Raw genomic sequence first — 102,886 nt, forward strand, 5'->3', positions numbered from 1 at the left:
ATGAATGCCCACTGAATGGAAAGTCATTTAACCACAATACCTTTTTAAACTAAAATGTATTCATTAAAACTAAAATGGATTTTAGCAAAATGTATGTTGACACATGTTCATTTTATACAACCTAAAAAGTAGCCAAAAAATAAAGCAGGGAAAAAAAATCACCCATAACAACAACAACAACAAAAGGCTGCTGGAATTTTAATAGGAATTCAGTGAATGTGTAGACCATTTTGGCAAATAGTGCCATTATAATTAAATCTTCTGATCAATTGACATGGAACGTCGTCCCATTTATTTAGGTCTTTACTTTAGCAAAGTTTTGTAGGTTTAGTGCATAAATCTTTCACCTCCTTGGCTAAATTTGTTCCTAACATTTTATTGTTTTGGATGCTATTGTGAATTGAATCATTTAATTTCCTTTCAGATTGTTCCTTGCTGTTGCATAGAAACACAACTGAGTTTTGAGGGCTGATCTTGTATGCTGCAACTTTGTTGAATTTGTTGATTAGGCTCTAGAAGTTTTTTGGAGGGTTCAATGGTATTTTTTTAGTATAGAACCATTTTACCTGAAAATAGAGAAAGTTTTCTTTCTTCCTTTCCAATTTGTATGCCTTTTACTTCTTTTTCTTGCCTAATGGCTCTGCCTAGCACTTCCAGTACAATGTTAAATAGCAGTGGCCAAAGTGGGCATGCTTGTCTTGTTCCTGTATTAGGAGGAAGGCTTTCAGTCTTTCACCCTTGAGTATGTTAGCTGTGTGTTTTTCACAAGTGCCCTTTAACATGTTAAAGGAATTCCTTTCTATTCCTAGTTTGCTGGGGTTTTTATCATGACAGGGCATTGAAATTTTTTTTTTCAAATGTTCTATTTTTCTTCTATCTGTCAAATCTATTTGTTTCTCAATTCTAATATTGCCTTCTTTTGTGTTTGTTTTTTTCTAATGTACCATTTTGATTTCTTCCACATTTCCTTTTCTGTATACATTTTAGTTGTTTTCTTAGTGGTTGCCATGGGGATTACAGTAAACATCCTAAATTTATAACAACCTAGTTTAAATTGATAACAGCTTAGCTTCAATAGCATGCATTAACTCTGCTCCTATCCAACTCCATCCCCTGCTTCACGTTGCTATTTTCACAAATTTCATCTTTGTACACTGTGTGCCTTTTAACATAGATTTCTAATTATTGTGTTATGCATTAATCTTTTCAATCACATAGGAAGCAAAAAGAAGAGTTACAGACCCAAAATACAAAACCCTAGATCTTATATTATCTATGTAGTTAACTTTCCCAGTGGTTGTTATTTCTTTGCATGGCTTAAAGTTACTGTGTAGTGTCCTTGTATCTCATGCAGAATGCGTGTTAACATTTCTTGTAGGGCACGTCTACCAGTGATGAACTCTCTTCACTTTTATTTATCTGATTATGTTGCACTTTCCACTTTATATTTGAAGGACAGTTTTGCTGGATATAGAATTATTGGTTGACAGTTTTTGGTGTTTTTTTTTCCTTTTAGCACTTTATACCATACACTGCCTTCTGGTCTCCATGGTTTCTGACGAGAAACTGGCTGTCGATCTCATGGAGGATCACTTGGACATGATGAGTCACTTCTCGCTTGCTGCTTTCAAGATTCTCTCTTTGTCTTTGGATTTCAGCTGTTTGATTACAATGTGTTTGCTGTGGATCTCTTTGAGTTTATCATGCTTGGAGTTTGTTAAGATTTTAGGATGTGTAGATTCACAAAATTGGGCAGTTTTTGGCCACTAATTCTTCAAAAAAATTTTGCCCCTTTCTCCCTTTCTTCTCTTTCTGGAACCACCATAATGTGCATGTGGCTGTGCTTAATGGTGCCCCATGGGTCCCTCTGGCTCTGCTCATTTTTATTCATTCTTATTTCTTTCTGCTCTTCAGACTGGCAATTCTGATTGCCTTATCTTCAATTTCAATGATTCTTTCTTCTGTCTGTTCAGATCTCCTGTTGAACCCCTTGGGAGAATCTTTTATTTCAGCTATTGTTCCCTTCAGCTCCAGAATTTCTATTTGGTTCCTTTTTACACTATCTCTTTACTGATAGTCCTGACTGGTTCATACATTGTTGTCCTGAATTCCTATAGTTCTCTGTCCACAGTTTCCTTCATCTCATAAAGCATATTTAAGATAGCCAATTTGTTGTCTATCTTCTAAGTTTAACACCTGAGTTTCCTCAGGGATGGTTTCTGTCAATTTCTTTTTTTCCTGTGAATGGAACATACTTTTCTATTTCTTTGTATGCTTTGTAACTTTTTGTTGAGAACATTGTAATACGGTAACCTTGAAAATCGTATTCTCTTTCCTCTCCAGGGATTGCTGCTGTTATTTGAGGAAAACTATACTCATCCATTTGTTTCCTGACTTTTCCAAAATTTTTTCAATGACTTTACTCCTTATTTTGTGTGGTCACTGAAGTGTCTGTTCCGTTATCTCCCTGGTCAGCCAGTGACCTGATAGAAATTTCATTAACTGCCTGAATCCTATAAGAAAAGGAAAAGGAGAAGAAAAGAAAAAAGCTTGCTCTGAATCTTTAAATCCCCTTGACTGATGTCACTGGGGAAGCTGCTTCAGTTACAAAAAACATCAATCAAAACACACAGCCCTGATTTTTGGAGGACAAGGTCCCTATTGCCCACCCTGACACCAGCAAACTTCCCCAGATACATGGGCATCATCCCCACTCAACCTCCCAAATAAATATATATCCATTTCCTTATTATCCAGATACAAAACTACACAAAGACATTACAAGAAAAGAGCTCTATACACCAACACCCCTCAAGAATACAGGTGAAAACACAATTCTAGCCCAAGAAATTTGACAATGTACAGATGGATAACATATCTTAGCAAGTGGAGTTTATGCCAGGAATACTGTTAGTTTAACATTTGAAAATCAATTAAAAAATTACAAAAAAAAAAGTGATCACCTCAATAGCTGCAGAAAAAGCATTTGACAAAAATCCACATATCCCTGGATTTTAAAACTTTTAGTAGACTATGAATAGATAGGACCTTCTTCAATACGATAAAGAATGTCTATAAAAAACCTACACCTAATATCATGTTTAATGGAGAGAGACTGAATGCTCTCCCTCCAAGATCAGGAACAAAACAAGAATATACACTCTCACCATTTCTATTCAATACTGTACAGATTCTAGCAAGTGCAATAAGGCAAGAAAAAGAAATAAAAGGCATCCATACTGGAAAGGAAAAAGTAAAACTTTCTTTGCAGATGACATGATCATCATGTAGAAAAGCTGATAGAATTTTTTAATATCACTAGGACTAATAAATGAGTTCAGAAAGGTTGCAGGATACAAGATCAATGTACAAAATTTATATACTAGGAGCAACCAGAAATGGAAATCAATGAAGTAATATAACAGCATCAAAAATAAGAAATACTTATGGTTAAATCTGTCAAAAAATGAGCAAGGTCTATACACTGAAAACTACAAAACACTGCTGAGAGAAATTCAAGAATACCTGAATAAATTGAGAGACATATCTTATTCATGAATCAGAAGATCAATATTGTTATGATACCAATCTCCCTAAAATGGATAAATTCAGTACAATCCCAATCAAAATCCAAGGAAACTTTTTTTTGAGAAACTGAATCTAAAATTTATGTTGAAACACAAAAGAGCTAAAAGAGCCAAAATAACCTTAAAAAAAGAACAGAATTACAGCACTAACAGCATCTGATTCCAAGTCCAGTGGAATCCAAGTACAGATCAGGATATAGTAGGGTTTGTGTAAAGACAGACAAATAGATCAATGGGAAAGAATGGAAAGTCCATATAGACCCATATGCGGGACACTGATTACGTGCTTCAACTTGGCGGGCCTGGGCTGGGGGACCGGATCCACCCCTGGGGAGGGTAGTGGGTACGGGTGACAGCGCCCTCCACAGCCCCCCGGGCCTGGGAAAGTGAGGCCGGAGGCAGGCCCCATTTCCTCTCCCAAAATACCAATGTTAGGGGAGGCTTGCCGGAGGGAACCGCCTTTTCCCCACCCCCTTATCTTGCCCGGACACTCCCCGTTGCCAGTGCAACCCCCATCACCACCGGTGCGCATACATTGTTGCCAGACACCGTTACGGGAGCAACTCTCGCCCCTTTTCAATCAACCTCCGCGCTCTCTCAGAACCAATCCAAGCCTTTAACCCCTACAGCTACCCCGCCCTCTAAACCGCCCGATATAAGCTTGTACTCTCCCCTAATAAACTCTCTCTCTCTTGGTTTCTTCACCCTAAAAGAACCGTGTCCCGCCTGTTCCTTTCTCGCTGCCCTCCATACTTTGCACGCCTCCCGCCGGGGACCTGGCCAAGTCCCCCGCCTCGCCCTCGCCTCCGGGAAAGAGCCCCCGCCGCCGGTACCCTCGGAGCAATCCTGAGAGCCTAGGATTTAGCAACCGGCCGCCACCCTCCCCCAGACGAGTCAACTGCGACCGCACCCATATATATATACATATGGGAAACCAGTTTTCCACAAAGTTTCAAAGGTAGTTCTGTGGAGAAAGGACAGGTACTGGAACAACGGGATATCCATATGCAAAAATCAAACAAAATATTTTGCCATATACACAAATTAAAGTGGATCATAGATTTAAATGTAAAACCTAAAACTTTAAAAGTTTTGGAGTAAAATATAGGTGAAAAATCTTTGTGACGTTGATTTAGACAAAAATTTCTTAACTATGACACCCAAAAGCGTGATCCACTCACTTCATCAAAACTTAAAAGTTTCTGTTCTTCTTAAGACACTGTTAGGAGACTTAAAAGACAAGCCACAGACTGGGAGAAAGATCACTGCAAAACATGAATCTGAAAAAGGCTTTGTCTTCAGAATATTCAAAGAACTGTCAACTCAATAATAAGAAAACCCCAAGAGCCAAGGATTGGTACAGAGAATAAACCTACTGCAGAGAAGCACCTGAAAATACTCAGTTCGGCACCAATAGCCATTAGGGAATGCAAATTTAAACCACAATTTGCTACCAGTATACACCACTAGAATGACTGCAATTTAAAAAGTCTGAACATCCAAATGTTGGCAAGGATTTAGAAAAGAATGTAACTCTCATACACCAGAGACAGGAAGGTAAAATCAAACAACCATTTTGGAAAACAGTTTGCCAGTTTCTTTAAAAATTACCGCTTGCTTATGATCCAGCTATTCCATTCCTAGGTATTTACCCAAGAGAAAAGAAAACCTATATCCGTACAAAGATCAATGCGGGAATATTCCTAGCAGCTTCATTTCTAAAGAGGAAAAATTGGAAACCACACAGGTGTCTATCAACAGGTGACTAGATAAATACACTGTGGCATAGCCCGGCAACCTCTCAGCAGGGAAAGCGATGAACCACTGTTACATGAAAAAACGTGTGCTCAGGAAAGAAGCCAGACAAAACTCAGTGTGTATCATATGATTCCACTCACACAGAACTCTAGGAAACGCAAAGTAATCTGCAGTGACAGAAGCAGATCAGTGGTTGACTTCGGGATGGGCGGAGTGGGACGGAGCTGGGGAGGAATGGGGGGCGCTGGGGGGCGAGGGGGGCCGGGCAGGCGGTGAACCAGGCGCGGAGAGGGAAAGGGGGTGGCAGAGCGCGAGCGCGCGCACGTGGCCCGGGAAGGAGCGGGCGTGGGGAGGAGGAAGGGGGGCGAGGCGCGGGAGAGCGAGCAGGCGCGCAGGGGCGGGGAAGGGAGGAGGTGGGGATGGAGAGCTAGGGAGGGGCGCGGGGGCGGGGCTGGAAGACCGGGAGGAGGGCGCAGCGGGCGGCGACGGGAGGAGCGGAGCCCCGGCGGGCGGGTGCGCGGAGCGCGGGCGCGGGGGAGGCGCGCAGCCCTGGGTTCCGGGCGGCCCCGCGTCATGGCGCGCCTGCTCCGCGCACTGCCCGGCCTGCCCCGGCGAGCGGCGTCTCCGCGGTCCGCGCGCGGCTGGGCGGGCGGCGGCGGTCTCTGCGCTGGGGCCGGACGCGGGGACGCAGGTAGGACACCGGGACCCGCGTGGGAGGCGGCGCCGCCTCCGGCTTTCGCTTTCCGTGCCCCGCTGCGCCGCGGCCGGAGCGGCCTCCCAGGGGCGCGTCCTTGCTCCTGAGCGCCCTTGGCGCGCCCCTTCCGGCTCCTGTCCGGCCGCCTGGATCTTGACTTCTGAACCCTTGGGGGAGGGGCCATTGACCCTGTGAGAACCGGGTGGAAGTGTAGACCCTCTCCCCCGACGAGCCTACGTTTTCCGCACAGAGTGCGGGACGCGGGAGGCCTGAAGCTTCCCCAGGCCCGGGCGAAGAGCGCGGGGATTGGGGCCAACTGCCCGGCGTGCGCCCCTGCCCCTGTGGCCTCCCCGGAGCTCCGCGCGCTGCTCCTTGCACAGAGAACAAGCTGGGGATTCGGATGCTGGTTTCCTGGCCTGCGGTATTTCTGTGTGTATCCAGGACCCAGGGGCACGTGCCGGCCGATAACTTGTGCCCCCTTTAAAGTGAGCAGCCTTATTGGGTAAAGAGTGGGGTGGTGGCTGAGAGACAGAGACCGGGGAAGTGTGTGTCTTTGTGTGTCTGTGTGTGTCTGCTAAGTGCTTGGGCCCTGCGGTGGAGAAGGGCACATTTACATCTCACCCACCAGGGAGGGGTCAGTCACCTGGGGACCTGTGTCAGCTGTCCTTGTATTTCCAGACATTTTAGGGTGGTTTCGTGCCCCGTGGATTGGATTTCTGGGCCTCTGTGCAACGGGCCCACCTCTGAATCCCATTCTCCATGTGTGCTGAAGACGGCCCCCACTGAAAATGCACTGTCGCTTGGGACCTTTTTTCCCTCGAAGTTTTCCCTGAAGTAGTGCTCACAGCCAAATAGAAGGAAGCACTGCGATGTGGAGGTGTAGCTGAGTCACCTGCATCCCCAGGCTCCTCATCACCCTGGTACCCCTGGTCCGTGGGTCCACGGTACAGGTGAGAGGAGCAGGTGGCAGGCCGGGCTGGGGCCTTGGCCCCCTTTACAGGGTCGTGGTCTTCAGGGAATCTCCTTCGTGGCTGTGCTTGGGGCTTCCAGAGGCAGCCTGGTGCACAGCCCAGATCTCAAAGTCGGTGAGGTTAGGATTTGGCCAAACAGTGACTTCATCAGATGCTCCCCCCTTGGAGATGTATTAGAAGGAAACAATTCAACGAACAAATCTAGATGTACAAAGATGTGTTTAACAATCTTGCTTTTAAGAACTGGAAACTAGCTGTATTCCAAATGTCCGCCATTTAAGGAATGCTGGAGCAAACAGGATAGACCAACACAACAAACTAGACACCCATGGAAAATGACAAGCGGGTGAGGGTTGTGTCCTAAGGGCTGGGGGGTCCCCCAGACCTGGAGGAGTCTGGGCTCTGTGGCTTACTAGCTGTGCCTTTGAGCAAGTGTCTTAAACTTGATAAGCTCAAACCTCGGGTTTTTTTTCTTCTATAAATAAGGTGATAGGATCTATCTAGTAGGGTTGTAGATGGAATAAATAGGGGAAAAAAGGAATTTAAAGAAAATGCAAAATATGTGGCATTTAGGAAGCAACCCATAAATTTTAGTTATAATTACATAAATAAATGGAAAGAGCCAAAAGTTTAACTACATATAATCTACGTTGTGGGATGGGGGTGGGGGGTTGAGAGGGAGAGAAATTGGGGGGAAATGAGATGCTGGATGTGATAGTGAACTGTTTTCTAGCGCTGAGGTTTCTGATGTGCTCAGAGACAAGGGCACCTGTGATTTGTCATCTGGATGAACAGAGAGCAAATGGAAAGAGCAAAGAAAGAAGCATCCTGAAGAAAATAGTCCATTGTTTAGGAAAACCTGCTTTCTGGAGATACTCTGCCTGGAAGCCGTCCCGGGCCTGGGGTTGAAACTGTCCAGCCCTGTGGTGCAGGGCCGTCAGAGGGTGGGAATTCTGACCCCACTTCATGACAGCTCCCGGAGGTCCAGCAGATGTCTGTGGAAACGAGGCAGGTTCGTGGGGGACCACTTGGCAGAACAACGCAGCCAGAACAGTTAATAAAACCACATGACCGAGAGTAGGTTTCTCTATAAATGAGGAGACCAAGGCCCACGTCGTGGAAGATGAGCAATGAGAAAGCATAGCTTGTGCTTTCATACAGAGGGAAAGAAACTCAGGGATCTGAGTTATCGGAGTCTAATTCAGAGTCTGTGTACAGTAGCAGCCACAGCCACGCTTTTTTGTCATGAAGATGGCAAGAGAAGGTAGAGGGAAACTGAAGGACATGGAGTCTCCAAGGAGCAGCGGAAGGTGTGGATGACGGATGGAGGACAGGGGACCCTGCACACATGCAGAAGGACGAGAAGGCAGTGTCGAGACCTGACCTCGAGTCCCTGGCGACCACCAGGCCCCTCACCTCCCCACGGAGACCGCGTGTGCCGTGGGGACACCTGTCCGAGTGAGTGCAGAGCTGACCTGTGACGAGTTGACTCGTTCAAGCTTTAGTTGTTTCTAGAGTCCCAGGTTAAAGAAACCTGTGAAGAGATGCAGAGCCCGTATCGCCAACCCTGTGGGCACCCTGTGACCGTTTGCCATTTCACTGTCGAGGCAGCGGCCGTCTGCCCTCGACTCAGTCTTCCAGGCCGGCAGATCTGCAGCTCAGATTGCTTAATCGACACTTAAACTGGTCTGAACACTGTTGCCTGCCCACGAGATTGTTCACGCACAAAAATAATAACCGTTTTAAAGGATTCACAGAGCCATGAGAGATGCACTCTGATTGTATTTATATGGACAAGTCATTCTTTCCTTTAATGATTTAAGCATTTTAAATTTTAATTTAAGCAGTGTAAATTTTAAACTCAAACTGTAAGGAAAGTCTGGCTTTCCAGTGGAGGGGGAAGGTGGGTGTCTGAAGAGCAGGTAGTCATTCCCTAGTAGGTGTGATGAGATGCAGAGGTGAGGGGTTGGGAGCTGGGAACCTTACAGGACCCAGCCTCAGGTCCCAAGTCAGGGGAGGGCAGGTGGTAAAGCTCCGGGGTGAGAATACTACTGAATTTTAGCCCTTCTCCAATTCCCTCTCTCCGGTGCCAGCTACTAGACGGCACTGCAGGTTGGAAGGTGCTGAGGGCAAGGCTTCCAGGAGGCAGAAGGGTTTTCTCTTCGACCCCACTCTTCCTCCCGCAAAAGGAGATAGGAGGACAAAGGCCACTTCACACGCTACAGCTGCCCACCTTCATACCGGAAGTCGCCTGCCTCTTGGACGTCTGTAGGAGGGACTCGAGATCCTTGCCACAGCCAAGGAGACACCTGGACAGGTGTGGCCCGAGCCATCCTGGGAGGGGAAGAGGGCGTTTCACCGGTCACGCGTCACTCCTTCCCTGAGGAGGTTCGGTGGTAGCCAGGGCTGTGGGCTCACCGACTCCCCTCGAGACCAGAGTTTCCATCCCGAGGGGTCATGGAGGGCAGTTCGCTTTTCCTAGCAAAGCCTGCTCTTGCAGAGCTTGTGCTCCTGCTAATGCCTGCCCTTTTGCGCTGTTTGGGGTGGCCTTCACACGGCCAGCCCCAGCCTAGTGCTCTGTGATATGCTTGCTCGTTTGGCATCTTGCCCTTGGCAAGCAGAGACAGCCCTTCCCAGAGCTTGGCTGTGAAGGAGAAAAGAAGAGCAATAGTAACTGGGGGGAGAGAGGGCCTGGGGGAGAATGGAGTCTTGTGCTGCTTTTCTTTCCACTCAGCACGTCAGGTGGCCAGTGCTGCTTTTCTTTCCACTCAGCATGTCAGGTGGCCAGCAGGCGGCCGAGTAGGGGAAGCTGATGATTCAGTGGAAGGGGGAATATTCCATCGATCCCGACCCTTGGGGAGGCAAAAGGAAATAGGCTCTAGAACAGAGGTGGTGAAAAAGCACCTGGACAGAGGAAAGGAGTCTTGTTTCACTGAAACCAGACAAGAAGGAAAGGGTGTATGTAGATGCAGGCAAAGGTGAAGGTATGGAAGCAGGAAGGAGGGGGACTTCCTTGTGGTGGCTTTTGATTCCTCAGAGTGGAATCATCTTTTGAGGGTCCATAGTTTAAGTGGAGAATAGAAAAGGTTTAAAATACCCATGTGGAGAAATGGAGAGCGGTCGGCTAAGGAACTGTAGATAATGGTCATGGCTCATGGAGACCCCAGGGAGATTAATAAACTTGGATTTGTAGTAACAACTCTCTCCCCTACTAGTGCTGCACAGTGCAGGGGCAAATGTGGATAGGGTCAGCTTTTTTAAATAAACCTTTTATGGTGGAATAATTTTAGATTTGCAGCCAAGTTGCAAAGATAGTGTAGAGTTGCCATCACACAATTTTCTCCCTCCTGGTTAACTTCTCCCATCACCGTGGTACGTTTGTCAAAACAGAAACTGACACTGGGATGCTGCTATTCACGAAACTCCAGACTACTTGGATTTCACCAGTTTTTCCATGAAGGTCCCTGTTCAGTTCCAGGATCCATGTTACATTTACTCATGTCCTCTCGGTCTCCTCTGGTCTCTGATAACTGTTTCTCACCCGGTCTTCCCTTGCTTTTCACAACGTGGACGGTTTTGAGGAGGGTTGGTCAGAAACTTTGCAGAATATCCCTCAAGTTGCATTTGTCTGATGTTTTTCCTCATGATCAGTCTGGGATTTGGGGTTTGGTGGAAGGATAACTGAGAGGTGAAGTCTCCTCTTAGAGTCATGTACCCTCCCCCCACCTTTCCTCCCACCCCTGACTGACACACACACACTCACATGTATGTGTTTGTTTATTTTGCTGAACTAGTTAGTAGTTATTTGCAGGCATCAGAACCTTTGCCCCTATACATTTCAGTGTGTATCTCATAAGACCAAAGGTGTTCTACAAAATCACAAAACATTTATCACACTCAGGAAATTTAACATTGATATACTATTGTCTAATATATAGTCCACATTTAAATTTCCACAATATCCTAATAATACCAATCTTTAATGACCTTTTTTTTTTTTTTCTTTCTTGGATCCAGAATCCAACAAAGGGTCACATGTCACATTTGGTTGTGTGGCTCCCTAGTTTCTTTTAATCTGAAACTGTTGCCCAGGCTTTGTATTTCTTCATGACATTGACCTATTTTTAAGGATCCAGGGTGGTGGTTTTGCAGTTTCCCACCATTTGGCCTTGTCTGCTTGTTTCTCCATGTTAGACTCACAGCAAACCTTCTTGGCAGGGAAGTGATAAGGTGATGCTGCACCTGCTCATGCATCGCATCAGGTGGGACGGGATGCCAGCCTGTCCCACCTGGAGATGCAAATCCTGCTCGTGGGTTTGGGGTGACTTCCAGACTTCTCTGCTGTAAAGGTGCCCTTTCTTCTTTAATCACCTGTGCAGTGAGAGTTTGAAATGTGTGATCACCCTGTTGCCCAAGTCTTTCATCCAGGGGTTGTAGAATTCATGATGATTCTTGCTTGAATCACTCATTTTGTTGATTACAAAAATGGTGATTTTGAAAAGTCTATAATTCACTCCCCAGTTATTGGTGTTCTGTGTGACAACTCTGAAAGTTGCATTAATAAGCATTAATTGTCCTATAAATACACTGTGCCTCACTCCCAAGGGATGAGTCCCTGAAATCCCTATAGCCTAATAAGAAGCATATTCAAGAAGGGAAGGACTTTTAATATATTTAACAGATAACCTTCATATAAAATGCAAACAGTGGACTCGAGCTGAACCCCAGCCCGGGAGTGTGGAGGCTACTGGCACTGCTATTTAATATGTTACAACCTTTGGAGCAGCCACAGCAGCAGTTCTGGTCAAGGAATTAAGGAAATAAAGGAAATACGCCCCAAGGGAAGGATATTGACTTAGAAAACATTTAACCCTCTACAACCTACCCTCGTTGGCCAACAGCTAAGGGATGTCTCAACTGCCTAGTCCACTTGACACCATCTCAAACACAAGGGAGATGTTAAATATACTGGACTCTGGAAGGCACATTAATTTTGTGAACATTTAAAAATGTATACATTTAAATTAGGTTTATATTTAAAATCGTGTATACTTGATAAAAAAAATTTTTAATGCAAGTATGATCCTGTCTTCCATGTTTAGTTCACTGTTACTTCTGAGAGAAGAGTAGGGCTCCAATATAGCAGAATGAAATAAGTTTATGACTTTATTGTATCAACCTGAAATTCTCAAATGGTTTAAGACCTATTTATTCCCAATTGGTATTTCATCAGATGATGTAAATAAACGTTCTAAAGTACATATAGGGATCCTGTTGTTAGTAAACATCAAAGCTTAAACAAAAAGCTGCTTTTAAATCCATGTGTCTGGATGGATCTTATCCCAACCCCAGCAGTGAGAAGGATAGACTGGGCTCTTCTGAAAACCAGCTTCTTGCAAGTTCATTTCCTATTTTAATTTCCACGGATTTCCTTTCCTCCAGAGATTCTGCTCATAAGTATACATAAATATCTTCTCCTTGCTGTATTACTTTTATTCTGTTTTAAAGGGAAAACAATAACATGTTTAATTCAGAACACCCTTTTGAGGTACTCAGTTGGGAAAGGTTTTGTCAAGGAATATAAATCTGGGATCATAAATTTATAGTGTGTGCAGTCACCCTGAACATTGATTAGGGATTATATCTCTTCACCTGCTCACATAAAATGGTAAGCATTCTTGTTGAAATTTTGTAATCACTGCATGTTATTATTGTTTTCTTTTCTAAGGCTTAAGATTTGGATACAAATTGAGTCAAGTAATTCTATCTGCACAGTACTGTGTATTTCATCACTCAATACAAAGTGCAAATTTTAAGTACTACCTCCTTCTCCTAATGCCAGTATTTTAACTGAGTGCCACCAAAAAGCCATTGCTTTTTTGTATGTTTTGTGCTTGCCTGTCTATACATAAAACTTTATTCTTTACATATGTTCTGGCATCCTGCATGTTGCCAAGAAATTGTTGCTTGTATATTCCTGTGGTCAGCCTGAGGCCACTGGAGTGGTTGTAAGACTTTTCAGTGAGAATCTCCATACCATCTAAAAATTATTGCTAGCGTTCTCCTAAAATCTTTTGATCAGCCTTTCCATAAAATAATAAAATTATTTTACTGCAGAAAGGCTTCTCTTCACAGAGCAAAAGACTTCACTTACCCATCTAGGACAGAATGTTTTGATGGACTATTTATTCTTTTGCAAATATTTCTTTTCTTCTTTCAAGAAGTACAAAAGAGATCTTTGTGTGTATGTGTGTGTCCTTCCATCACTTTGGACATAAGAGGTAACCAATACGTATTTTAATAAATGAGTGAATAAAGAAGATATTTAAAAAAGAAAAAAATGCAAACAATAAGCAGTTAATGATAGACAACTCTGAAAATATACAATATAAGTTGATGATGAAGATAGGTCTTTTCTTACTGTAGGATTGTGTGGGGCTTTTAAACTTTTTATTAAAAATGAATTTCTAATAATTTTCTAACATATTTGATAGCTGTGTGGTGACCACAATGTTTATTTAATATTTAATCTTCAGTGCTATGGGCAAGTTCTTTGGGCCTCTATATTCTCATTTGTAAGACAAAGTGTTTTACAGGTTTTAAGATCCTTTCAAATTCTTGACATTGGATGACTAAAAACATTTAACCTGTAAGTCGGGTTGCCTACTGCCCTCCAGCTGATGAGATTATCACTGTCCTAGTTTGCTCATGCTGCAGAATGCAAAACACCAGAGATGGATAGGCTTTTATAAAATGGGGGTTTATTTCACTACACAAGTACAGTCTTAAGGCCACAAAGCGTCCAAGGTAACACATCAGCAGTCGGGTACCTTCACCGGAGGATGGCCAATGGCCTCTGGAAAACCTCTGTTAGCTAGGAAGGCAGCTGGCATCTGCTCCAAAGCTCCGGCCTCAAAACGGCTTTCTCCCAGGACGTTCCTCTCTAGCAAGCTTGCTCCTCTTCAAAACATCACTCCCAGCTGCACTCTCTTTTCTCTCTTTGAGTCAGCTCATTTATATAGCTCCACCGATCAAGGCCCACGCCAAATGGGCGGGGCCACTCCTCCATGGGAACATCTCATCAGAATCATCTCCCACAGCTGGGTGGGGCACACTCCAAGCAAATCCAACCAGCACCAAAACTTCTGCCCCACACAAGACCACAAAGATAATGGCATTTGGGGGACACAATACACTCAAACCGGCACAATCACGTTGGTCACTTTTGTGTGCACGCACCAGAGTTAAAGTAGTAAGATAGAAGCCAAGGGGAGTAGAAGAAAGGTAAACAATAGGCCAAAAAATCATGAAGCACAATAATGGGTTGCAGTAGGTCTGCTTCCCTTCCAGGGGTGTGAGCTATAGGATCCCTTCTTTCTTCCATATAAGAGGATTTTCAATAGAGACCTCCCATGGCAAAAAAAAAAACCAGAGCTGTCTTTGCAAAACAGCCAGGGAGAGGAATTTAATAGCCCTCCAGCTCAACTTTCTTGTGTCAGGTCAATCACCTGCACCCAGCTGTGTCCTGACAAGACCTGCTGCTTTGAAACTAGTAATGGAAGAGGGATCAATCTCTGAGTCTAGGTATCCGAGGAGAAAGCGTTCTGCATTATTTCACGTTTGAGCTGCCTCTTTAGCTTCTGGGACCCAAGGGAGAAAGAAAGCTGGCTCTCTACTCATTACTAATTTCTTATTAGGCTAATGAGTCTATTAAAGCACTTTGTACCTGGGCTCTGTGAAGAATGAAGCGGGGTGGGGGAGGCTGGCTGAGTCTGCGGGGGGGCGTGTGTGGTAGGAGAGCCAAGGAGGAAGGGCGCAGGGCACCTTTTGGTTGTAGTGAAACATTCCTGTGTAACGTTACAGGGTCTCCTGCAATGTGCGAGCCGCCTCTGGCCAAGAGCGACTGGCAAAAGAAACTGACTCCAGAGCAGTTCTGTGTCACCAGAGAAAAAGGAACGGAACCGGTGAGCTCAGCAGGTCCACCGTCTTCCGATGGGACGTCCCGGGGCTGGGGGGGACTGGAACCGAGCCGTCTGCAAAGCTCCCGTGTTCCTCGTCTGCAGCCCGGTCCTCGTCCGCCCTCCGCTCCTGGGGCATAGGTGTCTGCGCTGCCTCCTAATGCCGTACGCGCACCCCCAGCCTCCCCACCCTGCCCCTCCGCAGCACCCCAACACCCAGCCCATGGCTTTGGTGCCCCGCTGCAGCCAGATCCAAAACCCCGATGAGACCTCGTCATCCCCTCCCTGCCCCCCTGCTCCCCATCGGTGGCCTCCCACTGCCCTCGGGGTCAAGAGGAAAATACTAGAAGGGCTCCGAAGGCCCTACAGCGTCTGGCCCCGCCCCGTACCCCACACCCCATGCCGCACCCTCAAACCCACCCACACATCCTTCCCCTGGTTCCACCCTGCAGCACCCCGCCGTCCTCAGTCCCAGACTCCCTGGGCTGCTTCCCGCGGCCCTGAGCCTCCAGTTAACCCACAACCACCTTGCAGCTCTCAGCCCCAAGCTTGCTTCTGCAGGGTGGATTTGCTTCCCCAGTGCTTTCCTTGGTAGCCTTTGCCCTCCTTCTGTCCCCAGACACTCAGCTCTGAGCTGGCTCCACGGGGCACTGGGAAAGTAGGAAAGCACATTTTTTGTGAACTGACAGGCTAAGAAGTGGGAACCTTATTTAAACGGCAGTCAGGAGTCTCGGCTTTCGTTCATTCCCTGAGAGGATAGGCCCCCAAGGTACCGTTTTTTACAGAGCCCTGTTTCTTAACCAGTGGCCTGTCTTGGACCCAAATATGCCCACTGGGATTTAGCTGCAGTACCTTATTATAAGATTTTTTTCATTCGCCGGGAGATCCTACACAGTGGACCACAGCTGGCTGGCTTTGCAAAGTTGTAGTGTATTTATACTATGACTTTATCAGTACCTGCAAAGTTCACATACTTGTCCAGGTGCGTGTGGGCTTATAAGCCCCCTCTGACCTCATCTCCAGTGCTAAAGTGATCAGACGGGCCAGCCAATCAAACCAGATGCTCATGAAATGCCGGTGGGTGAGGTATTAATAAAGCCATCACTGGGAGACAGGTAACATCAGCCACAGTGTACAGAGCACAGGGAGCCCCCGGTGATAACAGTTCTGTCTGTGCAGTCATGCATATTTCCAGAATATTCTATGCTAACCTGGCTTACAGATGCAGGCAGGGCTTGGTGTACATGCAGGGGCTTGAGATGACTGCCAGATGTTTAGGAGAATAAATTTGCCGTATGCCACAGATGGTGTCATGTACTCAGTGCGTTTGGCCATTTTCCAGAATGAGCACCATCTGTTATTTTAACTAATGTTACAAATCCCTCACAGTTGGTTCCTTCCCCCATTTAACTTTTTAGAATATTGCAGAGCTGTGAGCCTCAATTCATGTCATTAGGCTAAGGAAAGAGAAGTGAAACGTCTAAGCTTTCTATTGACGGCTCAAAGTGAACATTCGGTTACATAAGTTTTTACCTCTGCTTGGTACAGGGAAACAATAAAGAAATAGTTTGCCAACTGGTTGAGCAGTAACTGCTCTCCCTGCCCTCCTGTCTGGTCACCTGCTTTGAGCTCTGGGAACAGTGGCCAGGCTCCCTTGCCCTCTGGCCAGTGGGAGATGCCAATGAGGTCAGAGTCTGCATCGGGGTACACTCTGTGGGATCACAGGCTGGCAGTGGCCGGTTCCTTAATGCAGGTTTCTCCTCCGGCCAGGCAGCCCTCATCTGCAGCCGCCCCACGCCAGGTTCTGGCACCTGCCCCCTTCCTTTCTCCCCGGGTGCTTCTCCAACCCTCCTTGGTTTCCACTGCCCTGCCCCCACCTATGTAAATAGCCCTTATTAAATTATCTGCAGTCACCCCTCTTGGACCTGTCATCTGTTTCCACCTGGTGTGTTGTATTAGAAAGATCAAAGAAGGCAGCTCTCCCTGGATTCAGGCAAACCTTCCTGAACATCGTTCTTTCTCCGACTCAGCCCTGTACAGACAGTCATTTCCATTCTCTCCTAATCAATTCTTAGTCTGCCCCCTTCTTTTTCTATCCACTGCTCCTGCCACAGCTAAATCCAGCCCTGCATCAGCCCTTCTCGAGGTCTTTGTCTCCAATGCCTCCTTGCCCTTCTTTCAATCCATTCCTCATGTGGACGTCAAGTGATCTCTCGGAAAACCCAATCTGACCGTGGGTGCACCCGGTTTAAAGTTTTCCAGTGGCTTTCACTTCATTAAGAGACTTTTTATACTCTTCAGCAGGGTCTATACCCAGCCCCTGTGTTATGGCCCCTTCCTGGCTTCCAGTCTCTTCTTTCTCCATGAGGGGCCTTGCCCAAGCCCCCTGCCAGTCTGAAGTACACTTCCATTTCTCCATCCTTCAAAACTCAGCTTGGTGTTCTGTTATTTTTCTACTATAAGCACCAATCACAATGCCATTAAAATAGTAATAATAAAAGGTTAAAAAACATCTAGGCTGTTATTGGGAGCAGAAACCATCAGGACCACACCCCTGATGGTGAGGGGCCCGGGGACCCCCCATAGCTCTTACCACACTGAATTATAACTGTCAGCTCACTCATCTGTTCCCAACTAGGTATCAGATCCTCTGAGCACAGGAGCTGTGGTTGGTTCTTTTTCCATTTCTGCAGCATCAGCACCCAGCTCAGCCCTGGGCACATACTAGGTTTCCAAGTACATGCCCAAAGGAACAAATCAAATAGAAGCTGACAACCCCAAATAAGTGATGAGATATAAAAAATTAGCGATGAGGGGAGGAATCAGGGAGTCAGGCAAGGAGGCAGAGCATAGATATCATCTCATAAAATATGTCAGCTCAGGATTCCTTTACGCTCGAATGTTTCATTTTACTCTCTAGGATACGAGCCCTGTCACTTCTTGTGGCCAGCTGTCCCCTGCGATGCAGAAACTGTGTCTCGAATGTTCTCAAGCTGGCTGGGTTGCACGGATAGGCCTTTCTTGGCAGCCTCAGGGCCAGTGCCCTCTGCATGGGGTGGGCTGTGCCTCTCGGCTGCAGATGCCAGTCGTACCAGGGGCGGCCCTAGGAAGACCAGCCCCTTCCGCTGTTCAGATTCCTGCAGCTGAGTTTAGGGTTTTTAAGGAAGAACGTGTCCCAGTGTGGCCGCACGGTGGGCTCACTGAGTTAACTTGAAATTGTCTGTTATGCGGTGCACTGAAAATGTGCTGTCAATACCACCACAGGGAATTTGCACATTTGACCTGAGGATTTTTGTAATTGGGAAATCTGGAGTGGGCAGAAGACTCTGGCTATTAACCCGAGTCGGCTGTGTGACGTGGGTAGCCGTTCTAGACTCTGGCTTCTCCTCCACCCCATAATGCTTGTCGCCAGGCCCTGCGGGTCCTTTCCTTTAACAGAGATGATGGAAGGAATTGAGCACGGTGGGCATTCTTTTTTCTGAACAGTGAGCTCCCATTTCCAAAATTACATTTAGAAAGATATCGATACTCAGCTCACGGTCTCCTGGAGGCTCCTCTCCAAACACCTTTGAAAACCCACAGACTTTAAGCCTCAATGAACGTAGCAGTTTCATTGAAGGAGTGACCCAGGCACTGCCTCATCTTGCTATTTAACATTAATATGTAGTGTCCCAAAGACTACATGAAACAGACAAAAGACACGGCTCCCAACCCCACTGCTTTTTATGTATTTACATTCTGTCTTTCATTGGAGATTTCAGTGTTTTAGAGAGTGGACTAGACTGTTGAATGTGCCCTTTTGGAATGGACGCTGAAACCTCACCCCCTCACGGAGGCCGAGGCAGTGTTCTCTTGCTTCTTTGCAGAGTTTGATGGTTGTGGGTGAAAGGTGCTATAAATATGAAGCTTCATTAATTTCATCATTTGAATAGTTGGCGCAATCAAGACAGGCTGTAAACAAGCCTGCACACCGCTTCACTGGGGCACTGCGATTCTCCCTTTGGTCGTCTTTACACTTGGTTAAGTTAGTGCAGAAATTCCTTGCTTTGGAGCTTTTCTTGGATTTGGATCTGCTGGCTCATCCCCTGCTCCTGTGTGACAAGCCTGACCACGGCGTATCTACTTTCCTTCCAGCCTTTCAGCGGGTCCTACCTACATAACAAGGAGACAGGAATGTATCACTGCGTGTGCTGCGACAGCCCACTTTTCAGGTGAGATGAAGAAAGAGATGATGGAGGGGAGCAGCCCCCAGCTCGTTCAGCTCCTTCTCACCGGGGGCCTTGGACGAATACTTGCCTAGGATGTTCTCAGTTGCCCTTCTTGTTTGGCCCCGTGGCTGTAAGGAGAGCTATTTATGTAAGACACTGGCCAGTTTAGTGATCTCTAACCCTTAGGGCCGTTAACAAGACTTTTTAGACTGTGTTCCTCCCTTCTGGGTCCCTGAGAAAGAGCAGACCCAAGTAACGCTTGGCGGGTGCCTTAAGACAGAGCTATTCAAATTTTCTAGAGGGAGGGTATTTGAAGAAAGCTAAACCATAATACTGTTTGCTTAAGTGATTGAAACCCTCTGTCTCACAGGGAAAATGGGTTTATAACTTAATTTAGGAAATGCAGCGTTTTATGAGCATAGATTTCCCACACTACTCGACAGTAGTGAGTGCCATGTCCTCTTCTGGACAGCCGAGAGGAAATTCAATTGTCCCTTGATGTCAGAGCCTCTTTTAAGTCAATCAGGGTCTGAAATCTCTCCACAAGGGCTTTTTTGTTTAGACATGCAGGAAACAGTCTAAAAACAGTAGATTCGATGAAGAAGAAAGAAAACCTCTTTGAAGTCCTGTTTTTCCGAACTTCAAAGATGTTTTCCTTTCTCGTGCATCTACCCTAAATTGGTTTAGAATAAAATATAAATCAAGCCAGCCCTCTGAGTCTTCCATTAGGCAGGTCTTCTGTATGTCCTTTGGGCTTTGGGCACTTGGGGCTTTCCTGGCTGTGGCTAATGTGGGCTGTGTTAGGAGAGCCAGACCCTCCTTTGGGGAAAGTGTGATTAGGATCGATTTTCCTTCATGCCCCCGAAAGCAGACCCCATCCATCCACTCTGCCGGTAGCTTGGAAGACACGTCAGGGTTGGCATCAGCAGGATGGCGGGGTGGGCTGAGAGAAGGCCGACTGACACAGTGAAGGGTGAGCCTCCTGGTTCCGGGGCATTCGTTACTCCCGGACCCTGGGTTCTGTGAAAGAGGAGGAGGAGGACCTTGAGGTGGCCAACTGGGTTTCTGTAGCCACCAAACAAACTTTTTGTCTTGGGGCTGTGAAGACAAAAGATGAGATGATGTCCTCAAAAGAGAGCACTCCTAAACTTTATTATTATAATTTTTACTACATTGGTGTATCAGCTTCTGCATGCATAGAGATAAAGACCTTCTTGCTGTCCAAAGCCCACCACCCTCTGCCACCCAGGTCCACCCAGGGAATCACAGAGTGCTGGGGCAGGGAGAACAGCGGGATCTGCCTCATGGGGCTTTGGGGGTCTGCACATGGAGCTTTGGGGATCTGCCCCATGGAGCTTTGGGGACCTGCCTGTGGAGCTTTCTGTGATGGTGGGAGGATTCTCACTCCAAGCTGCCCAGCCTGGTAGCTGTAAACACATTGGCACTTGAGCGCTTGAAATGTGGCTAGTGCAGCTGGGGAGCTGAATTTTGGATTTCATTTAAATTAATTTAACCTTGAAATGCCACATGCACCCAGTGGCTCCTGTGTCAGCACCGTGCTAGTCCAAGTTCAGGAGGCAGGAGACCAACACCAGGTCCCTGAGGAACTGAAATCACCAGAATCAAGAGGAAAAGCGACCGATCCCCCAGAAGCCCGTCTACCAGGCGGCCAGCTCCCTGGACCACCAACTCACCAACTCTCTTGGTTCCTTTAAAATTTTTAGTTTTAGTTGAAAAGTTTGCATTTTATTTTCTTGACGTTTGAGTAAGTTTCTGACTTAGCTGATGCAAAGGAGACTGAGAGAAATAAGAATATATTCATGCACATCATTTATGTTCCAGAATATTCTCTCCTTAAGGAAGTATTCATTTAGAGGAGAGTTGGTGTGGCAGAGGGGTTAAGGCTGCCAGGTGTGCATCTCTGTTGCTGTGTGATCTTGGGCAAGTGTCCTAACCTCTCTGTGCCTCGGTTTCCTCACCTGTAAAATGAGGATGTTAACAGTCCCTAATTTATCAGGTTATTGGGAGAATTGGCCAAGTTATGAGTTAATACCTGTAAAAGCTCCAGAACAATGCCTCGATACATTTTAGCAATTATCTGTTCTTAGAGATAGAGCTTTCTTAGGGTGTATTCATTACTATATGTTTGATCACGAGGAATTCTTGAAAATATATTCTAGTTAATGAGAATATATAAACGGAGAGTGTACCCATGAGCATTCTTCCCACTCAGAAGGGTGGTCTTAAGAATATATTTTTGTTTCACTGTTCACTATCCCCTTTTCTCTGCCCCTTGGGCTTCCCCCCACCTACCACCCACCCTAGTCTCCAGCCTCATCAATAGGGAGCAGGGGCAAAGGAAAAGAAATATTCCTTAAAATGCTGGTATGAAATCAAAATGAAATGAAAAGCTGGTCGATCAAAACTAAATAGTTAAAGAACCAGTGGGTGCAGGGACGGCTCCCTGCTTGCTCTCCACCTGGGCTGGGCTGGGCCTACCTGCCTGCGGACATCTTCACCGGGCTCTGTAATGGCGCACACACACACACACACACACACACGCATGCCCATTGTCTGATCCTTTGGGTTCCACTTATTCTTGGAGTCCCACCTTATCCTTGAAGCCTTCTCTGACAGCACACCCCATTTTTTTTTTTTTTTTGGCTCAAAATTTCTATCACTTTCTCGTCAGTATTGCACCTTTTAGGACTTAATTGTTCTGTTAGTTCATATACTTTTCTGAGGCCCAGGGCCCTCTTATGCTTCTAGCACATTCCGCATGGGGGGCTCACGGAGCACTTCGTGATGGATTGGCCAGTGGCATCTGCCCAGCACACCTGAACCTGGAATATCACCGAGACCAGGGTTATGAAATCACGGTGTCAACGTAAGGGATGTAAGGGACACAGCTCCGATGTCCTGAGCACACATTATGTGCCAGATGCTGTGCTCAGTGATTCACAGACAGTTCTCACACCCCAGGAGGATGCTGTGAATGCCCCCACAGGGGTGGAAACTGAGGCTGAGTGTCTTCCTGTAACCTGTGCAAGATCACATAGCTAGTGAGTTACAGTCTCAGGCTTTCTGGGTCCACCGTCACAAATACCGTAAACCTGGATCTTCAAACAACAGGCCTTTGTTCTCCCCCAGTTCTGCAGACCAGGAGTCCAAACCGAGGTGCCGTCCGGGCCCCCTCTGCTCCCTGCGGGGCGTCCCCCACTGCCTTCCCCAGCGTCCGGTGTTTGCGCCTGTGGCTGGAGGCTGCACCTCACTCTCCAGGCTCTGCCTCCCCCACCCGTGGCTGTGTCCCTCTTGTGTGTCTCTCCTCCTCTTACAAGAACACCAGTCCTATTGGATCAGGGACACACCCTGCTGCAGTGTGACTGCATCTTAATGTAGCGATTCCATCTGTGGTGACCCTATTTCCAAATAATTCACATTCTGTGGGGATGGGAGCTAGGACTTCAAAGATCATTTTGGGGGGCACCTTTCACCCCGTGGCATGTGTGATCTGCAGGTGCCGTGGCACTGGAAGGGCCTCGAGGCTTGGCAGGCCCAACACCCAGACGCGCCACAGTCACCCCGCTCGCTTCTGGGAACTACGTGATGCTTTTGTGTCATTCCCATGTCACGGGGGACACTGAGAAGATTAGGAACTTGCCTGGACTCTGCAGTAGTTGGTGGCCCCCCACCAAAGCCTTCCCTGGTCTCTGGGACCTGCAGCCCCTGCTCTCTGCTCCTCCCAGGCGCAGGCCCAGCAGCTTTCGGCTCTCAGGCACAAGTCCCGAGAGGACAGAGCCAGCTCTGGTGTGCCTGGCTGGCTGCCCACTGTGAGGGACAGCAGCCCCTGCCCCCCAGGCCGGCCTCGCCCCACTCCGCGGTCTCCGGAGTGGGCATGTGTGCATTCTCTGAGAGCTGCCAGCTCCAAATCAGAGCACTTTCGGGGAGCCCTCCCCAGGGCAGCTCTGCAGGCTGTGAACAACCCTCGCCCCCCCACCCAGAGCCCCAGAGTGTCCTGTCCTTAGCCCTGGGTGATGGGGCCTTGCCCCTCCCTGGCCTCTTCCAGCTCCCCCTCCCTTCTCTCTCTCAGGAGCCCCTTCTGGAAGGGTTTATTAACATCTATTTGGGGCTCACACATTTCCTGGTCACAGAGCTTCTTAAAATCCCAATGTCCTCCGTGTCACAAGTAACCAAATGATGCGGTCTAAAAAAGCTTTTTTGCACTCCACCCCAGCCCTCCACTGGAAATTCTCTGACTTTTCTGGGTTGTCAATGATCACCGGGTGCCTTTGCTGCTGATTTGGGGGCTAAGGAATTTCAGAAATGAAGGGAAAGCAAAGCAAACAAATACATAGCAAAACTAAACAAAGCAGAAGCCTCATAAGAGCATATGAGAAGAGATCCAGAGTGGTTTTAGTTCTTCACGGGCAGGGCTTACACTCCACTAATCATTTAATATATATATATATTAGAATTTCTTATTGCCTTTGAGATTTAAAGTCCCAGCCATAAACTGTATATATTGGTGTCTCATAATACTTGGTAAAATCCCCAGATTCTGTTAATTGCTTCCATAAAGGTTTATTGTTTCCCATAATATGTCTTAATGGCTTTTTATTAGTCATAGATTCATTCTTTTTGTGTGTAATTTACTATATTCATGATTCTCCATCAAAATTCCTTTTAATGATCTCTGTTTCGTATATAGCACTGAGGGTTTGAAGGCTGGGAGTAATAGCTACTTGTGGTGGTTTTCCCAGGGATGTTTTTGAATCCTTGGAAAAGGGCTGGAAAGAACCCAACTGCATTGGGTAGGCTCCTCTAATTGGACCCTGGCTGCTCCAATTTCATGGATATCTGTGATTAATGATATTAATGATATTTAAGAATAATAGTCACCAGCTATTATGCACCGTGTGTGTCAGGCATGATGCTAAACACATTATGTACAAAAGTATCTCAGGGAATCCTCTTGGCAAGCCTGCAAGCTAATCCTGCCATTTGTACTCCAAAGAGGAGGACATGGAGCCTTTAAAAGGTCAGATAGGGGAGACGGAAGAAGATGGTGACATAGAGAGGAGTGGAAGCTAGTTAGTCCCCCTGGAACAACTAATGAACAACCAGGAACAACTAGTAAATAATCTGGAATAACTGCAGGGGGACAAACGTGACTGTCCACTCATCATACACCAGCCTGGATTGGGAGGAATGCCTGAGATTGCAGCATAAAATCTGTAAGTAAAAACTGCGGATCCAAGCCAGGAGCCCCCTCCCCCCACAGCTGGAACTGAAAAGCCTCTTGGAGCTAGAGAGCAGCTCTCTCCAAGCAAGCAAATACAGCTTAGCTGAGCTCCAACTGGGGTTTTAATTAACAAGTGTGGACTGCTCGATACAAGATATGAGTTCTCAACAAGCAGACAGAGGCTTTTGGTGACGACTGATCTTGGAGAGCCAGAGGGTGGCCGTGGACTGGCCCTGAAGGGGGCTGTGTGTCCCTTTTTTTGGCTCAGTGGAGAAAGCCTCAGCCATTTTCATTTCCCAGCGCTCTGACCCAGACAAGGGTGGAGATAGCACAAGCAGAGAGACTAAAATGTAAATGACCTCTCCATAGGGGTTGTATCTTCCCTAAGAGGAAAAAGGTGGTGCCAAGCTCTACTACCCATCTTCCATTCAGAACCAGACCCCAGAGACTGGGGGAAAACAGCCACAGGCCACACTTCCTTACACCAGTCTGGAGCTACAGGTTGACAGGCGCCACCTGCTCAGTGGAAAAGCACAGAGACCTGAGGCCTCACAGGTGTGTCATTCTTCTAAGACACACCATCAGGGAGACCAGATACTATTGCCTCCTTCCAAGACGTGAGCCCACTCTGGTCTGGGAAAACCTGATTGGGGTAAGCAAGGAAACCAGATGCCTCAACAGCAGAAAACTACAAACTACACTAAGAAAAACGAAGTTATGGCCTAGCCAAAAGAACAAACTTACACTTCAACTGAAATACAGGAATTGAAACAACTAATTATCAGTCAATCCAAAAAGTTAAGGGAAGTTATGGCAAAAGAGATGAAGCATATGATGAAAAAGAAATCGAAAGTTTGAAAAAACAACTGGCAGAATCTACGGAAATGAAAGGCACAACGCAAGAGATGAAAGATACAATGGAGACACACAGCAGATCTCAAGAAGCAGAGGAAAACACTCAGGAACTTGAGAACAAGGCACCTGAAAGCATACACACAAAAGAACAGACAGAGAAAAGAATGGAAAAATATGAGCAACATCTCCAGGAACTTAAGGACAAAACGAAATGCATAAATGTACGTGTCATTGGTGTCCCCAAAGAAGAAGAGAAGGGAAAGGGGGCAGAAGCAATAATAGAGGAAATAATCAATGAAAATTTCCCATCTCTTATGAAACATATAAAATTACGGATCCAAGAAACACAGCATATCTCAAACAGAATAGATCTGAGTAGGCCTATGCCAAGACACTTAATAATCAGATTATGAAACGTCAAAGATAAGAGAATCCTGAAAGCAGCAAGAGAAAAGCGATCCATCACATACAAAGGAAGCTTAATAAGACTATGTGTGGATTTCTCAGTAGAAACCATGGAGGCAAGAAGGAAGTGGGGTGATATATTTAAGATACTGAAAGAGAAAAACCACCAACCAAAAATCCTATATCAGGCAAAAATGTCCTTCAGATATGAGGGAGAGCTTAAAATATTCTCAGACAGACAGACAATGACAGAGTTTGTGAACAAGATACCTGCTCTACAGGAAACACTAAAGGAAGCACTGCAGACAGAAAGGAAAAGACAAGAGAGGTTTGGAACACAGTTTTGGGAGATAGTAGCACAACAATGTAAGTATATTGAACAGAGATGACTGTGAGTATGGTTGAAAGAGGAAGGTTAGGACCATGTGGGACACCAGAATGAAAGATGAAAGATGAAGACTGGGACTGTGTAACTCAGGGAAACCTAGGGTGCTCAACGATTGTAATAAAAGGTACAAATATGTTTTTACATGAGGCAGAATAACTGAATGTCAACATTGCAAGGTGTTAAAAATAGGGTGGGATTGGGAGGGAAATACAACCAATGCAAACTAGAGACTATAATTAACACTGTATTATGCTTCCTTTAATATAACAAAGGCAATATGCCAAAGCTAAATGCATATGGGGGTGGGGGGTAGGGGAAGGGTATGGGACTCCAAGCATTGGTGATGTTGTCTGACTCTTTATTCTACTTTAGTTTAATGTTATCTTTCCTTTTGTTGCTTTCTAGCTGTCATGTTTTTTCTCTCTCTCTCTTTTTTCTTTTCCTTTTTTCTTTCTACCTTCTTTGACTCTTCCTCCTTTGTGGAAGAAATGGAGATGTCCTTATATAGATAGTGGCGATGGTGCTAAATACGTAAATACGTGACTATAAGGGGAACAAATGATTGTTTACTTAGGACAAAATATATGATGTGTGAACAAAACCATCTTAAAAAAATGGATTGATGAAGAAACCTTGAGGGTACTATATTGAGTGAAATAAGACAGACACATAAGGACAAATATTGCAGGATCTCACTGATATGAACTAATTATGTAACTCAGACATGAAATATAAGTTACCAGGATATAGAATGAGGATAAAGAATGGGGAGCAGTTGCTTACTACAAGCAGAATGTTCAACTAGGGTGAACTTACACGTTTGGAAATGGACAGAGGTGATGGTAGCATGTTGTAAGAATAACTAACAGTGCTGAAAGGTATGTGAAGGTGGTGGAAAGGGTAAGCTCAGAGTCACGTATGTCACCAGAAGGAAAGTTGGAGGTTAAAAGATGGGAATGTATAAAACAGTGAATCTTGTGGTGGACAATGTCTGTGATTAACTATACAAATATTAGAAATCTCTCTCATGAACTAGAACAAATGTATGACACTATAACTAGAAGTTAATAATAGAGGGGCATATAGGAAAAAATATATGTACCTATTGCAAACTATATACTACAGTTTGTAGTATTTTGACATTCTTTCATCAGCAGTAACAAATGTACTATACCAAAATTATGAATCAGTAATAGAGGCAGGGTGGTTAGGGGTATGGGAGGATTTGAGTTTCCTTTTTTCTTTTGTCTTTATTTCTTTTCTGGAATAATGAAAATGTTCTGAAAATTGAGAAAAAAATTAATTGTGATGGACGCACAGCTGTATGATGGTACTGCAATTGATTGTACACTTTGGATCTTTGGATAGTTGTATGGTATGTGGACAATCTCTATTTAAAAAAAAAAAGATCAGATGACCTGCCAGGTCCCGCAGGTGTAACGGACCAAGCCTGGCTCACACCCCAAACTTTCAGACATCAAAGCTCCTACTCCTGGGAGTTACGCATGTGGTTCTCACAGGGCGGTCCGAGAAATCCTGTGGGAACCTGGAACCTTCTCAAGGGGGTCTACAAGGTCCCCATTTTCCAACAACATTTCCCTGCGAGGCCAAATTTTACTCCTTTCCTTCAACCCAAGCAACCCTGCAACAGACTGAAAAGAGAAGCACATGTAAAGATTCAGCTGTCATTTAATCAGCCAGACCTTAAAGAGATTTGCAAAAATGTGAAACAGTGCAACTCTTCTCACTCAATGTTTTGGTTTGAAAAATACAGTTATTTGTCAAAAAAAATATGGTATTTATGTTAACATGCAGAGGCGGGGCAAGATGGCAGACTGGTGAGCTGTATGTTTTAGTTACTCCTCCAGGAAAGTAGGTAGAAAGCCAAGAACTGCGTGGACTGGACACCACAGAGCAATCTGACTTTGGGCATACTTCATACAACACTCATGAAAACGTGGAACTGCTGAGATCAGCGAAATCTGTAAGTTTTTGCGGCCAGGGGACTCGCGCCCCTCCCTGCCAGGCTCAGTCCGGGGGGAGGAGGGGCTGTCAGCTCCGGGAAGGAGAAGGGAGAACTGCAGTGGCAGCCCTTATCGGAAACTCATTCTACTGATTCAAACTCCAACCATAGATAGACTGAGACCAGACACCAGAGAATCTGAGAGCAGCCAGCCCAGCAGAGAGGAGACAAGCATAGAAAAAAAACAACACAAAAAACTCCAAAATAAAAGTGGAGGATTTTTGGAGTTCTGGTGAACATAGAAAGGGGAAGGGCCCTGAGGCGCATATGCAAATCCTGAAGAAAAGCTGATCTCTCTGCCCTGTGGACCTTTCCTTAATGGCCCTGGTTGCTTTGTCTCTTAGCATTTCAATAACCCATTAGATCTCTGAGGAGGGCCCGTTTTTTTTTTTTTGTTTTTTTTTTTTTAATCCTTTTTTCTTTTTCTAAAACAATTACTCTAAGAGCCCAATACAGAAAGCTTCAAAGACTTGCTATTTGGGCAGGTCAAGTCAAGAGCAGAACTAGGAGAGCTCTGAGACAAAACGCAATAATCCAGTGGCTGAGAAAATTCACTAAACACCACAACTTCCCAAGAAAAGGGGGGTGTCCACTCACAGCCATCATCCCGGTGGACAGGAAACACTCCTGCCCATCGCCAGCCCCATAGCCCAGAGCTGCCCCAGACAACCCAGTGTGACGGAAGTGCTTCAAATAACAGGCACACACCACAAAACTGGGCGTGGACATTAGCCTTCCCTGCAACCTCAGCTGATTGTCCCAGAGTTGGGAAGGTAGAGCAGTGTGAATTAACAAAGCCCCATTCAGACATCATTTCAGCAGACTGGGAGCCTCCCTACACAGCCCAGCAGCCCAGAACTGCCCTGGGGGGATGGCACTCACCTGTGACATAGCACAGTCATCCCTCAACAGAGGACCCGGGGTGCACGGCCTGGAAGAGGGGCCCACTTGCAAGTTTCAGGAGCCATACGCCAATACCAAGGACTTGTGGGTCAGTGGCAGAGACAAACTGTGGCAGGACCGAACGGAAGGATTAGACTATTGCAGCAGCTTTAAAACTCTAGGATCACCAGGGAGATTTGATTGTTAGAGCCACCCCCCCTCCCTGACTGCCCAGAAACACGCCCCATATACAGGGCAGGCAACACCAACTACACACGCAAGCTTGGTACACCAATTGGACCCCACAAGACTCACTCCCCCACTCACCAAAAAGGCTAAGCAGGGGAGAACTGGCTTGTGGAGAACAGGTGGCTCGTGGACGACACCTGCTGGTTAGTTAGAGAAAGTGTACTCCACAAAGCTGTAGATCTGATAAATTAGAGATAAGGACTTCAATTGGTCTACAAATCCTAAAAGAACCCTATCAAGTTCAGCAAATGCCACGAGGCCAAAAACAACAGAAAATTATAACGCATATGAAAAAACTAGACGATATGGATAACCCAAGCCCAAGCACCCAAATCAAAAGACCAGAAGAGACACAGCACCTACAACAGCTACTCAAAGAACTAAAGATGAACAATGAGACCATACCACGGGAGACAAAGGAAATCAAGAAGACCCTAGAAGAGCATAAAGAAGACATTGCAAGACTAAATAAAAAAATGGATGATCTTATGGAAATTAAAGAAACTGTTGACCAAATTAAAAAGATTCTGGACACTCATAATACAAGACTAGAGGAAGTTGAACAACAAATCAGTGACCTGGAAGATGACAGAATGGAAAATGAAAGCATAAAAGAAAGAATGGGGAAAAAAATTGAAAAAATCGAAATGGACCTCAGGGATATGATAGATAATATGAAACGTCCAAATATAAGACTCATTGGTGTCCCAGAAGGGGAAGAAAAGGGTAAAGGTCTAGGAAGAGTATTCAAAGAAATTGTTGGGGAAAACTTCCCAAATCTTTTAAACAACATAAATACACAAATCATAAATGCTCAGCGAACCCCAAATAGAATAAATCCAAATAAACCCACTCCGAGACATATACTGATCACACTGTCAAACACAGAAGAGAAGGAGCAAGTTCTGAAAGCAGCAAGAGAAAAGCAATTCACCACATACAAAGGAAACAGCATAAGACTAAGTAGTGACTACTCAGCAGCCACCATGGAGGCGAGAAGGCAGTGGCACGATATATTTAAAATTCTGAGTGAGAAAAATTTCCAGCCAAGAATACTTTATCCAGCAAAGCTCTCCTTCAAATTTGAGGGAGAGCTTAAATTTTTCACAGACAAACAAATGCTGAGAGAATTTGCTAACAAGAGACCTGCCCTACTGGAGATACTAAAGGGAGCCCTACAGACAGAGAAACAAAGACAGGACAGAGAGACTTGGAGAAAGGTTCAGTACTAAAGAGATTCGGTATGGGTACAATAAAGGATATTAATAGAGGGGAAAAATATGACAAACATAAACCAAAGGATAAGATGGCTGATTCAAGAAATGCCTTCACGGTTATAACGTTGAATGTAAATGGATTAAACTCCCCAATTAAAAGATATAGATTCGCAGAATGGATCAAAAAAAATGAACCATCAATATGTTGCATACAAGAGACTCATCTTAGACACAGGGACACAAAGAAACTGAAAGTGAAAGGATGGAAAAAAATATTTCATGCAAGCTACAGCCAAAAGAAAGCAGGTGTAGCAATATTAATCTCAGATAAAATAGACTTCAAATGCAGGGATGTTTTGAGAGACAAAGAAGGCCACTACATACTAATAAAAGGGGCAATTCAGCAAGAAGAAATAACAATCGTAAATGTCTATGCACCCAATCAAGGTGCCACAAAATACATGAGAGAAACACTGGCAAAACTAAAGGAAGCAATTGATGTTTCCACAATAATTGTGGGAGACTTCAACACATCACTCTCTCCTATAGACAGATCAACCAGACAGAAGACCAATAAGGAAATTGAAAACCTAAACAATCTGATAAATGAATTAGATTTAACAGACATATACAGGACATTACATCCCAAATCACCAGGATACACATACTTTTCTAGTGCTCATGGAACTTTCTCCAGAATAGATCATATGCTGGGACATAAAACAAGCCTCAATAAATTTAAAAAGATTGAAATTATTCAAAGCACATTCTCTGACCACAATGGAATACAATTAGAAGTCAATAACCATCAGAGACTTAGAAAATTCACAAATACCTGGAGATTAAACAACACACTCCTAAACAATCAGTGGGTTAAAGAAGAAATAGCAAGAGAAATTGCTAAATATATAGAGACGAATGAAAATGAGAACACAACATACCAAAACCTATGGGATGCAGCAAAAGCAGTGCTAAGGGGGAAATTTATAGCACTAAACGCATATATTAAAAAGGAAGAAAGAGCCAAAATCAAAGAACTAATGGATCAACTGAAGAAGCTAGAAAATGAACAGCAAACCAATCCTAAACCAAGTAGAAGAAAAGAAATAACAAGGATTAAAGCAGAAATAAATGACATAGAGAACAAAAAAACAATAGAGAGGATAAATATCACCAAAAGTTGGTTCTTTGAGAAGATCAACAAGATTGACAAGCCCCTAGCTAGACTGACAAAATCAAAAAGAGAGAAGACCCATATAAACAAAATAATGAATGAAAAAGGTGACATAACTGCAGATCCTGAAGAAATTAAAAAAAATTATAAGAGGATACTATGAACAACTGTATGGCAACAAACTGGATAATGTAGAGGAAATGGACAATTTCCTGGAAACATATGAACAACCTAGACTGACCAGAGAAGAAATAGAAGACCTCAACCAACCCATCACAAGCAAAGAGATCCAATCAGTCATCAAAAATCTTCCCACAAATAAATGCCCAGGGCCAGACGGCTTCACAGGGGAATTCTACCAAACTTTCCAGAAAGAACTGACACCAATCTTACTCAAACTCTTTCAGAACATTGAAGAAAATGGAACACTACCTAACTCATTTTATGAAGCTAACATCAATCTAATACCAAAACCAGGCAAAGATGCTACAAAAAAGGAAAACTACCGGCCAATCTCCCTAATGAATATAGATGCAAAAATCCTCAACAAAATACTTGCAAATCGAATCCAAAGACACATTAAAAAAATCATACACCATGACCAAGTGGGGTTCATTCCAGGCATGCAAGGATGGTTCAACATAAGAAAATCAATCAATGTATTACAACACATTAACAAGTCAAAAGGGAAAAATCAATTGATCATCTCAATAGATGCTGAAAAAGCATTTGACAAAATCCAAGATCCCTTTTTGATAAAAACACTTCAAAAGGTAGGAATTGAAGGAAACTTCCTCAACATGATAAAGAGCATATATGAAAAACCCACAGCCAGCATAGTACTCAATGGTGAGAGACTGAAAGCCTTCCCCCTAAGATCAGGAACAAGACAAGGATGCCCGCTGTCACCACTGTTATTCAACATTGTGCTGGAAGTGCTAGCCAGGGCAATCCAGCAAGACAAAGAAATAAAAGGCATACAAATTGGAAAAGAAGAAGTAAAACTGTCATTGTTTGCAGATGATATGATCTTATATCTAGAAAACCCTGAGAAATTGACGATACAGCTACTAGAGCTAATAAACAAATTTAGCAAAGTAGCGGGATACAAGGTTAATGCACATAAGTCAGTAATGTTTCTATATGCTAGAAATGAACAAACTGAAGAGACACTCAAGAAAAAGATACCATTTTCAATAGCAACTAAAAAAATCAAGTACCTAGGAATAAACTTAACCAAAGATGTAAAAGACGTATACAAAGAAAACTACATAACTCTACTAAAAGAAATAGAAGGGGACCTTAAAAGATGGAAAAATATTCCATGTTCATGGATAGGAAGACTAAATGTCATTAAGATGTCAATTCTACCCAAACTCATCTACAGATTCAATGCAATCCCAATCAAAATTCCAACAACCTACTTTGCAGACTTGGAAAAGCTTGTTATCAAATTTATTTGGAAAGGGAAGATGCCTCGAATTGCTAAAGACACTCTAAAAAAGAAAAACGAAGTGGGAGGACTTACACTCCCTGACTTTGAAGCTTATTATAAAGCCACAGTTGCCAAAACAGCATGGTACTGGCACAAAGATAGACATATAGATCAATGGAATCGAATTGAGAATTCGGAGACAGACCCTCAGATCTATGGCCGACTGATCTTTGATAAGGCCCCCAAAGTCACTGAACTGAGTCATAATGGTCTTTTCAACAAATGGGGCTGGGAGAGTTGGATATCCATATCCAAAAGAATGAAAGAGGACCCCTACCTCACCCCCTACACAAAAATTAACTCAAAATGGACCAAAGATCTCAATATCAAAGAAAGTAGCATAAAACTCCTAGAAGATAATGTAGGAAAACATCTTCAAGACCTTGTATTAGGCGGCCACTTCCTAGACTTTACACCCAAAGCACAAGCAACAAAAGAGAAAATAGATAAATGGGAACTCCTCAAGCTTAGAAGTTTCTGCACCTCAAAGGAATTTCTCAAAAAGGTAAAGAGGCAGCCAACTCAATGGGCAAAAATTTTTGGAAACCATGTATCTGACAAAAGACTGATATCTTGCATATATAAAGAAATCCTACAACTCAATGACAATAGTACAGTCGGCCCAATTATAAAATGGGCCAAAGATATGAAAAGACAGTTCTCTGAAGAGGAAATACAAATGGCCAAGAAACACATGAAAAAATGTTCAGCTTCACTAGCTGTTAGAGAGATGCAAATTAAGACCACAATGAGATACCATCTAACACCGGTTAGAATGGCTGCCATTAAACAAACAGGAAACTACAAATGCTGGAGGGGATGTGGAGAAATTGGAACTCTTATTCACTGTTGGTGGGACTGTATAATGGTTCAGCCACTCTGGAAGTCAGTCTGGCAGTTCCTTAGAAAACTAGATATAGAGTTACCATTCGATCCAGCGATTGCACTTCTCGGTATATACCCGGAAGATCGGAAAGCAGTGACACGAACAGATATCTGCACGCCAATGTTCATAGCAGCATTATTCACAATTGCCGAAAGATGGAAACAACCCAAATGTCCTTCAACAGATGAGTGGATAAATAAAATGTGGTATATACACACGATGGAATACTACGCGGCAGTAAGAAGGAACGATCTTGTGAAACATATGACGACATGGATGAACCTTGAGGACATAATGCTAAGCGAAATAAGCCAGGCACAAAAAGAGAAATATTATATGCTACCACTAATGTGAACTTTGAAAAATGTAAAACAAATGGCTTATAATGTAGAATGTAGGGGAACTAGCAATAGAGAGCAATTAAGGAAGGGGGAACAATAATCCAAGAAGAACAGATAAGCTATTTAAGATTCTGGGGATGCCCAGGAATGACTATGGTCTGTTAATTTCTGATGGATATAGTAGGAGTAAGTTCACAGAAATGTTGCTATATTAGGTAACTTTCTTGGGGTAAAGTAGGAACATGTTGGAAGTTAAGCAGTTATCTTAGGTTAGTTGTCTTTTTCTTACTCCCTTGTTATGGTCTCTTTGAAATGTTCTTTTATTGTATGTTTGTTTTCTTTTTAACTTTTTTTTCATACAGTTGATTTAAAAAAGAAGGGAAAGTTAAAAAAAAAAAAAAAAAACAAGGAAAAAAAAAAGATGTAGTGCCCCCTTGAGGAGCCTGTGGAGAATGCAGGGGTATTGGCCTACCCCACCTCCATGGTTGCTAACATGACCACAGACATAGGGGACTGGTGGTTTGATGGGTTGAGCCCTCTACCACAGGTTTTACCCTTGGGAAGACGGTTGCTGCAAAGGAGAGGCTAGGCCTCCCTATGGTTGTGCCTAAGAGCCTCCTCCCGAATGCCTCTTTGTTGCTTAGATGTGGCCCTGTCTCTCTAGCTAAGCCAACTTGAAAGGTGAAATCACTGCCCTCCCCCCTACGTGGGATCAGACACCCAGGGGAGTGAATCTCCCTGGCAACGTGGAATATGACTCCCGGGGAGGAATGTAGACCTGGCATGGTGGGACGGAGAACATCTTCTTGACCAAAAGGGGGATGTGAAAGGAAATGAAATAAGCTTCAGTGGCAGAGAGAATACAAAAGGAGCCGAGAGGTCACTCTGGTGGGCACTCTTACGCACACTTTAGACAACCCTTTTTAGGTTCTAAAGAATTGGGGTAGCTGGTGGTGGATACCTGAAACTATCAAACTACAACCCAGAACCCATGAATCTCAAAGACAGTTGTATAAAAATGTAGCTTATGAGGGGTGACAAGGGGATTGGGAAAGCCATAAGGACCACACTCCACTTCGTCTAGTTTATGGATGGATGAGTAGAAAAATAGGGGAAGGAAACAAACAGACAAAGGTACCCAGTGTTCTTTTTTACTTCAATTGCTCTTTTTCACTCTAATTATTATTCTTGTTATTCTTGTGTGTGTGCTAATGAAGGTGTCAGGGATTGATTTAGGTGATGAATGTACAACTATGTAATGGTACTGTGAACAATCGAATGTATGATTTGTTTTGTATGACTGCGTGGTATGTGAATATATCTCAATAAAATGAAGATTAAAAAAAAATGTTAAGAGTTGAGGATTCTGTTATGAGAGAAAGAAGCCTAATTTGCAGTGAAAGAGAAAATAAAATAAAAGCTGAAAATGGCCAGAAGCTTTCTAGATTGGGATATTAAAAGGACAATGATGCTGTCATCATGAAAATCATTACTGCTGTTTTTCTTATGACACAGTACACGAAGAAACCCACCTTGATTTCAAATAAAACCTTTCTTTGCAAAATTAAAAAAAAAAAAAAACATGCAATGAATTTCTTATTTTTTAAATAATTTAAAGCATAAATTTAAAAAAGAATTCTCATTGTAATTTCTGATTTGGAAATGTGTGTGAGCGTGTGTGTGTGCGTATGTGCACACGCATATCAAATCGAAACCAAAACTTCTTTTAATCTAAAGAGGTCCTGAGACCAAAAATGTTTGGGAACCACCGTATTATATGATACCATTTTCTGCTGGGCTTTGTGCTCTAAATTGAGCTTCCTTCTGTGCTCATAGTCTAAGGATTTGGTCATTTGCCACTTTTTTCTTCTTTGCTTAGATTTTTTGCAGAGTTTGAATGTTCAGTTCTTCTTTTTCTTCCCTAGATGGGTGTAGCCATCTCCCTGCCACTTAAAATTTAGAAACCCATTTTCTCGGCACCATCTAAGGGAGCTTCTCTTTCTGAGCACGTGGAGAGGGGCCTTTGGGGAGTGGATTGCCTGGCCGCCCTCATCCTCCTCTTGCCACTCCTCTGGCCGTCCCCACTTCCCCCAGAGGGCCGGCAGCGCGCGGTGGCCGACTCGGGGAGCCAGGCCTGTCTGTCAGTGATGGTCACTGCAGCTGAGGACTGTGAGCACTTGCGAGGCACCCAGCACTACACCCAACTCCCCGGGCTCCGGGCTGTCCCCATCGGTCCCCACAGCATCTCCTCAAGGCACCTGTGATTATCTTGCCCATTTTACAGATGGGAACAGCAAGGCTTAGAGCAGTCAAGCAGCCTGCCCGATTTCACACAAGCCAGGAGGTGGCAGAGACGGCTTTTGAACCCTGCCAGGAGGTCAGGTTTAGCATTTAGATAAAACCTGCAATTCCTGTTGCCAAAAATGCCTATTTCCTCAGAGCCTGTGCTTCTGTGATAGAGCTCGGTGACCTCCTCAGAGCGCGGCTATTCTGTTTTGATTTTTGATTTAGAGCAGGTGGACTCGAGCTGTTCCTAATGGGCGACACAGCCCACAAAGCTCCAAGTGGTTTAGGTCCTTGTCGGTCGTTGAGGAAGCCTGTGGCACCGAAGGAGCAAGGCATCTGTTCACCGTGATGAGACGATGGGGGAATTCTGTGGGACTGAATATTCCATTTTCTGGGCTTGTGATGTGGTGGAGGGGAGGGAGAATCAGAGATTTCCCAGTCAAAAAACATATCGGGCGTGATGTGCTCTTTATGTGTGGATGATGGGCTCCTCAGCAGCTGTGGTCACTGTGAATGTTTCTCGCAGTTCTGAGAAGAAGTTCTGCTCGGGCACTGGGTGGCCTTCGTTCTCCGAGGCCCACGGAACGGTGGGCTCTGACGAGAGCCACGCGGGGATCATCAGACGCCGGGACACATCGCTGGGGCCGGCTAGGACGGAGGTCGTCTGCAAGCAGGTGGGTCGTCTGCAAGCAGGTGGGCATTTGGTTTTGTTTTCCCTGAGGCTATGGTCTCCGTCTGCCAGGGCTGCTGCGACAGGCCCCACGCACCGGGTGCTGTAAGCGACAGGAATGTACTGTCTCGTGGTTTTGGGGCCCTGAGGTCCAGCAGCAAGCATCTGCCTGCCGGGCTTTCTCCTGGAGCCCGTGACGTTCCGGTGCTGGCTTACTGCAGTCCTCGCGTATGTGCTGCCACTGCTTGGCGATCTGTCCCCTGGATCTCCTGTGACCTTCTCCGACTGTGTGCACATTTCCTCTGCCTTGTAAGGCCTCCAGTCACATGGAGGAAAGCCCACCCTGATTCAGTCTGGCCTCATCCAGATAGGAGCTTCACAGATCCTGTTCTCAGATGAGTCTGCACCTTAACAGTAACGTCTTCAAAGGGCCTATTTACAAAAGTCCCCAACAACGACCTCATGTATCACAAAGAGCCCTCTTGTCCTCGGCTCATCTGGTGACATTCCCTGGAGAGACTTGTCAGTACAACACACTGCATTTCTGTCGTGCTGATAATGACCCCTCTAGCTCCTATAATTCTGGACCCTGCAGCCTTCTTTGGCTTCTTGCTCTCTGAAGTGGCCTTTCCTTGTTCTCGCCTGGCACGGGGGTGAGCACAGGGTTAGGATCGGAAGGAAGGAGCTGGCCCTTCATGCTCCTTAGAGCAGGGATGGGTAGCCGGCACCCCTCTGCCTTCCTCCCCACTCCGGTGCCCACTGCCAGAAAGAACAGTGCTCGGGGGCACCAGGAAATTGCCCCTCAGCGAGCTGCTATGAGAGACGGGCTTCGATCCGGACACAGGCTCATTCGGATTTCCTTGGGTGCTCATATTTTATGACTCATGTTTTGTAAAATAAAGGGAGCATGGTTTTTCTTCCAATAAGGAATAATAACAGCACACTAACTGCAAAACACTACTGAGTGCTTGCTGTATCCATCAGGAGCTGTAGTAGTGCTTTACTTGCATTATATCAATTATCATCAAACAGCTCTATGAAATAGGTATAGTTATCATTCCCAGTCTATAGATAAGCAAACCAAGACAGATTCTATCATTTGCTCACATTCTCACAGGTAAAGCAGAGCTATTCACCACTACTCTACACTGCATTCTTTCATTGCTTAAACAAATTCTGGTGCTGTAGCTTCTTCAGCTCACAAATGTCAGATCCTGGAGTGGCGTGGTCCTGTGCTGTGTGTCCTGTTTCTGAGGAGCTTTGCCTCCTGGGATTGACTGAGGCATCTCTCCTTTGCAGTGTGACGCTCACCTTGGCCATGTGTTTCCTGACGGACCTGGGCCCACTGGTCAGAGGTTTTGCATCAACAGTGTCGCACTGAAGTTTAAACCAAGCAGAGACTGACTTCCCAAGGGCCTCCTTTCCAAGGCCAAGCTTGCTGTTGGCACCAAGTGAGTTGCAGCTCCTTTAATTTCTTTACCTTGGATCAAGTTGACTGTGACCCTGCTTTGACTGGTTATTGCTCAGAATGAGGGACTGCAGCTGTTTCTATCAAATTGACTTCCATGGGCTTTGCCTGAGACTGCAGGGCATGACTCTTTGGGGGACATTAAGAGATTGATGGGTTAGTGTTCTGGTTTGCTAATGTTGCCGGAATACAAAATACCTGAAATGGATTGTCTTTCATAAAGGGGGGTTATTTGATTACACAGTTACAGTCTTAAGGCCATAAAAGTCCAAGGTCAGTCATCAGTAATAGGGTACCTTCACTGGAGGATGGCCATTGGTGTCCAGAAAGCCTCTTGTTAGCTGGGAAGGTATGTGGCTGGTGTCTGCTTGCTCCTAGGTTGTGTTTCAAAATGGTGCTCTCCAAACTGTTGGCTTTTGGGGCATTTTGTCCTCTCTTAGCTGCAGCTGCTCTTCAAAATGTCATTCTCAGTTGCTCTGCTCCTTCTGTCTGTGAACTCCTTTATACAACTCCAGTGATCCAATTAACACTCACCCTGAACGGGTGGGATAACACCTCCATGGAAATTACCCATACAAATGTTTCTCTCACAGTTGATTGAGTCACATCTACATGGAAACACTCAATCAAAGGATTCCAATCTAATCAACACTAATACATCTGCCTCCACAAGATTGCATCAAAGAACATGGCGTTTTGGGGGACATAATACATCCAAACTGGCACATTGAGGAAGCCAAAAAAATTCATACAAAACTTCCCTGAACTTTTCATTGCGTTTAAGCCCTTCATGGACATGTATGCCTGAGGGATCGAGTGAAAAGAGGTAGGAAAATCAATATGGGATCATGGTAACCGATCTTCCCAGCATTGAAGAGGCACCAAATTAGGGCTGTGGAGTAGTTGTGCTTTGGGAGGCACATGTGATCAGCGGGATGCATGATTTTCTCCAAAATTTTAGAATTTAGTTCCAACCTGTATATCCAGAAATAAGCTTCAAGGGAAGTTTGTTAGATCTCAGTGATAATGAATGAGTGTTCACTCTCATAAGTGTGCTGTAAAGTTAAACTTTAATATGGTCAAATAAAATTTCTTCTAGAATTTGCTTTTTGTTTAACTCTGAATTTTCTTGTTTATAAAAATGACTCAATCTAAGTGATAAAAACACATCACATGGTAAAAGTCTTGAATAATTTGTTACTGAGAGTGTTTGTCTTTCTCTTTGAGGCTTTATGGGTAAAAAGGAAACTCAATTATTCTATCTCTCAGTTAGACATACACTATTTTGCTATCCTTTGAGTGTACCCTGGAAAGCACTATTTGCATCCTTGTTACTGTTGTACACAAATTATTTTTTCTACTTTTCTAAGAATGCTAACCTCAGAACACTTCAACTCCATTAACTTCCATGTTTTGTGTTGCTATTGTCACGTTATTTAATTTTACACACATTTGAAACCTCACACATCATTATTATAAAGTTGTGTAATCAATATGCATTTATATTTACCTACATACTTAGCATTTCTGTCATTCTTTATGTGTTCCTGCAATTCCATGCTTCCCTATGGGATTATGTATTTTTTTCTGCCTGAAGAACTCCTTTTAGTTTTTCTTTTAGTCCATAATTTCTGGTGATTAATTTTCTCTCTTTTTATGTAAAAAACATATTTATTTCCCCTTCCTTATTAAAGAATATTTTCCCTGCATATAGAATTCTAATATGGATAAATTTTAACATTTAAAATTTTCATTCCATTGTCTTCTGGCTTCCATTATTTCTTCTGAGAAATCACCTATCAGTGTTATTGTTGTTCCTTTGAAGCTAATGTATTTTTTTAATTCTGGCAATTTTTATGATATTCTCTTCTTAAAATTTTCAGAGGTTTGACTATTGTTCCGGTTTGCTAATGCTTCCATTATGCAAAATACCAGAAATGAATTGGCTTTTGTAAAAAGAGTTTATTTGGTTACAAATTTACAATCTGAAGGCCATGAAAATGTCCAAATTGAGGCATCAACACCAGTATACCTTCACCAAAGAAAAGCCAAATGGTGTCTGGAAAACCTCTGTTAACTGGGAAGGCATGTGGTTGGCATCTGCTTATCCCAGGTTGTGTTGCAGCTCCTGTATAGCTGCTCTGTGTTCTTCAAAATGTTGCTCTTGGGGCATTTTGTCCTCTCTTATCTTCTCTGGAGCAAACACTGGGCTAGCATCTCCAAAGTGTCAGCAAAAGTCTGCTTTCAGCAGCCGTCTCCAAAATGTCTCTCTAAGCTGCTCTGAGGTTCTTCTGTTTGTGAGCTCTTTTATAGGACTTCAGTGATTAAATCAAGACCCACCTTGAATGGGTCTTGATTCCATACCTCCATGGAAATAATTTAATCAAATGTTTCACCCACAATTGCTTGAGTCACATCTCCATGGAAACACCCAATCAAAGGATTCCAACCTAATCAACACTAATTTGTCTGCCCCCCACAGGATTACATTAAAGAACATGGCTTTTTGGGGGACATAATACATCCAAACCAGCACAACTATGATGTACCCTTAAGTGGTGGACTTTGTATTCATTCTTCTTGGATTTGCAGAGCTCCTTGAATCTGTAGGTTGATATCTTTCATCAGTTTGAGGGAAATGTTCTCTCTTCACTATTGCGTCTTCTTTCTTATTTTCTCTCTCCTCTCCTTCTGGAACTTGAATAAAATAAATTTTAGATCTTTTATTTCGTCCCACATGTCTTTAAGGCTCTTTTCTGTACTTTCTCATTTCTTTTTCTCTCCTCTCTGTGCATCAGTTTGGATATTTTTCATTTGACCTGTTCTCCAACTTACCAGTCCTTCCTTTTGTCTGCTTTTAAATCTATTTTTTTAGTTCATAGTTTTAATGTTGTGCTTTTCAGTCCTAAAATAACCATTTAATTCTCTCTAATGAATTCCAAGTTTTCATTGAAGTTCTACGTCTTTTTATGTTTTTTTTTCATATTTTTATCTCTTTTCTTGAACATACCAAGCATACTTTTTAAAGCCCTTGTGGGAACTTTGGGGCGTATTTTTGTTTTCGTTGTGATTTTCAGTCATGTGAACCTGTCTTTTGGAATGCCTAGCAATTTTTAAATTGAATTGAAGATATTATGCATAAAAATGTAGCCCAACCTCCCCCGATAATATCTTCCTCTAGAGAAGGTACACTATTTCCTGTGCTGGACAGATAGAGGGATTCCCCTCATTTTAATCCAGTTAGACACTGCTGAATCAAGGCTGAGCTGTAGCCCTGATAAAACCTAGTCTACTTCTATTATACCCTCACCATCCAGGGTTTACAACTGAGAGCCTGAATATTCTATGAGACCCCTCCTCCTAAAAGAAGTCTAAACTCTAATCTCTGTTCACAAAACTGCCTTAAAAGACAGCTTTCTGCTTTTCAGAGACTTTTCACTTGGATCCAGTGTTCATCAAATGTTTAAGAGGAAAACTGACCATTTAGTTAAAGGCTGCGAATGCTCTACTTGGCTCTGTGTCTCAAGCAGATGCCCTTTATGGGCTCAAAGCCCAAATTCTCAGTATCCTGGCAGAGTCCAGAATTGGAAAATGATGCAAGGGTAAAAGTTGCTTTCTGGGGGTTCTTCTCTCTCTGGAGTTGTGATAAGCCTCCAGAAAGGAATGGAGCCCTACTGGTACATTGGTGTTAGCCCGGTGATACCCGTGTCACACTTCTAACCTACAGAACTGTAAGATAATCCATTTGTGTTGCTTCAAGCCACTAGGTTTGGGGTAATTGTTATGGCATCAGTGGAAAACTAATGCAGGGGTCTTAGCCCCTTTAGTTTTCATGAGCTCAGAATCTTTCTGCTGGCTACAAAGAGATGGTTTCTGTATTTTGCCTAGCTTTTCTAGTTGTTCTTCATGAGAGTGCTGGTCTGCTGCTAGCTGTTTCATTGATCCTGGATAATAGCCCATAATTTTTTTCCACAGTCTTCATTTTTTCCCAAACATTCCCCCTTCCTCCCTTTCCTCATTGCCTGGTGTCACAGCCCAAGAGGGCCATGCCAGTCTAAAGGCCAAAGAAGACAATGAGCATTTTCTGATACATGAACTTTATTCAGGCTTACTTACAGGGTGAGAAGTCGTGGAGAGATCATGACGGCTCTCTCAGGCCTGGCAGGCATTGTGTTCACAGGGAAGATGACCGAGCAATGCAAAAAGGATGGAAGGCCTTTTATAAGGGTTTAAGACAAAGACAAAGGCCCTCCTAAGGGGGGGGGGGGAGCATAGATGCAGGAACAGGTCACTCTGACCTGGGGAGTGGTGCAGGAAGGACTAGAGTAACATTTGAACAATTACATTTTGCTCTTTTTGTGAGACTAAGGGCCTCTCACTTTCTGCCTGCTTGCATAAAGTTACATTTTAAGGTCAATTTACCCTTTTTCTCTTTACTGGCTTAGAAAGACAATAGGTTAAACATTTAGCTGCCTAGGTCATGCAGACTGCTGTGCACCAAAGATCTGCAGGCCTGTTTTGCTCAGGCCACGGGTTGCCACAATCCACCCCTGCACAACAGTTTGCATTGACCATAGGACAGACTTTACATCTATAATTCACAACAATACAATAAACAACATAGTAATAATACACTGATACAGAGAGATAATAAACCTATTAGCAAGTGGAGCTATGGCCAGGTTAATGAGTTTTACCATTTAGCACAAGTACTGCCTGGGCTAAAATAGCTAAAGGATAACACTACCAGGCATTCTGCTTTATTCTACATCTAGTTTTTACCATTTTTTCAACCTTGATTACAGAAATAAATTTCCCTTTCCACCAACTTTCTGCAGTTTTCTATATTTATTCAGGTTTTGTTCCATATCCTCTATTTTTTTATTCTGCTACAACCAGTCATTTAGGAAAAAACGACTTCTTTTTCCTTCAGTAATAATAATAACAAAAAGACATCCCTCATACCCTGCATTCAAGTCATCAAAATAATTCTGGAAATTGTTCTTAAGCATTTCACAACATATTATTACCAATAACATTACACTTGTTAGAAGGCTAAATACTGAAAACATTTTAGTCAATGCATTATTGAAATAGTAACACATTTTTTAACAAGAATTAACAACACATGTAAGCATTAAATTGAACAGTTGAGTAGTTTAACAATATATATAAACTGAGTCTTTATAGTAGATAGAAGGGTTCCAGGTGAGGGGGTTTTAAATACCATGTTTCCTCCCCCTGCAGGGAGCCCTTCAGTGTCAGAACTACAGTTAGTTTCCTATGTAATTCTAATACCCACGGGCTTAGGATTCTCAACCAGCGTGGCTGCATGGGCCAGAACCAGAGCCAACTGGCCTTATTTTCCCCAATTTCTAGTGTTTGTGGCACAGGCAAGAGAAAGTTATTATCACTGCCCCATTGTGGCTTGAAGGCATCCGGCCTCTTTTTCTGGAGTTAATGCTGATACAGTCCTTGAGTCCTTTGTTTCTATCATCCTTTAAGTGTTTAGCCATATTCATGGTGGTGAAGGCATATTTTGTCCCTTTGGACAGAGGAAGGGGACCAATATAGTTTACTTGCTACCAGGTGACAGGAATCTGGTGTCTTTGGTACCCAGGTTTCCGGTGCAGCCATTCAGCCACTTCATGCATCGTTGGTGTTAGGCTGTGGAATTTCACTAGGGCGTCTGCTTCTATGTTACCTGGTAATGAATTGGTGTTGTGGGCAGAGACCTGATAAACGGTTACCTTACATTTGTGGCAGGCAGTCCAGATGTTTTCCAACCAGCTGGTGTCAGCACTGGGCTGGACAGTCACGGCTGTCCAGGTAGCAGGTTGCCCATGTGCCGATCCATGCAGAGTCAGGTGTATTTCCTTGTCTGTCAATGGTGGGCATGGGAGGAGCTACCTCAGGAGCATCCACAGGAAACAGGGCATGCTGCTCTTTCACACAGGAGGCCGGTCCTAAAATTGCATGCATCTTTGTTTTTAAAGAGCCGTTGTCAAAGATGCCATGTTGTAGGAGGTAGACTTTCCATTTTGTCAATGTGCTCACCTGAGCACTCCCCAAGTGGGGCTTATTTGTAGGGTCCCATATCTGCATACCTGTATGTGTGTGGTCTCCTATAAGGTCACTGGGCACCTGAGTTAGACCTTCAACACTCACAACAGAGGATTACAAACTGCACAATTGTTCTTTTAAAGGGCTATATCTGAGTCCTGTGCCCTTCCATAATTGGGACCAGAATCTTAACAGGTACACATTTAGCTTGTAGCCTTTGCCACAAACCCCACCCAAAGCCAATATTGGCACTGGCCACATCCAAATCACAGGGTATATCAGGGTTCACCCCTTTAAAGCCTGTGCTTGCATAATAGTTTGCTTAGTCTTTTTAAACACAGGCTGCTGTGGAAAAGCCCATCCCCACACTTTTCCTTTTCTAATTAGGGTATACAAAGGTTTTAAAATTCATACTACATAGAGTATAAACACTTCCCAATAAATTAACAGCCCAAGAAAAGCTATCAACTGTTCAGAAGTAAGCAATGTGGGATAACTTTGCATTTTAACAACAGCTGAAGGAATAGCCTTAGTTTTACCCAACCAGATAATACCCAAGAACTTGATAGAGTAGTCAGGCTCTTCTGGAGGTTTCCACATTTGAAGGTATCCTTGTGGAAGCACAGCAGATGTCCATTGTTGTTTTCCCCACATGAAGCCTAACACAGGTTGACTGGAAAAAATCTAAAAATATTCTAAATAACATATTAGCAAGATGTAGCACAAAGTTAAATGGGAGCAACCAGTTTGCTAATGGCTGTCTAGGTTTTTGTTGATATTGGTTACTAATATCTCTTAATTCCGCTGGGGAAAACTCCCAGGATGAAATGGGCACCCTCTGATCAGAAGCTGCTGCCATGCCCCACCTTTCTCCCTCCATGGGGGATCAGGGTGCTGAACTTCCTCTGCTTTAACCCTTTGTGGGAACAGAGTTCGAGTACGCCTACTTTCCTTGGTATTAATTTCCCAGTCAGACAGGGGCTCATCATCTTTTGAGGAGGAATCAACAGAGTCCCACACTTTACTGTCCCAGTCAGGGGAAACCAGGATATGCCTGACTTGCCCTTTGGGCAGCTTATGCCCACTTACTCTAGTGTGCTGGTGTGCCAATATTTCTAAACATTTATTCAGAGCATCTTCAGTTCTGCTTGTGGTAGCCTCATGTTTTTTTCTAGCTTTAATTTGCCTCCTAGTTGGCTTACAGCCACCTTGGCTGCTAAAACTTCCTCAGTAGTGGCGCTTACAGCCTCTAACAGTGGCCAGCCCACCACAGCCACAATCTGGTGGCCTTTTTTTTCTTTCTGAATCCCCAGTGGTCCTGTGGCCTGATACAGGACGGCTATTTGTCCAGCCAGAGAGTTATAAACATTTCCCTACTCCCTCGGCAGATTCCACTCATCTAGGAGGGTAGACACCCCTCCCCACATAGACATCCATTCCACGGGGAGGGTGGGCAGCCCTTCCCACATAGACATCGCAGGCCTCCCCGGTATCCTGCCTGGGGCCTTCTCCTTTCCCTTCCCCAAGTTTATGTCATCAGTGCCCGGGATCTCCCTAGTCTCTGGCTGGTGGCTATCTAATTCTCCTGGCTGGCTCACCAATTGTCGCAGCCCAAGAGGGCCATGCCAGTCCAAAGGCCAAAGAAGGCAACGAGCATTTTCTGATACATGAACTTTTATTCAGGGCTTACTTACAGGGTAAGAAGTCATGGAGAGATCACGACGGCGCTCTCAGGCCAGGCAGGCATCGCGTTCACAGGGAAGACGACCGAGCGATGCAAAGAAGACAGAAAGCCTTTTCTAAGGGTTTAAGACAAAGGCCCTCCTGAGGGTAGGGGGAGCATAGATGCAGGAACAGGTCACTCTGACCTGGGGGTTGGTGCAGGAAGGACTAGAATAACACTTGAACAATTACCTTTTGCTCTTTTTGTGAGACTAAGAGCCTGTCAATTCCTGCCTGCCTCCCATAAAGTTACATTTTAAGGTCAATTTACCCTTTTTCTCTTCACTGGCTTAGAAAGACAATAGTTTAAACATTTAGCTGCTTAGGTCATGCAGACTGCTGTGCACCAAAGATCTGCAGGCCTGTTTTGCTCAGGCCATGGGTTGCCACACCTGGTAATCTTTAATATACTTTCTACCGCTGTGAGCTTGCTATTTCTACTCACCTCTTATAAGAGATATTGTACAATAGTTGTCCTTGTGTGTCTTACTTATTTCACTGAGCATTTTTCAAGGATCTTTGTGTGTATTATTGGGTCTTATTTGTTAATATTTTGTTATGAAGGTTTCAGTCTATGTTCATGAATGTTACTGTTCTGTAATTCCTTTTTCTTGTGATATCTTTGTCTGATTTTGTAACTGAGGTACTCATATTGGTCTCACAAAGACTTTCTTCTGAAAAAGTTTGTGTAATATTGGCATATTTCTTCTTTAAGTGCTTGGTAGAATCCACCAGTGAAGCCATCTGGGTCTGGAGTTTTCTGGGTTAGAGTGTTTTTAATTAAGAATTCAATTTCTTTTATGTGTATAGGGCTGTCAGATTTTCTATTTCTTCTTGAGTCCATTTTGGTAAACTGTGTCTTGCAAGTTTCATCTAGACTATCAAACTTATTGGTGAAAAGTTGTTGATTGTATTGCCTTATTATCCTTCTAATATCTGAAGGGCCTGTGGTGAGACACCTTCTTTCATTCCGAATGGAAATTTGTGTCTTCTCTATTTTCTTGATTAGTCTGGCTAGAGATTTATCAGTTTTATTGGATTTTTTGAAAGAACAAGCTTTTAGTTTTATTGATTTTCTCTATTGTTTTTATGTTTTCTGTTGTATTGATTTCTACTCTATTCTTTCCTTCCTCTGCTTACCTTGGGTTTAATTTATTCTTCTTTTCATAGTTTCTTAAGGTGGTAGCTTAGATCATTGCATTTTAGTTTTCTTTTTTCCCCACATAGGCATTTAAATTTATAAATTTCCAAAGCCCTGTTTTACTTACATCCAACACATTTTGATATGTGTATATTATCAACATGTTAATAACATTGTCTGTGATTTTTCATTGACTCGGTGATTAGAAGTATGTTGTTTAGATTCCAAATATGTGGGGTTTTCCTGGTTATTTTATTATTATGTGTTTCTAACATAGTTTCATTTTTTTAATATTCATTTTATTGAGATATATTCACATACCACGCAGTCATACAAAACAAATCGTACTTTCGATTGTTCACAGTACCATTACATAGTTGTACATTCATCACCTAAATCAATCCCTGACACCTTCATTAGCACACACACACAAATAACAAGAATAATAATTAGAGTGAAAAAGAGCAATTGAAGTAAAAAAGAACACTGGGTACCTTTGTCTGTTTGTTTGTTTGTTTCCTTCCCCCACCTTTCCACTCATCCATCCACAAACTAGACAAATGGGAGTGTGATCCCTATACCCCCAATCCCACTGTCCCCCCTCGTAAGCCACACTTTTATACAATTGTCTTCGAGATTCATGGGTTCTGGGTTGTAGTTTGATAGTTTCAGGTATCCACCACCAGCTACCCCAATTCTTTGGAACCTAAAAAGGGTTGTCTAAAGTGTGCGTAAGAGTGCCCGCCAGAGTGACCTCTCGGCTCCTTTTGGAATCTCTCTGCCACTGAAGCTTATTTCATTTCCTTTCACATCCCCCTTTTGGTCAAGAAGATGTTCTCCGTCCCACGATGCCGGGTCTACATTCCTCCCTGGGAGTCATATTCCACTAACGTAGTTTCATTTTGGTCAGAGAATGTAGTCTACATGATTTGAAACCTTTCTCATTTATTGAGATGTGTTTTGTGGCCCCAAAAAAGGTCTATATGACAAACACCCCAGGTGCACTTGAAGAGAGTGGGTATTATGCCATTCTTGGTGTAATGTTCTATAAATAGCAAGTAAATCAAGGTGGTTGATAATGTTGTTCATAATTCTGCCTTGCTGATTTTTTGTCTAGTTGTTCTAGCAGTTGCTGAAAGAAGATGTTAAAATTTCCAATAATGTTTATAAAATTGTCTTTTCCTGCCTTTATTGCCATCAGTTTTTTGCATCATATACTTTTGCTTCATAAATTGGATGTGTTTATACTGCTGTTTGCAAGGTATGCCTTAATCCATCCATTTACTTTCAACTTATCTGTGTCTTTATATTTAATGTTTGTCTCTTGTAGACATTGTATAGTTGGGTCTTTTTTGTTTGTTTTTGTCTTTGTAATTCATTTTTTACAAGCTCTGCTTTTAATTGGCTTGTTTAGTCCATTAATATTTACTGCGATTATTGATAATATTGGGTTTGGGCTACTGTTTTATTTTTTGTTTTTGTCTTCTCTGTTTATTTGTTCCACTTTTCCTTTGTTCTTCCTTTCCATTTTGGCATTTTTGAATATGTTTCAGAGTTCCCTTTTAATCTTCCTAGCTAGTCTTGAATTATTTCTTTAGTGGTTGCTGCAGATATTACAATATATATCCTTAATATTTATTGTCTACTTACACTTATTAATATACTACTTAACATAAAATAAAGAAATCTTGCAACCCTATAGGTCCATAACCCTCATCTGTTTTATTGTTTTAATTTATAATCATCTACATATAGTACAAACTCCACAAAACTGGGATATAACTTTTTAAACACTTTAAAGACGTAAAGGGCAAAAAAAAAAAAACACCCTTGCATTTATCCACATCCTTGCTTTTCATTCTCTTCTGACGATCTGAGTTTCTATCTGGTAAATTTCTCTTCAAACTAAGGAATTATCTTTGCCATTTCTTGTAATGCAGGTCTGCTGGTGACTCTCTAAATTTTCTTTTATAGGAAAATGTCTTTATTTCACCTTCATTCTTGAATGATATTTTCACTGGGTATAGAATTCTGAGTAGGCAGATTTTTTCTTTCAGTACTTTGAGCATGTTCCGCTCTCTTCTGACTTCCATGATTTTTGAAGAGAAGCCAGCAGTTATTAGGATTGTTGTTCCTCTATATTTAATATGTCATTTTCCTTGTGCTGCTTTCAAGATTTGTTCCTTGGCTTTAAACAGCTGTTTAACAGTGTTTTTGTGTGGGCACCTGTGTTTTCTTCTGTTTAGAGCAATTTTATCCACAAATTTCTGTCTTTCATCCTATTTGAGTACTTTTAGGTATTTTTTCTTCAAGTAGTATTTTCTTCCCTTTCTTTCTTGTATTCTAATTATACGTGTGTTTAACAATTTGATGTCATCTAGCAGCACACTGAGACTCTGTTCATCTTATTTTCCATATTTTTTCTCTCTGTTGTTTACCTTTGGTGATTTTTATTGAAGTATCTTCAAGTTCACTCAATCTTTCTTCTGTATGGCCATTCATTTTTTAAGTCTCTCCAGAGAACTTTTTATTACAGAAATTGTATTTTTCAGTTCTAAATTTCTATTTGTTTTTTCTTCATTGTTTCTGTTTCTTTGCTGAGGCTACCTATTTCTCTGCTGATATTTTCATTCATCAAGAGCATGTTGTATTTTACTTCATTGAGGATAGTTGGAATAGCCCATTTAAAATCCTCATCTGTTGGTTCCATCATCTGGTTCATCTTGGGTTTGGACTTGATTTTCTTTTCTTTTGAGAGTGTTTTCCATTGTTTTGTTCTTAGCATCTCATACGGTTTTGAACCATATGTTAGACACTATGAATGTTGAGTTGTGGAGATTGTTTTTTATTTTCTCTGATGAGTATTGCTTCCTTTGATTTGGCAGGTAATTTTCTTTACTGGATTTGAACTGCAAACTCTTTTTCTTTATAGCAGCTTCAGGGTCAGTTCAGATTTTGTTATTGTCACTGTCTTTAGTGGAGCTGCTTTGAGTCTCTTTCATATGTAAATAGTTCAAATTCAGCAAGAGATGTGGGTAGAAAAATTGGGGGATTCCCTTCTCTGTTTTTTTCTCTTGTAATTTTCCCCCACTCTTTTCAGTGTTCACAGTTTTCTGGTTCTCCAGACCAAAAAGACTGCAGGCTTTCCATGCTCCTCTGCTGCCACTTCCCCCCACCATGAGTACCTTATGGACTCTACTTACCCTCTGGCTAAAATCCAGGCAGAGAAGAACTTCCTTGTGTAACTCCTCCGAGCAAACTTGCACAGCTCGCTGGAGACTGTCTGCTTCGCTCCCCAGCAACTTCCCTAGTTGTTTTTGTGTTATGGCCAGGTTTTATAGTTTATAAAGTTTATAAAATTTATAGTTTACAGTTGTTTTCTGCAGGAGCATATTTCTCTGAAAGGACCCTTTTCTTTGTTTCCAGAAGTGGAGGTGTAGGACTCCTCTTTGCCAGGACCCTTTTCTAATGCTATGGCTGCATTTTTAGCATAGTCTTCAGAATTTTAATTAGAATTTTATTCATTAATGTACATTTTGCAACTAATTTGCCCTATTGGTCTCACCAGGAAGTTACACAGATTAAAAATAGATGCTGCAGAGGTTCATCATTGAGAATTTTTTTCTGAAGCCAAAGGCTATTGGCCAACTCTTGCTTTAAATTTTTTCCAGGCTAAAATTTTTATACCTATGCTGTGTGGCTGCAGTTTTTAAACTGGGATCTTTTAATGGTCTTTGAGGGATTCATGAACTCCTAAAATTGAAAAGAAAATGTAATGTGTATGTGTTTTTCTGGTAAGAAGTTTTGCAACTTTTATCAGATTTTTAAAGGAATCCTTTTTCTAAAAATTTTTGGAAACCACAGTGCTTTGCAGTACAATCAGAGGCTCTTGAGAATTGTCAATGACGACAACTTTGTACATTAACCCTACATCCAGGAACTTCATTCCTACCCCTCACCATTAAATAGCACACATACACACACAGTAAAACAAAAAAGTCAGGAAAAGTTGAAATCAGTAACTTATTTGAATAACTACAGAGAGTCATGACTGATGAAATGACCATTGGGTGATGTGTTGAAGGGTTGATTACACCTATGTCCCTCCTTTTTAACAACAACAAAATCCCACAGGTGATTGGCTTGGCTTATATCAAAATGTTTAAAAGGAATATCAAATTACTACAGCTACAATATTGTTATATTCTTGTACCAAAAAAATAAAATATAAAGTGATATTATTTATAAAATAACAATATTGGATATAAAAAATTATAGGGTGTTGCTAATACTATATCCGTAACTTTAAATACTTTTATTATTTATAAATGAAAGTAAATGAAGTTAAAGATTAAGCTCAAGAAATTAGAAAAAAATAGTAAGGTATTGTTAAGGAGAACAGGAATAAAGAAATAAAAGGAGGCAATAATGAATGAATTAGGAGAGAGAAATATGGTAGAATAAAGCATCAAAGAAAGGGCTGTCTGAAAAACAACGTAAAACAGACAGACTCTAATAGTTTTAATTGAGAAAAAAGAATATTCATTTGAACTAAAATTAGAAATGAAATGTTAGGTATAAAAGCAGAAAGGGACAACTTTTAGATTGTAGGCACATACTCTGCAGAGCTCAGTTGAAAAATATAGGCGAAATGTATGACTTTTGCAGACAATATTAATTTACCAAAATTGCTGTAAGAAGATCTACAATGCATGAATAGACCAATTTATAAAGAGGAAGCTTTAGAAATTATTCATAGTTGCCTCCCCCAAAAGTCTCTGGGCCTAGAGAGTTTTATGAGTGAATTCTGTCAAACTTCCAATCCTGTGATATATAAATAGTTCCTGGAAGGGAATGGTGGGGAATTAGTTTTAATATTTGGAAAAATAGCATAGCAATTACATCAAATCCTTCAAAGGGAGAAGGTAACCCAAAAGAAAGGCATCCATAAACCAATTTCACCTAAGAAAATAGATACAAAACCGTGAAGCAAATTATTAACAAAATGAATTCATTGACTAGTTAGATTCTCTGAACTGCCCTCCAGTTCGAAACAAAGCAAAAATAGAACGTGCATGGGACACGTTGTTTTTTCTTAATTACCTTGTTGGGCTTATAGGAAACCAGAGGAACCTTCAAGGGTGGGCAGGGGGATGCCTCTGACCAGAACTGAGAGCACGAAGCATTCAGAGAAGGCTGGGTGGCCTGGCGGGGGTGGGGTAGGGGGGTCTCTTCTGTGACCATAGAAACCCACCCCTGCAGAGTAGATGAAAACAATATTCCATACAATTGCTCTCCTTCCTCCACAAGCCTGACTCAGGGATCCCAACGTCACTTCTCCATTCAGGCATCGATTTAACAAACACTTATGGAGGACATGCTGTAGGCTAGGTTCTCGTATTGGTATGGAAATACAGCAGTGAGCAACAGACAGAACCCTTGAGCTCTCCTGCCCCCCTTGGGGGCTTGCATACTAGTAGGGGAGATAGGCAGTAAAATAAATTACACATGCAGTAAGATGTTAGATGGTGCTGCAAATGATAGAGGGAGGGGGCTAGAGTGCTTTGGGGGTTACAGTTTTAGATGGGACAGTCAAGGAAAGCCCCACGAAGAAGGTACTGAGAAAAGACTCAAATGTGCGGGAGAAGACCTCACCGACAGACGAGGGTGGAGCAGCCAGGCAGGGGGGCTGCACGAGTCCACGCAGGGAGGACACCGTGTCGGAACAGCGGGGGACCGGCATGGCTGGGTGGGTGAGGGGAGAAGAATTTGAGGCCAGAACAAGTGTATACAATGATTGGGATACGTTGGGGACCATCACCCCACATCCGTTAGGTCTCTGGGGGTGCTATTAATTCTCCCAATCCTTCCTCTGGGGGACCAGGGGTCATTTTCTTGGTAACTGTATGCTGGGGAGAGGAGAAAACCTAGACCTTGTGAGGATGCTTGGATACGGGATCTGAGCTCACTGAGTACAGGGCACCCAGGAGGCTTTGCGGCCCCTCCGTCACGGTGGGGTAGACAGAGGTCGGGGAGAAATGGCCCAAGTTCATCTCGTAGGGGTCCATCGAGTCCGTGGACCCCGCCGTGGTCACTGTGCTGGTCCCTGAGTACGGAATCAGGATGGACACCCTTCCCAACTGGTGGAACCCTGACCAAGTGGAAGGTTCTGGTGGAAGCCCCTAAAACTGTGCCCCCATTAGCCAAGCAAGTACAATAAGCCAGAAGCAACATTATATCCCAGGTGGAACAGCAAAGGGAAGTTAAATTCGGAAGAAGTAAATGAAAATAAAAGACAAAATAGCAGTGAAGCCAAGGATGCTGGGCTGCTTTTTGTGGAGGGAGCGTCTTGCCTGACTCTAATTTCCATCTTGGTTTGTGGGTCCCCTCCACACCCTCATTTCCTTTGGGCTGATTTAAGTAATTTATATCAATGGGCTGTCATTGGACTTAGGTAAGAGTGGCACAGGGACGTAGCACGTGGCCATCAGAATATACACCTTCACCTGAGCCACAAAGCTAGGCTTGGCTTAAAAGCGTCATTTAAAAAGTAAACCAGTGGGCACTCGCACCTGACAAAGGTGAGGCCCTCAGCCCAGAGGCTGGTTGTCGGCTCTGAATGGTGTTCCCCTGAACCCCAGGCACGTTGGAACCCACCATTGATTTGAGGGATTTACTGGAAGCCCGTCTTTAAGAATAACCCAAGAGTGAGCCTCAGAGGTGAGCACGGCCCGATCCTGCCTTGGGTGACGATGGAAACTGCACCGTCCATCCCTCACAGCACGAGGGTGCCTTGCACTCTTGAATCACCCTCAAGATTCCCAGGTGTTCATTCCGGCATGGAAAGGTGTCCCACTCACGGCACTCAGGGGCCTCGGGGCTCCAGCAAGAGGCCATTTCTCAGGACATGAGCCCGGGAAGAATTCTTCAAGGAATGAGGAGCTGATGTCTAACTCTCTCTGCCCACACTCCCTGGGCTCGCTCCCGGGCTCAGACAAGATGCTCCCCAGCCCTGAGGAGCAGGATGGGGGCTGCCTCGGAGGAGGAAGACCCAGCTGCGGCTAGGGGTAGATTTGGGTCTGTGACATCCTCCAGGACACGGGTACCCTTACCTCTGACCCTTCATGCCCTTCCCGCAGAGTCAGGAACAAAAGAATAATTCACGTTGCATTTAGTGCTGATGGGGTGGAGGGAGATGGGGGAGGGAATATGTCTCAGGCTCAGAGGGTCTGGCTGATTGGGAGCTGTTTACAGATTTGTTTCTTTTTAGCTTGCACCCCTTGAAATCATTTTCTTTATAAACGTTAAAAGCCATATGGGAGAAAAAAAACCAACCATGATTACTTCTTGTACTTCAATCAGCAGCATGTCAGGCTCTGAATAAACTTTAATTCCTTCACTGTGCTTGTCGCAGGGAACACTTAGTCCACATTAAAAAAATATATCTTGGTAGGGGTCTCGAGAACAATTAGCAATTAAAATAATCTATTTTCCACATGTTTACTCTGTAAACACAACTGCTTGATTGACTCCACCATCTCTCCAGCACAGCTTTGCTGGCAGTCACCATCGTCGCTGAATCTGTGGCTCTTGGGCTCACCGGAAGCCTCCTAAGTGCCCAAGACAGCTCTCTCTGTGTTCATGGGTGGATTCAAGCATCACTGGCTCAAGAGTAAACCCGGTGCCTTTTCCAAAGAACTCATCTCCCAGGTTCACCAGGACTCCCCTCAAACCATGGCCTGGGGCTGGTCTCCTTTAGAAGACAGAGGTCAAAGTCTGGCCTTTGCTTTCACCCTGACCCCAACTCCAGCCCCTACAGATACCACCCGATTAAGGTGTTCACAGAGTAAGGGGCTCACGGAACCATAAGACGCTAAAGATATAAGGGAATCAACTGAACCAGATGTCTGTGCATTTTACAGATAAAGAAAGTGAATTCAGGAGAAATGTAACCTAGACTTAACCCTATGTTCTGGACTCTTCATGCCAGTCTCTCTCCTACATGGTCTTTAGAGGGGAACTTGAACTTAAAAGGTTTCTGTACTGGAAAAGCAAGAACTTTTGTACTTGCTGAACAGTTCTGGAATGATCCTGATTTTCAGCCGACGCATGGACTTTCCTTCTCAAGGATCATGAAATCTTCAGGGACTATGTTGCCGGACATGGTTGGGTGACCGCCCCTGTTACCCCATGTGATGGTTGGGTTCATGTGTCAACTTGGCTAGGTGGCCTAGCTGTCTGGTCAAGCGGGCACTGGCCTGATGATTCCTGTGAGGCTATTTGAGGCTGGTTGGTTTGTCGGATCATCAGTCAATTGACTGCAGCTGACTGATGATTCATCAAGGGGCGTGCTTCCACAGTGAGAGAATGCAATTGGCTGGATTTGGTCCGGGTGATCAGTTGGAGGCTTATAAGCCGGACAGTTAGAGAACCTTCACTTCTTCTTCAGCTGCTCAGTGAAGCTTTTCCTGGGGAGCTCGTCGAAGTTGCCAGTTTGTTTCCTGAGGAGTTCGTCAAAGTTGTCGGTTCGTTTCCTGAGTTCTTCAAAGTTGCCGGTTCGTTTCCTAAGGAGTTCGTCAAAGTTGTCGGTTCGTTTCCCGAGGAGTTCGTCAGACGTCTTCCTTGGAGTTGACAGCTTGTTGACGGCTCTGCAGAATTTGGACTCGTGCGCTCCCGCAGTTGCGTGAGTCACTTTTACAATTTGATAATAAGAGACATCTCTCATTGATTCTGTTTCCAAGGAGAACCCTAACTAATACACCCCACTACCCACCCACCTTCCTGGAGCCTAAACACTGAGGACTGGGGTGAGGCCTGCAGCAGGGCCGGGGCTGGGGTGAGGCCAGGTGAGGTCCCCAGGGCGCCTCACCTGTGAGGAGGCCCTCACGCAGCCCCTGCACCTGAGCGGCCCTGAGCGGGAGCGGCTCCTTGCCTATCTTAGTCTCTGCAGCCACATCCACTAGGCCAATCGCTTATTACACACAATAACCCACTGATGAAGATAGTAGAAAATAAAAACTCCAGCTCTCTTTTATGTACTATTAAGCTTTTTTTTTCACTTACCATGAATATGAATTGAGGAGGGGAAGAATGGGGTGGTTGGGGGAGAGTGGTAATATTTAAGGAATCCTAGGGCTATTTTCTAGATTTTATGTATATTATAGAATTGTTTTCCCAAACTCGGTCGCAATAGTTTTCCTGATTCATTTAAATAGTTGTATGCTTACTCTGCTTGCTTGACAATAGTGTCCATGCATTTTTTTAATTTTATTTTTGTTTCTAAGTGAACCTCTGAAAGAATATTGATCAACAATGAATCTTTCAAAACATCTGCATCTGTGTTAACATTTCTGTGCTCCAGGATGATTTTATATTTAAGCATAATTTCAAGCAACTTAGTCTCCTTTCTCAGTTATTTTGCTTGTTGCAATGACTTAAGTGTGTGTTTGGTCCCTAATCCCCACGTCCCTCCTTTGAACCATCAGTTGCCAGCTAACCTCCCATCCCTCCCCGCACAGGGGGCAGGTGGATGGTCATAGCCACGTGCCGGGACATTTGAGGCCAACCCAGATGCGCTCAGTGTGGCTGAGGCCCCCTCCCCACGGCCACCGCTCCCTGCACTCCTGGAGGACGGGAGCCCTGGCTGTATGGAATAGCGGAAGACTTTCCTTCTCCCTCTGGCCCCTTGGATGGGCTGGAACCATCCAAAGAATGAATTCTTTTCATGAAAATCTCTCTAGGATTCTAGATCAGGATCAGAAGCCAGAAGCTGGTTGAGCTCTTTGAGAGACACGTTATGAGACTGGACACAAAGTGGGGGAAGGGTCAGGCCCGGGCTGGGAGCCGCCTTTCTCCCAGCATCTTCACGTATCCTAGCCCTATTGACCTGTTCTGTTACGTCCAGGGATGGGGGCTGGGGGTGGTCAGGGCTGGCATTCCCACAGCAGGCTCCATTGATGCGGTGGCAGCGAGCCCCCCAGGCATCGTCACAGCCAGGGAGCACGGGTCAGCGGGCGCTGCACCGCAGGAGAGGAGGAGCCTGGTGTAGCATGGGGCCCACAGCCCACAGCCCACATGGTAGCTACTTCTGAGGCCCTCCTTCAGAGACTCCCCCAAATAACTGAGAGACAGAAGGACAGCTGTGTCCCTTTTTAGGTACCTTCAGGGAATATCAGAAATTGCTGTTTGGGCATTAAAAGCTAGTGGGACTTCATATTGTAGCCACAGGCTGGTGGAACCTGGATGCAGCCTGGCTGCCTGATTTAACGTAAAATTAAAGAGAAATGATCTAGACAAAACATTTCCTACCTCTTATTCTAATTTTGATGGTAAAAAGTTGCATTTAGAAAATTAAAACTTCACTAAGGTATTATTTCTTACCTATCAGATTGGCAGAAGTTCAAAAGTGTGATAACACTCTGCTGGTGAGACTATGGAGAAGCAGCGGCTCTCCATTGACTGCCGATCAGAATGTGAAATGGGACAGCCCCCATTCAGGGCAATGTGGACACACCCAAAAAAGTACACATTTCCCTCTGACCCAGCAATTTCATTTCAGAAAACCTATCCCAAAGACATACTGGCAAAAAGAAGAAAAAGAGAATGCACAAGGCAATCTTGTTGCAGCAGTTTGTAAAAGCTAAAACCTGGATACGATCCAGATGTGCAACAACAGGTTCATAATTGAATAAGCCATGGTTAAATAAAGCAAAGAAGGACTATCCAATTATAAAGAGAAATGGGGCTTCTGCTAAGAGAACCATCGACAAAAGGGTGGCATGAGAGAAATGTGAAAAGAAATTTGGTACTGTCATCACTCCAGATACTTGGAGAGGTTGCACAAGGAATGCCACAGAAAGTGGCAGAAGAAAGCTGAATGAAAACAAAGCTCTGACATCAAAAAAAAAGGCAAGATTTGATCCATATGAAAAGAAGAAATTCTCCATTTGCAGAATTTGTAAAAGTTCTGTACACCAGCCAGGTTCTCATTACTGTCAGGGCTTGCCTAGAAAAAGGGCATCTGTGCAATGTGTGGGGAAAAGGGTTTCAATACCAAAAACTACAAGCAAACATCTACCTGGTTGTCATGAAGTTTCTGGCTTTCTATATGATTTTACTTTCTGCTTTGAATTTTTAAGGCATAACATAGATGTTTAAGTTTAAAATAGCATGTTTTAAGGCAAGTAATTAAGTTTAAACCAGGGAAGTTGATCAGTATTCATTCTTTTGCTCTCAAGAAGTTCTGAATAGCAAAAAATATAACTAGTCTTCTGCCTTAAGTTGTTACTTTCCTTTTTACAGGCATTTTATCAAATTGGAATAAGTGACAAATTTAATGAAAAAAAATTTTCTAGTCCTATAGGCACTTTTTATTTAATATTATTCATATAATTCTTATCCCCCCCCTCCACTTTATAGATATTGCAAAGGTGAAAGGATTATTGATATTTTGCTCTGAACTCGGCATCTAGGCTTTTAATCCTTACCTCATTCCCTTATTGTTGCATACTTCTTAGAATCAGCAGTCCCTTAATTAATTGCAGTTTCACAGGGTATTTAAATATTTGAGACTATTATTGCTTAATGGTCCCTTAATAATTAGCCCATACTCAAATCAAATACAAGTTGAATTTGTGATTTTTAAAATTTGCTCTTGAAGCCAGAATACCAGTTCTTTTCATATAAGAACAAGAACACAAATAAGCCCCCATGTGTCCAGATGCTTGCATCATATTTCAGAACAACACATACACACATTACCTTGAATTCAGACTGTTGTGAAAGACAGAAGAACATGTCATGAAAATGAATAACAACTCCTTGGGAAAGCTCTTTGAAGCAGAAACCAAACTTTTTGACACCCCCTCCCCCCAAAAAAGAGAAATAAATAGAAATTAAAAAAAAAGAAGTGGGGGATCTCTCTATATACTATTATGGCGTGGTCTCCAGGATATATTTTTAGATGGAAAAAGCAAGGTGGAGAAGACTACATGTAATATGCTACTATTAATCTAATGATGAGGGAACTTCTCCAAATAAATCTTTTCTTTCTAGATTTGTCGTTGAAACCGTGGAAATATTTTTACATAAAAATAAAACAAAATAAATTTAAAAAGCAATACCAGAACAATCAAGAGCAAAGTGAAACAATGAACCGAGCTCTCTATCAAGTTAGTGACCTAAACAAACAGAGAGAAACTTTCTCAAGAAATTTTAAAACGTAGTCATTTAAGTGGTGCAATATTAGCTAGAACAAAAAGAACAAAAGGAAAAAATTAAGGTCTTCTTGGTATCATGTTTTTGTCATGAAAGAAATAATGTATAATAATGTGTTAAGGGTTTTGAACTTTATCCTGAGCGCAAAGGGAAGCCATCAAAGGAGGTTAACTGAGGACTGACTTGATGAGATTTGCACTTGCTGGAGAGAAAGACAAGTCAGTGCATAACGGGGAGCACGGATGGGCCAGGAGCAAGGGGACATCCACGAGGTTGTTAACATAATTCATAATCCAGAGGAAGCGGATCATTGTCCAGATCGGGGTGGCAGGAGAGGGGTGGGAAAAGGAGGACCGGGAGAGATTTAGGAGGCAAAGTCTTCAGTTCTTGTTGCTCGTCTGAACTTGTGTAGAAGGTGGAAAGAGAGCATCAAGGGTAACAGCCAGTCTTCCGACATGGGCACCCGGGTGGTGGAGATCAGGCACAGAGGAGGAGGAGTATTATTACAAGTGCAAGGGGCTGATGGTGATCTCCATGGAGCTCGCGGTTCTTGGGAGGGTGCCCTGGAGGCACTTGGATACATGGGATGAAGCTCAGCCGGGAGACACACACGGCTGTGGTGGGCCTGGTGGGTCATCAGCAAGGAGGGGAAACTGAGTCAAGGGAGTAGAGGGGAGCCACAGGGGAGAGTGTGTAGCAGGAGAGGAGGAAGAAGGCGGGGGCCCAAGCCTGAGGACCACAAGCATCTAAGCAGTGGGCAGAGGGGGGCCTCCCACAAGGAAGACCGGGAAGGAATCCGAGGAAGTGGAAGAAAAAGCTGGAGTGTGACGTCATGAGAGCCAAGGGACACAGGCTACCTGGAGAGACCGTGAGTCATCAGCCCTGGGGTGTGCTACGGCCAGGGCAAGGGGGGCAAGCAAGAAATGTCTCCAGGATTGGGTAACTTTTGTTTTAAATCAATGAAATTCAAGGGAAAAGACAAAATGGGGAAAACATTTTCAGTGGACATAAACAGCTCTTAACATATAGCAATACAAAGACAAAAAATCAATAGATAAATGGGAAATACATGTTAATAAGCAATTCTCAAAAGCTGAAATAAAAAATGATCAAAATATATAAGAAAAAGTTTGCAGCCTCACTGCTAATAAAGAAATGCTAATTAAAACAATATTGCCTCAAACTTCAAAGATTTTTAAAAAGGAGTCTAATAATATTGATAAGGGATTCAAGTCATTTAGCCTATTATGTTATGCAACTTATAATACCCATAGCGTATCTCAGACCAGCAGTTCCTTTAAAGAATAATTAGAAATTTATGCAAAGATATATGTGTAAGTATCTTACATATACATTGTTGTTTATAGTGGCAAAATGTTGGAAAAACACAGAAGTCCAACAATAAGGAATTGGTAAAAGAAATTATGGAATGCCCATCAGCTCTTAAAATTGTAGATTTACAGGATGGCATAGGAAAATGTTAAAGAAACAGTGAGAAGTTAAAAAAATTTAAAAAATAAACAGAAAGGAGTGGCAGGTTACAAACCAGCATGTTTGCAGCTTCAATTTTTATAAAACACCACTCACACGAACCACAGAAAGAAGGCTGGGAGGAGTTGCATCAAATTGTTAACAGCAGTGATCCTTGGATGGTGAAATTACAAGAGCTTTTTTTCTTTTCACTATTCTGGTTGGTTTTTGTTTTTTGTTTTTCATTTTTATTCATCAAACATATTAGTTTTGTATTAATTTCTAATATGTGCATGCCACGATTGAATAAATTAACTAACTACCTAGAGTTATTAACTAAAGCCAGTTAAGTGCCAAAAGTGGTGACTTGCCTTTTAGGTCTTTTGAGCTGTGGCTCTCCTTTGTGGCAGTGCTTAGACATCAGGACACTTATCTCTTGAGTTGATGCCTCATTCATGCCAAAAAAAAACCATGCTTTGTGCATTTAGGAAAATGCTTAACCCCCTATTCACCCCAGTGGGAGCGCATGAACCCTGTCGCTGGAAAAGGAGCCATGCCAGCACAACCCCTGGGAAATCACTAAAGGATCCTACAAAAGAGGGATCCTATTGATCTTTGGTCTGTGGTTTGAAGGTTCTGATTCTTTATGAGAATCACACCTGGGTGCCTTTATAAGTTTTTTTAAAATTTTTATGGTGATAACATAATGTGCTGGTTTGGATGTATTATGTCCCCCAAAATGCCATGTTCTTTAATGCAGTCTTGTAGGGGCAGATGTATTAGTGTTGATAAGGTTGGAATCCTTTGATTGAGTGTTTCCATGGAGATGTGATTCAATCAACTGCAAGTAAAACTTTTGGATTATTTCCGTGGCGATGTGGGCCCCACCCATTCAGGATGGGTCTTGATTTGATCAATGGAATCCTATAAAAGAGCTCAGACAACCCTTTTTAGGTTCTAAAGAGTTGGGGTGGCTGGTGGTGGATGCCTGAAGCTGTCAAGCTACAACCCAGAACCCATGAATCTCGAAGACAGTTGTATAAAGGTGTGGCTTGTGAGGGGTGACAATGGGATTGGGAAAGCCATAAGGACCAAACACCACTTTGTCTGGTTTGTGGATGGATGTGTGGAGGGGTGGGGGAGGGAAACGGACAGACAGGGGTACCCAGTGTTCTTTTTTACTTCGATTGCTCTTTTTCACTCTAATTATTATTCTTGTTGTTTTTGTGTGTGTGCTAGTGGGGGTGTCGGGGATTGATTTGGGTGATGAATGTACAGCTGTGTGGTGGTGCTGTGGACAATCGAGGGTACGATTTGTTTTGTATGACTGCGTGGTATGTGAATATATCTCAATAAAATGATGATTTAAAAAAAAAAAAAAAAAAAAAAAAAAAAGAGCTCAGAAACAGAAGGAGCCCAGAGCAGTTGAGAGTGACATTTTGGAGAGCAGCTCACAGAGATATTTTGGAGATGGCCACTGAAAGCAGACTTTTGCTGACACTTTGTTTGCTCTGGAGAGGCTAAGAGAGGGCAAAACACCCCAAGAGCAACATTTTGAAGAAAGCACAGGAGCTGAGAGAGGAGTTGGAACACAACCCAGAATCAGCAGATGCCAGCCACGTGCCTTCCCAGCTGACAGAGGTAAATTTGTAACCAAATAAACCCCCTTTATAAAAGCCAATCCATTTCTGGTATTTTGCATGGCAGCAGCATTACCAAACCAGAACAGCGTATATGCAACATAAAATGTCCCATTTTTAACTAAGTGTACAATTGAATAGCATTAATTACATTTACAGTGTTGTGCTTACAAATGCCACCTTCCATTCCCAAAACTTTTTCATCTCCCTGAGTAGAAACTCTGTACCCATTTCCCCCTCTCCCAAGCCCCAGTAACCTCTCATCTACTTTTCATCTCCATGGATTTGCCTGTTCTAGTTATTTCATATACAAGTGCAATCATGTGATACTTGTCCTCTTGTATATAGTATATTTCCCTCCACATGACATCTTCAAGGGTCATCCGTGTTGTTGCGTAACAGGACTTCATTCCTTTTTACAGCTGATTATTATTCCTTTATATGGATAAACCTGTTATAACTTTTTAAATCAGTTGTACCCCGTGGGGCAAATAACGGAGACCAGGATGAACACCAGGGCAAGGTTCAGATGTTAAGTCTCCAGAAGGAAACCTGAGTGCAGCTGCCACAGCCCCACTCTCTGAATTCACATCTCCAGTTGCTAGACCAGCCTCCACCCCTGTATCTAGTCTCCGTCTAGGCTTCGTCAGAATGACTGAGTTTGGGTGGAACGTCTTTTACTTTTTAATTTTTTGAGGCAAGAAGAAATTTATAATATTTAAGTATTATAAAACTTAGATGACTACCCCTTTTTAATTTCTGTTTCACATCTTGCCTCAGTAACCTGGCTGGGATTAGGAATTTTTGTTGGGTTTGGTTTTGTCAGAACAGGTCTGGATTTATAGGCAGTCCATTGATTCGGGATTTGAGGAGGTGTCGCTAAGATAGCAATGGGTAGAGTCTGAAAGCCTTCCATGTCTTTCTCTTCCTGCCCCCCAACCACCCAGCCCCAGCCTTCAGGGTGGACAAGCTCCAGCACAGCTTTGCAGAGGTAAGGGAGACATAACCTCTTTCTCCCGGGGTCAGGTGGTCACTGAGCAGCCCACCTGTCAGGGACAATGCTAAGTGACATCTGCATGTTATCTCATGGTCTCCTACAACAACCCCAAGAGCAGACCACTGAGATTCCCATTCCACAATTGAGGTAAATGACTAACATCACCAAGCAGGAAGGGGCAAATCCAGGAGTCTACCCCAGACCTTTCTGACTATGTAACAGTCAGAATCCTCCACCCTGGAGACAGAGAGAGAAGGTCAGCTGCCCTCCCATCGCAGCTGTCCTCGCTGTGCATGTGGAGTGTGGCTGAGGGAGCGGCCTGTGCCCAGTGTGCTTTGCCGCAGTGTCTGCGCTCTTACCCCAGGAAACTGGTCCTACTCCAGGAGCTAGCGCAGCTCCTGGGGGCCCCGTGGCTATGAGGGACCCCCAGTCCCCCTCAGGCAACGGTCTGCGAGCCTGTTCTGCGCAGCCATGAACCTGATGATGCACTGAGGCACACTGACCATTTGCAGAGGGCTTTCTGGAGATAATGCACGAGTGCAAGGTGGCCCCTGAGCTCTGAGGTCTTAGGGGGTTGGTGTATGTCCCCAGGGCACCTGCTGTCCCTGTTGCCATCCCTGGACCCATCTTGCCCTGGGGATGAAGGGCCGAGCCCCTGTGAAGTGTTGGCTGCCCTGGGAGAAGCAGCAGAGCCAGCCTCATTGGCCCGTGCCCAGCCGCTTCTCCAGTGCGCCCTGTTGCGGCGCCAGGCCCAGGACGCAGGGTCTCCAGGCCACTCCAGAGGGAAGCAGCAAACAGGAGTGTGAGAATCAAAGGTGCCAGCCCAGAGAAGCCCACAGGGGGGCCCTGACAGCACCCAGCTGGCTCCCAGGGAGGAGCCTGGGCCTCAGCCCACCTGCCACAGAGGAAGCGTCTCCACCCCCTGCCCGTGGCCAGGCCCTGCACTAAACCCACGCATGGTGTCACTCTCAGAACCTCTAGGACCACTTGGATTACCCTGAAGGGCCCATGGGAAGGACTTTTCAGGGGCAGGATGGGCTGATTTTCCACCATCATACAGGACAATGAAGAAATGAAGCAGGCCCATGAACGTACCGTCTTCTTCTGCAGCCTTCTCAGCCCCTCCAGGTCCCCCTGCACCCTCTGCCTTGGGCTGTGCAGGGCCGTTCACAGGGCCCCCGGTTCTGCCCATTTTCCTGCCTCACCCCAGCTCTCCATTGGGTCTCAGGGTAACCGCACCCCTTCCTTGGGGGAACTTTCTGTGAGCTCCCAAACCAGGCCAGATACTCCCGTCATCCACCCCAGACCTTCTCAAACCAAATACAGTTCGTAGATAATTATTTAATGACTTTGTTCTCACTAGACGAGGGGCATGGCAGGCCCGCCTAGTTCCCAGCTTCTACTTAGTGCACCCCCATCCCCAGCAGGAATCAAAGGCAGGGTGCCCTAACGAGCCTGAGCCGGGGATTCCGTCTGGTGGTCCGCAGAGGCAGGGCGGCCCCCCACCCCCAGCAAGTGGTGAGCTTGTGAGGCCACCACATGGGTCACAGCCAGGATCGCTCCCCTGGAGTCCACACAGGCCGGGCTCACGGTGGTGCTGTCTGCCTCGGTGGATGCCTGGCGTCAGGGTCGGGCTCTGCATGAAGTTCTCCAGACGGTCTCGTTAAGGTGACCTCAGTGCCATGTCCCTGGGAGAGTAGGATGGATACCAACCATCCTTCTACTCTCAAGAATGTTCCTGTTTGGATGAGCATTTCTGTGGACCCTAGCCATATGGAAGCCTCAGTCCATCCAGATGCTTCTTCCTGTTAAAGAAGAACATCTTAATGGAGAAACCAAAATCACTTCAAGGTATTTATATTTTTGAACCAACTTTTATACAGTCCAGCCAGTGGGTCTTTTAGAGATGTTCCCTGAGCTAGAAATGAAAGTAGAAATTTTTTCTCTCATCTGCAGAAAATGGCCTGGCACCAGCCTGCCCCACCCCATGTATTTGAATAGTCAGTAAGAACCCTGTGGTGGCATGGAGCTATGACCCCAGAAAAACGTGTTCTTAAACTTAATTCCTGTGGGTATGAACCCACTGTAAATAGGACCTTTTGTTGAGGGTACTTCTGTTAAGGTGTGGCCCAACTATCAGGATGGGTCTTAATCCTGTTATTGGAGTCCTTTATAAGCAGAATGACATTCTGACACAGAGAATGCCACAGGGAGCAGCCAGAACCTGGAAGTCAGTGGAACTGAGAAGCCAGGAGAGGTCAGCACTGGCATTGCCATGTGACAGAAAAGCGAAGGACCAAGGATGGCCAGCAGCCAGCCCCAGAACACCACAGTCTTTGGGAAGAAAGCATCGCCTTGATGATGTCTTGATTTGGACTTCTCCTAGCCTCAAAACTGTGAGCCAATACACTCCCATTTTTCAAGCCAACCGATTGCAAGGGTTTGACACAGCAACCAGGAGACTCAAACAGACCCAAAACTTTCGTTTTTAAGTCATAACTATTTCTAACTATTTTTTCCAATGGCTAGTGCTTCAAGTCCTGGGTGGAAACACTGACCACTGCAGAGGACAGTGGTGAAAACACCTTATTTGGGGTGTTAAACTCTTCACACACTGACCCGAGATGAAACAAGAATTTCAATTGTACATTCCCTGTTTCCTTATTATAAAAGTAATCATGTTTCAGTTGGAAAATTTTTAAATATGTGAAAAGAAGAAAATCTAAATCAACCATACTCCCAACACCCAGAGATGGCCACCAGGAATATTTGGGGATTGTTTTGTTTCTCCACGGGATGCATACTTTTCATCTGCTAAAAATGAAGGCACACTTGAGGGGGAAGAGGGATGAGAATTTTTTTTGCAGAGGAGAGTGTATCTTCTAACAAGCCCAGCTGTCTTGCTCAGCAAGAGAATTAATGTTAATGTTTGGGAATAATGTGTGCAGTTTGGATGTGTATATCTCCGTGTTTGTGGATGAAACATTTTGGATAAAGTCAGAATCCTCCTGGGTCCTCTGTGTGGTTCCATTCTCCTTCCTCTTTCCCCAGGAATAATCAGTAATATGAACTTGACATGTCTCCTTCTGGGCCTTGCATTGGTCTGTGTGCACAGTGTGTGTGTGTGTGTGTGTGTGCAGTGTGTGTGTTTGTATTGTTTACACAGTGATGACTGTGCATACAGATCTGCAAACTATTATTTCTGCTCTACACTTTTAAAATCTCTTCATACTGATATATGTAGCATGAGGTAGTTTATTTGAACAGCATATAATATTCTGTTGTATGAAAATATCACATTTTATTTATTCTCTTATGGTTAAATTTTAGGTTGTTCTCAATTTTTTACCGTTACAACCAATGCTGCGGGGAAACTCCATGTACATGTTTCCTTGTGTGCCTCCTCATTGGTTTCCTAAGATGCATATTTAGGACTGGAATTGCTGGATTGAAGAGTATACACATTTTGCTACTGCCAACCTGGCTCCCACAGCAGCATATAAACGTTCCCAATCCCACATACCCTAGCCGTCGCTTGGGATTTTAAAGTTCCTGTTTCTTATCTGGTTGACCAACAGGGGGATGTGAAATGAAATGAAGTAAGTTTCAGTGGCTGAGAGATTCCAGAAGGAGCTGAGAGGTTACTCTGGTGGGCACTCTTACACACGCTATAGATAACCCTTTTTAGGTTTTAATGAATTGGAATAACTAGCAGTAAATATCTGAAACTATCAAACTACAACCCAGAACCCTTGAATCTTGAAGACGATTGTGTAATAATGTCCAAAGCCATGTGGATCACACTCCCCTTTGTCCAGTGTATGGATGGATAAGTAGAAAAACGGGGGTGCAAAAAAAAAAAAAAAAACTAAAACTAGAACTAAAGGAAGTAATGGGGGGGGACAATTTGGGTGTTCTGTTTTTACTATTGTTTTTTTAATTCTTGCTTTCACTTTTTCTGGTACAAGGAAAATGTAAAAAAAAAACAGATCGGGGTGATGACTGAACAACTATATGATGGTAATGTGATCAATGGATTGTATACTTTGGATGATTGTATGGTATGTGAATAAATCTTAATAAAAAATTTTAAAAAAATAAAGTTCCCATTTCTACATACCATAAATATCACTTGGTATTTTCAGACTTTTAGACTTTCTGCCAATCTAATCAGCTAGAAATTGTATTGTGCTCTTCATTTTAATTAGTTTTTCCATGATCGCATGTGATCTGGAGCCACATGTTGTTTGGTAGTTGTGTTCTATGCTTAATGTATCTGTGATGGTTGGTTCCTGTGTCAACTTGGCCAGGTGATGGTACCCAGGTGCCTGGTCAAGCAAGCACTGGCCTAACCATTACTGCAAGGACATTTGTGGCTGGTTAATAAAGAGAAGACTGGTTTATTAAATCATCAGTCAATTGGCTGCTGTGACTGATTACATCAACGAAGGGCATGTCTTCCACAGTGAGGGAATTCAGTCAACTGGATTTAATCCAATCAGTTGAAGACTTTCAAGTGAGACAACTAGAGGACCTTCACTTCTTTGGCTGACTAGCGAAACATTTCCTGAGGAGTTCATCACATACCTTCACTGGAGTTGCCAGTTTGCTGCCTGCCCTACAGAATTTAGACTCCTGCATCCCCACAGTTGCCTGAGGCACTTTTATAAAATCTTATATTTAGACATCTCTTGTTATCAGTATCTTAAACATCTTGCCACATAAATACATATTCTTCCATATGGTTTTAAGGCATGTTATTTCGTACAGATATGAACTGTTTATTTAACAAACACCTCGCCATTGGTCACTGACCCATATCTCAGGAGTTTGCTCTCATAACCAGCTCAGGGAAGGCGTTGTAGCCAAGTGGCTGAGGGTGTGCACTTTAGATTTGGGCACACCTGGCACTCGGCCAGGACCCCCCCCTTGCCAGCTGCCTCATTTCATTTCCAGTCTGACATCCCCAGCAGCTGCTGCCGGTCACTCAGAGGTGACCAAGGCCAATATGGGCCCCCCAGGACCTCTCTCTCCTCCAGTGGGGTGGTTGAAAGGGAGAACTCTGGAGCCAGCGGGTCACCTGGTTTTGAATCCTCATTCTGCAACTTTCTAGCTCTGCAACCTTAGGAAAGTTCTTTAACCCACCTGTGCCTCAGTTTCCTTGTGCATGAAATGGAAGATGACAGAAATGGGACCCAGCTCAGAGGGTTGTTGGAGGGATTATACAATACCACAGTGCCCCACATACAATAATACCTAGCTTTTGTTTTATGCTTGCTGTTCAAGTCTAGTTGAAATAAAACAGAATTTTGGCATCCAAAGGGGGTCTCTGCAGACAAGGCCACCCTGCTTCAATGGACAGAGGCATTATAATTTGCCTGAGGCTGTACAGCTGGCTGCTGTCGATGTCGGACTGGTAATGAACCAAGGAGGGCCAGCAGCTCCCCTCCCTGGGATGCTGAAATGCCAAGAACCCATAAGGAAGAAGCCCGGCCCCTCAGCGCGCTTGCCTTCCCCGGAGCCCAGCAGCTGTCCTTCCAGGTGGATTGTCTGCAGCTTTTGCTGGCTCACCAGGCGCTGTCTAATTCTGGATGCAGATTGGCCCCAGCGTCCAAAGAAGGGGTTAGCCTGAAACTTGAGAAATTTGCTGCCAAGCCCGGATGCCAGGGCCTTGGGGTTGCACAGCCTTGCGGTTCCGCTCGCCTCTGGGAAGCAGGAACCTGCCCACAAGGAGAGCTGGTGACCTCGTCCCCCTGTAGGGATGGGATCTGTAACCGAGGCCGCTAATAAATCAAAGGCTCCAACTGTCTGTCAAGGAAGCCTCGGGGGCTGTGCTGGGTGGGGCTGCTTAGGACAGGCAAGTCGCCTGGCACCCTGGAACCCCCTCTCACCGATAATGAGTTAGGTTTCCTTCTCTTTCAAATTAAAAGCACCAATGATTGCTTCAGGGGCCTGTAAGTCTGGCCAGGTGTCCTCAGGGAGGGGAGTTCTGTGGGAGACGGCAGGTCTGGACCCTGGTGGACTTCTCCATCCTACTCGGTTTCCATCTAGAGCCACTCCCTGGGATTCTAAAATCCTCACTTCCTCTTGGGATTATTTAAACTTAATTTAAAAGTGAGGTTTGTCAACATGATCAGCCAGCCCATTCCCCCAGCCCACTTCAGTGTGAGACATAGTGGAATGATGAACCCACAATTAGAGGCCAGTGAGCCCCTGTTCAGCCACTGCCCCTATAAAATGTGGGTCGGAGTCCCCCTGATGGCAGTGGGGGCTCATTTCCCTGACCCGGCTATGCCGCAGGGGAGGCCACTGCTCTAGACGTTGGGGCTCAGTCTGTAGGGTCAGTGGGGGACTTGGGGTTGCCTCACAGCATCCATGGACCTACCCATGGAGCAAACATGACCCACAGACTATTTAAATAAACATCGTTCATAGCACGTCGCCCACCACAGATACATGCACACACACACATTATGCATTAACTGAATATGCTTTTTCATTAAATACCTTTTTTTCTACTTGGAATTAGAAATGTACAACTAGTATCAAGCTGGGGGTGGGTCCTCAAACTAAGCTAAGGTCGAGAACCACAGCTCCAAAGTAAGCATAGCTGCTGTTAGTTTGGGGAATCCAAATGAAGAAAAAATCACCCGTGTAAGACTTCCAAGCCAGTTGAGGGCATCCTGTGTTTTCACGAGTCTCTTGAGCAATTTTTTTTCTTGCAGAGGTGGTGATAAGACCTTGAGATGTATTGAATGGACTTTTTGTTGAAGACTAAGGCACTGGGTGGGTGGGTGGGGTGCGATTGGCAGCCAGTGAACTAACATGAATATTGCTAAAGTGTCATATTCCATTTGCATGGAGAAGAGTGGATCAATGCTTGTATAAATTGAGCTCTACCTCTAGACTGATCTCAAGTCCTTAGCTAATTCCCCTGCTGCTGGCATACAGCCAAGTGTTGGCTTGGCCTGTTTGGTTGCATCTTTCCAGTTTTCTAAACAAGCCTGAGTTTGTTACGTGTTGACAGGGTCACATTTGGGGGTGTCATTCTGTAGGATCCCACCAGAGGGAGCCAAAAGACTGCTTCAGAACTAGGAAGCTCCCTGATAGTATCCACCGACTCTGTCCTCCCCCCACCGCCCACACCCTGATAAAGGCATTTTTAAAATCATTAGAAATGCACATTCCTATTTTCTTCCCTAACAGCAACAGGCTTTAAACTGCAAACAGAACACTGCCCTGGTGAACTATCATTTAATGGTGTGAAGATTCTCCGCCCTTGTTATAGGTAATAGAAGAATAAAGAAATCTTGCCTTAGGAATAAAATGAAATTGTGGATACAAAGTGAGGGGTAAATCCAGTCGAGTATACTGATGGACAAGGGGTGGGGGGTGGAGAAGACTGACGAGTGTGATTTATGATTATAAACACCTTACCCAGCTGAGCTGCTCGCTTTTCATGCATTTGAAACCAACAGCCTTTTAGGCAGTGGTTTTAACAGGACTTGACAGTGAAACTTCCTTCCTACACTGCAACAGGGGTTAGCTCTACATCAGGAATCTCAACACTACCAAGAGCTGTGCGAGTCTGAATCCCTGTGACGCAGACCCCGGTGGCTACGCTTCTGCTTGTGTCCTACTTTAGACGTATGAGAACGTCCGTCGAAAGCCACAGCACTCCCCTGGAGATGGCGTTTGCTTTTCAGGCCTTCTGTGGCCCCAGAACTGCTGGGAAAATGGTGTCTCCAAATGTCAGCCAAGTTCTTGAAATGCCCTCCCTCCTCCTCACACCTCCTCACCATCCATCCCACACCCCAGGCCAGGGACCCTTCTCAGATCCCACACACTGCCTGTGTCATTTGGTATTGCTCCGATTCCATTATATATTTGTTTTAAATCTGGCTTCCTTACTAAACTGTTGCATCCCAGGAGCCAGTAGATGCTTATGGAATAAGCAATTAATGTCTTAATGGATGAAACATAAAATAGTAAGAACAAAGGTTTAGCAGGTACTTCTACATGCAGCCCCGGTCCGAGCACTAATTTAATTGTTAGCTCATTTAGTCCCTAGAGAGGCCTAATGGAATGGGTACATTCTATCCACATTTTGAAATCAAGGAAACCGAGGTGATGGCCGAGGGGAACTAAGTTGCTGGCCCAGGGTCACAAGCAGTGTGAGCCTGGGTGGGTATTTGAGTCCAGGGAGGCTGAGGCAGAACCTGCGCACGCAAGCGTGGCATCACCAGGAGCTGCTCCGGAGAAATGACGAGAGGGTGGCTGAGCAGGTGCTGCTTCCTGACTCCTCCAAGGGTGCTGATTAATGGATTGTGGATTAATTGACAACCGAGGACCCTGAGCAGAGTAACATGAGGCTTTCCTCGGTGTATCAGGCAGGGAAAAGGTGAAGCTGCTGTAACAAGAGACCTCCAAATACAGTGATTCAAGATCAGAAACTCTTATTTCTCATAATAGTCTGGCATGAGCGTTTTGGGCCAGTGGGCAGCTGTGCTCCTTGTGGTCACCCAGGGCCCCAAGCTCTTCTAGCCTGGGGGTGTCATCCTCTGTGGGTGAGGCTGGACCCCCTGGTGAGCAGATCCCAGTCAACAAGATGGCAGAAGAAGAGACCATGGGGAGAGGGCCAGGCTCACTGTCTTTGAAGTAAGCATGTTCTCAGAGCCATGTGTAGCTGCTGGGAAGTGGCTCACTCATCAGCCAAGCACCCAGCTACAAGTCGGTTACTATGGAAATGGACAAAAGGGGGTTTGGGTGGGGAGTGTGCCATTTCCACCACACCCAGTAAACAGGCTGTGCCAGTCATTTATCCTTATTCCATAAGGATAAATCTTAACTGCTCATTAGATTATAGGGTCAAAACAGTCAATATATTTGACAGCAGCTGAGGGTTTTTTAAAATCATAAACTTAGGCAATGATTTCTTAGATCTGACCCCAAAAGCATATGCAATGAGAGAAAAACTAGATAAACTGAACATCATCAGAATTAAAATGTTTGTGCTCAAAGGATGCCATCAAGAAAGGGAAAGGCAACTCACAAAATGGGAGAAAATTTTTGCAAATCATACATCTGATAAGTAACTTGCATCTAATGTGTATAAAGAACTGTTACGACTCAATAGCAAGAAGACAAATAGCCAAGTAAAAATAGGCAAAATATGTGAATAGAGATTTCTCCAAGGAAGACATACTAATGGCCAATAAGCACCTGAAAAGATGTTTAACATGTAGCCATCAGGAAAATGAAAATGAAAAACACAATGAGATGGCATCTCACACCCACTAGGATGGCTAGAATTAAAAAGACAGATAGAGAACAGGTGTTGGTGAGGATGTGATGTGGTGAAGTTGGAACCCTTGTAGACTGCTGGTGGGAATGTAAAATGGTGCAGCCACTTTGGGAAACAATCTGGCAGGTTTTAAACATAGATTACCATATGGTCCAGCAGTCCCACACCTAGAGAAATGAAAACATATGTCCAGGCAAAAACTTGCCCACAAATGTTCATAATAGTATTATTCATAACAGACAAATTGTGGAAACAACCCCAGTGTCCATCAACTATGAGTGGATAAACAAAATGTGGTCTATCCATCTGATGGAAAATTATTCACCCATAAAAATGACGACCATCACTTCTTCTTGGGGTAGTGACAGTGTTCTAAAATTGATTGTGGTGATGGATAAATGCATAGCAAATATACTAAATGTATTAAAAGCTGTTGAACTGTGCACTTCAAATGAGTAAATTGTATAGTCTGTGAATTACATTTCAGTAAAGCTGTTCAAAAAATCACAACCAGCTAGAACAATGGGCTCAACTAACAAGGTGAGATTTATTATAGCTCCATGGAACATCCAACTCTTAGGCTCTGAAAATCGGCTGCACAAGTGCAGGATGATGTGGCTTAACAGTGACACCAGTGGAAGGATTTAGGGAGTTGAGCACACCATAAGCTCAGTGTGGACGAGGAGCGGAACAGAGCCACCCAAACAGTTAAATGTGCTTCCCCGAAGCTTGTCCTTGCCCAGTTGAACTCCCAGTGGCCTGACATGAGCTTTCAGGCAGCGGGGATTTGGGGAAACAGTCAACAAGGACGCCCATCTCAGTTCCAAACTCGCTATTAGGGAAAGCAAACATGGGAAATGGAAACCTTCGTGGCAGCTCCTGTCAGAGGGCTCTGCCTTGGGGTGGGGTCCCGCCCGGCTGTGACCGACGTCCCTCGTGCACCTGCTGGGGTCTCAGCGCACATCGGAGCAGGGAGCTCCTTTTCTCTGGGGCTGTTTCTGCAGTGGGGGAGGGCAGTCAAATGCCAAGTTTCCTGTGGACAGGCTCACGGGAAAGAGGACAGTAGAGCTCAGATGGGTTTGAAAAGAAGAAAATCAAAATCCTACTAGTGTGATAATTTTTAAAAACCTCCCAATTATGCTTCCTTATCACTCCCTAAAACTCCCAAAATGTCAGCTTTACTTTTTCCCTATTTGCACGCCTATCCTAACAGAAAATAATGTGAGGATTAGAGATTGAAAATTTAAGCCATGGGAAGGTTTTGACTTTACTTTTGAGCTTCCTGGCATCAAAGGGTGTTCTTTTTTACTTTTATTTTTTATTCTTATTCTGATTCTTTCTGGTGCAAGGAAAATGTTCAAAAATAGATTGGGATGATGGATGTGTAACTATATGACAGTACTGTGAACAGTTGATTGTACACCATGGATGATTGTATGGTATGTGAATATATCTCAATAAAACTGAATTTAATTTAAAAAAGTAAAGTGGGAAATATAAACAGTCTAATCATGGAGAATGTCTTTAGTAAATCAGTATTTTTAGAAGCTCAGGAGGCATTACTATGGAGAATACTTTGGAATAGGGAGAGACCAGAGGTAAAAACTAGGGAAGTCCCTACTACAGTCACTGAGATGTGAGATGCTGAGGGTCTAACCAGGGTAACAGTAGTAATAAGAATTAAATGATTAAAAATGGAAATAACTGAAATGGTGGAACTGCAACCCATAACATTCTTTGAAAATTGCTCTGTAACTACTTGTTAAATCATACTTTGAAAGTTATCACTTTTCTGCATATATGTTATATTTCACAATAAGGAAATAACTGAAATTGTGAAACTATAACCCACAACATTCTTTGAAATTTGTTCTATATTACCTGTTAAATCATACTTTGAAAGTTATCACTTTTCTGTATATATGTTATATTTCACAATAAAACATGTTTAAAAAAAAAAAGAAAAACATGTCTATTTAAATCTCATTTTCAGAAAGGAGAGTGTATATCAAATTGCCAAGGTATAAAAGATTGACCCAACAGCTAAAACACTTTTCCAACATAAATGTCTGTGTTAGAGGATTAAATCCAGGCAATGGAAATTCATTTTTCAAAAAAGCAGATACAGCATTTTATATTTATATTTATTTTATTTTACATGTTATATGTATACGTATTGCTCAGAAGTTTCTGATCCTTCTATTATTTCTATCAGAGGTCGATGTATGTCAGAAATCATTTTAGATGCATTAATTTCTGCTATAATTCAGCCAAAAAGCAATAAATCGGCAATTATTTGTACACTTTGTACATCTCAGCACTGTGTGCCAAGGACTGAGAATGGTGTTTGCCCTCAAGAAAGTTAGTGAGGAGCTAAGAAGAAGGCACATGAAGTAATCTGAGAACCAGAGCAGTGGGGATTTAACTGCTGCTGTGGGTGGCCGTTAGGTACCCCAGCTTGGTCTTTTAGGGGTGCCAGAAGGTGCTGGAAGGAGCGCACAATGAGAACTACACTGGTGTGCAGAGGGCAGTCAGAAGGAAGGTCTTAGGAGCCAGTTCCAAGAATTCTGACCAACCCCTCCGTAAAGAGGGTGCAGTTTCCCTCCATTCCAGAATAGCTGGTCCCGCGCCACTGAGGCCAGACAGCAGTAGCTGGCAAGCCACAGAGCTCGTTACTGGGCAGCCGCTCCCCACGACAGATGCGGCCCCACCCAAACAAGAGAGTATGGAGACAAAGGGGCACTAAATCCCTTGGCTGCCCCCCACCCCCAGCCTCTTGGGAGCCAGGTGGCCCTGGGGGCAGTTCCTGGGAACTGGCATTTTTAATCTGCCCAATTAGAAATGTAACGACTTCTTGCTTCCACTTGCCAGCCTGGCAGCGAGTATGCAGACAGCCAAGTGTGCTCTGTGTTGCTTAGCAAAAGCTGAGAAAGCACAACTGAAAAGCAACCTCCTTCAGAATTACAAGTGGAAGCTGAGAAAACCCCCGTGTGGCCTGCTCTGTTTCCTGACCCTCGATTTTTGGCCACAAGTGCAGAACTGGGATGGGCTTTGGGATCAGCCCAGCCACATATTGGGGCACATTGCTTGGTCCCTCTTCTCCCCATCTCCAAATCCAGAGAATAATGCATAGTATCGACCATCATAAAGATTAAGACAATGATGCAAAGTCTGGCCATAGGAGGAGCTCCGGCCTTTGTAGCCTGTGGACTTCTGGGTTTTTATATTCCTGCCATCGGAAGCTATCTTCTCTCTGGACAAATCCTGAGATGCAAGGAAGTGGGTCCACACATAATAGAAGAAGTGCTCAACAGATCAGTGCCTCAGTGATAAGCCATGTGCTGCTGGAAAGTTATCATAATAAATCATAGAAGTCACCTCCAGAACTGCAACATACAGTCATGTGCCATAAGGGTTTGCTCCCCAGAAGGATACAGAGGGGCAGCCGTTTTCATTTCCCCCAAACCCCGCCTCCTAGACCTCCCCATTTCCATCAGGGCCTCCTCCCCCTTTGGCAGCCCCAAGCACACCGTTCCACCTTCACTGTTCTGTGGTGGTCAATCTCATGTGTCCAATGGGTGAGGTGACAGTGGCCAGTTATTTGGTCAAGCACTGGACTAGGTGTTTCCGTGAAGGTATTTTGTAGATGTGCTTAGCATCCATCAGTTGACTTCATGTAAAGGAGATGACTCTCGGCAAGGTGGGTGGGCTTCATCCAATTAATTGAAGGCCTTAAGAGCAAGAACTGAGGTTTCCTGGAGAAGATATTTGGACTCAAGGCTGAAACAACTCCTCCTGGAATTTCTAGCCTGCTGGCCACCTACAGAGCTCCGACTTGCCAGCACCCACACATGTATACATATATCGCATTGGATCTGTGGCTCTGGGGAACCCTGCCTGCTACAGGCTCGGTTGTCAGCACACTAATGTTCCCCTGAAACTCGTGACCATGTGAGGTTTTGTGACAAAGGGGTATTAAGGCTGCTAATCAGCTGACCTTAAGATAGAGATTATCCTGGATTATCCCAGTGGGCCCAAAGTAATCCCAAGCCCTTCAGAGTGAAAGAGGGAGGCAGAAGTGAGAGCCAGTGGGAGATGTGGTGACAGAAGAAGGGTCAGAGAGATGGAAGGTTGCCGGCTTTGACGATGGAGGATGGGGCCACACGCCAAGGAAATGGGTGGCCTCAAAAAACTGGAAAAGGCAAGAGAACAGATTCTCCCCTATCCCCCAGAAGAAACCAGCCCTTCCATGGCCTTGATTTTAGCCTGGTGAGAGCCACTCCAGACGCCTAACCTACAGAACTGTAAGGTCATAAATTCGCTTGTTCTATGTGACCAAGTTTGTGGCCATTTGTTACAGCATCCACAGGAAGCTAACCCAGGGCCTCTCCTTTCTGCCTCTCCAGGATGTATTTCTGCAGAGATGGCACCTTCATCTCCACAAATGTTCTCTGGCCCTGGTGTAACAAGCAAGGTGAAGGCTGCTCAGCCCCTGTGCAGCCCCCTTCCCAAAATAGGGGAAGAATCGCCCTCAGACATGGGAACAGTCAGTGAGAGCCTGCTCTAGAAGTGCAGGGAGGCCGGGTGTTGGATGCTGAGCAGCAGGTGTTGGAGAAGGTGGCACAGGTACGTTCATAGCTTTTGACAGGGATCCCCTTGTCATGCCTGAAAAACCCTTCATTGTGGTTCCCAACCTCTTCATCTCATGCACCCCCAGGTTTAAGAGATGATGCACGTGTGGATTTTAAAGTAATGTTCCTATGTTTATAAATCAGAAACATAACTTCTGTCTAAAGCTTGCGATTGTCACATTGAGTTCATAGAATTCCCAGGCATGAACAAAGCCAGGAAGCTTTAGAGTTACTGCAAGGTCCTATCTTCAGTAAATGTTTCATTTCCTTTAGCTTTTATTTAATATTTTAAATATTTGGGTGGCCCCATTTCTACCTCCATGGCTTCCCAAAGTTCCCTGATTGGGCATGACTCAAACATATTCCATTCCTGGAATCCATTTAGATTCCAGAATTTTACTCCTCAATATGGAACTCTTTCCACCCAAGTGTTATTTCTGGAGTACCTTTCAGTGCTGTGAGGAGTGTTTTTTCATTTTCTTGTTGATTCTCATCAAGGTCAACGTAGGTTCTGATGTGGAGAGCATAGAGCAGTGGCAATATCCACCGTGAGCCTTTGGGACCCATGATCCGTTTAGAGGCTTCTCCCTGCCTGTCCCTGGAAAGGAAGGGGTTAAAACCAAATCTCTTGGAATCTCCTTTTATGAGCCAAATGCTCTCTCCAAAGACAGCTAAACACGTGCTGCCTGCACATGGGAGTGCAGACCAATAGGACCACTTTGGAAGAACAGTTTGGCATTATTTTGTACATTTTCCACCTGCATGCTGTATTTCACAATTTTTAAAAGATTTTAAATTTTGTATTCTAAGCTATTTACTTAAAAACAAATCCCTTACATTTAAATTTTAAATTATTTTCTATGTTTTCCATTGTAAAATATGTTCATCAACATAAGAGAACATTTGGAAAAAAATAGGAAAGTGGGAAAAAAAATCACCTCTAATTCTTTCTTCCAAAGACAACACTGTTAACATTTTCTATACGGTTAGTCTTTGGCGTTCTAATTTTTTGTTTTATATGGCCATATTTATTCAAATCTACTTTTTACTATTTTGCACTTAACCTTATCTTGTACACATTTTCAAGGTTCTTATAAACCCTTTGTCATGATTATTTTGATGACCACATATTTCATTCAAAGATGCATCATTAAATGCCATATCAACTTAGACAGCATTTTAAAATAATTTATGCCTAGTGTCAGAGCAGAGTTTTTGTGGACAAGCTTTTCTGTATTTCAGATTATTTCCTTAGACTTGATCCCCATAAAAGGAACTTCCAGGGCCAAGAATTGTGCTTTATGCAGACCCTGTCCCTTTTACGAGGGTCAGAAGTCAAGGGGGGTGTCAACTCCGAGCGGGCTTCTCTTAGGCCCACTTGGAATAGCTCCTCACAGCACTGGTCCATTACCCAGGGCAAAGGTCTCCCCAGCCTGCTCTTCCAGCCCAAGGGTACCCCCAAAATTGAGCATGCCCCTAAAATTGAGCATGCCCCTTTCTCTCTGTGTCTTCCTTCACAGAGCAGAGTCCCTCAGCGAGGCTCTGCATGCACCGAGCAACAACTCCAGCAGCATTTTAGAGTCTTCGTTGTAAAATGGGAATACGCGGGGGTGTAAATGAGACAGTACGTGGAAAGTGCTGGGCATAGTGCCTGACTCAGTCTCTCCATCTCCACTGACCCGCATGAGCTTCTTCCTTCTCTCCTGGGACTCATCGTTCTCCCCCAGTGGGGGCAGGATAAGGAGGAGCGAGGAAGGGGAGGCGCCTATTCACCCAGAAACCTGGGTGACAAAAATTGTGGCTTCCAAGGATATTTTATGAGGCGGCAACACTGATGGGCTGTAATCAGAGAGGTTCAATTCCCACTCACTCCAAATCTTGCGTTTACCTGGACTCCCACCATTCCTGGAATTTTCACCATTTGAGTCATTCTTAGAAGTTAAAGAATTGTCACCAGAGTCTGAATCATTTGCTGCCCCACAGTTTTGTCTAAGGCAGTGTTTTTCCAAATATGGTTAGTGGACTATTTTAGAATCACCTGGTGTATTATCATAAGTAAAGTTAGATGCTGTAACAAATAGTCCCCAAATCTCAGTAGTTTAACAACAGAAAGATTTAGTTATTGCTCCTTTCATAATTCCATGTGTGCTGCAGGTTGTAGGGGGTGATCTTCCCTAAGCAGTAGCTTGGGGCCCCAGGTTCCATGACTTCTATGGTATTTCCTGGGTTCCTGAATATTTCCCAGTTTATCTTCCTTGATCCTGGCACCACTGGGGCCTCCTCTGCCTAATGTCTCTCCTATCTTCAAGGGCCTCAGAGTCCTCCACTGGACTGTCTGTATCCAGCTGGAGGATGGTAAAAGAAGAAAAACCTAACACAGAGGATTTAAAGAGTGACTTTAGGGACCACTTCCAAAAGTGATGCCCACCTTTCATTAGCCAGGACTCAATGACCCAGTCCCACCCAGCTGCAGGAGAGGCTGGGGGCTGCAGTTTACCTCTAGGATTGAGGGGTTTAAACAGGTGGCTTCCATGGGCACTAAAGATCGGGTACTGGCCCAAGGAAGGTTCTGGTGGTTCCAGCACCAAAAGTAACATCTCCTCTGTCCCAAGGACAGCCCCTGTCACTGACCCTACCTTAGATACCAGGCTGGGTCCCCAGAGTATTTTTGTAGATCATTCAGAAGCTGCAACAAATACAGGGTAAAGACTCCCAGGACAGATTGCCCTCAACACTCAGATTCCAACGTCCCATTAAGCATACCGTTGGCCAGGACTTTTTCATGGCAGTTTTATTCTTACTCAGAAAAGGGGGATTTGTAGGCCTGTACATAAACAAGAGCAAGCCCATGCACCTCAAATCCCTTTGCATAAGAGACGTTGTTCTGGTTAATGTTGAAGACATCATTTTATGGGGACACAGCAAAGAAACTTCTCTCAATGTCAGAACCATAGGTAGTTTTTCTGTGAGAAATCAGTTTATTCTTATCTTAGACTCTGCAAATCATGACATTTATTGTATTTCCTCTTTACATTGGCCACTGGAAAGTTCGGAGCCAAAATTTTTAGACCATCTCTAACTAGTGTACAGAAATGAATCCTGTTGACATCTTATTTTTCTTACCTTTAACCCAAATATTCTCACTTACCTATCTTCTTATCTTGTTAAGACGTACATATTTGCACATGCTGCTTGATATCTATTTTGAATGAAGCAAGGTATAAGTCAAATTTTAATTAATAGAGATGATGTGGCAGAAACGTGAACAGATCAACTGATGGGTCCTAGGCTTTTGACCACATTTTAGCCCAAGGGAAATGTTCCCTGCAAATGACACACAAGAAGCCTTAATCACTGGGTTTGCCCAGTACCGTGTGTCCTCAGAGACCTCAGAATATATTCATTAATTAAAGCCAGATGCACATTTCCAATTTCACTTAGCTGGAATCACCCCATTCTGGGCACGGAGGCAGTGCAAAGCCTAAATACCATCATGGAGGAGGGTATGGGTGGATAGCTCCTGGCTTGGATAAATTCTGCTGGCTGCCCAGACTTTTCCACAAGAATGTTTAAATCAAATGGCGGAAAGAAAGCTAGAAAGAATTTAGTCACCTTTAAGGCATTCCAGTACTGTGATTTAATAAAATTTTCCCACATTAAATTTAATCAGTAGTTGATGGAGGAGATTGAAAGTTACCCAATCAATGGAATTCTAAAAATCAAATAGCCCTCCAATTAAATAAAATTTATTGGGCACCTGTTTATGTTCCAGGGTTGAGCTAATGGCTTTCACATGCTATATTTTACACACAGACACACGAGACACAGAACACACCCCGAGCAGGAGGCATGATGAGTGTGTGAACCCATTTCTCTTGGCTGCTCCTGCTAATGGTCAATGACGGGGGAACGTCGCCCCCAGAGGCACGGCTCCACCTTCAGCACCAAGGCCAGCGCCCCTGGCTCCAGGAGATCCCAGAACTTTCCTTGCAGGGGAACGCTGGCTTCTAGCAGTGCAATAAAGAAATGTTCTTTCTCAGTGAAACGTGCCTTCCTAATAATCTATTGCTTCATAAACTGTTCTCTGTGGAGTGGTCAGTGGTGCCAGCGGGAAGAGCTGTTGACAAGGAGAGATGAAAAGGTTCCATTTGTTGGAGACCGGCCCCTTACACACACACACACACACACACACACACACACACACACACACACACGCATGCACACACACAGGCTCCCAAATATGTTGGTTGAGTTGTGCTCCTTTCACTCCTCAGGGGCCAGCCCCTCCTTGCCTGGGAAGCCTCTGGAGGAGCCCTGGAGCCAGCAAGTTAGAGAGTATTCCTTTCCTCCAGTCCCAACAGGCAAGGAGAAGGGGAGGGATGGGGGAGGGATTCTGATATTCTGAGGTCTGTCTTTCCAAGAGTTTTTGTCCCTGGGGTCTCTGTCTAGCTCTTGACTTTAAGGGTAATGAACAAACAATAACAATCTACCAAAAAGAGCACCAATCTCAACTAAAGTAACAGTCCTGGGAAGACGACAGGTGGGACATTGGTGCTACTATTACCCTTTCATGGATTAGGAAACTGTACCGGGAGGTTAAGCAACTCGCCCAGGATAACACAGTGAGTTAGTGACAAAGGCCAGCCAAAAACCCAGATTTCCGGTCTTCTTTTCTGCTGGCCTTTCCTCAGCAAGCTTCATATATTTGCCAGCTGTCTCCAAGGTCCCCAGCTCTGCACCCCTCCCCTCCGACCAATTTTCTAATAACCATAAGAACAGGAAATCGCAAATGGGGTGGAGGTCGGCAGGGACCTGAGGCTGGGTTGCTTGCTGCTTCCTCGCCTCCATTTCTCGAAGTCAAAATCGACTCTGTCCTTCCTCAGCGGCAGCCTCGAGCCTCGGCGGCAGCCTCGAGCCCCGGCGGGGGTCGGCGCAATCTGGCCGCCTGCAGCTGTCCCTTCTCCTCCCACGGTCTCCAGCCGAGGCGCAGGGCGGAGCGGGCGAGCGAGGATGCCCGGGGTGCCCTCGCCGCTGCCGCTGCCGCTGCCGGAGCGGGTCCAGGCGCACAGGGCACGGCGTCCGGCGCTGCTCCCTGTCGCTCGGCCCGCGCGGCGGGCAGCGGGGAGGCCGGTGGGCGACGAGGCGGCCGCGACGCCGAGCCCGAGGCCCAGCGCCCGGCTGTGCGGAGCCGGGTGTCCCCAGCTCCCTCCCGGGCCAGCCAGCGACGACACGAGCGCGGCTCTCGCCATCCCCTCCCCTGCGCTCCCGGGCGCGCTTCCATCTGATTAGAATGTTTCTTGCATCTGATTAGAATGACAGTAGCTTTCAAGTCCTTCATTATGAGAAGAATTTTAATCTTAAAGGGAAAAGGGGGTCCCACTGTAATTGTGAGTTGTAATAAATGCGAACTTCTGGTGCCTTCCCCTGCAGTATGTAAGACAGTAAAAAATGTGTCTGGTCCAAACACACCCCCTCCCCAAGCCCATTGTGAAGTCGGTCGCTAACAAAGGAGACGTGTGAATATTCAACACCGAGGCTTTGGTCGTATTTTCCGGAATCCCTGAGTTGGCTTTTCTTTAAGGAAAAAAAAAAAAAAAAAAAGAAAGAAAAGAGAGAAAGAAAGAAATCGGCGAATACCTGTTTACGTTTTAAAAGCACATGGAAATCGGCCGCGAGCGACCATATAATTTGATTTGCCAGGCAATCTGCAGAGCGATCGCACATCATTTATAATGTTCATTGAGCATTTTGCCTAATTGTGTCTGTCTCTGAAAGGGCCGTGCACCCCCTCCCGACCGCGAGCCGCACAAGTGGCGACATTCCCATGGAGCGGCCGCCGCAGCGTGTCGCCGGGAGCGCGGGCGCATCAGGCCGCGCGCTCCCCGCCCGGAGCCACCCTCGGCCTCGCCGTGCAGGTACGCCGCGCTGGACCCCATTCAATTCGCGACCGGCCGCGCTTGCAGGTGTCGCCTTTTGAAACAGCCATTCAGGCGGCCGCTGTGCCCGGCTCGCCGCGCCGCGGGTTTTGTGGGCGCGCAAGAATAGGGCCGATTATTCCCGGGCCCCCAGGCCGTCCCCGCCGCCCCCGCCCCGTCCGACGCGAGGCTTCCCTGGGCCAAAGGAGGCGTTTGATTCGTTCTGGGGCCACCGAGAGCCCGCGGCGCCGACAAAGGCCAGCTCCCCAGGTAACTGCGTGCCCAGCGGCCCCAGGAGGGAGCGCCCGGCGCCAGGGGACCGACCGGCGGCCGCGCTTCCTTCCTCCCACGTTCCCTCCCTCCCGCGCCGCCTGGGTCCTCGCCCGCCCGCCTGAGGTGGCCTCGGCCAGCGCCTCCCGGGTCCCCGGGCGCGGCCAGCTCCCAGGCGCTACGCCCCTGCCCCCGTCTGCGTCCCCAGAACCGGCCGCGGGGAGACGGGGGACAGGTTGGCCAAGACGGTGGCCGCTGTCTTGTGTGTGGGCGTTCCCTCCGTGGCGTGTCACTCTCCCTTCTCCTTTTTCTCCCGGGAGCGTTGGAAATTCCAAAGCAGACACTTTGTCCCTGTGCCCGCCTCTGCGTTCCAGCGCCGCGGGCGCTAGCCCAGAGTGCAAAGCTGGGCCTGGGGACAGGATGGACGCCGCCCGCCGCTGGTGACGCTCGCTCCCTTCTGACCGCGGCCCGGGAGCCCCTCTAGCTCCGGCCGCCCTCCGCTGGCCCCGGCCGACTCGCCGGGCCACCCGCCCACAGGTACGACCCCACAAATCCCGCACAGACAATGGAGAGCTGGCGCGCAGGGCCCAGAGCCGCCGGAGCCGGTGCCGTGTCCCCGGGCCGGGGCTGTCGCTGCGCTTGGGCCCAGCCAGGCAGGATAAACGCTCGCCGCCCAGAGCAGAGAAGGAGGCCGAGGCACGGGGCTGGCGTCTACCTTAAGGGGCTGGGGTCCCATCCCGCCTTATCATTTGATTTCCGCGAGCGTCCACGGACGGCGGCTCCCCATTCGTTACACTCGCCGCGCTCTGTGAGCGTGCGCGGGTCCCCGGGAGGGGGGAGGCCGCGGGAGGGGGCGGGAGGGCCGGGTGGTCCGGCTCCCCCGCCGCCCCCGCCCGCCGGCCTCCGCCGAGCACAAGTGTTGGGATTCCCACGGGCCGGCGCGCTCTGAGGCTGGAGGCCGGCGCCCGGGGCCCGGGAGACGCGGCGGACACAGAGGGGTTTGTAGACACGGTGACCTCCGCGCTCCCGCTCTGAAAGGGCCTGAAAGGAGCCGTTTATGGTGCATTACCAGTCAAGGGCTCAGGTACCAGCGCTTGTGTCGGGGAGCCCCGGCGGCCGCCCGTGCTGCAGGTGTCTCCTATACAGACGCCCCAGGAGGGGGGAGGTGGGGAGGAGGGGGGGCCCTCGCGCGGTGTCCTCTTTCTCCTCTGCGGCGACAGCAGCCAGCCCGGGGGGCTAGGGGGTGGCAAGGAGAGCCGCGGGGGGCCCGGGCGCACGGGACATTATTTATGGGCTTCACTAGAGGGAAATGGAAGTCTGGGGGAGGCTTCGCGCCTCAGCCAAGCCCCCGCCCGGCCCAGTTCAAGGCTGAGGGCGGAGGGAGGTCACAAGAGGCTAGACCCTCGCCATAGAGGCGAGCGCTGGGCCGGGGAAGGAGCATTTTGCCGCCTTGTTGTGCTGCTTGGGCCCCCAGGGGCCTGCTAGGATTTAACTTGAACTTCCCACATAATCCATCCTCTCCTCCTGTGCAAAGACGGGCCAGCGCCCGGGCGCACGTTTGCCAATAGCTGTTGTTGGTGCAGCCGCCGCCCTCCCCACGCTGGCGCCTCTCCCCAGCGCCCACTCGCTGCCGAGAAGCAGCTCCTGGGCCCCAGAGACCTCGTGTCCTCAGCAGGCCACTCCTGTGGGCCTCTCTATGCCCCCAAAGACCTGCCCCGCCAAGGACTCAACCCCTCCAGTTGGCTTCCAAAGCACAATCCTCTAAACGCTTTTTCCGGTAGGGAGGAGATTGCCAGTGGAGTTCTCTCCCTGGGTCAACCCTCAAATCCTTCACGTGGCCAAAATACTGGAAAAGAAAAATTGAGATATATATCTCCATGTTTTAGATGAGAAAATAAGGGAAAAAATTATTTTCAGGACCAACTTGAAGATGAGAAGGCAGACAGAAAGTTGAGGGGGGGGGGGTTGTGTCTGGAAGGAACTTTGGTAGCTTGCCTGGGTCATTTCCTTAAGGTGTCTGATATTATCCAGAACTCCCTTTTTCTTGCTGCAGGTGCATTACTTTAAGATGCATCATCTATTATTAGGATTAGCTTTGGGTGAGAAAAACTGAGTGATTTTCCTAAAGTAACAGAAATTAGACAAGAGACCGTGAAAAGGATAAAGAAGATTGAATTGTGTCTGAAAGGATTGTCTGAAGAGAGAGGAAAGTTGAGGGAACAGAATCCCTAGAAAGTGAAAAGAAGCCTTTCCCATCCTAGAAACAAAGAAAAATCCCTCCTGCTCCCTCTTGTATCACATGCATAATTTGAATTAGTTGTCCCAAATAGGTATGTCTCTTTTCTCCTCTTTATTCAGTCATCAAAACACAATATTCTGCTCCACAGTCTCCCACGGAAATTCTTTAGTCATTTTCACCAGTAAATTCCATGTCCCCAAATATAAAGACAATTTCCAGACCTCATCTTGCCTAAAATCACAGTAAACAGGCCCACCTGTCAGCCCGAGACCCAGAGCAGAAAGTTTGGTATCATCTTTACTCTCTTCTCTAAGCCCTACATTCAATCAATCACCAAGTCCTAGAGATTCTCCAAAAGACCTCTCCACTCTGCCCACCTCTTCCCCATCAGCTATATCGCCCAGTTTAGGTCTTCAGGGCTCCTCCGCTGTTCTCTGGCCCCAGCCTCCTGATCAGTCTCCTGCCTGTAACCATCATTTTGCTCCCATCCTAAGGCTAAGTCCTTTTGAACCAGTGAACCTGCCCATGCTACCTTCCTGCTTAAAACCCATCCTGATCAATTGGATCTGTCAATTATGAACATGTGCTACTGTACTACTCAGTTAGATACATTACAAAAAATACATGAAACATACTAATTTTAAAATGATGTGATATGAGTACAGATATTAATTCTCAGATTTGCTTCCCACACCCTAATAGATCTTTTTCTCCACACTGTAAATGGTCTGTTTACATAACCAGGCTTAACACAACTAACAAGGCCTCTCCTGATCTAGCCCCTGCCTACATTTCCATCTTCATCATCTCTCTTTACTTCATCCTTAATAAATTTCTTTTATTCCTCCAAATGCCACAATGATCAGTCTCTGTTTCACTTTTATTGCTATCTCTACCCTCCACTCCCACCAGTCCTTAAGCTACATGAAAAGAGGATTGCTTCTGTTTTATTTAATGTCCTGTCACTTTTGCTTATCACAGTCTGGACGTAGGATAGATGCTCATAAGTGAACATGGTACTTCTCTGAGGCAGCCACATATTTTTATTACAAAGACTGAAGAACAGAGAAAGTTGATGCATCAGAAAAGAAAAGAATGAAGCAAATTTGCAAGGGGAATATAAAGAAGTGCAGGAAGGATGGAGAGAGTTTCCAGGCGTCTTTCCATATCATGGTATATTAATTAAGATACAAGTTAGGCTGCTCATAAAAGAGTTGAAAAATACAGTGGTTTCAGTGAGATAGAAAACAAAACTAGATAGGTATTCCAGGCTGGTATGGGGTCTCAGTGAGCTGGGGGACTCAGGCTCCTTCTGTCTAGTTTCTCACCTAGACAGTTTTCAACTCATGGTTCAAAATGACTGCTTCAATTCCTGCCATTGCATCAGCATTTCAACCAGTGGGAAGAGTGAAAGGGCCAATGTGGGACATGCCTTTCCCCTTCAAAGACTGAGCCCCAAAGGTGAACATCACTCCTGCTAATGTTTCATTGGTTAGAAGTTAGTTTCAGAGCCACTGAGCTGCAAGAGCGGCTAGGAAATATATGTTCATTCTGGGGTTCTGTTGGTAAAGGGTGGAGAGAATGGACATCGGGGAGAATTTTCAGTATCAGGTACACTTGATACCACTGCCCTCCTGAGGTCCAGCTGCATTCCTGCTTTTGGGTTCTGGGAGACACCCTGTGTCCGTGCTATAGCTCCTTTTAATATTTAAGTTAGTTCAAGTTGGTTTCCATTACTTGAAACCAAAATATTTTTAGCGACTACACAAGTTTACTAGTTGAATATTACTCCAGTGACACAAGGTGAACTGTCCTAAGTGTAGCAGCATGGTTCTAGCAGATGGACAGGGTTATGTCGCAATGGCAACCCCCAAATCTCAGAGGCTTAACACAACAAAAGTTTATTTCTAGTTCAGGGAATCTGTCCTATGAAGTTTGGCAGGGGACCCTGCTCATTATAGTAGCTCAAGGTCCCAAGAAGACAGATGTTCTGTCCCAACATACACCTCCACAGTTATTTCAGGAGGAAGCAGAAGAGCCAAGTTCTTGGGGCTCATAGAGATTCCTCTCATAAGGGACATATGTCATTTCCACTCACCTTTCGCTAATCCAAGCAAGTCCTAGGGCCTCATCGCACGTTGAAGAGAGTAGAGAAGCACAAGCCTGCCATTTGCCTGGAAGATTAGCCCAAGTGTCTGAGGTCTGCCCTACTAGCTACCTATCTAGGAGGAAGTTTTCTGGGTTCTTTCTTATTTTTTAAACCACCCAGAAAGTATAATGTGCCCCATCTACACCGTCCCTTCTTTGCTGCTCAAACTTGTCCAGCTGAGAAGGACAGGTGCCCCTAAGTACTGAGTTCTCTAAGGCAATGAAAAATAAATACCTCCCATCATTTCAAATCAGGGTTGGGGAATATCATAAAATGGATGCATCCGCAGGTCTGGTTCCACCTGGTATATCCCTTAATGCTTGAGAAGCCTCCACACACGTTCCCAGCTCCTTCTTGGGTTTTTACAATGGTTTTGACTCAGGGGTGGTAGGTCCCAAGCGTCTGCAGAAGGACACAGGTGCAGGTGCAGGAGCGAATCCAGAAAGGCATTCTGCCAGGTGTGAGTTCAGGAAAACAGGTTCCCAAGGCTGGCGAAGGGGAACTTCGGGCTGAGATTGGGAGGGCGTGAGGAAATCTCCGACTACACACCAAATGCTTTCAAGTGGCTGCAGTAAGGTTGCAAATGCTACGTTTTAAATCCTCATTGCTGTGATATGTGAGACTGCCTTTCAAAGGGGCTGATAACATGCCGGGGATGGGGGGTGGGTAATGGATTCCGTAGTTGTGTGTTACTGGGACTTTCCTGGACAGATCTTTTCCTTCTGGCTGATATCGATGTCCCTGAAGTAATCTGCTGTAGGAGAGGGCAAAGGGAGGGCTGCTGTGGGTGCACCGGCCTCCTCTGAGGACATGGGCCTTGGTGGGCATCTGTGTGGTCACCACGAGGCCACTGCAGGCCTGGGATGCTGTGCTGCTTTTAATTATTATTATGTACCCCACAAAAACCGTGTTCTTTTGACCCAATCTTGTGGGGCAGACCTATTGTGGGTGGGATCTTTTGATTAGGTTGTTTCCATGGAGATGTGACCCACCCAATTGTGGGTGGGATCTTTCGTTAGATTATTTCCATGGAGATGTGACCCCACCCATTCAAGGTGGGTCTTAATTAGTTGACTGGAGTCTTATGTGAGAGGATAAAAGGCAGAGACATTTTGAAGAGAGCTCAGACATGCTTAGAGAGAAGATGCTCAGAGATGTTTTGGAGACAGCTGTTGAAACCAGAACCAGGAGAGAAGCTAAGAGATGAAATCCAGAGTTTGGCCTGGAGAAGCTAAGAGAGGATCCCCAGATGCTTAGAGACAGAAACGCCCTCGGAGAAACAAGCCAAAGGAACTAGAGAAGCTAAGACAGAAGCCCAGAGACATTTGGAGAAAGCCATTTTGAAACTGGAGCCCAGGAGAGAAGGACCAGCAGATGTTGCCATGTGCTTCCCATGTAACAGAGGAGGCCTGGATGTCACTGGCCTTTCTTCAGTGAAGGTATCCTCATGTTGATGCCTTAGTTTGGACACTTTTATGGCCTTAGCACTGTAAATTTGTAACCTAATAAACCCCCTTTATAAGCCAATCCATTTCTGGTATTTTGTATAACAGCAGCTTTAACAAACTGGAACAGATTTGGTGGGGGCTGGAGTCAGAGCTGAGCAGAGGTGCAGAGGCATTTGCAAATGCACAGAGCCTGGGCCTCTGACAAGCCAGGGATTTGAGGGCACTTGTGGCCCCAAAGAAGGGACCAAGACAGGCTAGTTCACGCCTCTAGGCTTTTGGAAATGTGTCTGAACTCCAGGAGTGTGTGCCTGCTTCCCTGCCGGGCTCCGGACTCACTCGGCCCAGTGCTCAGCCTTGCTCCCTTCAAGAAGCCCTCCTGTCCCTTGCTCTTACACCCCACTGAGCCCCCCCAGACCTCACCTACAGCCTCACTGCACCATGTCATCATGAACTGTTCCCCGAGAGGGTGTGGAGGGGCCGAGGTGGCAGTTTATTCATCTCCATCCTCTGCTTTTCACCCAGGGACATCAGCTTAGTGGAGGCTCCGTGCAGGCTTCTTGAAGGGGTAAATAAATGAAATTAAGACCTAAAACAGGGTGTCTGTGCATTTTCTCAGTATTTCTGTACTGCTTATAACTTTCAATGTAATGATGAAAACCAACAAGACAATTCAGTTTAAAAAAAATGCAGTTGACTGTTGGGCATTATATAGACTAAGTAGGCCCCAAATTAAACAAGATTGCCTATGGGGCACAGGAAAAATTGTAAGCTTTTTTACTTTTCATATTTTTACTTGTCTTTTTAAAATATCATTTTTTGTGCATGTTTAAAATGTACCCACTATCTTAGTACAGTCTTATTTTATACCATTTTAAATACACATAAACACATAAATTCACATTTAGAGAGCATTTGCGAAAAATTTTGGGGTAAGGTGTGTGAAGCACAGCAAATCTCACACACGTACACAATATTTTTCTCTCCTTCTTTGATAGTGTTTTCCAAGTGTCAACTATGAGCATGGCTGCCCAGCTCAAGACCACATTTGTCAGCTTCCCTTGGGCCAATTACATGGGAGCAGAGGGTTGTGGACAACTTCCAGGGCATATCCTTAAAAGGACAGGAGAGTGTCCTTCGTCTTCCCTTCTTCATGCTGGCTGGGGCCCAGACACGATGGTGGGAGCTGGGGCAGCCACCTTGGAGTCAGGGTGGGAGCCACATCTCAGGATGACAGAGCAACAAGTTAGAAGGAAGCTGGGCCCCCGGCCTCTTTAGCCACCAGGTCAACTTTAGATGGCTTATGCTCGGACCATTTTTCACAAGACAGACATACAGTTTACATTTTTTATCATTCTTATCTTTCAATGTTTGTTACACAAGCCAGAACCTGTATCTGAATAACGCAAGGTGTATAGTCAAAAAAGTTTACAGGAATATAGGAAATGTAGGCATATAGGAATATTTACATAGGAGACCACACATATTGACAACTAACTTTTAAGTTGATGTCTTAATACAGACGATCGAGGCTCCAGGTGGAGAATAACAATGTTGTGAGATTATTTGGTTTTCTCTTGGCACAAGCACAACACTTGTGTATTTTTCTTAGCCTACAAAAATTAATAGAGCTTTTGGTTGCTACCATGAATTAAACACGAATAACACAAATGCAAACACAGGTCCGGGCCCCAAACATAATTGTGGGACCAGGTTTCAAGGCATCTGACCAGATGGCCCAGAAGACACTCCTACTTTGTTGTTGGTTTTTAAGGTCAGCATATAAATGATGGCAAAAAAAAAAAAAAAAAAAAAAATTGAAAAGTTATGATAATGAACTTGTGGAGCCTTAATTTAAGAAATAGGGATCCAGAAGTCAGAGGCCTGGGAGTTCCAATGGCAGGTCCAATGACAGGCCCTCATTAGGAAAACCAAATTCCCATGACTGGCAATAGCCTCCTCATTTACCTAAGAGATAGAAGGCTGTAAATAAATCCTGCCGATGTGATGGGTTAAACTGTGGCCCCAAAAAAGACATGCTCAAGTCCTAACCCCTGGTCCTGTGACCCTGTTTAAGATGGAAATAGGATCTTTGAAGATGTGGTGAGTCAAGATGAAGCTAAACTGGGTGAGGCCCTCATCCAACGTGACTGGTCTCCTTACAAGGACAGAAAATTTGGGCCCAGACATTCAGGAGGGAGACGGCCATCCAGTGGTGGAGGCAGGCACCGGAGCGAGGCATCTACAGGCCGAGGAATGCCAAGATTGCCGCCCACCCCAGGGGCTGGAAGAGACAAGGAAGGACCCGCCCCTGCAGGTCTCGAAGGCAGCACGGCCACGCGACACCTCCATCGCAGACTTCTAGCCTCCAGAGCCAAAAGACGGTAAGTTTCTGCTGTTTTAAGTCATCTAGTTTGTGGTTCCTTGTTACAGAGAATGGAGACAACTGATTCCAGAGGTCTGAGCTGGGTGTGGAGCAATTGCACTGCGTAACAAGCCTGGACATGCTTTTCCTTCGAGGTGGGGGCAGGAGTCTCAGCCTCTCTGCAGTCTGGTGAGTTAGGAGTTGGAGGGGAACGTGGGCTCTTCCCCACCTGCACTCAGGGCCTTTGTGAGAGTCTGGCAGAGACCAGAGAGGGTCGTTAGGAGGAGAGGCTGGGCAAGTTGGCCTCCTGGAACACCTGGAGGAGGGCTCGGTTCTCTGCTCACAGGTTCTCTCTGCCATCCAGAAGTGGGTGAGGGGTCTGCTTTTCCAGCCCCACCTGGTAGCCATGAGTGCTAGCAAAGGGCTCTCAGGAGGCCTCCTCCAGGCAGCCCCCCATCTTGCAAGGGCAGCTGAGTCAAGGTGCGTGGCATCTTCTGGCGTTCAGGGTGAACTGAGCTCCATACCTGTCGGCAGGTGGCCTGCTGTAAGTCCGGGAGGGCTGCTGGGGGTGACTCCTCCCTAACCAAGGGGGCCGTACTTCCACCAGCCACATATGCCGTGTTCCACCAATGTCACTGAGTGCCCACTCCTCCCAGCTGACTAGTGGGCAACCGCTGCATGTCTGGCACATTACGGGCCATGGGGCCATTCATGTCTTCTCTCCCCACAGTCAGCCAGCACAGTGGTCGTGGGATTGTAACTGCTGCCCGCGTATGCAGAGACGGGCACAGGAAGGTCGGGTAACTTCTCCATACTGCTTACCCATGGCAGAGCCGATCCTCAAATCCCGAGCCCACACTCGGGACAACTGTGCTGTACCCAGCCTCTCGGGCAGGACACTAGTGAATTGCAGGGGAAAGTGGGTACACAAATGTGATGAAAATAGGCTCGAACCTGGAGTGGTTTCCAATCTCAGAGGGCCTTAGGGTGGCAAACCCGAGGTGGCTGGGGACAAGCAGGGTGCATCATTCTTGGAAAGCACAAGCATGAAAACTTTGTGCCCATGTGTTTAGGCAGTGTTCCCAAATAACTGATGCTTCTTGACTAATCCTGCCTCTTCCCTGGTTGAACCAGGCTTGCTCAGGCATAAGTTTCTTCAAGCACAGGTTATCCTAGCTTAAGAAAAAGGGGTCCAGACAGGATTTTAGGGGGACACCAGCATTGCAACACCCCATCATCTCCAGGACCACCGGCATGAATGAAAGTGAATAATTTATTGGTGATAGCTAGAAAAATGTCTGAGTGAATCAAAATCACAGCCCTAACAAGCCAGGTGTAAAGACAAAGTGGATACTGAGACCGAATACAAAGGCACTATAAAAGACACAGAAGGCATGGACTTTGAATTCCCAGAAGGAGTGAGTGGTACTCAAGCAAAAATGAAATTATCCAATGGCAAGCCATAGGATGAAAACCTGTCAATAAAGATCTGGGGAAATTATGACGAGATACTGTCCAGTGAAAAGTGCAAGATACAAAACTATAAATACCTGGGAGAAAATATACCAAGGTGTTAACAGTAGTTACCTTTAAGTTATGTGACTTTGGATAATACAGAAAATGCCAGGTTTTAGTGAGTATTTAGTAGTTTTAAATTTCCTTTATGTTGTTGAATCCCTTTAAGTTTTGCTTGCCATTGATTTCATGTTATTTGGTATTGATTTTGGTACCGAGAGCGGGGTCTAGAGAAACAGAGCCTTAAGGATAGGTTTTCTGAGTTGGTTCTGTGATTTGGGGAACTGGTTCTCAAATCTGATTAGATTAAAAAGCACTAATGACTCAATTTCCAATAATCAATATAGTTGATGGCATGATGTGGCAATGGAGACATGTAAGATAACACCTTTGGGTACTCCTAATCAAATATGTATAAGGCAAAGTTCTGCATGAAAGAGTATTTGATACTTCAGAACATTTTTGTCAAACTAATAACTATAATAAGACTGGCTGTTTGTTCCCAAATGCACTGGAGAAGATGGAAAAAGAAAAGATGAGCTGAGGCCTCCAAATTCCCAACTCGAGCACCACATACATGTCTTGAAAGTTTCTGTGTCTGCCTTGCAGGATCCCTTATCTCCTGTAGCTGCAGAGTCAAGATTTCTGAAAGCCAAACCCAGTGTTTCATCCTGTGTTGGCTGAATTACAGCACAAATTGAATCCCAAACCTTTCAGGATGGCAGCTATTACAGTGAGAACATTGATGGGGAAAGAATGGGATCCTGAAAATTGGAATGGGGGTGTATGGGCAGACCTTGATGAAGCTGGAGATACTGAAACAGCATCTCCACATTTCACCTGACACCATCCCATTTCAACTGCACTGGATATGGGGCTTAGAAGGTTTCAGTTTGGGCTCCCTCAGGACTGGGTCCACACTCAGGGACCTGTGTCTGGATGTCCTGCCCACCTCCGTTGGCCCCCCATGCCGCAGGGTTCTTGCTGGCTTTGGAAACAGGCACACACTAATATCCAGGCTCTTTGGAGGACTCCTCGAGGGACTGCATGAAGAGATGTCAACTCCCCAAATTTTCTTTTTCAAAAATAAGCTCATTAAAAATTTTTGGGTTTTTTTCCTGTATACAGTATATGTCCATGTGGTTAAAAAATTAAAGGGTACAAAGGAACAGGCAATGAAAAATTCTACCCACTGGCCACTCAATTCCTGTCTCAATGCAACCAATGTCATCAGTTTCATATTTAGACATATGTTATGCCTGTACAAACAAATGCGCTCACATAAATTCACCATCCTCTTTTTTCTCTACAAGTGGGAGCATCTTTTTTCATTTAACAATGCCTCTTGGAGATCACCACACTTCACTGCATCGAAAGCACTCTCATTCTGGCTGCAGGATATTCCAGCAAATGAAGGTATCATAATTCACTTTAGGCCCTATTGGTGGACGACAAGCTGGAAATCATGTAGAACACTAAGAAGAGGGGGGGAGAAAAACAGCATAAGAAACAAAGTTCCTGTTCCCATTAAACTCATTTTTCTCCCTTTCACTGCTTACTGTGGAGGCCAAGGAGCAAAAGCCCAGTAGGGATGACTGGTGGGGCCCCATTGCTAAAGGTCTGATACCTCTCAGAATAACAAGTCCGAAGGACACAGCCCAGAAGCTTTGCTATTCCTCAAACAAACCTTGGCACGACAGAGAATGCTTATGTGGATAGTTATATCGGCATGTAGGTGTTTTTCCCTGTAAAGATTAATGTTCAACGATGCAAAAGGGAAAGTCAAAAAGGAAGGAGGCTGGGTGTTCAGCTTTTGAATTTTCTCCATGTTGCATGGCAGCCATGTGTCCTGCCCTCATTTCCTAATGGGACATGGTTCAGCTTTTGGGGTGTGGCTAAACAGCCTCAGAGTGGAGAGCATCTAGCAGGGAACCCTGGCAAACGGTGCTGACGCCCCCAGGCCCTTGTGCTGGCAATCCACTTATTTCCACTTGTGCTCTATGGAACCTATTTAACTCTCCAGATGAGTTACTTAACCTTTCTGAATCTGTTTCCACTTGCAAATGATAAAAACACCTACTCAGTTATCTGACAGTGCTGTGCTGGGAACCAGATCCATATGAAAAGCATATTAAATAAACTACATTAAATGTAGAGACAAGGGGGCAGGGAGGGGAGGTGCAAAGCCCGTGAGATCTGGAGTCGGTCAAGCCCTTTGCCTCCTGGGCCATGACCTTGCATCCAAGGCCAAGCTCTCCACCTGTTAGAGGAAGGAGGAGACCTGTCAGCTCGCAGGGATAAGAGGACTAATGACAGATCTGAATGTCCCCCAAATATTTGCTTCCATCTTTCTAGCATTAGTATAGTTCCTTCTATCCACTCAAGGGGGAATAAGCTTGAGGTCTTCCAACCAAGTCAAGGAACTTACAGGCCAGGGGAAGGAGAGTAGGAGTCGAGTGAGAGCGAAGCAGAGGGAGCAGAGAGGGGTTTTTGCCTCATGTAGAGCAGTCATTTCCAGGTTGGAATAAAAGGTCATCTGATCAGAGCAGACCTCCTGAGTGGGAACGTCACGCAGGATCTGTGAAGTGTGACTCTGGGGGTTAGAGAAAGCCCACGATCCCATGTGTAATTTCACATACTTCATCTTATGTGAGAAGTTGCACTACTTCCTTCTTCAGCTGTTACAGCATCTTGACCTCAGGAGGTGCCACGGTACATGCAGCAAAGCCAGGACTGTGGGGTGGGGGTGGCCACCAGGAGGGTGGTCACTGGTCCTCCACGCTGGGGTGGAGCTTGGCCTGGGCTGACCACAGGGCACAGCTACACAAACCCCTTCTGAGAGCAGGCGGAAGCTGGGCAGCTGCTGGGCAGGCAGGGGAACCAGCCTGGGCTGAGGAGGATTGGGGCTGACAGCAACCTGCTGTGTGACCTCTGGCAAGTCAGTGAACCTCTCTGGGCTTCAGAGCCCTTTCAGCATTAACCTCTGATTCTATCTTTCGAGTCCTTTCCAAAGAGTATGGAAATAATGACAGATTCATGAGAGTCTGGGCAAGCAAGTGGAGGAGGGAGGTCTTAGAGAAGGGAGGACAGGGGGAAAGAAAGGGAAGCTGACACAGGAGGGGACACACTGGCTAACTGGTGTCACCCTGTGATGATGAGGTGCAGAGGAGGCAGTTTGGGTCATGGGGAGTTAACGTGGAGCCATTCTCTGGCTGGGGGACAGGCCAGGAGCCCACTCGCAAGTGCCTGCTTGCCAGCACTCAGCAGGGGCTGTGACACCAGGAGGTGAGGGGTGGAGGTGACGCTCCAGAAGGGAGGACTCAGACAAGTGCCCAACGCTGAAGGAGGGCACGAAGGAAGCCAAGGTTTTCATCATCGGTGGTCTCTGCCCCAGATTCAGTCTGGGAAAGACCCAGGGACCCGGATCCAACCCACCAGTCATTGCTCCTAGAAGCCAGGAAAGGATGGACTCTGGAGATGTTGGATGGGGAGTGAATGAAAACATGTTCAGGTCTGAGACTCCTGAGGGGAGAGAGAACTAGGAGGGTGAGGGACAGGAGGGAGGGGGGAGAGAGGGAAAGAAAGGGGAGGGAGGGAAAGAGAAGGAAAAGGAGGGAGACAGAAAGAGGGGGAGGGAGGAAGGAGAGAGAGGGGACAGAGAGAAGGATGGAAGGAAGGAGGGAGGCAGGGGAGGGAGAGAAGAGAAGAGAAGAAAAGGGAAGGAAAGAGAAGAGAAGAAAAGAGAAGAGAAGAGAAGAGAAGAGAAGAGAAGAGAAGAGAAGAGAAAAGAGGGAGGAGGGGAAAGAAGGGGGGAGAGAGCGAATGAAAGAAATGGAGGCAATGGCTCCTGTCTGGAGTTCTGGAACTGAGAACCCAGGAGGTGAGACCCGGCCTAGGAGCGGCCGGGAAGTGTGGGAGCCCCCCAGGCCCAGGACAGCTGGTGGTTCTAAGCCTCTGTTTAAAAGAGTTGAAAAAATGCTTGAGGCTTGTCAGGTTTGGGCACTGGAAATAACCAAATGCCCTCTCCATGGCCAGCCCTGGAGGCTGGGATGTAATTCCAAAAGGAGGCAGCTTTTCTAATAAGGTGAGCGGCCGTCTCTTCTGAGGACAGAGGGGGAGAGGAAGAGACTGGAGTTTAGCAGGGGGGGCAGTGGTTTGCCCCTCTGGGACCCGCTGAGCCTCTCTCTCCCTGGAACCCCTGTCTAGACCCTCTTCAGGGCCCACCACTGGCCAGGGGGTCTGCGGAGGGCGGAGGGAAGGGCTGGGATGAGGGCCTCCATCTCCACACCCAACCTGTCGCTGCTGCTTGAGTGGCAGAGGGCAACCGTCCACCCTGCTGTGACCTCCAGTGACCCGGAGAAAATTCCCCTTTATTAGCAGAGAATTCTTTCTTCTTTTATTAGAGAAAAGAACGATCATGTCTTACTTAAGAACAGAGCGTGTGTGTGCACTTCCCCAGCGCCTGCAGGCCCGGCCCTGCCTTCCCACCAGGGCCAGTCTGCAGGCGGCCAGGGGCCTGGAATTCTCGGAGAGGGGACGCGGGGAAGACAGGACCCTGAGGGTGGAAGGGGCCCATGCCCTCCCTCTCCCTTCCCGGAGATGCCCGTGCCCAGCGAGTCCCTCCAGCGGGACTTGCCACTAGCTTCTCCGGGGACTCCAGGTGAATTTCTGGAATGCTTCCACAAACGGATAGAGAATACCTAAGATGATTTCCCATTGAAACTGATTGTTAAAATCATACTCATTTTAAAAGATAGTTATAGGCTCATTCATCCACTCCCACACCCTGTCCCTGCAACAATCCCACGACATGAATCTACTTTCCACAGAGCTACCCGAAGCCATCAGACAGGGCCCCAGACCTTCCTGCCAAAAGCCTTTGCAGGCTCCAATCCCGCCTTCTCTGTCCTGAACAGTTATCAATATTTTGGATCAGGCTCCGAAGTCTGGTCATTGGTTGCTCTTGCAAGTCCACTAGTTGATCCAAAAGCCTGTTTCCACTGGGTTTTGGTCTCACCAGGCCAGTGAAGGGGAGGGACCTTTAAAAAGCCAGGAAAGTTGGGTGCGTACCACCAAGTGACTAGATCCCACGTGAGACAGGTAAATCTACCTGCAGGAAAATGCAACCCAGTCTCTGTCACCCAAACCTGCCCACATTTTCCTCCATTTAAGGATGATCACCTCAGCGATAAGAGGGTAAGGGCTGAGAAACTAACACATAAAGAACCTGCTGGAAAAACAGTAAGTCTTGGGTTAAAATAGTCTGGCCTCTTGGACAGTTCAAGGCAAGGCAATCTCTGGGCTCCCGGGCTTCTCTACCTTCTGGCATCAGCTTGCTGGTCTCAAATTTCAGTTAAAGAGAGTGTAAAGTTTAAAACCAAGAAAGGTGTTTAAATCGCTGTTCTTAAGAGGCAGAGTTTTGGATTCGGAGGGAAGTCGGGTGGGACAAGTGTGTGAAAAAGGAGCAGGCGGAGGGGCCACTGCTTGGCGACGCGCGCCCTTTGCGGCGCTTGGTGACTGCCGGGCGGCCAGAGCTGGCTCTTTGCTGCTAACCCCGCTTGTCCCGAACTTGGAAGTATTCTTTTGTTGCCCTGAAACTGAGGAATCCCTGCTGCGTCGCAGTTCCTGATAAAGTGTCCTGAGGCAAAGCGGATACATTTTTGTGCTTCGTTTTCTTTAAAAGATCGAAGACGGGAAAATCATTCCGGGATGGTCCCAGCTGTCGGCCAGAAAGGTGAGGGGCGCAGCTTTGGAAACGGGCCCTCGCTGTGCCCTCTAACTTCAGTGCCCTCCCTCTGGCCTGCTCCGGAGCAGACTGCTCGATCGCCTCCTTTTGTGTTGGGTTTTACTGCTCGGCACCCCGAGGGTCTCCATTGATTCCCAGAAGAAACGTGCCCGGCTGAGCTGCTCGCCGAGGCGGCGCCTGGCCTTTCCCCATCGTCCTGGGGCGGGTGGCGCAGGGCAGGCCTGGCCGATCGCCTTCCAACCCCGCCGCACGTAGTCGGCCGCCTTCGCCAGAGGCCTTGAAAGGGCGGCCTTGGCCGGTGTGGAATCCAAGCCGGAGCCCTGCGCGCGCTGGGGATGGGGCGGCGCGTTATCCCCAGAGGGCCGTGACCTGCCCCCGGCCTGGGATCGCCCGGGCGTCTGCGCTCCAGCCCCAGGGCGGGCGCAGGTGGCCCTGGAGGGGCGCGGGCAGGTACAGAATGGGCGCCGGCGGGGCTAGAGAGGGGGGAAGGAGGAGCCCCTGGGCCACGCGGCCCCGCCTCCTCCGCACCCTAGGCGCTCCCAAAGGGAGGACAGCGCACACGCACACAACCCCCATTCGCCTCCACCAACCCCCCCGCCACACCGCCCGCCAAGCTGAGGAACCCCCCCCCCCCTTCCAGCCCGCGGCACCCGCCAGTGATTGGCTGGCGCGGCGGGCCCCTGGCACGCGCCTGTGGATGTCGTTATAAGAGTCCTCGCGTGCCGGCCCTCAACTTCAGCAAGTCGCCACAGCCCTCCCGGCGCAGCGCGGGGCGGCAGGAGCGCAGCGGCCGCTGCACCCCAGGGAGGGCGGGCGGGACCCAGGCATCCCCGCTCCTCCAGCGCGGGAGCCGCAGGGGGCGGCCTGGTGGGCCAGGGGTGCCAAAGCCCACAGTCGGGGCCACCTTCGGGCCCGCGGCGGCCGCGAGCATGGACGCGGTCCTGCTCGAGCATTTCCCCGGGGGGCTGGATGCCTTCCCGTCGCCCTACTTCGACGACGAGGACTTCTTCACCGATCAGTCCTCCCGGGATCCCCTGGAGGACGGCGACGAGCTGCTGGCCGCCGAGCAGGCCGAGGTGGACTTCCTCAGCCGCCAGCTTCACGAATACTGCGCCCGCGACGGGACATGCATGCTGCTGCCTCCCGCGCCCGGCGCGCCACCTTCGGGGGACCCTGGAGACCCGCGTGGCGCCGGTCCCTGCTACGGGGCGGCCGCGGCTCCCGGTGGCCTCCCTTCATCTCCCGGCTCGCCCTCTGGCCTGGCCTGGCCGTGCGCCGCGGCCACCGCGCTGTCCCCCGGGGAGCGCCTGCGGGGCCTGGGCGCGGCGGCGCGGCGGCGGCGCCGGGTGCGCTCCGAGGCGGAGCTGCAGCAGCTGCGGCAGGCGGCCAATGTGCGCGAGCGACGGCGCATGCAGTCCATCAACGACGCCTTCGAGGGGCTGCGCTCGCACATCCCCACGCTGCCCTACGAGAAGCGTCTCTCCAAGGTGGACACGCTGCGCCTGGCCATCGGCTACATCAACTTCCTCAGCGAGCTGGTGCAGGCCGATCTGCCCCTGCGCAGCGGCGGTGGCGCGGGCGGCGGCGGGGGGCCGGGCGGTGGCGGGCGCCGGAGCGGGGACAGCCTGGGTAGCCAGGCCCGCAAGGTCATCATCTGCCATCGCGCCACGCGTAAGTGCGCCCGCCCTCAGCGCAGCCGGGGGAGAACGGGGCGGGTGCGGGAAGGCCCGGGAGGGCTGGGGGAGCAGACCGGCGAGCAGAACGACGGACGGACAGACTAGATGGTGGGTGGACTAGGGCGCCCTTAGGCACCAGCTCGCATTTCTCAGATTTCCCTGCCACTAGGACTCCGCCGCGGAGCGCGCGCGTCCCCGCCAGACTTGCGGCTTCTGAGACCCCGGGCAGGGGGAGCTGGGGGGTTGAGGAGTGGGGAAAGAGGGTCGTTCTAACACAATCCTAAAAAGCCTGTTCAGTTGAGGTGCCCAGGTCGGGATCCGAAAGTACCCGAAGGTCCGCCCAAGATGTGGCTGAGCGTTCTCTCTTCTCCCCTCCTGCCCAGGGTCTCCGTCTCCGAGCGACCCGGATTACGGCCTCCCTCCTCTGGCGGGACACTCGCTCTCATGGACTGATGAAAAACAACTCAAAGAACAAAATATCATCCGAACAGCCAAAGTGTGGACCCCAGAGGACCCCAGAAAACTCAACAGCAAATCCTCCTTCAACAACAGAGAGAACGAACCACCCTTCGAGTTAGTGTCCTGAGAAGTTCCCAAACTCGGTCAGGGACTTCGTGCGTCCCTGTGCGTATTGTCCGTGTAAATATCTACAATGGAAATGTAATTTAAGATCAAAGTTTTCTAATGGCAATCAACTGTTTGTTATTTATCTATTTATTATCCTGCTGAGCGAATGAAATGATTATCCCTTTATAAATATATAATTTATATAATTTATCCTGATTTTCTAAAAATATGCAATCGCCTATAATTCCCACAGCACCTTTGTTGGAAGGACTCTGGCCAGGAAACTCCATGCTAATTTATTACCAGACATGGTTTATTTCTAAGCGTTGTTAATAAATGCTATTTTACACCTTTTTCTAAAAGTTATTTGTTCAGTACGTGATGGGAGGTAGCTATATCTTTAAAAAGAACTAACTTACTTTAATAAAAGTAACTGAATCAGAGACTCCCACCGTAGCTATTCAGTAAGAACACACACTTTAGCTCTTTTTAGCCTGAAAGTGGACAGGCGGGGAGTGGGGGTGGGTTGGGGGTGGGTTGGGGGTGGGGGGCAATTAGGCCTCCGCTCTCTAGGAGTTGCCCTTCATTTGCATCACCTGCTCCCGAAGAGGCAAATGGGTCACACGGTATTTACTATTCCCATTTTACAGAAGAGAAAGCTAAGGCTAGGGCACGCTCACCCCTTCTAATCGGTGTACAGAGTAAGCGCGCTCTGACGCGTGGGAGCAGGGGGCTGGCTTCAGGGCTGGCCAAGGGAAGGCGCCTTTCTGCTCCCACCGGCTGGGAGGGAGAGCTGCTCCTGAGCGTCCCTGAGACCCAACCCGTCTGCAGTTAGAGCATCAGGTACCTGGATCTCAGGCGTAGCCCTCTCAGAGGAGATGCAGAAGGCCGAGGCCCCAAGACCACTCCGATGCCTCTCAGCAAAATCCGGGGTCTTTTAAGTAAAGTCCGAAGGGGTCTGCCCGCTCCCCTCGCCAAGTCTGCGATTGGATTATTTCTAAAACTGACTTCCTTTTGCGTCCAACAGAATCTCGTCCTCCTTGGCAAGCAGCCTTGGA

The 102,886-nt window shown here is 45.8% G+C and overlaps 2 protein-coding genes and 1 pseudogene across 6 annotated transcripts; all 3 read left to right on the forward strand.

Moving 5' to 3' along the window:
• The first annotated feature begins 5,851 nt into the window (after positions 1 to 5,851).
• On the forward strand, positions 5,852 to 81,893 carry MSRB2 (methionine sulfoxide reductase B2). Of its 4 annotated transcripts, XR_005217196.1 has the most exons (7): positions 5,852 to 6,036; positions 14,874 to 14,974; positions 19,103 to 19,179; positions 37,146 to 37,293; positions 38,589 to 38,740; positions 77,717 to 77,936; positions 81,755 to 81,893. XR_005217196.1 is itself a non-coding variant. In XM_037837848.1 (6 exons), the coding sequence occupies exons 1-5, from the start codon at positions 5,919 to 5,921 to the stop codon at positions 38,691 to 38,693; spliced, it is 549 nt and encodes a 182-aa protein (XP_037693776.1). In that variant the 5' UTR covers positions 5,852 to 5,918; the 3' UTR covers positions 38,694 to 38,740; positions 71,546 to 75,097. The 4 variants fall into 4 exon arrangements, 3 of the variants coding, with proteins under 3 accessions (XP_037693776.1, XP_037693777.1, XP_037693775.1); XM_037837848.1 differs by lacking the exons at positions 77,717 to 77,936; positions 81,755 to 81,893 and adding an exon at positions 71,546 to 75,097; XM_037837849.1 differs by lacking the exons at positions 77,717 to 77,936; positions 81,755 to 81,893 and adding an exon at positions 39,351 to 39,370.
• LOC119535181 lies at positions 57,254 to 58,944 on the forward strand (annotated as a pseudogene).
• A 2,131-nt stretch (positions 81,894 to 84,024) lies between the features above and the next one.
• PTF1A (pancreas associated transcription factor 1a) lies at positions 84,025 to 102,128 on the forward strand. Of its 2 annotated transcripts, none has more exons than XR_005217195.1 (2): positions 84,025 to 84,126; positions 101,645 to 101,757. XR_005217195.1 is itself a non-coding variant. In XM_037837846.1 (2 exons), exons 1-2 carry the CDS (start codon positions 100,515 to 100,517, stop codon positions 101,845 to 101,847), a joined length of 945 nt encoding a protein of 314 aa, XP_037693774.1. In that variant the 3' UTR covers positions 101,848 to 102,128. The 2 variants fall into 2 exon arrangements, 1 of the variants encoding a protein (XP_037693774.1); XM_037837846.1 differs by lacking the exon at positions 84,025 to 84,126 and adding an exon at positions 100,515 to 101,256 and having other exon boundaries at positions 101,645 to 102,128.
• The last annotated feature ends 758 nt before the right edge of the window (positions 102,129 to 102,886 follow it).

Source organism: Choloepus didactylus, chromosome 5 (genome assembly GCF_015220235.1).
Source record: "Choloepus didactylus isolate mChoDid1 chromosome 5, mChoDid1.pri, whole genome shotgun sequence".
Taxonomy (NCBI): domain Eukaryota; kingdom Metazoa; phylum Chordata; class Mammalia; order Pilosa; family Megalonychidae; genus Choloepus; species Choloepus didactylus.

Bases quoted from the DNA above. Each gene is read 5' to 3' on its own strand.
- MSRB2 (XM_037837848.1), top strand. From the start codon at position 5,919: ATGGCGCGCCTGCTCCGCGCACTGCCCGGCCTGCCCCGGCGAGCGGCG. The intron at 14,975-19,102 runs GTGAGCTCAGCA...CTTTCCTTCCAG, and splicing joins GAGAAAAAGGAACGGAACCG to CCTTTCAGCGGGTCCTACCT. The intron at 19,180-37,145 runs GTGAGATGAAGA...TGTTTCTCGCAG, and splicing joins TGCGACAGCCCACTTTTCAG to TTCTGAGAAGAAGTTCTGCT.
- PTF1A (XM_037837846.1), top strand. From the start codon at position 100,515: ATGGACGCGGTCCTGCTCGAGCATTTCCCCGGGGGGCTGGATGCCTTC. The intron at 101,257-101,644 runs GTAAGTGCGCCC...CCTCCTGCCCAG, and splicing joins CATCTGCCATCGCGCCACGC to GGTCTCCGTCTCCGAGCGAC.